Source organism: Pristis pectinata, chromosome 7 (genome assembly GCF_009764475.1).
Source record: "Pristis pectinata isolate sPriPec2 chromosome 7, sPriPec2.1.pri, whole genome shotgun sequence".
NCBI classification, from domain to species: Eukaryota; Metazoa; Chordata; class Chondrichthyes; order Rhinopristiformes; family Pristidae; genus Pristis; species Pristis pectinata.
This window is the reverse complement of record NC_067411.1, coordinates 56,430,546-56,574,724: the sequence shown is the minus strand read 5'-3', so window position 1 is coordinate 56,574,724 and position 144,179 is coordinate 56,430,546. Positions and strand designations below refer to the sequence as shown.

The following is a 144,179-nucleotide window of genomic DNA, read 5'->3' as shown; positions in this document are numbered from 1 at the left end:
AGACCACTATCATCCCGGTACCTAAAAGAAAAGGTAATGTGCCTTAATGACTACTGCCCAGTGGCTCTGACATCCACCATCATAAAGTGCTTTGAGAGGCTGGTTATTGCATGCATTAACTCCAGCCTCCCAGACAACCTCGACCCACTGTAATTCACCTGTTGCCCAAACAAGTCTGTCTCCCTGGCCCTGCACTCATCTCTGGAGCATCTGGTTAGTAAAGACATCTATGTTAGACTTTTGCTTATTGACTACAGCTCTGTCTTCAATGCTAGAGTTCCAAGCAACTCATCTGCAAACTCCTAGACCCGGGACTGGACACCTTCCTTTGCAACTGGATCCTTGACTTGCTGACCAATAGACCGCAATCGGTAAGGATAGGCAGCAACATGTCTGCCACAATTATTCTCAACACAAGGCTCAGCCCCCTACTCTACTCCCTATACACCAGATTCTGCTCTAACTCCATCTACAAGTTTGCAGATGATACCGCCGTAGTAGGCCGGATCTCAAATAATGATGAGTCGGAGTACAAGAAGGAGATAGAGAGCTTAGTGACATGGTGTCATGACAACAACCTTTCCCTCAATATCAGCAAAACAAAAGAGCTGGTCATTGAATTCAGGAAAGGGAGCGGTGTACATGCTCCTGTCTACATCAACGGTGCTGAGGTTGAGAAAGTTGAGAGCTTCAAGATCCTAGCTTCAAGATCAATGAACATCACCAATATCCTGTCCTGGTCCAGCCACATAGACGCCATGGCCAAGAAAGCTCACCAACGCCTTTACTTCCTCAGGAGGCTAAAGAAATTTGGCATGTCCCCTTTGACCCTTAACAATTTTTATCGATGCATCACAGCTTGGTATGGCAATTGCTGTGCCCGAGACCTCAAGAAACCACAGAGAGTTGTGGAGACAGCTCAGCAGATCACAGAAGCCAGCCTCCCCTCCATGGACTCTGTCCACACTTTCTCGCTGCCTTGGTAAACCAGCCAACATAATCAAAGACCCCAACCACCCTGGACATTTTCTCTTCTACCCCCTCCCACCACTGTTATAAGACCATTGAATGGTTCCCTAGTATTATAAGATGGACTCTTGACCTCACAATTTACCTTGTTATGACCTTGCATCTTATTGTCTGTCTCCGCTACACTTTCCCTGTAACTGTAACACTTTATTCTGCATTCTGTTATAGTTTTCCCTTGTACTTCCTCAATGCACTGTTGTAGTGAAATTATCTGTATGGGTGGCATGCAAAACAGTTTTTCACTGTACATGTGACAATAATAAACCAACTTACCAACTTTTGGCACAAATATTACATACAGTCCATGCCTGCATATTGTCCAGCTCTTGCTGAATGCCAACATGGCCACTTTATTTGCTGAGGAGTAGCAAACAGAATTGAGAAATATGTAATTATCAGTGAACATCCCTATTTCTGACCTTATGATGGAAGGAAGATCGTAGATAAAACTACTGAATGTAGTTGGGCCTAGGACACTGTGTTGAGGAACTCCTGCAGTGATGTCCTGGGGCTGGCATGATTGTCCTCCAGCAAACACAAACATTTTCCTTTGTGCAGGTAGAATTCCAACTACTGGTTTGTTTTCCGTGTTTCCCACTGAGTTCCTTTTTGCCAGGGTGCCACACATAATTAAAGGTAGTCAATCTCAACTCACCTCTGGAATTCAGCTCTATGCTTGGACTAAGGCTATGATAAGGTCTGGATTGGGGTGATTCTGGCAAAGCCCAAAAGGACATCTGTGAACAAGTTATAGAAGCAGGAAATGGTAGAAACAGCCAGCAGGTCAGGCAATGATGATGTTATTTTGCTGATGAATGGGAGTAGATTGATTGGGCAGTGAGTGGCCAAAATTGGATTTGTTCCAGTTTTTGTGAACAGGACGTAGCTGGTTAATTCTCCTTATCAATAGGTCCCAGTGTTTAAAGTGTACTGGAACAATTTGGCTTGAGGCACAGTTAGTTCTGGAGCACAGGTCTCCGGGACTACAGATGGGATGGTGTCTCGTCCCATTGCTTTTGTTCTCAGCTGCTTCTTGCTGTCACATGGAGTGAATTGAATTTGGCTGAAGACTTGTTTCTGTCGTGGTGGGGATCCCAGGAGGAAGTCACCATGGATCATCTACTCGGCACTTCTGCCTGAACATACTTGCAATTGCTTCAACCTTGTCTTTAACACTCGCGTTTGGTCCTGCATCACTGAGAATGAAGATATTCATGGAGCCTTCTTCTCTCAACAGATCTTTAATCGTCCATCACCATTCATGGCTAATGTTGCAGAGCTTTGAATTGTTCCACTGGTCGAGATTTTTGTTGCCTGGTGTTTGAACTAAAAGTGGACTGTCCCAGGCCAGATAGAACAGCACTGGGGACCAGCCTCATCTGGCTCCCCTTTACCAATGTATCTATCTAGCTTTCCCTTGAGCTCCTCCCTCTGCTGGTCCCATTCCTCCTAGAAATCTGGAACTTGGCTTCACCCTGACCCCTACTAATATCACACTGACCTTTCTGACAGCTCCTGGTCTGAGCATGAAAGTGATCCTGGCCCCGACCTTCTGCTGTAACAGCAAAGTGTACAAAGGGAAGGCCTTCCCCTATATGAGTTTTCTTCAATAGTGCTCAACACCACAGGCCTACTGTGCCACTGACGTTCTCAGCAGTGGGCCTCCAAGCCTCCCTTATGTTTCCCTCCCTGAGGGTCATTAGCAAATCATTTAGACTCAGAACAATTCAGCAATGTTAGCCTACTGACAGGACCTTGCACAATGCAGCAGATGCCCCTGGACTACAAACAGTCAGGAAAGAGTGAAGAACACCAGCTCTATTCTAACAACTCAATAATTGGTACCATTTCCCCAGAGCAGCTGCTTGCACTCCCCGCAAGCACCCAGTTAAACAGACACAGACCTTGTGGAACACCACATGGGACACCAGGAGCGGGAGGTCACTGTCTGTGGAAACAGATGGCCCAACCAGCAGAGTGAATTCATGAACCAAGAAGAACCTCAGTCACATGCTAAAAAATCCTGCCAGTGTAATTGTTCTTTCCTCATTTGCCTAATCCAAATGATTCATTATTTTCAGTGTCCTAATTAACACTCCCCATGACTGCTTCTGCTCCTACAACAGTCCCTGCTTCCTCCTAAATCTCTAGGGTCTTGACATGCTTCTGAGACAAGTATGTCATTCTGTAGGTACAAGACTGCACAGTATTCCAGTCAAAGCTCTGGTCAATCCCAGCAAGATCTCTTTACTTTTGTTCTCTGATTCCCTTGCAATAAAGACTGACTGTTGATTTGCCTTCTGATTGCTTGCTTTACCTGCATGTTAACTTCCTGCATTGGTGCAGGAGGGAGGGTTTTAGATTTTTGGATCATTGGGATCTCTTCTGGTGAAGGTGGGACCTGTAGAGAGGACGGGTTACACCCGAACCTGAAGGGGGCCAATATCCTTGCGGCCAGGTTTGCTAGGGTGGTTCAGGAGGGTTTAAACTAGATTGCGAGGGGGAAGGGAACCTGAGGAGTAGGTCAGAGGAAGAAGGGGATGGGGAAAAGTCAGACCTGACAGGTAGAGAAGCTTTCAGGAAGGAGAAGTAGAGTACAGGCTACAAAAGTAGTAAGGTGGATGGGCTAAAGTGCATTTACTTGAATGCGAGAAGCATCAGGAATAGGGGAGATGAACTGAGAGCTTGGATAAGTACATGGGACTATGATATTGTGGCTATTACAGAGACATGGCTGACATCGGGGCAGGAATGGATATTGAATATTCCTGGTTTTCAGTGTTTTAAAAGGAATAGGGAGGGGGGAGAAGAGGAGGAGGGGTGGCGATACTGGTCAGGGACATGGTTACAGCTGCAGAAAGGATAGATAATGTAGAAGGACCCTCTCAAGAGTCAATATGGGTGGAAGTTAGGAATAAGAAAGGGGCAATTACCTTCCTGAGAATATTCTATAAGCCCCCCGGTAGCAGTAGGGATACTGAGGAGCAGATTGGGAGGCAGTTTTTGGAGAGATGTGAAAATAACAGGGTTATTACAATGGGAGACTTCAACTATCCAAATATTGATTGGCACCTACTTAGTGCCAAAGGTTTAGACGGGGCGCAGTTTGTTAAGTGTGTCCAGGATGGATTCCTGACACAGTATGTTGACAGGCCGACTAGAGGTAATGCCATATTAGATCTAGTTTTAGGTAATGAACCGGGTCAGGTGACAGATCTATCGGTGGGTGAGTATTTGGGGGACAGTGACCATTGCTCCATAACCTTTAGAATTGTCACGGACAGGGATAGGAGCAAAGAGGACGGGAAGATATTTAATTGGAGAAAGGAGAATTATCAGGCTATAAGGCGAGAACTTGGGAGTGTAAATTGGGATGACATTTTTGAAGGGAAATGTACTATGGAGATGTGGTCGATGTTCAGGGATCTTTTGCAGGATGTTAGGGATAAATTTGTCCCGGTGAAGCAGAGAAGGAATGGTAGGGTGAAGGAACCATGGGTGAGGGACGAGAGAGGTGGAACAACTAGTTAGGAAGAAGAAGGCAGCATACATAAGGTGTAAGCAGCAAGGATCGGACAGGGCTCGTGAGGAATATGGAGTAGCAAGGAAGGAGCTTAAGAAAGGGCTGAGGAGAGCGAGAAGGGGACATGAAAAGGCTTTGGCGAGTAAGGTTAAGGAGAATCCCAAGGCTTTTTTCTCGTACGTAAAGAGCAGAAGGATGGCTAGGGTAAAGGTAGGTCTGATTAAAGACAAAGGTGGGAGGATGTGCCTGGAAGCTGTGGAAGTGGGTGAGGTTCTCAATGAATACTTCTCTTCAGTATACACCAAGGAGAGGGGTCTTGATGATGCTGAGAACAGTGTAGGTGAGGGTAATGTTCTAGAGTATGTAGATATTAAGAGAGAGGATGTGTTGGAGCTGTTAGAAAATATTAGGACAGATAAGTCCCCGGGGCCTGACGGAATATTCCCCAGGCTGCTTCGTGAGGCGAGGGAGGAGATTGCTGAACCGTTGGTTAGGATCTTTGAGTCCTCGTTGTCAATGGGGATGGTACCGGAGGATTGGAGGGTGGCGAATGTTGTCCCCTTATTCAAAAAAGGTAGTAGGGATAGTCCAGGGAATTACAGACCGGTGAGCCTTACGTCTGTGGTGGGTAAGCTGTTGGAAAGGATTCTAAGAGATTGGATCTATGAGCACTTGGAGAAACATGGACTGATTAGGAACAGCCAGCATGGATTTGTGAAGGGAAGATTTTGCCTCACAAGCCTGATAGGGTTCTTTGAGGAGGTGACCAGGAAGATTGATGAGCGTAGTGCAGTGGATGTGGTCTACATGGATTTTAGTAAGGCGTTTGACAAGGTTCCACATGGTAGGCTTCTTCAGAAGGTCAGAGGCCAAGGGATCCGGGGAAGCTTGGCTGTGTGGATTCAAAATTGGCTTGCCTGTAGAAAGCAGAGGGTTGTGGTGGAGGGAGTGCATTTGGATTGGAGGGCTGTGACTAGTGGTGTCCCACAGGGATCGGTTCTGGGACCTCTACTTTTTGTGATATTTATTAACGACTTAGATGATGGGGTGGAAGGGTGGGTTAGCAAGTTTGCAGATGGCACAAAGATTGGTGGTGTTGTGGATAGTGTGGAGGGCTGTCGAAGCTTGCAGAAGGATATTGACAGGATGCAGAGCTGGGCTGACAAGTGGCAGATGGAGTTCAATCTGGAGAAGTGTGAGGTAGTACACTTCGGAAGGACAAACTCCAAGGTGGTGTACAAGGTAACTGGCAGGATTCTCTGCACTGTAGAGGAGCAGAGGGATCTGGGGTTTCATATCCACAGATCACTGAAAGTTGCCTCGCAGGTGGATAGGGTAGTTAAGAAAGCTTATGGGATGTTAGCTTTCATAAGTCGTGGGATCGAGTTTAAGAGTCGCGAAGTGATGATACAGCTTTACAAAACTCTGGTTAGGCCACACTTACAGTACTGTGTCCAGTTCTGGTCGCCTCATTATAGGAAGGATGTGGAGGCGTTGGAAAGGGTGCAGAGGAGATTTACCAGGATGCTGCCTGGATTAGAGAGTATGGATTATGAGGAGAGACTAAAGGAGCTAGGGCTTTACTCATTGGAGAGAAGGAGGATGAGGGGAGACATGATAGAGGTATACAAGATATTGAGAGGAATAGATAGAGTGGACAGCCAGTGCCTCTTTCCCAGGGCACCAATGCTCAAAACAAGAGGACATGGCTCATTAGAGGGGGAAGTTCAAGGGAGATGTCAGAGGGAGGTTTTTCACCCAGAGAGTGGTTTGTGCATGGAATGCGCTGCCTGGGGTGGTGGTGGAGGCTGATACATTGGACAAGTTCAAGAGATTGTTAGATAGGCATATGGAGGAATTTAAGTTAGAGGGATATGTGGGAGGAAGGGGTTAGATAGTGTTAGGAGTGGTTTGAAGGGCGGCACAACATGGTGGGCTGAAGGGCCTGTATTGTGCTGTATTGTTCTATGGTTCTATGGTTCTATTCCATGAACCGTGACTGTAAGGTCCTTCCCTACACCAAGGCTTAGTACTTAATCACAATTTAAACAAATAACTTCTGGTCCATATCCTTTACATTAAAATGAACAACTTACATTTTCCTATTTAAACTAGGCAAGGCTTGCAGTTTAATAACAAGGACGTGGAAAGATATCCTTGATATTAAATATTAGAAACTAAATGGTACAACTTTGAAGTGGACGTAATGACAAAGAGATCAGTGGGTTCAGGTAAGCAAAAGTTGAGAAGGCTGTTTATACAACAAATTAGATCTCTGGCTTTGTACATAGAAACGTACAGAGTTTATAAGGCACTGATTAGTCCCTACCCCAGTTCTGAGCGGCACACTTCAGTGTGGAGGGTTTTGACCCGATACATCAACAATTCCTTTCCTCCCACAGATGCTGCTTGACCTGCTGAGTTTTTCCAGCAGATTATTTGTTGCTGTTGAAAATGATGAATCATTTGGATTGGCCAAATGAGGACAGAAGAATTACACTGGCAGAAGGATTTTTTAGCACATGACCAAGCTCATTCTTGGTTCATGAATTCAGTCTGCTGGTTGGATCATCTCTTTCCACAGACAGGGACCTCCTGCACCTGGTCTCCCAAGTGGCTCCCAATCACAGTTCCACAAGGCCTGTGTTTGCTTAACTGGGTGCTTGCAGGGATTGCATCAAGAATGCAGGTCCACCTCTCCCCAGAGAGCTGGTAATTAGAGGTTACTGACAAAAGTACCAGAGGTAAGATAAGGATTTATCTATATGCAACAAGTCATTGTGACCTAATTGAAATTTTGGTAGAAGTAGATTCAGTAACATACAAGTGGATGAATGCTACAGGTAAAGGGCAGGGCCTAGAGGTGACAGGAGAGATCTTTTAAACAATCATCACAGGCAAAATGGACCAAATGGCCTCCTTCTGTGCAGTTTTGTTCAATGCAACAATAATGCTATTTAATAATCAAAGCAGCAATTTGTCATGTTGGATTCCCAATTAACTCCATGTGAATACTTGGGTGACATATTGAACAACTATGCTTTATACACAAGGCCATGGCCAATTGTCATTATTTGTAACATTCAGCTTTAAGGAGACAAAGAGTTCACTGTTCTACTTCAATAAAGACATGGCATTTCTGGATGACCCTCAAGAGATTTGTTCTCGTAGGTTTGTGCTGTGCCCAGACCTAAGTGTTGCTTTACACATGTTCCGGCTTCTGTTATCTGTTGCTTCAAACACAAACACACAGATGCAAGTATATATACTTGCAAATATATGTATATATATACACTCACACTCGCACTCTGGGTGATCCTAGTCCATGTTGACCCTCTGTGCGATTCACATTGCTCAATGAGTCACTGAGCAACCTTCCCTTTATATCCCTTTATATAAACCAGCTCCACCCTGTGCTGTTCCACACAGAGACCAGTGTCCATACAAGACGAGGACTGCACATCACTGACCGGGCCTCTGCTGCAGGAGAATGAAACCATTCTCAGCTTTTGCTCTTGTCTCCCTCTGCTTCCTCTCCACTGTGGGTAAGTTACTCTTTGTATCACATTGGACTCTCATCTCTCCCATTCCTCTCTTTATGGTTTGAAGTAAATAACATCAGCGCAACTAATGTACCTGAATCTGGTCTTTCTGCTCGTGCCTTAAACTTTCTCATCCAGATTCAAATTGAAATGGACATTGACATTTGGTGAAGTGTGAAAATACAGGAATGTTTCCGGACACTGACACCCTGAACAAGAAAAAAGATCAAGATTTGCTTGTGCCAACATAACTGGTCCGGCTTCAAAAAAAGCAATACAGGCCCCTAAGAGTGACCAAACACGTGACATGTGAGAGCAGGTAGCCTCGGGGTTTTATGGTGTAACCTGTTGATATTAATCCTGTACCAAATGAAAAAAAATATAAGCACATAAAAACCTGAGGGAAAGTCATGCTATCGGAAGCACAAAGTTAGTAACACACTTTTGGCACATGGGAAATCAGGATCTTATAAAGATGGAAACATATTTACAGTAAGAGGTTGATTCTTAAATATGTCTCTTTCAATTTAAACATTTTTCTTGTGAGGAACAGGAGTAGTCCATTTGCCCCTCAAATCAACTATTCATCTGAGGTCATAGCTAAACTAAAACCCAACTCAATTTCTCACTTTTAATTCAATTCTCTTTAAACCTCAGGCAGTAAAAAATCTCATTTTTATAAACGCTCATTAGTGCAGCATTCACAATCTTTTGTAGGTAGACATCCAGGTGGGGATTAATGAGACCAGTCTTTAGCTGAGAAGGAATGTGATGTATTAAAGTTTCACTGGATTGAGTGCTGGGATGAGAAGACAATAATGAGGGATTGAGGAAAGCAAACTCATAATCTCTGCAGTTTAAAAGACCCAGAGGTGATTTCAAGACATGCAAAATTTTTAGAAGGCACGAAAGAGTAGATTTTGACCAGCTGTTTCCCTGGGTGAGGTGTCCAGAATGAAGGATACGTGATTGATCATTTAGAACTGAGAAGAGAATTACTTCACAATCTGAATCTTTAGAATATTCTGTTCCAATAGGAATGTGAATGGTAAGACTAAGACTGATACCATTTGGAGACTAAGTGAATGAAAGGATGTGGAATTCTGGTGGGAAAATGGAGTTGGGGTTTTGGTTCATCCATGATATTATTGGATGGTGAAGGAGGCCCGATGGGTCTACGCCTGCTCCTATTTTCTGTGTTCTCATTTCTATTATTCTTTATCTTCCTAATTTAATTCCCAAATCGTCCAGCTCAACAGTTAAGGTGAAGGCCCCTTGTCCTTGGCAGAGGGAATGGTTGTTCCTCTGGATCCTTCTATCCATTCCTTTTAACATTTCAACACCTTATTCTAATCATCCCTCAACCTTGTTCTTTGTGGAATACAAATCAAAACTATGAAATTGGCCTTGTGATGTTAACAGTCCTCAGTTGTGGTGTCATTATGGTGAACCTGCACTGTTCCCACTCTTCTGTCAACGTGTCCTTCCTGAGGTGCTGTGATGAGCATCCCATATAGAGTGCAAACAAGCCTCTGCACAACTTGTCTGGTGGCTGAAATTTAATCAAAATAAAGGATTTTTGACTTTTCAATTACTTCAGGTGGACTATCTCCAAAAGGAAGCCAAAGACCTGTCACTGAGAAGCTACAATGTCCCTGTGAACTGCTGTATGACTGGGGGGTGAGCGATTAGTAGCAGGAGAGTGATATTTTTAAAATACACATAAGGCCTTAATTTTTGTCCATTCCTTCTTGTCCCAAGAGCAATTAGAATCAGCCCTGTGCCTTGATACAGGAATCAAGCCTTACATCAACATGAGTAGGGGTGACAGATTCTTTTCCCTGTAGAATATTACAGAAATCATTAGGGTACCACCCAGACTGATTGACATCTTGTGCATGGTTTCACCTTCGAGCACACTTGAGCAGTAGAGGAGTTGAGGGGAGAGGGATTGTGTTGATATTTGTCCATCGGACAACGGGGCCAATATGTTGTCAGGGACACACCTAGGATTAGAAAATATCATGCTTCCTGTTCCTTTGTTATATTCCACAGACTCTCTCACATACAGTGCAATTCTGTAACTCAATGGATGTATATCTTCAATGTGTTATTGGTACTACAATTACACAACACTGCTTTTAAAAAGTGCTTGCAAATCTGCAATGAAGTATCCTTATCCAAGCCCAACCAGAAATGTTTCCACCAAGGTCATCCCATGGAAAAAGATTTTCCAGAAGTTGTGGTATTAGTTTAGACTCTAGACCTTTAAAGCTGCCGCAGGGATGGTTGTGAAGTAATGGAAGGTGATTCTGTAGGGGAATAGTACAGAGAACAGAATGCTCTTCACTGCCTTCTTCCACAGAAAAAGACACAGGATCCTGTTTACCAACAATACAGACATGAACAATGGACTTTGCACACTGTACTCTTTGATTCAGATAAGGGACCCGTCCACTGCTTTGATTTGATTTGATGTCTTTATTAGTCATATATACATCGAAACACACAGTGAAATGCATCTTTTGCGTGGAGTGTTCTGGGGGCAGCCCACAACTATTGCCACACTTCTGGTGCCAACATAGCATGCCCACAACTTCCTAACCTGTACATCTTTGGAATGTGGGAGGAAAGCGGAGCACCCAGAGGAAACCCACACAGTCACAGGGAGAACGTACAAACTCCTTACAGATAGCAGCCGGAATTGAACCTGGGTCGCTGGCGCTGTAATAGCGTTACACTAATGGCTACACTACCGTGCCATTTCCTCACAGACAATAACAGTAATTAGCAAATGCAGAGCCCCCGTCTCATCAGCTCCCTCCCAGTTAGCTTTAGACTTCTCTGCAATATCCAGCTCGGAACAAGTTTTGAACATTCACAGTTCAATCAAAGATAGAAATTCACTCCGTGAAATTCTCCCCTCTAGTGAGTGACTATTTAAAGTTGGAGAATGGAGACTTTGTGACAGTACTATCCTGGGGACAAATTCACAGTTGGGAATGCCTCAGTGGACAATCAGTTATCTGTGCTTTATGTAAGCAAGCAGCAATATTCCACTCATATCCTCTCACTATAGAACAGAACTGAGATCAGCCTTTAAAGCTCCTCTGCTACCATAGGTCCCTCTAAACGCATTCTGTAAAAGCTCTAGCTGGTGTACTGCCTTGATGCCATGTAGAGTAGCCAGGTGTCAGTGGAGAACTGGCAGTGGTACAATCCTTACGGATCCAGCAGTTTCCTCCCAGCCTGTAATACCTAACATTTGATGGATGGTGTCAGGCCAAGATTTAACCCGGGTTTTCAGGAGCCTTTGGTCTGCTGCACATTTTCAGTATTTGCAATCTCTAATTCAGACATATCAGATGTTTCTTCTTGGTCACGCTGAGATTGGAGGCTGCTCTTGGTATCATGTTACAGGAACTGCCATGTGTCTTTCAGCTGCCCCAAAACTGTTGCTGCATGGTGCAAGCTCTAACCCACAGGGTGAGAAGGGGCCAATGAAAATTGAGGGGCAAATATGGGGTGGGGAAGGTGGAGGAGGGTGGGGAAGAATGGGGTAGTTGTGGAGGGTGGGGTAGGATGGGAGAGGGTGGGGAGAGTGGGGTAGGGTGGGGGAAATGGGAGGCTGGAGGCGGTTGAGAGAGATTGGGGAGAATGGGGAGGGTGGGATAGGGCGGGGGAGGTGGGGACGGCTGAGGAGGGTGGTGACCTCTCAATCAGAAAGAAGAATTTATCTAAAGAAGGCATAGGTTAACCATTGGAAGTTCTGGTTCATATTTGTAAGATCCTTTCTTTGGATCTTCATAAATACAGCTGAACCCCGGGGCCTGGAATTCCTCACTGACATCATTATAGTCAGCAAAAGCTGGACTGACTGGCAGCAAGGTGGGAAGGGGCAGAATTTGGGACAAATTTGGGGTGAAAGGAAGGAAATAGAAACTGAGATGAGGGCAGGTCCTATTGTCCTGAAGAAGTGTCCTGCCCTGAAGTGTTGACCACCTGCTTTTCTCCACGGATGCTGCCTGGTCTGCTGAGTTCCTCCAACATCATTGTGTTTTTCATCTAGATTCGTGCATCTGCAGGCCTTTGATCTCTCCTATTGCTCCAGGTGCCTTGGCCCTTCTTGGAGTCCGTGTAGGAAGCACTTCATTAACCAGAGTTACATCAGGGAATTCTTGGCATTCATGGCGTACTGTGTCACTCAGACAGGGAAGGCTCTGTGTTAAAGAAGGGTCAGTTGAGGAGCTTTTAATTGTGATACAGAAACCACTGAAGAATTAGTATGGGGCAGAACTTTAACATTAACTCCATTCACCTGTATTTTCTTCCAAGTTTTTGTTACCCTTGTCTCACTAACATCTGGGAATGTCTGAAGTTAAAACAGCAAATGCTGGAAATACTCAGCAGGTCAGGCAGCATTTTTGGGGAGGGAAGCAGAGTTAATGTTAAAGATCGTTGACTTGCCAAACCCTATCCTGAAAGTCCCAATTGAGTCAGCATCCATAGTTTTCCTGAGAGTGAATTCAGATTTTGATTCCAAAAGGGGTTAATAGTAGCAGTCTTTTGATCCAAGCTCTAGAATAGCCTCTTGTGGAATTTCAGAGGCTGATAGTTTGTTGAGCTTTTGCATTGCAATGTGTTGTTGCCATGGTGATGATCTGACCTTCACCTTTTGCTTTTCAGTTGCAGAATTCTCGTTTTCTGATGAAGCCACTGAGGTGAGCTCTGACCTTGTACTTTGCTGACTGCATCTGCCTCTCTCGTTACTTTGCTTTTGCTTTGCAGCTTTGGTGACTACAAGTATCCTGTTCTGTGTTTCAGCCAATTTGTGAGCAGCTAAGAGAGCTGTTCCAAGTATGCCCGAAAAGCTATATACCTGTGTGTGGAACTGATGGCATAACCTACGACAATGAATGCCACCTCTGCAATGCAGCTCAGTAAGTATCACCTCGGAGATAAGAGAGAAGTCATGCTCAGAAGTGTAAGCTGCTGTTACATCTTCAACGGGAATATTTTTGACAGGGCCATTCATTTATTAATGTGGTGTGTCTTCCTCACCATATATCCTTAGCACTTGTTAAATGAATGGACAGCATTGTAATTGGAGTCCAGGAATCCAGGCTATTGATCCAGAATTGTGATTCTGAATCTCACAGTGGCAGCTAAGGAATTTACATTCAATTAACTGAATGAATCTGGGATTGAAAGGTAATGGTGACCATGAAGCTATGGGGTTGTCATGAAAACCTGTCTGGCTCAGGGAAACAAAATCTGCCATCCTTATGTGGCAGAAACTCTGGCTCTTCCAGTGTGGTTGACTCTTCAATGCCTTCTGAAATGACCTCACTGCCCTTCAGTCCAGGGGACAGTTGGTGATGGACAAAAAGTGGCTGAGAGCAACATCTACATCCAACATACTTTTTAAAATTCATGCAACATCAATCAGCAACTCTAAACTTCCAGCACATTAACAAAGTAACAAAATTTACCCCCCTTTGTGCACCACTCCAATTTTTTGGAGAGCAGGTACCATACGTTTAAGCTGCCTGATCTTCCATTTTATCTCGGCTTTTCCTGCTCTGCCTTCTTCCTCTCACCTCTGTATGTCAAAATAAAAACTAGAAATCCTGGAAATACTCAGCAGGTCAGGTAGAATCTGGGTGAGAGACCTTCACTGTCCTGAAATGTTAACTTTATTTCTGTCTCTGCAGATACCACCTGACTTGCTGGGTGTTTCCAGCATTCTGTTATTACTTCATATTTCTAGCATCTGCAGTATTTTAGGTTCTCTGTACACACCCAGCTCCATGCAGTGTGACAATAACATAAACCGCTTTCAGACAATCTTGCAATATGTGGGGTTCCTTCCATTCAGCTCTTTCTGATTCTTCAACAGTTTCAGCCACTGGGCCACAATGTAAGACAGCACAGTCTACAATTAGTTGCAGCTCAATGCTCCTCCAATCCCATCCCTTGAACATCCTCTTCATTTAACCCATTAATGTCAGCCACATCACACATGGTGTAATACTTCTTCTCTTGACCACTCACTAGTCTTTTATCATGTAGGACCCAAAATATGATCACATCTTGGACATACTTCATCGGATATAGGCTGCCTCAGGGTCTCCTGAGCTGATGAATTGAACTTTATAAATACAAGGTCTGTTTTTCCCTAAAATTCACCTGTAACCAATCTTTGAAGGAGTTTGTAGAATAATCAAAAAATTATTTCACTCTCTTTGAATATAGTTCCATAACCACAGAGATAATGGTCGAAAGAGACCTGAAGAGATTTACTTCCTATGTTAGTACAACTTGGAAAAATAAAGGGCAGGTTCTAACATTTTGTATTATTAGTTATCATGTTTCAGGATTATCATCTCAGTTTAGCTGATGCTTTTTATATTCCAGAAAAGACCAAGCTGAAATCTTGATTCAGAAGTTCGGACCATGCGGAAACCAACGTCACAGTGATTGATGAGTTTCCACTCAGTCAGTCAAGTTAACCATCATTATTGTCTGTTGTATTTAAGGGCTGTCTATCATGAAAATAGAGACAATCAAAACATTTGACTGCTGGAAATGCTATCTTTAAAATGTTTAAATCCATTAAAGGTTTTTTTTGTATGTGAGCCAAATATTGTTTATAATTTTAACACTTGAAAACAAGTCATTTCAACAAAAATGTGACCAAGATAGTATCCTTGACAAAGTGACATCTCCTAAGCTGCTTCACAGAAGCATATTCAGACAAATATTATCAAAGCAGACATTGGCAAGCAGAGTAGAAGTGGTTGATTATAAAGACACGCTAAGAAAGAGAGGGTACCAAAGTGCAGAGAGACTTAAGGAGGAGATCACAGAGTTTAAGGCCAGGGAACTGATGTTGCAGCAGTGCATGGAGAGAGTGAGAGAGTGGAAGGTGGAAAAAAAGGCCAGAGCAAAAAAAACAAACTGCTGGAGGAACTCAGCAGGTCAAGCAGCATCTGTGGGTACAAAGGGAGAGAGAATTTTGAGTAGAGACCCTACATTAAGACCGAAACGTCGACTATCCTTTTGCCTCCGCAGATGCTGCCTGACCCGCTGAGTTCCTCCAGCAGTTTGTTTTTTGCTCCGGGTTCCAGCATCTGCAGTCTTGTATCTCCACAACAGGCCAGAGTTGGAGGAAAGCTAACTTCATCTGGTGATACAGGGCTGGATGAGGCTAGAGAGTAAGAACAATGAAGTCAGCTGGGGATTATGAACAAGAATGAGAACTTTAGTTTCCAGGTAGATGAACCAGAAGCCAATATAGATCAGAGAGCACAGAGCAAAGGATAAAGTGAAAATAGAGTGTTTAGAAACATGCAGCTGACGAGCTGAAGCCTGTGGAAGGGAGAATGATGGCCTGGAATGCATTGGAATGTTCAGATCTAGAGGAAACAATGGTATGGATGAGGGCTTCTGCAGCAGAAAAGCTGAGCAAAGGATGGAGATGAATGATATTATTGCAGTGGATGTAGATGGTCTTAGTGATGGAAAGGATATGGGGCCAGAAGCTAAGTTGATGTGATCACAATCAATCTATTTTATTGAAAGTCCTGCATCCAGCATGCACCATGTTTTAATCATGTCAAAGATTTGAGAAGGACTCAGGAATCAGTAGTGCCGATGTATGAATGTACAGAGATAATCCATCATTACAGAGGCAATCAGTTAAGAGCAAGCCAACAAAAAGTAAAGTGATGGCAAGCTAAAGATGAAACTTGGTGGTTAAATATCAATTAAGCTTATGAGAAGCCTGGTCAAAAACTTGATCAGCGAAGCAGGGCTTAAGGTAGAAAACAGGAAGAGAGACAAACGTGGGAAGAGAGGGGGTTGCTAATCATGAGGCTTGGACAAATGAAGGGAGTCACCAAAAATGGAGAAGGGATGGAGGATGGGCAAGAGCCAGTTATAGGCTGGAGAATTCAGGGTTTACAGTGCTAAGAAAAAGGGCACAGAGGGACAGGAGAGCACCCATCAAGGGATTTAATCATAAGGATGAGAGTTTTAATATGTATACTTTGCCAGATCAAGCCATGGTAGGGCTGTGTAGACAGGAGTGGTGGACGATGAGGACTTGGTGTGGCTACGCAGGAGAGTTTTGGGTGAGGTCAAGTTTACTGACATTGAAAGGATGGAGGCCATCCAGGAGAGTACTGTCTTGAATAACTGCTATACCTTTCTTTGGCCAAAAGAGATCAATGGGAAAATACAGAGCAGAGTCAGCCACAAGGATGAATGAGGAAGAAGCAAAAGGCACTGGTACAGTGGCGGAAGGGGGTTAGAGCTGGGTCATGGACTAGGAGGAGAGGGGAAGTGGATCTTGGCAGTGAACAGAGGGGGGAGGGGAAAGCAGAGCTAGTTTATAACTTGAGGCAGAAATGGAGCTGGAATTTTAGGACATCTTAAAATACAGGCTTAACCTGGAAATCAAGCACAGGATTGAAAGCTAAATAGACGGTGCAGTTCTTAGACACATGTAGCAGACTTGTGGCTGAAAAAGTCAAGAGTGCATTGCAATACTCAAGTCTAGAGATGACAAAGGCATGGCTCATGATTTCTGCAGCAGACGAGTGAGGCCTGGGCATAGCGGTGGAAGTAGCCAGGATTAGTACCAGCAAAGTCCCGCAGTTTATATTCAGGGTCAAAGGTGAAAATTAAGGTTATGACCAGTCTAGATCAGTTTCATGCATTTGCCTGGGGTGTGGCCTATGCTTAAGAAAGGGATTTATGTTGAGGGCCAAAGTCAAGGGCTTTGGTCTGTCTAATACTTGGTTGGAGGAAGTTACTGTTGTTGCAGTACTGGTCTACCATTTTAGTAGAGGGTTCAAGAGAGGTAACAGTGAGCTGGAGGTCTTCCATTTATCTGACGAAGATGACACCCTGTTTATGGCTGAAAGGTAGCATGTGTCACAAACCAGCAACAAAAGAAACACACTGAGCATGATTCAGTGTTAAAAACTATTTTATTAATCACTACTATTGATAATACGTAAAATAAAAGTAAAAATGTTAGTATGTTAGAATTCAAGAATGTTAAACCTCGAACGTTAACCCCAAAACTAAAGTCTTCGTGTGTGTGTGTGACAAAGTCCAAAACTCCCAGTTCCTGAATGGTTCTTAAAGTTCAGTTCCGCAAGCCATAAGGTGAAACATGAGCAAGGGCTTCTTCAACAACCACCGTTGTCTGAAGATAAGATGTAGATGTAGAAAAACATAGAGAGAGTACATACGAAATCCAAATGTTCCACGATGGAACCCAAACAACACTTCAGTGTTTACTCGGTAGTGACTTCCTCACCTCGAAAAGCATCCGAACCGTGGTCGTCCACATACAAATACCTGTTTCCTTCTACAGGTCAGCAACAAAGTGAACTCCACCGGATTACTTCCAACTTTTCCATACATGGATTTCAGTGGTAAACACAGTTATTGTTTCTCATCCATCGATAGAGAAAAACAAGCAGGCTGGTGTCTCTCTCCCTTCTCTCTCTCTCTTTCTTCTTCTTCTTCCACAACGTCATTACGTCCTTTATCTTCTATTGACGTAAGCACGCCCCACACACACATACACACACACTCTCTATCTTAAAGGGACTTTCACTGAGTCCATAACACATGTAACAGAGAAATAGGAGTGATCAGCATGGATTGATCCTTGGGGGACAATATATGTAAAGGAAGAGAAACAAGTGTTGGGGATTCTCTGACCATGTGATAATGGTACAAGGTGAACCTTGTCTCAACCAACTGGTTAGCAGTGAAGGGGTGTTGGAGGAGGGTGATATGGTCAAACAGATTTGGAGTTTCCTCTGTCACAATTACACAGGATGTTATTGTTGGCATTGATGGGAGCCATTAGGTACTGTGAAAGCCTGGAGAGATTCAAGCAAAAGATCTGGAGAAAGTGGGCATGAATTTTGGCAGCTACAATATTTCAAGGAGAAGAAAGAGATCTGAGATAGAATGGTTGCAAGGATGGGATGAGGATATGGTTACTGGAGGAGATAAAAGCTATTAACAATACTGGGTAACATGGGACCACAAGGCAAAATTGGGTGATCATCAGCTTAATGGGAATGGAGTAGAGGGAAGAGGAGGTGGGCTTCATGGACAAGGTAAACCTGCAGACAAAAAGGGATAATAGGGAATAAACTGGAATAAATGTAAGTTTGGACTTAGGCTTGACAGGAACCTTAGCTTGGTTCAGTGGCTTGAAGGAAACAGCAAAGGAACTGCCCAGGTAGTCTCAGTCTTACTGTCAAAGAAGTTCATGAGCTTCATTGAAGGCAAGGGCAGAGGAATCGGGCATGAAGGATTTAAGACAGTGAAGGTGTGTATTACATTTCTCTTATCATCCTACGACTGAACATTATCAGGTCTTGCTGCACTGTGTAATCATCAGTAAACATCTCCCCTTCAGACATTATGACAGAGGGTTTGCCACTAGTGAAATGGCTGCATGCACTTGGTTCTGGAACATTGTCCTGAGGTCTTACTGCAGTGATGTACAGGCAGTGAGATGACTGGCTCCCAGATCCAACTTCTTTTGTGCAAGATATGATTCTCAACTTTGGAGAGATTCTCCCTAATTCTGGACGTTGACTACAGTTTTACCATTAGAGCAGCAGAGTATGGGTTTATTCAGTACCTGCTCCTAACATTGTGAATTTATTAGTCGGGGTACTTTGAGCAAACTACTTCAAATGACTGAAAGTTCAACAATGAAAGGACGTGGATAATAAGTTTAAAGAGAGATTTTGGTTGAAGAACCCTCCCTTAACTTGAGATTGAAGCAGAAACCACAGCAACTGAGAATACTCAGGCACTTGAAAGAAAGGGATTACTAAAGAGTTCAGCCACTTGTTAGGACCACTGCTCATGCAGGGGAGAAACATTGCAGGCTTGTTGGGCTGACAAGTCTGTTTCTACGCTGTAATTTCAAAAACAACAAAATAACTGCAGATGCTGGAAATTAGAAATAAAAACAGAAAAGGCTGGACCTCAGCAGGTCCTGTGGAAAGAGAAACATTTCAAGTTAAAGACCTTTGTCAGAACTGGGAAAGAGAGAAAACAGTTCTGGTGAAGGGTCTTTGTTCTGAAACGTTAACTCTGATTCCCTTTCCGTAGGTGCTGCCTGAGGTCCAGCTTTTTCTTTTTTTATTTCTGATTTCCAGCATCTGCAGTTTTTTGTTGTTTTTGAAATGGTTTCCAGTTTTTTTACACTTTTATTCCGCATTGCAATTTCATTAGGTTAGACAGAAAACATTAAACACATAATCCAATAAAGTTTAACACAATTCTTTTAATGCGTCTTTAAAAAGTAAGTTGTATGTAATCAGTATTGATAAAAACTATTGCCTATTTTAATTTAGAATAGAATTAATTATACAAAGTATTTTATTCAGCATTTTCAGTTTTCATAAGCTGAATTCCTTCACAATGACAAGTGGAGGATAACTAGGACTGTCCAGTAACTTCAGCATGAATGCCCTTCACTATCTTCAAAAAAGGATCACTACCCTCAAAAAAGCTGGTCAACATTCCCCGTCAAAATGGATGTTGATGTCTACCATGAGTCTCCTAAATAGCAAAAAAACAATGGTTATATAAGAATAGTGCAGTGGTTTGATAAATTAAATCAATAACAGACACATGGACAGCTGGAGATCTGAAACAAAATAACTAACATTACTGTACTTTAATAATTCCTTAACTCAGTCTCTTTTGTTAGTTTGGCTCAGAGACAGCAAGGTTATTTGTGATGATAAAAACTACAGGTCAAGCCCAGTTCTAAAAAGCACTGTTCAAAAGAAGAGCAAGTAAGTTGCCCTGTGCCAACACCCACCTGCTAACTGTCCATTTATCTCAATTGCCATTGAAATGATATTTATTTGGTACAATTGTTTGCTGACCTAATATTAATAACCACAACAAATATAGTTTATAAGTTATGAAGTATTGTGGGAAGTCCATTGGTCCTTGTGGGTTCTGTTGAAACGGTGGTCATCATACCAAAATCCAAGATCAAGGAAAGTAATAGGGTCTAAGCTCTGAATAGGATTCTGCCATTCAAGGATGGAACGTTCATGGAACACTGCCCACACCCACAAAGCTATTTTCATCAAAAGAAACAGTGGAAAAATTGAGAGTTGCCAATTTCTTGTTACCAATAGAGCAGACGAGTAGGGGTTTATTCGGTGTCTATTCCTAACATTGTGAAGTTATTAGTTGGGGTACTTTGAACAAATAACTTCAAATGACTGAAAGGTCTATAATGAAAGGACATGGATAATAAGCTTAAAGAGAGATTTCTGTTAAAAAAAAACCCTCCCTAAAGTAGAAATTAATGCAGAAACTACATCAACATTGAGAATAGCTAGATAGGCACCTGAAAGAAAAGGAATACTGGAAGAGGGCAGCCATCTGGTATTAGGACCACTGTTAATACAGGAAAGAAATAATGCAGGCTTGTTGGGCTGACTAGTCTGTTTCCACATTGTAATTTCATTGAGATAGACAGGAAATTTCAGTGATATAACCGAACATTCATCTGAATCATACTGTCAGGTACCATAGCCCACATTATTACACTGCAGCACCAGCACAACACACTATCTCCAGAGAATGGCTCAGTATGAACAACCAGCTTGTATCATCGTGATCACATCGCAGGTGTAAATTGGGAGCATGAAGTGTTGTCAATATTGGCCTCATGATATTGAAGTTTAAACAGATTTCAAAGTAAGGTGGAGGTAGTTATGCTCATTTCATTTAAGAAACATCTGGACAAGCATATGAATCGTCAAGGCATAGTAGGATATGGACCAAGTGCTGGTAAATGAGATTAGTATGGATGTTGATGGTTGGCTTAATTTTCACATTTGCATCAGAAGCTCTATAAAGAGGGGTGCAAATTTGGAAGGTTGCAATGCATTCAAGGACTCTGTTGAGGAGAGCAGGGTTGTTGGCAAAGGTAGAGGGATCAAGGGGAGAGAATCATTAGCATCATCAGTTAATATGGAGGCTAACTAGACAGGGAAGCTGGATGGTCAGTAGGTTAGCGGAGATAAGATTAAGGGAGTAGGAGCAGGGTGTCAGTGACAGAATGAGTTTGGAGAGCACATGAAGAGGGATTGGAAAGGAACGGGGAAAAGACATGAATTCGGGTGTAGGGCAGGCGGGAACCTTAGAAATTTTTCTCAGTGGGCAAGGGAAATAACAGAGGGTACTGACAGAATAATCTTAGTGGCAAGAGGTCCATGAGCATCTTGTACTCGTTAGAGGTGAGGTTTGGGAAGGCTGGATAGAGGGCCTTGAGAAGATGGCTTGCAGTAAAGAGAAACATGAACCTGGAATATGGAACATGTCTTGGCAGCAAACTTTGTGACCTAACCAGATCTGGCGGGGAATCACTAAGTCAGTCGATCAACCACCAACTAACTTCATGTCTGCATCTGATGTATCTCAGGAGGTAGAGATATGAGCTCAACCTAAGGGAAAGAGAGAAATGGTTTAAATGGCAACTCACTCATGAAAAGTGAGTTGAACAGGTCTTCTATGGGATTAATTATTTTATTACAGACCTCTGTGGCAAAACCCAAGTGATTAAACTAGAGATCCACCCATTCTGGCAATGTCAAGTTACGCTCAAGTTTCCTGAGAATCTGTTTTCAGATGAAAGAAGTTGGGGATTTTGGCATCAACGATGGGAAAGCACTGTTTCATCCTGAAGACAGTACATCCAGCTCCGCAACACTCTCTCAGCCCTCTCGTGGAAGTATGAGCCAGGATCATGTGTCCAGTATGGGTTTTGGATTCAGTAAACAGCTTCATATTCCTTTAAATTAACTTCCTTAGGTTTGAAGAGTAAAGTTTCAACTCTAGAAGCTCAGCCACAGCACGTGGTCAGGAGTGTGCAACCAGGAAGTCTTGTCAATTTATATTGTAATACTTACTAACAACATAAAGGTACATTTTAATGAACAGAGGCAGGACTCAGTGAGAGTAGGATTTTTTAAAGATATAATGAACCCCCCCCAGTTCCCCTCCAGACTGCAGAGAACCTCTGACTGAGTGCAAGTGCAGAAACTCACTTAAATGGGTCAGTGACCTGACAGGTATTGTCATGTAACAAACAAAAGGACATGGGATTTGTACCAGTTAGTCACACAAAGCTGGCACTCGTTCCTGTATGTCACTCCGTTGTTTCCACATACTGGCTTGGATGGAAGTGCACATTCAGGAAATGAGTCAATATGTTTCATGCACTCTGGCTGAAATAAAGAAGAGAAACAGCGTTACCTGGTTAAAAATCAAAGTAAATGTGCTGTGGAGCGAAAAGTGAAACATGTACATCTTACCTTCCTCCCTTCTTGGTCAGGCAAAGTTTTTGCTGCTAAATAAATACAGAAGATCCCTCAGCAAGTGTTCCTGTTAGTCACAATTCCAAAGTTTGTTTCACACCAAAGCAATAACCCAGAAGACAATATTTTCTGGTGATAGTTGAATTAGAAATGACAGAGCTTACATATGTAAAGTGCCTTTCACAAGGACCACAAGATGGAGCAAAGCATTTTACAAACAGCAAGGAACACGCTGTCAGGGGAAGTGGTGGAAGCAGATATAATAGCAACAATTAAGAGGAATTTAGACAGGCGCAGGAACAGGCAGGAATGGAGGGATATAGACCATGTGCAGCCAGATGGTATTAGTTTGGATTGGCATTATGGTTGGCACAGATGTGGTGGGCCAAAGGGTCTGCTTCTCTGCTGTACTGTTTTATTTTCTGTGTTAAGGTATTTTTAAAGTATAGTCACAGTTTTCATGCAAGGAATATTGCAGCCAATTTGACCAAAGCAAAGTCCCATGAACAAAAATGACCAAATTATGTTTTCTGAATGAAGCTGGTTAATAAATAAATATTGGCCAGAACACAGAGAATCCACAGACTCATCAAATTAGAGCTTTAGAAGCTTATGTCCATCTGAGGGGGCCAATGTGGATAGGGTTTAACATAAGCACAGAAGTAGGATCACTGTTACCTGGTGTTCAGGGTCAAGCTAGAAAAGGATCAACAATGAAAATTTCAAGCAGGTTTCCATTCAAGGGTGTGTGAGCCCATGAGACAACACATGGTAATAATTGGTAATGATTTAGTCTTTATTGTAGCAAAATATTCCTAGGATCATTATCAATGAAAATTTGTCACCAAGCCACTTAGCAGGACAAATGTTCAGACGTTTGATCAAAAAGGCAGATTTTGAAGAGTATATTAAAGGAAAAAGAGAGGTAGAGAGATTTAAGGAAGGAATTCTAGAGCTTGCCAGCTCTGACGTTTGATGATGTGCCTGGCAATGATGGAACCAATTTTGTGGGAGGCTTAGAGAGGTCAGAAAAAGGTGGAATGTAGAGATTCTAGAAGCTTGTCGAGGTTACAGAGGTTGAGTGGGGTGAGGCCATAGATGGAATTGGAAACAAGAGTTTTAAAAATGAGGCCACAGGAGTCAACATAGATCAGCAAGCACTGGGGTGATAAATAAGCAGGATGATGCAAGTTGAAGCACTAGCAGCCAAGTGTTGGATGGAATCAAAGTTATAGAGGCTAAAATGTGGGAGGCTGATCAGCAGTGCAGGAAATAGTCACATCAAGAGATAACAGAGGCATGGATAAGTTGAGGCAGGAGCAGAGTTATAGGGATGGAAATAGGTACTTCAGTAATTACTTGGATATGTGAGCAAAATGGGGGCAAGAGGGAAATTTCATCCTGCCAGAAAAACATCGATTCCACCTCTTCATATGAATGCTTCCGATTACCGAGTTTACAGGTCTTTCATGATACCTAACATGTTAACACATTACTATAGAAATTATCCTTGATATTTAGAAAAAATCTTAAACCTATGCAGGGTATGTTCGTGGTGAAGTGGTTACATTACTGGACTAATAATCCAAAGACATGAATTTAAATCCCATCAAGAAATTTATTTAAGATCTGGTATTAAAAAAAAACTCCAAACCAATATCATAATTAATAAGAACCATGAAACCACTGGATTGTTGTAAAAACCCCAACTAGTTCACTAGTACCCTTTAGAGTTGATTGCCCTTTAATGCCCTTTAGAATTGATTATGGACTTCAGGAAGGGGAAGTCAGGAGAACACACACCTCACTGAGTCTTTATTGAGGGGTCAGCGGTGGATAGGGTGAGCAGCTTTAAGCTCCTGGGTATCAACATCTCAGAGGATCTGTCCTGGGCCTAGCACATTGATGCAATCTCGAAGAAGGCATGCCAGCTGCTGTACTTCATGGGGAGTTTGAGGAGATTTGGTATGTCAGCAAAGTCTCCTGCAAGTTTCTATAGATGTATGGTGGAGAGCATTCTGACTGGTTACCTCACAGCCTGATATGGAGGCTCCAATGCACAGGATCGCAAGAGACTGCAGAGGGTTGTAGACTCAGCCAGCTCTCTCACGGACACAACCCACCCCACCATTGAGGACATCTTCAAGAGGCGGTGCCTCAAGAAGGCAGCATCTATCATCAAGGACCCTCACCAGCCAGGACATGTCCTCTTCACGTTACTACCATCAGGTAGGAGGTACAGGAGCCTGAAGACCCACACTCAACGATTCGGGAACAGCTTCTTCCCCTCCACCGTCAGATTTCTGAACAGTCCATGAACCCATGAACACTACCTCATTATTCCTTTCTTTTTGCGCTATTTATTTATTTTGTAATTTATAGTAATTTTATGTCTTTGCACTGCGCTGCTGCTGCAAAACAACAGATTTCACGTCATATAAGACATGATAATAAACCTGATTCTGATTCTTAGAGAATGAAATCTGCCAAGCTCACGCTGACTGGTCTACATGCAACTCCAGACCTACCAATGCAGTTGACTCTTACATGCCCTCGAAATAAGATAAAATAAGATACCATTATTAGTCACATGTACATCGAAATGCACAGTGAAATGCATCTTTTGCGTAGAGTGTTCTGGGGGCAGCCTGCAAGTGTTGCCACGCTTCCGGTGTCAACATAGCATGCCCACAACTTCCTAAACCATACATCTTTGGAATGTGGGAGGAAACCAGAGCACCTGGAGGAAATCCACGCAGACATAGGGAGAATGTACAAACTCCTTACAGACAGTGGCTGGAATTGAACCTGGGGTCAATGGCGTTGTATTAGTGTTATGCTAACTGCTACACTACCGTGCCTGTCAGATCTAGGACAATTAAAGACTGGTTATCAGTGTCGGCCTTTCCAATAGTGCCAACAACCTGAAAAATGAATGAATTAAATCAAAAATCATCTGAGAAATTTCACCTGATGCAATGTGGGGGGGGGGGGGGGGAAGGTAACAGTCTTTTGGTGTTCTGTCCCATTTAAACTGCTGGGGATGGAACAGATCTTTAAGGAGGTTTCATTGGGAATTCCTAGGGTATTCTGTAAATTCCAGCAGGAACATCCTAGTAATGGCTGAGAGAAGGTACAAATGCCATAATTGGACCAGGAAAGGGTCAAAAATGCAGAAAGAGACATTGATCCTAGATAGATAATTACTGATCAACCATTAATGGTAACACACCTGCCTCAGAAGTTGATTAGTTCATCCCAGTCTAGGGACTCAAACACAATATGTAGGCATATTTTCAAAGGAAGCATCTTTTTGGATAAGTCAAACTGAGGCCACACCTGTACTGTCAGATATAAAAGGCATCATGGCTCTTGTTTGTAGAAAGTTTGAGGAGCTCCGCTGTGTCTTGATTTTTTTATGTTGCAGCCAACATAATAAAATGTAAGACTGGAAAACCTTAACGATGAACAAAGCCCATATTTGCTGGGGCTATTTCCTGAGCAACAGAGGCAGCTGAGCAGGGAGTTTATTGATCAAGTTCTGGAGTGGGGTTTAAGTTGATAGGCTCTAGTTTGACCAGCACCAACATGGCAGACTGAATGGCTGCGTTATGTTGTAAATATTCTATGACTCTATGATCACTGTACCAGATTATCTGTTTGTTACCTCTTTGTCGTTAGTGACTGCTTGCTGTGTACAAATTGCTGCCATATTTACATTACTTCAGCAAAACACTTCAAAGGTATGGCCTTGCCGTGAGGTACTTCTGAATACCGAGGTTGTGAAAGACACCATATAAATGTAATTGTTTACTGTATTTGTTCTCTCACTGGAAGGAAGTAAAAAGAAATTCATATTGCTTCCCACATTGGAAGGTGGTGCTTGCCTCCCTATCGCTGTGGTGGGACATGATTCAGAGCTGGTCTTACCTCAGCAGGTGTGGATGCCCTATTGTTTAAGTAACCCCATCACTGATATTTGGTGAAGAGACACTATGGAAAATTCAGCACTAAGCAGATGTGCCAAACATCCCAGACTACTGCACACTGAATAGTATTACTTATAATGGTGTTACTGTGTTGCCTACACCTATTTGTGCACACTCTGATCTCACAATGTGAGCTCTATTAAGTCTACCTGAATTACTGGGATAAATAAATGAAGGCCTGGGTCAATTTTCATATTTGAAAGGTGGCACCTCCTCTCATGCAATGCACTCTCATTACTATAGCAGTAGCGTTGACCCAAGTTAGGTAATGGCTAATTGATTGGCTAGGATAACCAAATACCGAAAGGCCTGGATAGAGTGGACATGGAGAGGATGTTTCCATTAGTAGGAGAGTCTAGGATCCAAGGCCACAGCCTCAGAATAAAAGAGACATCCCTTTAGAACTGAGCTGAGGAAGAATTTCTTCAGCTAGAGGCTGATGAATCTGTGGAATTCATTGCCACAGTGGACTGTGGAGGACAAATCTGTGGGTGCATTGAAGGCACAGATTGGTAGGTTCTTGATTGGTAAGGGGATTAAGGGTTACAGGGAGAAGGAGAGAGAATGGAGTTGAGAGAGAAAAAAAAAATCAGCCATAATTGAATGGCGGAGCAGTCTCAATGGGATGAATGGCCTATTTCTGCTCCAATGTCTATGGTCTTTCGATAAGTTAGAGAATCAAGTGCTCTTGCTACCAGATACTGCAGCAATGCTACTCAGCATTTTACTGAGCATAGCTACTGTTGAAAGAAATTTCCCAGTGCTTTTGTATCACCATGTGTGCATTTTCTCCCAGAACGTTTCAGCCAATAGTTGACATGCAGAACTGCCATTTCTGGCACAGAGGCTTCAACTCAAAGCATCTCTCTTCAGCAGCAGATCCAACAAAACCCTTACAGATGCTGAAAGAGAAATCCAAAAGAATACAAGTCTGTCAGTGAAAACAAAACTTAGTCTGAGGACAATAGGATTGAGGTTTCTCTAGAAAATCTGCCCGTGAGTCTTGTTACTTGGGTAGTATCTTGTGTTATGGACTCAGTGAAAGTCCCTTTAAGATAGAGAGTGTGTGTGTATGTGTGTGTGGGGCGTGCTTACGTCAATAGAAGATAAAGGACGTAATGACGTTGTTGAAGAAGTAAGAAGAAGAAGAAGGAGAGAGAGAGAGAAGGGAGAGAAACACCAGCCTGCTTGTTTTCTCTATCGATGGATGAGAAACAATTACTGTGTTTGCCACTGAAATCCATGTATGGAAGTTGGAAGTAATCCGGTGGAGTTCACTTTGTTGCTGACCTGTAGAAGGAAACAGGTATTTGTGTGTGGACGACCACGGTTCGGATGCTTTTCGGGGTGAGGAAGTCACTACCGAGTAAACACTGAAGTGTCGTTTGGGGTCCATCGTGGAACATTTGGATTTCGTATGTACTCTCTCTATGTTTTTCTACATCTACATCTTATCTTCAGACAACGGTGGTTGTTGAAGAAGCCCTTGCTCATGTTTCACCTTATGGCTTGCGGAACTGAACTTTAAGAACCATTCAGGAACTGGGAGTTTTGGACTTTGTCACACACACACACGACGAGTTTAGTTTTGGGGTTAACGTTCGAGGTTTAACATTCTTGAATTCTAACATACTAACATTTTTACTTTTATTTTACATATTATCATAAGTAGTGATTAATAAAATAGTTTTTAACACTAAATCATGCTCAGTGTGTTTCTTTTGTTGCTGGTTTGTGACACTTGATCCATGCTAATAATTAGTTGCATGCCATTCACTCCTTTTGTGCAAACTGATAGAAATTCATCTTGTATATAGTGATTTTGATGTAATAAAATGTCCACTGGAGTGTTAGCAATGCAACAATGAGCCACATGAGCAGATAATAGGATAAAATGTTGATAAAAGGTGCAAGTTTTATGGAACATTTTATATGATGAGGCAGAGATGGGGGTTGAAATTTGGTTAGGAAGAGAATTATAGACATTTGGCTTTACCAGCTGAAAGAAAGTCAAAACCCTGAAAGTTGTGGAGTAGCAAAAATTAGGGATATGCAAGATACTAGTATTGGAATAGTGTAGGGATCTGGAAAGGATGGGATTAGAGCCAGAGATTCCAGATGAAGGGAACACAGAGATTATGAGGTTTTAAGTAATTTAGAACAAGGTTAAGAATGAATTGACCCATTTCATTAGTAGCATAGATGCTATTCAACTCAGAAAACAAAATGGTGACGAAAGATGACAGGAGAAATGAAAGTCCATGGCCACAAGTGGAACTTACCCACAGCCCAGACTAAGAACAGGGAGACAAGAGCAAAAGCTGAGAATGGTTTCATTCTGCTGCAGCGGAGGCCTGGTCAGTGATGTGCCGTCCTCGTCTTGTATCGACACTGGTCTAAGTGTTGAACTGGTTTATATAAATGGAAGGCTGCTCAGTGACTCATTGAACAATGTGAATCGCAGAGGGTCAACATGGACTAGGATCGCCCAGTGCTAGTGAGGCAACAGTTAATAATACTATAGGACAAGTGCTACAGTGTTAAACAGTGCATATGCCCAAGCACAACATGAACTTACAAGGATACAATCACTTGAAAGTCAAAAATACACCATATCTTTATTGGAGTACACAGTGAGCTCTTTGCCTCTCTGTACTCCTCCCTAATGTTGACTGCAACAAATAATGAAAGCTGATTATGTCCTTCAGTCTAAAGCATCACTGCCACCATTCACAGTACTGTAGGTTCTCTGGCATATGAAACTGGAACCGATTCTGTACTTGTTGTAAAGTGCCTTTCAGTGCTCTAGCACAAAGAAAAATTGAAGTAATAAACTAGTCCAAAAGATTAATCAGATTGCTTTGTTGTGCTAATATAATAATGCTATGATTTTTATTCAAAATGCTTTGCTTATTTAATTTGTTGCACAGGGAAACTTGATTCACAACAGCAACTGTCAAGTACCTTGGATGGAACGAATTGTTAGGGTAGTGAATGGGACGCCAATCAAACAGGCTGCTTTGTCCTAAATAGGGTCAAGCTTGTTGAATTGTCAGACCTGCATTCATCCAAACCAGTGGCCAGTATTTCACTTCAGCATGCTCCTGCCTTGTGTCTTGTAAATGGTGCAAAGGTTTTGTGGAGTTAGGCTTTGACCTGCTCTAATAGCAAAGGCATTTATGTGGCTGGTCCAGATGAGTTTATTCAATGGTGGCTGCAGCGACCTCAGCAATAATAATGTCATTGGTAGAAGGCTATACACTTTTAGTGGGCATTTATCAGCCCATACCTGATGTCAAATCATTCATGAATAACAAAACAATAGTTTTTCTACAGATCTTTGGCTCTCAAGCTTTAAGTGAGTTTGCAGCACCAGCTCTTATGTGGTGCTATAAATGTACCAAAGAGAGCACACAGGATAGAAAACAATGACAGAGGAAATTCATCTGACATTGGGCTATTGCAAGCAGCAAGGTTGTCATGTCCTGTGAAACAGACAGTTTAAGGAGAAGGTAGTATTGCAAAAGCCCAAAATGACGCCATAAGTGAGCATAACTCATGACACTGGGCCAAAAACCTAGAATTCCAAATCTTCTCATGCCATACAAAGCAAAAAAACAAAAATCTCTTGTTTAATGATGTTTAAAAACTAGAAGATTACCTTATTTCCTAGCCATTGAAAATAGTTGAATGTTGTAAGTTTGGGACAAGGAGCCAGAAGCTGGACAGGAGAACTAATGAGAGCATTAATGCATTAAAGAACTTACCCTTGCATAAGTTATTAGGATCCAAGTTTTTCACAAAGTTGGACCTCTCTCACATCAAAGTTCAACTGAGTGATGACAAAGTTAGTCAGCAGTGCCAGATCATTAACGTGCATAAAAACTCAAACAGAAGCTTACTCTATAAAGTCAAGGCTTCAACCATGGTTTTATTTAAGACCTAACAGATAAAACCTTGCAAAGAATGAGCCAAGATGATCTGTTGATTGCCATATAAACAATGGAAGAGATTTTTCTGATTTTGGAGATTACATGAATATAATGTGAACTTGACAAAAATGTGTGATGAGAAATGGAGCTCCTTGGGTTTGAAGGTAGATGCCAACCTTGCACTATCTACATCAACGTTTGCCTAATTTAGGACTTTAACTTGAGACAAACATTATCGCTTTCCAAAACTACTTTGAAACTTACAGAATAATGGTAATCATTTCCGACTAACCCTTCTATCACCTGCCTCATAGGTCAAATGATCTCTGTCAAAGAACAAAATTGGGATGTTGAACCACTTGATCAACAAGTTGTATCCAAATTAAACCCAGTGTAGTCTCCAGAAAATGCTATAGCAAGTCTGTCATAAGAACAGAAGCTTCGAGTTCAAATTTAGAACCAAACATTGCAAAAGTAGACTCAACATCAGAACATCCAAACCTATAGGTTAGGAAGGCACTAAAAACTAGTGACAAGACTAAATTTTTAGTTTTTTGTTTATTAAATAGGTACATCAATATGCTTCTTGTATCTTTCTGTTGCTTTCAAAAAGGGGAAAATAGTGCAAAGTATCTGCAAGCATGGAACGCACTGTTCTTGCGGTATGCTTTTTCATACTCTGATCCTGAGTCATGTGGTGTAGGGTATGCCTGCTTCTCAGTCATGAAACATTGTTGCAAACATTAAGTTTGTCAACAGTAAGTGCTGCATCTTGTAATATAACTGTAGGTTTATGTACTTATGCTCTACCTTAAAACAAGAACTTTTAAGCAGAAGTCAACATTACAGCTCACACTGGTTTTAGTACAAAATCATCACCTGCTTAATGAGTTTAACATAAATAACAGCAAACCATTACACGTGGATTCCTTAGTTTCAGAAAGCTTTAATTGCTACACACAGTGATTAAAATCAAATCTACCAGAAAAAAAACATCCAAACAAATGTTACCTTCTTCATTAGGGTTTCCGTAGAAGAGATTCCGTAGTCACTTATGAATGTTACAGAATTATAATTAAAGGTTTCACCTCACAGAATAACAATAGAAAACAAACGCTGGGGAATTATACTAACCTCGTTAAACCAACATAATTAATTGGTTAGTGAAGACAATATATTATCTGAAGTTTAAATTGAATTCTCCTTGTGTGAAACCTTGTGGACAATTAAATTCCCTTGTTGTGCACAATTAAATTGTGGACAATTAAATTGTGCAGCATAGAAACAGGCACTTTCAGCCCACTTTGTCCACTATGCTTATCTACACAAACCACATTATCTTGCATTTGGCCTGTATCCAATGCCTTTCCTATCCAGGTACCTGTCCAAATGTCTTTCAAATGTTCTAACTGCATCTGCCTCTACCATCTCCTCTGGCAGCTCATTCCAGATAACCACTACTCTTTGTGAAGAACTTACCCCTCAGATGTCCTTTAAAGTTTCTCCCCTCAGATGTCCTTTGAAGTTTCTCCCCTATCTTAAACCCATGCCCTCTAGTTCTAGACTCCCCTGCTTTAAAAGGAATCCAACTATCTAACCTACCCATTCCTCTCAATTTTAAAAACCTTAAGATCACCACTCAGCCTCCAATATTCTAGTGAGACTAAATTCAGCCTGTCCCTTCTCCTTATAATTATAGACCTCCACCCAGGCAACATCCTAGTGAATCTCTTCTGCATTCTCTCTATTGCTACCACATCCTTCCTGCACAGTGTTGACCAGAAATGTACACAGTACTCCAAGTGCAGTCTAACCAATTTTTTGCACAGCTGCAACATGACAAGCCAGCTCTTACACTCAGTGCCTCGGTCTGTGACAGCAAGCATACCAAATACTTTCTTCACGACTCTATCCGCCTGTGTCACCATTTTCAGAATGCTATGGACTTGCACGCCAAGGCCTCTGTGCATCAACACTCCCATGGTCCCTGGCATTTATCATACATGTCCTACCAGTGTAGCAGTTAGCGTAATGCTTTACAGCACCATCGACCTGGGTTCAATTCTGGCCACTGTCTGTGAGGAGTTTTTTACGTTCTCCTTGTGTCTGCATGAGTTTCCTCCGGGTGCTCCGGTTTCCTCCCACATTCCAATGACGTACAGGTTAGGAAGTTATGGGCATGTTATGTTGGTGCTGGAAGAGTGGCGACACTTATGGGCTGCCCTCAGAACACTGCGCAAAAGATGCATTTCACTGTTTCGATGTACATGTGACTAATAAGGATACCTTATCTTAATTTGACTTTCCAAAGTGCACTTCCTTACACTCTGTGGACAATCATTTAATAATGAAACATACTGTCACACAGTTCACTGGCTCATTCAATACTGCATTGAAATGGCAAACCAAGGCCCAGATCCCCAGATAGATGTAACATTCCAGATTGATATGGCATTTAATCTGTGTAGCTGAGATCAACTTTGAATGACATCAACTCATCCAATTGTTTCTTTATGAAGTTTTTCTGTCCCAATTCAAGTGCAAAACCCACTGTTCTCCTCACACTCAGAACAAAATTCAGAGGCACGTCATGCTCCATTGACAGTATTTCAAAACCATTCCCTACAACATGTTTAGCAAACAACTATCATCTCATACCAACATCCCAAGGCAAATTAACAATTCTTTGCACTCCACTGACTTACTGAGTTTTTTTTGGCTTGGAATGCATCACTCTTAAGGCTTTTGTTGAAAATGTTCTTGCCTTAGTGTTCCCTCCTCCATATTGCCCTTTCTCAGTTATTTGCCCCATTCCATCCTCTTCAGTTTGCTGCACCTCCGAAGGCGAAGAAGGAGATCCTGCTCAAGATTAACTTTGCATTGCATAATAGTCGGTTCCTTATGACTAAATACCTAGCAATGCTTTGCATTCAATTTCCAACTTGGGTTCTTGCAAATTATGATGATTAATTGTGAGGAAAATGCAATGTTAATCTAGTGCTATTTATTAACAAAACAAATTCAGCTTTTATTGAAGTGAGAAATTTTCAATAGAAATGTTCAGTATAAAAGTGTACAAACTCACAACATAAGCAGGGTTATGATTATTTTCTATTATAAAAGTTGTTTAAATATTGCTACAGAAATTGGTACAGCATTGATACAGGAAATATTCCACACAATTAAGCTATTACCTTTGTTCATTTGACTCAAGTATTGTTGTCAACTATTCATTTGCTGTAAGTAATATAGATCAGAAACAAGAAACATCAATGCTAGGAGGAGGAAGATATTCCAAATGTGGGCATCTAACATTAACATTTTGTGGTCTTGTTCACCACAGTTAGGAGAATAAATTCTCTTATTATTACATCATCCAGTCTATCAGTGATAATCTGAGCTACAAGGCTCAAGCAAAGTGTACAATCAAATTACTCTTCAGTGAGCAGCATAACAATAGATTTCCACAGTACAATAATGAATTCAACTGATAGATTTTAACCTAATCTCGCTCCCAATTGGTCAACTTTCATTGCACTTTACATTGAGGATCAGAATCAGAGGGTTTGGGCCACCAGTCATCATATTCATTCTCGTCAGATTTAGGTTTTCGTTGAGGACTTTCAGCTAAAGACAAAAAAATTCCAAAATTAATAAAGATTCAAACTGTACTTTCTTCCAGTTACTATTTTAGGGTGAAAAGACTCTGTTCCACATTACCAAGAAATATACTTAAACTAAATGATATGCTTCAAAAAAATTAGCCCTTCCCTAGCACATTGCATTAGGTTCAGAGTTCATAACACCATTAAAGCCTGTTTGCTGGTCCAATGTTCATCCTTCTCAATGAATGATTATTTCCTTGGGTTGCTCAAGCTCCAAGAAAATCTACAGTTTAAAAAAAATGTAGAACAAGACAAAATTGCAGATTTATATCAAGATTTCACTAGTAACAAAATTTCACCTGCAAGGGTCATTTTTGTGTTACAGCTGTTCTAAGACATGTTTTGCCTGCTTAATTACTTTCCATCAAGCCTTTTATGCCAAGTATTTGCCCCTGGATTATCTTCTTTCTCATATCATATCAAAGCACAGGAGGCCATCCTGCTCATTGTGCCCTTGCTGACCCTTTGATGGAGCTATCCAATTCATCTCTCTCCCAAGAACTTTCCTGTAGCCTTGTTAATTTATGTTTTAGCCATCCAGATCCAATTTTCCTTTGAAACTGCTGCACAAAATTTGCTTACATCTGTGCAATTTAGTTTCTACTGCTTCTAATTCTTTACAAAATGTACTACTGGATACACAGGATATACAGCACAGAAACTGAATGTGCAGTTCATTCAGCGAACACTGGGGTTATTGCTTCAGTTTTACCTCCTCCCATCATTCTGCATCTAAAGCATACCCCCTCCTTATTCTCCTATTCCCCCATGTGTGTTGTGCGGCATCCAGCTTGTGGGAATTCCTAAGTGTTCCTTGGAATTTGGAGGACCATATCTGCAGGAAGGTTTGACCTTTTTGAGCACTGGATTTTGAAACTTGAAAACCAGCTGGGGGCACTATAGTGCATCTGAGGATTAGTTAAAAAGAGAGCACATTTTTAAAAGATGGTCACCCTGTAACTCAAGGAAATACAGTCAGCGAAGGAATAGTGACCATCAGGCAGAGGAAGGTGGGCAGACAGGGAAAACTCACTCCAGACCTGATTTTCCCCCAAGTTGGAAAACAGTGGGAGTGAACGTTCCTCTGGGGAGTACAGCCAGAATTAATATCAAGGCACCCACAGTGCCTAAGGTGCACAAGAGGAGAGCAGCACAAGTGGCAGGAGACTCAAGACACTTCTGTAACTGTTGACACAAACCCACAATGGTTTGTACCACCCTGGTGCAAGGGTCACTGAACCCTTGCAGACATTCTAAAAGGGGACAAAAAACAAAGAGTGGAATGAGAAGTCAGAATTAGGTAGATTACAATCTTTGGCCCTGCTTTTTAATCTCTGGATTACTTTTGATGTTGCATGCTAAGTAGTGTAGGAAAGGAAGGATAGGTCAGATGAATACATGCTGTAGAGATGTACAGGAGAGAGGGTTTAGATTTCTGGATCACTCAGAATATTTCTGGGGAAGGCAAGATCTATACACGTTGGACAGGTTGCACCAGAACCTGAACTGATCCAACATTCTTGGGAGTGTTGCAACTAATTTGACAGGGGAATAGGAATGCAGTAGGTGGTGAGAAATGGTCAAATGTAGAAAGTGAACGAAGTCAGCCCTTTTGGCAGAGCATACATGGACTTGATAGGTCATATGACGGACTGCAAGGCTGGACTGCATTGATTTTTAACTCAAGGAGTCCGACAAGCAAGACTGAAGAGCTAACAATATTGACACATGGGAACAAGATATTATTGCTATCATGCAGATGTGGTTGAGAGATGGCAAAGCAACATTCCAGGTTATAGAATCTTCGGGCATGATGGGAGATGGAAGTGGTTGATTGAAAAGAGGAAGAGATGTTGCAAATGAGTTCAATGCTGCAAAGTTCTTCAAGTAGGCTATATGGGTGAAGCTTCAAAACAAAAAGGAGACGATCACTTTGTTGGTGATGTACTATAGGCCTCCAGACAGTTAGTGGGAACTAGAGGAAGAAATATGCATGCAAATCACATAAGTATAAAAGTAATAGGGTAAGTAATAGAGGATTTCAACCTTGCCAATAGTAACTGTTTGTGGCGAGTTTAAAGTTCGGAAGAACTTTTTGAGCCAGCTTGTCTAACTGGAGGAGGTACTTTGGGAGGGTAGCCTAGCATGTGGAGCAAGTGTCACTGGGAGGACATTTTGGAGACAATGAATTTCAGCTTTAAGATTGTTATGGAGAATGCAAAGATCAACTGGAAATTAAAGTCTTGAACTGACAAATGGGCGATTTTGATATCATAAGACAGGAACAGGCAAAAGTGGACCAGAAGCAGCAACTGGAAGCTATGTCAACAGACTCTGAGTAGGAAGAATTCAAAACTGAAATTGAGACAGCACAGGCTAATGTGTTTCCATAAGGCAAAGACAGCAAGTCCAATGAACCCTAGATGCCAAGGGTTAGATTAAGGAAAATAAAAGCTTATCCTAGGCTTACTGAACCAAAAACAGGAGAGGCACTAGAGAAACACAAAATGTGTACGGTCGTACTTAAAGTAATTAGAAAAGTGTGAAGAGGCAACACAAAAATACCACTGGCAGGCAAGATCAAGAAAAATCCCAAAGCATATGTTTTGGGTGCATCGAGGGCAAGAGATTTACTAAGGAAAGAGTAAGGCCCAATAGGAATCAAACTGGTAAGCATTGCACGAAGCTGGAGAATGTAGGCAAAGTCTTAGTTGAACACTTCTTAACTGTATTCGCCAAGGAGAAGGACATGGTCATTGGAGAACTCAGAAGAAGGGAATGGTGGAATTATAGACCAAATTACCATGGAAAAGGAGAAGGTAGATGTTTTAGCTGGCTTGAATGTTGATAAATCATCAGGGTCTCATGAGCTGTCTCTGAAAGAGCAAGTGGGATGGTGGATGGTTAGCAAGGAAAGGGATTGCAGGGGCTCTGAAATTTTCAAATCTTCTCTGATCAAAGAGATGCCAAATGACTGGAAGGTGTGGTAACTTTACTTCAGAAGGGAGTCAGATAATTACAGGCCGCTGGGTCCAACAAGAGTGGTATGGAAATTGTTAGACACAATTCTGAGGGACAGGATTAATTTGCACCTGGACAGACAGAGATTTAACAAGGCCAAGCTGTCTATCCTCAATAAAGGGAAATTCTGTCTACCTAATGTGAATGAATTATTTTTGAAGAGATAGTGAAGTTAGAATCTACATGAACTTCAGTAAGGCCTTTGACATGGTCCCTCTTGGGAGATTGGCCCAAAAAGGTTAGAGCTCATGGGATCCAGAGCAATTTGGGAAATTCAATCTAAAATTGGTTTATAATTAGAGGCAGAGGGTGATGGCAAGAGTTGCTTTTGCAATTGGTTAATTTGTTTTCAAAAATGGAACAATGTGGGGAAGACAGGTGGTGTTGATGTTTTCAGCTGACTTCTTTCCTCCATGCTACAAAGATCAATATTCTACACTAATTTCAGGAGGTACAGTAATCTTTTGACAATTTAGCATAGTCCAGCAAAGTCTATAAAAAGCACACTATTATATTACCATAGGATGCAAAGTAACACACCATCAACTTTAAAAGAGAATTTTATATACTTTGTTCAATAGTCAAGAAAGAAAACTTCAAAATATTGTGACCCAAGTTATATTTTACATTCTGATAAAATTATTACAAAGGGTGCTTATGCTAAAACACTTCCCCATCACCACTTAAAGCTAAGCCCTCTGTTTACAGATACTGTGGAACATATATTTTTCCCGACGAATTGTTGTATTCTACTTTCTAGTCACATCATTAAGAGTTTTACAACTGACCCACAGCCAAAATTGAACCTAGTCTAATTGTTTCTCACTAATTACTAAATTAGAACATGTGCAGATCCATTTCAACCATTCAAAAGCTGAAGGCACTTACCTGCTGGGAAACCCAGCTGGGAGTTATCAAAAATTTTGGAGCGAGGCAATAGCCACTTTGACTCTGTCCCAAAGGATGATACTTTAGAAGAATCAACAGGTAGCATTTTTTCTGAAGTGAGTGATGTTTCATCCAGTTTGGCACCAGTTTTGAATTCAGAAGGTAATAATTCTGAAGATTCAACTTTTTGTGGCACTGTTGCATGCTCTGTTACTGAACAAGGAGTGATGCCTTCTTCTAGACTTGGAGTCAAAGTACGTGGAACATTTTCACGCTGATATTCTGAGGACTCTCGTTCCTTTTCTTTAAGCTTTAATGCTCTATCTTTCCATCTAGTATTTTCATATTTTAACTCAGACACTGTTCTAAAAAAGGGAAAAAGAGACCAAGTCTGAAACATCCACAGATAAATTTTCCTTGAAGATCACAAGTTAACAATACTCAGAAATTTTAACCTGAATATTTAAACTGTAATATAGGAAACAAAAACACAAGAGCACCAAATCTAAAGACATTTTACCCGCAAAATAATATTTCATAAAGTAACATAGTTAGTAACTTCCAGAGGGCAATACTGAGAAATGCACGTTTAAGTTGTATGAAATTCATGGCAACAAGTCTTAAGGTCCTGAATTGTTATATTTTAAATTAGCATCCTTATACCAAAGCCATTCTGATCTATAGATTTTCCACTTGGGCACAAAGCAGAACAGTAAGCACCCTGCGCATCTCTAATTGCCCAAGGTGATGATGGTAAAAAGGTAGATGGCAAAACCCTCTAAAATTGCTCATGTCATTCTGGTAAAGTACTCCCAGAGCGATATTGGGTAGGCTGTTCTGGGATTTAGACCCAGTCATGAGGGGCAAACCAATTTTTGAGCCAGGATGGTGTGCAGCTTGGAAGAGAACCTATAGATAGTCAAGTTTGAATGTACCTACTGCCTTTGCCATTGTTTTTTTTAAAGTCAGAATTGTAATGCAGAGGGTGTTTTTAGAGCAGCCTGGGCAAGTAATTGCAGTGCATTTTGCAGATAGTAAACTAAGGTGGAGGAAAAAATGCTTAGGATGGTGAGCAAAGTGTCAAAAGTGCAGGCTGTTGTGTCCTGGAGGGTGTCAACCTTCTTGAGTATTTTTGGACAGGCACTCATTTAGGCAAGTAGAGAGTATTGCATCATTTGTACCTTATAAATGGTGGAAACATTTTGGGTGTCAAGAGATTTTTTAAAATTTTAGTTCAAGGCTCATATATACAGGTTCCACCTATCAAAGCACGTAACTACAAGAAACCTAGTGTTTTAGAATCAACAAAATAAAGGGTAATGTATGTGAATGCAAGAAATTACCTTGCAAGACGTGCATTTTCCTTCTTGAGGCGATTTAGGTCTTGATTAAGTTTAGCTTTCTCAGACCTTAACACAAGTAACAGTGCATTCTGAACTATTCCACTTCCAGCACTGCACGTCAGAGATGTATCAGTAGAACATATCTCATTATTATTTTCAACCATAACTAGAATAAAAATTAAAAATGAAACATTATTGACAACAGTGGAATATTCCAAACAATGCTACTCCAATTTAGTTACAACTTTTGCCTAGGACTGAGTAGATTTGACTACATTGAAAAGCAATTAAAACAAATATGTATAAACAAAGTAGTTTCATATAGTTATTGCCCAATTAATTGTACATGTGACAACTTGGAAGACACATACTGTACACAAAGAGGGCAAATTCCAGTAATGCTGGAGAGGGTGAGACAGGTGGGAAACGAGCTTGCCATCTTGTACTTCCAAAAATCAATAAACAATCCCATTCAATTTTTAATTATCTACAATAATGCTCCATCCATGCTTTGTAAGCAAGTCTAGGCAACAGTTTGCTTCCTTTGAGCACAAAGCCAGGCCCTAATAAATAACCAGATGAACAAATTATGGAGGATTTCATTTAACAACCTTCCTTGGTAAACTCCGACAATGCCATGAATGACATTTCCATGACTTTCAGTTATTAGGATTTTCAAAAGGTTTAAGGATTTGAAACCATGACACTTTTAAACTAGACTCCACTAACAGGCTTCTGTCTAAAAAGAATTTAGAGGAATTCTCTTTTCTATGAATGATATTAAGTCAGTTTCATTAGTAACAACTTTTTCTCCCCAGTTATCTATTCAAAATCCTAATATTTTGAACTCCCATATTAGACTTTTTCCCAGGATGAAAATGGCTAACACGAGGGGGCATAATTTTAAGGTGATTGGAGGAAGGTATAAGGGGGATGTCAGAGGTAGGTTTTTCCACACAGAGTGGTGGGTGCGTGGAACGCACTGCTGGCAGACGTTGTGGGGGCAGATACATTAGGGACATTTAAGAGACTCTTAGATAGCCACATGAATGATAGAGAAATGGAGGGTTACGTGGGAGGGAATGGTGAGATAGATATTAGAGCAGGATAAAATGTCAGCAAACATTGTGGGCCGAAGGGCCTGTACTGTGCTATAACGTTCTATGTTCTAGATCTTCTTTTAACCTTGGTCTGAAAATGTGTCCTCTAGTCTGCTTCTAGAATTAACCCTCGTGTGACTTTATTAAACTTCGAGGAGAGAGAAAGAGTTAATGTTCTGATGAAAAGTCACTAATCCAAAACATCAACTCATTTATTTCTCATAACAATCTCATCAATCCCATTCCCCCACTTATTTTCTTGTAACACATACTCTCACATGTTCATCATCTCCCCCAATTCTTCTTCCACCCACCTACAGTACAGTAACCAATTAACCTACCAACTAGCACATGGAGTATGGGAGGAAACTGAAGCACCTGGGAGAAACCAGTGTAGTCACAAGGATAATGTGCAAATGCCACGTAGACTGCACTAGGGAGCATGACTGAACCTGGGCTGCTAGAGCTGTGAGGCAACAATACCACCTTCTGTGCCACTGTGCTGTCCTTTGCTACCCAACCAGCTAAGTATTTCCAATATTTTCTAATTTTGCCCCTCCCCCATCTAAAATAAGAGATTTTAACTGGACTAATGGCACAAAGTTTTGTCATTCAAACTCTGATAAGATCTGATGCTATTTTAAGTACTGTTATGTCATGCTGCCCATATTTGGAAGATTTTATGCATCTCAAACTTACATGCATTCGATTCTCATTCTACCTGAATTTCAGTGCATACAATTAAAATCGAGTTGCATAAGGGTTCGCAATTTTGTGTTATTTCTGTGTAATGAATTAAGAAACTAACTTGTGGTATCCTGTTTTTGTTGATATCTTCGCAGTGTTTCCTTGGTTTGTCGCATCAGCTCTTCTTTATGTTCCAAGCTGGCTTTTAGAGAACTAATCCTACAATAAAGCAATTCATTTTGTTTTCAATGTCATCTAAATAAAAATCTGATAAATTTAGCTAAAAAGTTTAGAATAAAAAAAAAGCTGATATCCCTACTGATTTTCAAGATTTTTGCTTTCTTTAACCTTCTCCATCTCCAATATAAACAAGCGATTTTTCAGCTCATGCATTTCCTCTCTGAAGGGTTGAGCTCCCATGTCCAGCTTAGCCTGCAAGGTCAGAAAAATAATGCAAAAGATATCTGAGTATTTACTCCTTGCTACAGTATAATGCATACAGTAAACGTGCATTTTATAGCACTTTGAGAAATGCTATTGCTTTCAAACAATATCAGAATGATTGCCTTCCATTTCAATGTCATGAGTGCCATTACCATCATTCTTAAAATTTGAAACAAATCAAACAATTTTAAATTATCACCGGTTATGAACAGAATCAGAAAGCTGGAGGCACAAGAGACTGCAGATGTTGTAATCTGGAGGAAAAACAAACTGCTGGAGGAATTTAGCAGGTCAGGTCATGATGCAAGACCACGACAGAAAATGCTGATTACCCGTTTGTCTCCAGAGATGCTGCCCGACCTGCTGAGTTCCTGCTCTTAAACTTGAGCTCAAACAGAAACATGCTCAAATGCAGAAATTTTCAAAACAAAATGCTTGGGGCCCTGTGTAAGGGCTTTGAGTAATATCCCACTCTCTTCCCAAATCTGGTGACATGACTTTGCAAGGCCAAGAGTACATCCAACACTGACACACAATTATCTCAAAAATGTTATTCTGTGGGGGTAAAATTGCATTTTTTCCTATGCCATCTTGAAAGTGAGATTGTTCAAGGAAATATGCAAAAAGCACCAAAAATTGTCAACTGGAAGGTTATTTTTTTTTTGACATTCGAGATGAACAAGATTATACTCAAAATGACAGACTATTCTAACTTCTCAAGGAAAACTTTTCCCATTTAACTCCTTTGTAATTAACTTCTACACACAACTGGCTTCCTACTTATTCTATCAACTGTGGGAGTGATCCAGTTTAACAAATGAAATCTACAAAACCCCATCAAGTTCTGAAGATCCTGCCTATCATACATACCACTGAAATAATCACAATGAACTTGTTTCAAGTGCATTGCAACTTTATCAATTCAGGCTGGGACAATGTGCGACAATGAAGCAAGTTATTTTTGTGCATTGTATGGAGGCAAGCTGCTTTAACACTGCAACAATACTGACATCTATCTGACAAAATGGAAAACTGCTCAAGTATTGTGGGGGGAAAAAGAAATCTCTACAATTACCAAGCTGTCAGTCTATCTCAAGTTGCTGAAATGTGTAATTGATGATCAAGTGATCATTGAATAAATTTACTTATCAGCACCATCCAATGGTTTGGGTTCAACAAAATCACTCAGTTCTAGAAGCAAAAATAATGCAAGGTTGTTGACCTGAAATGTTAACTCTAAGCTCTTCTCAGTCGCTGCCTGATCTACTCATTATATCCAGCATTGTTTGTTTTCATTTCACTCAATCTTGGTCCAAACACACTCTTATGTGAGAGAACACCAACCCCAGGAATCAACCTTTGTTGAATTTCTATTGAAGGTATATCCTTCTTTAGAATGGCAGAAAAGGCCAATTCCACACAACATTCCAGACGTGGTCTCAGCTGGCCTTACACAATTGGACCAAGCTTTCTCAAAGTTGTACTCAAATCTTCTTGCAATTTGCCTTTCTACTTACCTGCACATTAACTTTTAGCAATTTGTGTACAAAGACACCATCTTTCAATCTCGTCAGTTTTGCACTTTTCTATTTTTTTAAACCAGAGTGGATAACCTCAAATTTTTCCATGTTACATTTCATCTGCACAACCTCAGCCATTCACATAGAACCTCTGCATTCTCCTCACAGCCCATACTGGCACCCACTTTTGTAACAATAGCAAAACATGACACAATATACTAAGTCTGCTCATCAAAATTATAAACTGTGAACAGCTGGGGCCCAAAAATGATTTATTCCTAATCTGTTTTCTGTCTGGTAACCCAACCACACAATCCCACGTACAGTAAATGTTTAATACTCTCTCGGAAAGCAATTTACTGAAGGCCTTCAGAAAATCCAAATACCACATCCACTGGTTCTCCCTCATCTATTCAGTTTTGAGATTGTAAATAGATAAATAGCTAACAGATATATCACACTGTTTCTCCTTTATAAATGCATATGGACTCTGCCCAATGCTATGAGTGCCCTGTTTCCTAATAAGAACTCTAGAATCTTCTACACTAGTTGTCAGGCCAACAGGTCCACAGATCCCAGCTTCTCTGTTCTTAAGCAGTGAGGTTACTTTTGCTATTTTCAATCTGTAAGAACCATCCCAGAAACTCTCAAATTTTGGAAAATAACTTGCAGTGTGTTCACAGTCTTGATGCAGGTCACCAGTTCTTGGGATTTATTGCTTTTCAGCCCCAATTTCTTTGAGCTCCATTCAGAACAAAGCCCATTTGATCTGCAAACCAACTTCCACTTTAAAACATTCACTCCCTCAAATATCAACATGTCACTCCCAAGATGCATTGAAGCAAACTGCCAAGGTTTCTTCAGCAACACCTTCTAAACTTGATGTCTTCACCATCAAGGATGAGGGCAGAAGGAGCATGAAAATATTCTCATCTTAACATCACAAGTCATAGCAAATTGGAAATTACTACTGGCATTTCTGCTGGGCTGAAATCTTAGAACTGTTTCCCAAACACATAAGAATGATCTTACCATATGGATCCAGTAATACAAATCAGCACCTTGCCATCACCTGCAACACACACAAAATGCCAGAGGAACTCAGCAGGTCAGGCAGATTTATGGAGGGAAATAAACAGTCAATGTTTCGACCCGAAACATCAACTGTTTATTTTCCTCCATCGATGCTGCCTGACCTGCTGAGTTTCTCCAGCATTTTGTGTGTGTTGATCCAGATTCCAGCATCTGCAGAATCTTGTGTCTTGCCATCATCTGCTCAAGTACACCAAGGAATGGACAATAAACACTGGCCTTACAGGCAATAACCACATTCCACTTAGGGAGAAGAATTGCATGCATTGTTACTAAATGCAAATTACCAAAATGTACTAGTTTTTGTAGGGTGCACACTTTTGGAATTCACATCAACATATTGATTTTTAGCCTCAAACCTGCAACTGCTTTAGAGCTTCTTCCATACTATTAATCTGGTTGTCCTTCTTCAATAACGTTGCCTGGAGATCCTCAAGTTTGTTCTCTGTTTTGGAGCTCAACTCTGTCTGCAATTGCGTGACTTTATCTTCTTGCAGTTTGTTGGTTTCTTGGCTTGTGGTCAATGCCAGTTCTAATTCTTGAATCTTCATTTCCATTGTCTGAAATTGTATAGTTAGGATAAGTTTACCTCTTCCAAGTTATTTCAAGAGTACTGCATTTCAAGATGTTTTAATATAATTTATATTTTATTCATAATATCTACAAATATATAATGCAATACATTTATATGGCACCATTCAAGATTTACAACAACACAAAATCAATTTTACATTCACATACATTCCATGATCGTTAAGGATTTTACCTAGGTTCCAGCCCCTCAAGTTTGCAATGGAAGGCATGTCTTGAACTGTGGCAACTGGACCAAGCTTTAGTGTCTCCCAGCACACAGTCCCAGACCCTGGAATGAGCTAGCCTGCAATAATCAGTCATGCACACTTTTGTATCGGAAGACCAGCGCAGTTTGGACAGACCAGAAGGCACGTTTCACCAAGCTGATCATCTTCCTGCAGCAGTTGGTGTCTCAGAAAAGTCTCTGGGACATTTTGGAGAACTGAAAGTCCCAAGTTACACAGCTGTACGGAACGAACCTCACAAGAAAATAGGAGCAGTAGGCCACAAGGCCATTCAAGTCTGCTCCACCATTCAATATGTTCATGGTTGATCTACACTGGCCTCAACTCCTTTTCTGTGCCAGTTCTCCATAACCCTCAATCTTTCAAATATTTATCAATCTCTACCGTAGATATATCTAATGATCTGGCCTCCAGCATCATGGGGGCAGAGAATTCCAGAGATTCAATAGCTTCTGAGAGAAGAAATTTCTACGCACCTCAGTTTTAAATGACCAGCCCTATATTTGTGACTCCCACTTGCAAAAACATCTCAACATCTACCCTGCCAAGCCTCCTTAGGATCTTATACATTTGAAATAGGTCACCCCTTCATTCTTCTAAACTCCAAGGAATACAAGCCCAAATTCTTAATAAGACAACCCTCTCATCCCAGGAGTTAGCCTGGCAAGTCTCCTTTGGACTGCCTCCAATGCAATTGTATCCTTTTATTTTAGGTAAGGGAAGAAAACTGCACAGTATTCCAGGTGCAGCCTCACAAACACCCTGCACAATTGTAACAAAACCCTCCATTTCTCAAGTTTCAACGCCTTTACAATAAAGGCCAAAATGCTGAAATAAAAACAGAAGATGCCAGAAATACTCAGCAGGTCAGGCTGCGTCTGTGGGAAGAGAAACAGAGCTAATGTTTCAGGTTGAAGACCCTTCGTCAAAACTGGAAGGAGTCAAGGAAGGTTGTTAAGCTGCAGGGAGGGTGGGAGAGGGAAGACGTCTCTGATAGGGTAAAACCAGCACGGTCAATGGGATAAGCTTTAAACAAAGTTATCTGGTCAATGAGTGAATAAGAGTTAGATTGTGAGAACATAAACAAAACACTGCAGAAGCTGCAAAAATGTGCAGGTTAAGCTGAGCATGTTTTCCACTCAGGAAAAAAAACAAACAAGCTGAGCCAACATCAGATGGATGACTAATACAGATAGCAATCAAATTACCTGAATGTAACACTTCCCCACACTAAACTCCATATTCCAGGTTTTCACCCAATAACTCAAATCTATCTGTACTCCAATGCAGAATCACAATGCCCTTATCACAGCATACACTGCCACCTATTTGTGTGTTATCAGAAAACTTGGAAACCTCACATTTTGTTCCCTCTCCTAGGCCATAAATGTAAATAGTAAACAACTGAGGGCCAAGAACTGACCTCTAGGGTACTTCACTAGTTATATTCTTCCATCCTGAAAAGGACCCATTTATTCCAACTCTGTTTTCGATTTGACAGCCTATTTTCAATCCATGCTAACACACTTCCTCTAATACCTTGGGCTCTTAATGTATGCACCAGTCTCTTATGTGCCAACTTGTCAGATGCCTTTTGGAAATCTAAATACACATCTACAGGCTCCCCTCTATTAACTCTCCTTGTAACACCCTCGAAGAATTCGAGCAAATTTTTCAAACATGATTTGTCTTTCATAAAACCATGTTGACTAGGTTTGATTATATTCAGCTTTCCTAAATGATTATTTCCCCTTTGATTATTGACTTTGGCATCTTGCCAATAATAGATGTTGACGTAACTGGCCTATAATTCCCCACCTTCTGTTTTCCTCCCTTTTGGAACAAGTCACATTGAAATGTCATTAATGTACTTGCCTCAACCACTTCCTGCGGTAGCTCATTCCATGTCGTGATCACACTCTGGCTGGAGAAACTTGCCTCTCTTGTTCCTCTCAAATCTCTCTCCTCCCACCTTAAACCTATGCCCTCTAGTTCTTGATACCCCAACTCTAAGACAAAGACAGAGTGCATTCACCCCATCTATTTCCCTCATGATTTTACACACCTCTACAAGATCACCTCTCAGTCTCCTAAGCTCTAGCTTGTCCAACCTCTCCCTGTAACTCAGTCCCTCAATTCCTGGCAGCATCCTTGTAAATCTTTTCTGCACGCTTTCTAGTTTAATAACATATTTCCTATAGCAGGTAGAACAAAACTGAACATAATGCTCCAAGTGCGGCCTCACCAGCGTCCTGTACAATCGCACCATGACCTCCCAACATTTATATTCAGTGGTCTGGCTTATGAAGGCCAGCATGCCATAAGCCTTCTTCACCACCCTGTCTACTTGTGACTCCACTTTCAGTGAACAACGTGCTTATACTCCAAGGTCCCTCTGTCTATAACACTCTCCAGGGCCTTGTTGTTCACTGTGGAAGTCCAACCTGGATTTGACTTTCCAAAATGCAACACCTCACACTTAAACAAATTAAACACCATTTGTCATTCCTCAGCCCACTTACTCAGTTGATCAAGATCCCCCTGTAATTTTTGATAACCTTTCCATTGTCCACTGTAACCATCCATATTAGTGTCATCTGCATACTGACTAACCATGCCTTGTACATTCTTATCCAAATTGTTGATATAGATGACAAACAACAATGGGCCCAGCACCAACCAGAGGCACACCACGAGTCATGGGCCTCCAGTGTGAGAAACAACCTTCTACTATCACCCTCTGCTTTCTACCATCAAGCTAATTAATTCGCCAGCTCTCCCTGGATTCCAAGCGATCTAACCTTCCAGAGCAGCCTACCATGTGGAACCTTGTCAAAGGCTTTACTGAAGTCCATATAAACCACATCTACCGCCCTGCCCTTATCAACTTTCTTGGTCATCTCATCAAAAAAGTCAATCAAGACATGATCTCCCATGCACAAAGCCATGCTGACTAACCCTTAATCAACCAGTCTTTCCAGATGCATACATACCTTATCCCTCAGAATCCTCTCCAGTAACTTACCTACCACAGACTTGGTCTATAGTTCCCAGGTTTTCCTCTGCTGCCCTTCTTAAATAAAGGTACAACCTTCACTACCCTCCAGTCTACCGGCACCTCACCCATGGCTAACAACGATGCAAGAGTCTCAGCCAAGGCTCCTGCAATTTCTTGTCTAGCCTCCCACAGTGTTCTTGGATAAACCTGGTCAGGCCCTGGAGATTTGTTTAACTTCATACCTTTTAAGACATCCAGCACCTCCTCTACTGTAATGTAGACTATCCCCAAGACCTCCCCATTTACTCTTCCTAGCTCTGAACTCTTCATGCCTTTCTCCACAGTAAGAGAGATATTCATTACAGACCTTGCCCATCTCCTGGGACTCCACACAAAGGTGTCCCCTTTGGGCTTTGAGGGGCCTCTCTCTGTTCTTGGAAACGTCCCCCCCCCATTTCGTTTCAAGCCCTGTCTACAACCCTATGTGTGTGGCTTGACAAGACACCAGTCCTAACACATTTCAGGTGAAACTCCTCCCAACGGAGCAACTCTCTCCATTCCCAGTACTGATGCCAGGGTCCCATGAATGCATTTCTGCCTCAAGGCTTTAAGCCATATGTTTACCTCCATAATCCCGTTTTTTCCCTTGCCAATTTGCACAAGGCTCAGGTAATAATCTGGAGATTAATCACACTTGTGTTTCTACTTCTTAATCATGGAATACCAAATCTCTCCAACATTTCTTTCCAATGACACATTCCAGAAGGAGATGGATGGCCGTCTCATGCCTACCATAGCTGCCTCAAGGGGAGTATGGGGCAGAACTGAGACTTGGGCTACACTATGGATCTGACAGAGATAGCTCTCATCACAACCAGCCTAGCAAAGCATTAGAGCTTGTTTGAAGGTTCTGGTAATGATGCATTGTGCCCAATACCTTTGAAAATGTGTTTGGGGAACCATCTAATAGCATCCAGATCTTGTTTTCCCCAAAGAGCCTCGAGGACAGTCCAGGTAGATCACACCACTTCCTAATTAACTGATGGTCAAAGATGTTCTTCTAGACAAACTTTTCCACAAGGGCACACTTGATACAGGTCAGTTTAACTGAATGGCATGTTCTGCAGCAACATAGCCAAACCAGTCCTTCCTACCCATTCAGTTTTCCTGGAAATTTGCACATCTCTGTGGACACTTATCTATTTTTGATCTCCATATGAAATAGAAGACATTTTGGGTGACTGTCAGGGTATGGACCACAGCTGTGCTATTTATAGCAACACAAAGCATCTTGCATGAGAGGACCACATTCTTTTTATCAAGAGCTGTTCCCACATCTCCAGTTTTTCAACCACTATATGTTCCCACATCTCCAGTCAGCTCTTGAATGCTTCAGCAACTCTGAATCACATTCTCAACACCTTCAGGTAATGTGATCTGATGGTGAAAAGAATGAGGGACCAGTCAAACCAGTTACCAAAGAATATGGCCTTGTTTGTGCTGTGATTCACTTTGGCACAAGGCAAGTTCAAACTAATCACAGATGCTCCATCTGCAGACCAGTAGTGGCAGATACTGTCCATAGACAGGGAGGTCTGATTTGAGTACTTCCACTACCTGGGATCATAACCCCTTGCATGCTTATGCTGCAACACACAAACAAGATAGAGAGACGGCAGTCTTGTCAAACTCCAGATTTGATAGGAAAGCTTTCAGTTTCCTACCCATTAATTGGGAAGAAATTACTAACACACACAGAAAGTCACATTCAACTGCAGATTTCCACCCTAAATGCCATTTTAGAGAACATAGAACAGTACGGCACGGTACGGACCCTTTGGCCCACAATGTTGTACCAACCTATAAAAACCTATTCCATGATCAATCTAACCTTTCCCTCCTACACAGCCCATAACCCTCATTTTTCTTACATCTATGTACCTAAGAGTCCATTCCAGTGTGAATGCACTGCTGGGTGTGATGGTAGATACAGTGGGGACATTTAAAAGTGCACTCTGTGTGAAAAACCTAGTTCTGGCATCTCCCCTAAACTTTCCTCCTCTCATCTTAAATGGATGTCCTCTGGTATTGGCCACTGCTGCCCTGGGGAAAAGGTGCTGGCTGTCCATTCTATCTATGCCCCCCAACCTTGTACACCTCTATCAAGTCACCTCCAGTCCTCTCACTCTAATGAGAAAAGCTCTGGCTCGCTCAGCCTTTCCTCATATGACATGATCTCTAATCCAGGCAGCATCCTGGTAAATCTCCTCTACACCCTTTCTAAAGCTTCCACATCTTTCTGATAATGAGGTGACCAGAACTGAACACAATACTCCAAGTGTGGTCTAACCAGAGTTTTATAGAGCCACAACATTACCTCGCAGTTCTTAAACTCAGTCCCTCGACTAACAAAGGCCAGCAGACTATACGCCTTCTTAACCATCCCATCAACTTGTGCAGCAACTTTGAGAGATCTATGGCCTTGAACTCCAAGATCCCTCTGTTCCTCCACACTGTTAAGAATCCTGCCATTAACTTTGTACTCCACCTTCAAATTTCATCTTCCAAAGCAATATCACTTCACTTATCCTGATTGAACTCCATCTGCCATTTGTCTACCCAACTCTGCATCTTGTCTATATGCCACTGTAACCTACAACAATCTTCTTCATGTCATCTGCAAACTTACTAACCCACTCCTCCACTTCCTCAACCAAGTAGTTTATAAAAATCACAAAGAGCAGAGTTCCCAGAACAGATCCCTGCGGAACACTACAAGTCACTGTCCTCCAGGCAGAAAATGCTCCATCTACTACCACCCTCTCGGCCTTCTGTGGGCAAGCCAATTCCAAATCCACACAGCCAAGTTTCTATGGATCCCATGGAGAACCTTGTCAAACGCCTTACTAAAATCCATGTACATCACATCCTCCGCTCTACCTTCATCAATTTGTTTTGTCACCTCCTTGAAAAACTCAATTAGGCTCATGAGGCATGACCTGCCCCTCACAAAGCCATGCTGACTATCCCTAATAAGACTATGCTTCTCCAAATGCTCGTAAATCCTGTCCCTAAGAATCCCCTCCAATAATTTGTCCACCATTGATGTAAGACTCAGTGGTCTATAATTCCCAGGATTATTCCTAATACCTTCCTTGAACATTTGCCATCCTCCAATCCTCTGATACCACTCCTGTGGCTAGGGAGGAGGCAACAATGATTGTTAACACCCCAGCAATCTGTTCCCTCACTTCCCGTCATAACCTGGGCTATGCTGTGTCCGGCCCCAGGGACTTACCTATCTTAATGCTTTTCAGGATCTCCAACACTACCTCTTTCTTAACGTCAACATGCTCCAAGCACATTAGCCTGTTCTATGCTGACCTCACATTCGTCAAAGTCCCTCTTTCTAGTGAAAACTGAAGCAAAGTATTCATTAAGGACCTCCCCGTCTCCAGGCATATTTTCCCCTTTATCCCTGAACGGTCCTACCCTCACTCTAGTCATCCTCCTGTTCTTCACACACATGTAGAATGCCTTGGGTTTCCCTTAATCCTACACGCCAGGCCTTCTCATTTCCCCTTCTAGCTCTCCTAAGTCCCATATTAAGGTCCTTCCTGGCTACCTTATAATTCTCAAGAGCCCTGCCTGATTTTTGCTTCCTAAACCTTAAGTATGCTTCCTTCTTCATCCTGACTAAATGTTTCATCTCTCTTGTCAACTGTGGTTCCTTCACTCTACCATCCTTTCCCTGTCTCAGTGGGACAAACCTATCCAAAACCCCATGCAAGTGGTCCCTTGACAACCTCCACATTTCTGCTGTGCATTTCCCCGAGAACATCTATTCACAATTTACTCTCCAAAGTTCCTGCCTAATAACATCGTAATTAGCCCTCCCCTAATTAAAAACTTTCCCATATTGTCTGCTCCTATCCCTCTCCATGGCTATGCTAAAGGTCAGGGAGTTGTGATCACTATCTCTGAAATGTTCGCCCACCGAGAGGTCTGACACCTGACCAGATTCATTGCCTAGTACTAGATCCAGCATCGCCTCTTCTCTAGTTGGCCTGTTCACATACTGTGTCAGGAATCCTTCCTGGACACACCTAACAAATTCTGTCCTGTCTGAACCTTTTGCACTAAGGAGGTGACAATCAGTATTACAGAAGTTGAAGTCACCCATGACAACAACCCTGTTATTTTTGCATCTTTCCAAAATCTGCCTACTTATCTGCTCCTGAGCGTCCCAGTGGCTATTGGGGGGGCCTATAGAATACTCCCAATAGAGTGATTGCTCCCTTCCTGTTTCTGACTTCCACCCACACTGACTCAGTAGATGATCCCTCCACGATGTCCTTTCTGCCGCTCTGATACTATCCCCGATTAGCAATGCTGCTCCCCCACCTCTTAACTCCCTCCCTATCCCTTTTGAAACATCTAAACCCTGGAAGATCAAGCAGCCAATCCTGCCCTTGCGACAGCCAAGTCTCTGTAATGGCCACATCGTAATTCCACGTGCTGATCCATGCTCTTAAGTTCATCACCCTTCTTAATACTTCTCGAATTAAAGTAAACAGATTTCAACCCATCCGACAGTCTGCATGCATGTCCTTTCCATAGTCTATTCTTCCCCACAGCTTATCTGCACATCGCATCCACCTTTACACTAACTGCTCCATCTGCCTTAACACTCTGGTTCCCATCCCCCTGCCAACCTAGCTTAAACCCTCCTCAACAGCACTAGCAAACCTGCCCACAAGGACATTGGTCCATCTCGAGTTCAGGTGTAACCCATCCCTTTTGTACAGGTTATACTTTCCCCAGAAGAGATCAGAACTAACAGAAATAACAGAAATATTCTGTTATAGTCCAAACTGACTAATCAAGTGTCTACCATCCCCAGCCAGCTTGAAGGCAACCAATCCCTGAACAGCACAAAGCTGTCAAGAGATTTTCCCCCGGAATGCCACACAAAATCACTAGCCTCAGAGCAGACTTAATTTGATTGGCAATGACCTTAAACCAAATCATTAATCTACATTAAGTAATGAGATAGATCGATAATTTCTAATTTCTTCCTTCTGGAGAATGCGGGCAATGATTTCTTCCTTCTGGAGAATGAGGGCAATGGTTCTGACATACTGCCTTCTGGAAGAAGGTCTGGACCAATCCAGTTCACAGAGTATAATGCAACTGCATTTTAGAATTACCATATTCCTGTTCTGATAGGAAAATACAGCACCATAAAACTGCTCTACATGGAGGTTACTTCGAAAACTAAATCTCCAAGGTCTTCAAATTCCAACTAACAAATTCTACCAAATAATGAACAATGATATCCATTATTTTTTAAAATTACTGTAACCTAAAAATTTTGTTGAACAACAAAAAGAATTACTGGCTCAAGAAAAAGAATTAATGCTGTTTACATACCTGAAGCAATTGTTCATCAGTCTTCATTTTTTTCTTCAGCTTCTGGTTCTCCATAGCCAATATTGGATCACAGCCATTTTTGTTGAATGATTGTTGTCTGAAAGTTTCAATTTCCAAAAGCAGCTCATCATTCTTTTTCTTCTGATTAGCCATCTCATTACAAGAATTCCTGATGTACTTTACATATCCAGTCTGCACTGACTTGGAAAATGTAGCTTCATTCTGAAGGTACAGTAAAGAGAAATACACTTTCAGCAACCTAGTACACCAAAGCGACTGCACAGAAAGACTTCAAAATGTTTCTCAATTTGTGATTTTAAAGTTAAATACTTGGCTTTCCACTGACTCCTTCCCTCATTGAATGTTTGTCCTCCATACACAATTGGACTTGTAATTAATGAAATAGGTGAAAGGGTGGGAGAAATCACATAAGGCCCTTGAAAAAATATTCTATGAATGTTATAATACCAAAAAAAAAATTGATAGCCTAATGGAATTCCACTGGCATTAATTCTGAAAAATGTGAAAACATGGGGGCCACCAAACAGGAACATCAATAATCTGCACATTTCTTTGTCTATTATTCTACAAAATTGATAATATTGTCAATATACTAAAAAAGGAGCCAAATGAAAATTGAACATGGAGTCATTCTTTGCTATAATCATTACAGTCAATCCTAACAAACTAACAATGCAAGATACTATTGTATACCAGGTCTTTTATAACAGACTATGCCAAGATGCCAAGACTATGCCAATGATCCACTGCTGATCACTAAAGACTGATGCATTTTGCATGCCTTTAAAGTGGAATTGCACAATGCTGTGCACCAAAAGCAAGACCGTTATTTAAAAACTCAACCTCCTTGGGGAGCAAAGGATTCCTATATCAAATAATTTAGATTTCTAAAAGTAGAACATTCACAGCTCAACATGGCCATTTCAGAAAAACCATATACTAAAGTGACGTTCATCTTGAAGACAAGAAAAATATACCTGAACTGCTTCATTTTGAAGTTGAAGGTCTTGATTTAGCATTCGCATTTCATGTTCAATTTCTTCAATTATCTTTAAAGCATTTGTAGGAGACACAACAGAAACTCTTTCCTTAAAAACCTCTTGAGCTTTTGCCTTGGAAGATAATCCATCCTTAGTGCTTCTCAAATAGTTTTGGTATTTTAGTTTCAACTCGGATAAAGTCTGCTGCGTATTCTGAATCAGAGAATACGTAAAAGGAAAATTTAAAACATCCAAATCAAATTGTGGAGAGCAGAGTCTCTATTCTTTAATTAAGAATAGCTCAAAATGCATGTGACTGGACACTAATGATCTTTCATTGGAATTCATCAACCAGAAAAACTCACCAGATGCTGCTCGTCCTGCCTATTACCAGTATTTTTTTTCCAGAAATTTTGCTTTTCAATGATTAATGACGCTATAAATAAAATGGATACTTTGCAATTCATGATTATAATTGTGCATATAACGGTTACTGGAAAATTAAATTTCAGCATCAGACTTGAAAAGAATTTTGTGCTGTACAAGGCATTGCTGCTGCTTTAGACATGAAATTTTAACTATCACTACTACACGGGGTGCATTCCATTAACAAATATTACAGTCTAAGCTTAAAAGTATTGCTAAATCATGAAGAGGCAAATTTTATTGCTATTTTTAGAATGGAAGACCATGAAGTGAGGCATATGAACTGCTGTTGCCCGTTTGATTAACTATCTTATATTGACACTTAATGATGTTCTGAAGAAAAACTGATTTTCTTCAAAGTTACTAAATTATTTGGGTTCTTAACTTTTTCCCCCTCATTTTCCCCTAGATTTTGATGAAGCTGGAAAACATTACAAATAAAAGATTTAAACATTTTTAAATACCCTTGCCCATTCAGCACAAAGCAAAACTGCGTTCACAAGCAACATTTTTAAAACTACGTTGATTGGTCAATAAAACACAGTTAAGACCCAGAGAGAGAGAGATCCAAGTAACGAGTCACTGGACACTCCTAAATATTTGAAAGAATTGCATATCAAGAGACAAATTTAAATCTTTGCACAATAGCAGCCTGTTTAGCCCTTTGGAGGCCAATCTGTACCACATCCCCATTTTCCCGAAACCTTGATAGCATTGTCTAATTAAAATCTACAAACCTGTATTGAATATTTTTATTGACCCAGTCTTTTGGCAATGTTTATTGATAAATTGCTTCCTAATTTCCCATTCAAAAAATCTTTTTCCAATTTTAAGACTGGCTTCTTTGTTCTCAGTCACAAGAAATAGCACCGGCAATTCCCTTTATCTAGCCCTTCCACTGCCCTCTAAAACACCTCATCTACTCTGCTGAGTTGCTCGAAATGATGAATAACTGCTGCCATTTAGTTCAACTAGTTATCAGTCTCTTTTCTTGTTTGCTGATATTTAATGATGTTAAACTGGGGTCCTAAGTTTTAAAAAAAATTTTGCGGACTCAACATCTAAAGAGCTGGAAATGTATAGCAAAACTATTGACTACCTGTGGGAGTGATACACATTAATAATAGCAATTGATTAGAAATAGTAAACAAAGTACTTTCTTTCAGATCGTTATCCCTGTGATGCAGGGAACTACAAGGGATACCATTTTCCAAGTTATAAAAGAATTGCAGGTTGGCACAAAAGGAATGATAGTTTGCTGTAAATTAGGGAACAAGGTAAAAGAAGATAGATTGGCAAATCATTTCAACAATACATTTCACAGAATGACCTAGATAAGCAGTAGATATAGATTCTTTAGGTAGACCTTCAGGGTTAAGGACAACTTGCTTTCACTCCAGTTCTATTGATTCTGAGTTGATTGATGAGACCAATCTTTAATTTGTAGGCTCTGGCACAGCTGGGGCTAGTGCTACTTGACAAGGCAGGTGGGTGGGTAGCCTGGCACATGGTGCACCCCTATCACAAGTCCCTGAACCCTGCAGAGAGTCAGTGACATCCTAAATGTTCCCTCTCCATTTTGAATTATCATGGGGCAGGAATTCCCAAGGGATGACAAGGACGTTACATTCACTTTCCACACCCCACCCCATCTGAAAACTTTAATGCATTTTCTCCGCCCTCCTGGTGATCTCGTGCCAAGACTGAGCTCAGACTCAAGTGCGCGTTACAGGAGTCTAGTGTTGGGCAGGCAAATACATGGCCAACATGAGTTGGTGGAGTATAATTAGAATCTCTGGGCTGGTCTCAAGAGGATGATCATGTTGGTTTACTTATCCTGCCTGTGGATTTAGGGATTTTTTAAAAAAATTATTGAGACAGCACTGACGGCACTTCTCCAGTGCTTTGAGTAGCCTGCTGTAGATAAACCATGTCTCTGGAGGGCAAAGGACAAGGATTGCTGCTGCTCATTAGAGTACGAGGGAACACAGGAGATCCAGTATTTGCCAATGATGATGTCTGGATTCTTCAACAATATCAAGCCCATAAGCAGCTCAAATTCCTAGGAATAAACACAACAAACTCTTGTCTCTCAAAAATCTTAGGGGCCACTTGGCTGAGAAGCAGGAATGAAGAACCCATTATGTATGGACAGGCAGTTATCACCAATTGGAAAGAGAATTTCAAAGAATTCCTCAACCACGATTTTATCTTTGATGTGAATGCCCACCTCTCAAGCCCACAGTACACTATCCAGTTCAGTGTTATTGCCACCCCACACCAAGTAGTTGAAAAACAAGACCTCCAAAGCAGATGGTATCAATGTTAAACTTGACAGAGGAACTTCTGACTCAAAGTCAGAAAAACATTATCAAAACAAAAGCCAATAGAAGTAGAGATATTCAACTAAATACAAGGGTGTAAACATCAGCAGCTACCTGCAGAAATTACAAAGAAGCTGTCAACTGGGAATAGTATTTTCTTTGACTTGTGCATCCAGACAGTGAAACTCTTTAGTTCAGTGCAGAGTGCAAATTTTGTGCTAAAACCCCTGCACTTGCCAATTAGTTTACCCAAACAATCAGATGCAAGAACAGTTCTCTATGCACCTGAACTGAGTGCAACAGGATGGAATCCATCACAGGAGGACTAAGGGAAGGAAGGGAGGAATTTACTGGGGCTTAGAGTTTTCCATCTTTGTTAGCCACAGGCAAGGTTCCAGAAGACTGGAGAATAGCTAATATTGTCCCCTTGTTCAAAAAGAGCAGCAGGTAGAAGCCTGGAAACTACAGTTTGGTGAACCTTACATTAGTAGTAGGGAGGTTGATAGATAAGATTCTGAGGGACAGGATTTATGTTCACTTGGAGATGCAGGGACTGAGTAGGATAAGGCAGCATGGTTTTGTGTAGGGGAGAGCAGGTCTCATAAATTCAATTGTCTAGTTTTGAGGAGGCAACAAAAAAAACTGATGAAGGCAGAGCAGTTGTTGTAGTTTACATGGATTTCTGTGAGGCTTTTGACAAGATCCCGCACAGTAGGCTTGTCGAGAACATTAAGACAAATGGATCAGAGGCGTTTAGGCAAACTGGTTCCGACATTGGCTTGGTGATAGGAGGTACAGAGTAGTGTTGAATGGAGTCTTTTTCTGATTGGAAGTCTGTTACAAGTGGAATCAGTTCTGGGACCTTTGTTGTTTGTAATATACATGTGACTTGGGGGAAAATGGGGTGGTCTGATTAGTAAATTTGCAGATGACACAAAATTGGAGTCATAGATAGTAAAGGTGGTTGTTGAAGGATACAGCTGGAGCAGGGGCTGATGAAATTCAATCCAGACAAGTGTGGGATAATGCAGTTTTGGAAATCAATTCAATAGAGTAAACTGCAAGAATCTTAGGAGTATTGATGTACAGAGGGGCCTTGGAGTGGCAAGTCCATTGCTCCATGAAAATGGTGACATAGGTGGATAGAGTAGCAAAGGTGGCATTTGGTACACTTACTTTCACACACCAAGGCATTTAGTACAAGAGAATAAGAGCTGGGACATCATACTGTAGCTGTACAAAACATTAGGCAGACAACACTATTGTGGAGAGTTCTGTTGGCCACACCACAGAAGGGATGTGGAGAGTGCAGAACAGATTCACCAGGATGGTACCTGGAATGGAGGGCTGTAGTTATAAGGAGAGACTGGACAGGCTGGGATTACACTCACTAGAATATAGGAGGTCGAAGGAGTGACCTCCGAGAGGTTGCTAAAATTATAAGGGACATAGATAAGATAGAGAGTCTTTTTCCCAGGCAAGGAAGCTCAGTACTAGAGGCCAAAGGTTCAAGGTGAGAAATTTAAAAGAGATACGAGGGATAAGTTTTACATGCAGAGGGTGGTGGTTATGTGGAACGAGCACTCAGAAGAGGTTTGTAGATATTCATAGTTATACAGCATGGAAATGGGTCTCTTTGGCCCAACTTGTCCATGCCAACCAACATGCCTAACTAAGCTAATCCCATTTGCCTGCTTTTGGTCAATATCCCTCTAAAGCTTTCCTATCCATGTACTTCTCCAAATGCTTTTTTTTAAATATATGTGATGCAATTATACCTGCCTCTACAATCTCCTCTGGCAGCTTGTTCCATATGCCCACCATCCTCCGTATGAAAATTGTGCCACTCTAATCCCCTTTAAATCTTTCCCTTCTCACCTTAAACCTATGCCCCCTAGAAATCCATCCCAGTCTTTCCAATCACTTCTTATAACTCAAGCTTTCCATCTCCCTGGCCCTACACTCATCTCTGGAGCACCTGGACAATAAAGACATCTATGTTAGACTATTGTTTATTGACTACAGCTCCGCCTTCAATACTATAATTCCAAGCAAACTCATCTTCAAACTCAGGACTCAACACCTTCCTTTGCAACTGGATCCTTAACTTCCTGACCAACAGATAGCAATTAGTAAGGATAGGCAGCAACACCTCCACCACGATTATCCTCAACACTCATGCCCCACATGGCTGCGTCCTCAGCCCCCTACTTTACTCCCTATACACTCATGACTGCATGGCCAGAATTTCAAATAACAATGAGTCGGAGTACAGGAAAGAGATAGAGAGCCTAGTGGCACTGTGTCATGACGACAACCTTTCCTTCAAAACAAAAGAGCTGGTCATTGACTTTAGGAAGGTGTGGGGTGGGGGTGGGGTGCACACACTCCTGTTTACATCAACGGCACTGAGAGCTTCAGGTTCCTAGGAGTGAACATCACATCTGGTCCTGGTCCAATTACATAGACACTATGGCCAAGAAAGCACACCAGTAGCTCTATTTCCTCAGGAGGCTAAAGAAATTCAGCATATCCCCTTTGACTCTCATCAATTTTTATACATGCACCATAGAAAGCATCCTATCCGGATGCATCACGGTTTGGTATGGCAACTGCTCTGCTCAGGACTGCAAGAAACTGTAGAGAGTTGTGGACACAGCTCAGGACATCACAGAAATCAGCCTCCCCTCCATGAACCCTGTCTATACTTCTCACTGCCTCGGTAAAGTAGCCAACATAATGAAAGACCCCTCCCACGCTGGACATTCTCTCTTCTCCTTCCCCGCCCAAAATCAGGCAGAAGATACAAAAGCCTGAACACATGTACACCAAGCTCAAGGATAGCTTCTATCCTGCTATTATAAGACTATTGAATAGTCCCCTTGTAACGTAAGATGGACTCTTGACATCACAATCTACGTTGCTATGACCTTGCAGTCTGCCTGCACTGCACTCTGTCACTGTAACACATTATTTTGAATTCTGTTATTGTTTTCCCTTGCACTACTTCAGTTTTCTAATGTGAGAAATGATCTGCATGGATGGCATGCAAAACAAAGCTTTTCCACTGTACATTTGACAGTAATAAACCAATATACAATTTTTTGTTTTAAATCACATCTTTCAATCAGAACTCCATACAATACTCCAAGTGTAGTCTAGCCAATGTTTTGTACAATTGTAACATGACGTCCCAACTTTTATACTCAATGGCACAGCCAATGAAGGCAAGCGTGCCATACACCTTCTTCACCACCCTGCCTACCTGTATTGCCACTTCCAGGGAACTCTGTTCATGTACTCCCAGAGCTTTCTGTTCAACATCACTCCCAAGGCCCTGCCATTCACTGTGTATTTCCTGCTCTGGTTTATCTTCCCAAAACGTAGCACTTCACATTTGTCTGAATTAATTCCATTTGTCATTCCTTTGCCCACTTTTCTAGTTGATCAATATCCTGTTGTAACCTTAGACAACTTTCTTCTTTCTCCACCATGCCACCAATATTGGTGTCATCTGGTAGAGGCAGATACAATTACAACATCTGAAAGGCATTTTGGACAGATACTGAGAAAGGAAAGGTGTAGAGGTATGTGGCCTAGTGCAGGAAAATAGGATTAGTGTAGATTGGCAACACATTTCGCATGGACAAGATGGGCTGAAAAGGCTTGTTTCTGTGCAGTACAATTCTTTGATTCTATACCAGCCCAAGTAGAACAGAATGGTGTGAAGGTCAAGTTACAGCTAATTTACACATTTTTAAGTCTGTAATTCCAAGATAGTGTACTGTGGATTGGAGTAGAGGGCATTCGCATCTTGGTTATGTAAATTTTTTTGGAAGATTTTGGCAAGTTTAATATTAACAGCCAGCTAAGCCACAACCCAATCTCACTTTTAGTTCTTAGTTTGCAGTTCTCATTTTGACAACTCTCCTCTCACCCAATGTTATTTTACACATAAATGGCCATGCCATGGCATAAAGATTCACAACTTACAACTGGAATGGCTTTGGTCAGGAAGTTGACAATGGCAGATCAATTAAAAAGTTCATACTTATTACATGTGTCAATGGACAGCTTGCCATTGCAAGAAATTCTAGATCATAATGACACTAGTGTAAAGAAGCAAACAGTTGCCATTTAAAAGTTTAACAAGTGGAAGTTGGAAAAAGCAAAAAAAAAGGGCAACCAATATTCCATTTATGGTTTCTACATGGGCTACTGAAAATAAAATCAAGTAACTTACATTGAATTTGTCAAATAGCAAGCTTAGCCCACAATCAAAATACTGAATGTACATTCATGAGAAATACTGGAGGGATGGAAAGGATATACATGGAGACAATATATTGAAATATTACCAGAAATAAGGTGGTCAGAATTCTTAAGGCATCTTTGAAAAAAATTCTAACAGAAAATACTGTTTTTTTTAAATCTCGTGTTTTAAAAGGTGATTTATATTACAAAAGGTTTTGTAAATTGCTATGGATTGACAAATCATAAGGGAGAATCAGGATCATGGAGTTTTTGATATTATTAAATATTTAACTTATTTCATTAATTGTGGGTAGGTCCAGATAATGAGATTGAATTTTTGTTTTAAAAAAAATGCTTTATTTGAAATGCATACTTCCCTCCTTGCATCAGATAGGTATGGATTAAATTAAAGAAAAAGTGCAGATGCTGGAAATCTGAAATAAAAACAGAAAAATGCTGGACAAACTCGGCACGTCAGGCAGCATCTGTGGAAAGAAAGAGTTAACTTTTCACATTGAAGGCCCTTCATCAAAAATCTCTTCCGATAAAGTCTTCAACTTGAAACTTTAACCATTTTCCACACATCCTGCCTGATCTGCTGAGTTTTCCCAGCATTTTTAGATGAAAAATTACCTTGTCTGGTACTTTCACTATAATTTAACAGCCCTTGGAATCAGTTTGTTCTCAATAATAAAATGAAGTGGGGGTGCTTCTTTTTCTTCTCCTTTTTTGCTGTGGAACTAGTAACCTGCTCAAGTGTTTTGATGGATTAAACAATAAAATATACAGATCTGTTGGGGATTATTTTAAATAGCTTTTTAGAAGATTTTTAACAGTCATTAAAACCTTCCTTCCTTGATCAAACAGAGAATGGTTAAGCTGACCACTGAACATTGACAGGTCTTCCAGACAGGGGTTTTAAGGTTATAAACCAACCAAATCCCTATTAAGACAGCAGATAAAGTTAGGGATCCATGGATTTCACAGTAACAGAAATTAAGATGCAACTATAAAAAGAAAAATAAGGTTTACAATGAATCTTAAGTCCAGGGTATGTTTGAAAATTAGGTAGAATGGACAAGGACATAGGATACAAGAAAGACAGTAAAAAGATTAATAAATAACAAAATTGAAGAAAATCTCTAATAAAGCACAACATAAAGAGCTGTTAAAGAAATGGCGGCACCAATCAAGGTGGAAATCAATAAGTGAAGAAGGACATTCATTCAAAATTTTGTTCAGGTATTTTGTAATTATAAAGAGGAGAAAATTAAATTTTCAGAAGTGAGCAGATATAAATGATTATTTAAATAAAGCAAGTGATATGTGGCTAGTGTAATGCTATTACAGCACCAGTGACCTGGGTTCAATTTTGGCCACTGTCTGTAAGGAGTTTGTACGTTCTCCCCATGTCTGTGTGGGTTTCCTTCGGGTGCTTCTGTTTCCTCCCACAATCCAAAGATGTACAGGTTAGGAAGTTGTGGGCATGCTATGTTGGTGCCGGATGCATGGCGACACTTGCGGGCTGCCCCCAGAACACTCTACGCAAAAGACGCATTTCACTGTTTTTCGATGTACATGCGACCAATAAAGATACCTCATCTTACCTTATGTCAACACACTTATGAGTCAGATGGACCACATATTAGTTTGCCAAGGAAAGTAAGGGTAGAGACATCAAAAGCTATGACTACAATCTTCAAACCCCCGCACCACCCCTCCCCTCCCCCCCCCCCTCCCCTCCCCCCAGTAGACCAGAAACCTAAAATTTTGCATTGTCAGTTCAAAAAACATAGGACAAACATGCAACAATGGAGTTAGGAAATGAAGAGACACTGTTTCCCCAGTGATGTCAACAACTGATGTTATAGACTTAAGGCAATTATCTTATGATTAAAGGGGAAATGTGGTAAAGCACGATGATAGCATGATTTGTGAACTCATTGTCAAAAACGGTTTGAAGCTGAAACCTTCACAATATTTTAAAAAGTTACTTAGATATACATCTAGTAGTGTTATAAACTACATGGCTACAAAACTAGTTCTGGAAATTGGTATTAGACATGTTAGTTCTTTTGTCAGCATAAACCCAATGACAAAAGTAATTCAGAAATAAAATGTTCAACAATGACCCATAACTCAAAAGTTTAGTTGCGAGTGCTCAAAATCAACTGCTTCCACATATCAAAAAGACATGATAACATCACTACCCTTTGCTGTATCATCTTTGATAAACAATCTTTAAATAACATTGTTTTGTTAGGGATGTGTGGTGGGGAAATAAAACAAAAATCACATGAAGTAATATAACATGCTCCTTTTCCCACTTCCCCCCAAATAATGACATTATTTCTTTCTTTCCTTCCCCCAACAATTACTTCAGGTGGTACAAATCCAGAGGCTCCAGCTCTTTTTAGCATCTTATGCAAGTAGCCATTGATTATGCACAAGCAGTATATTTGGTCAAAGTGACCAAAGCAGATCTTACTTTACACCAAGACATGTACTTTTTAAGTAAATGCAGCTGGATAACAAATCAGGAAGAACAATCTCAGCAAACTTTACAGCTCTGTAGTCCAAGAGTATCAAGGTCAAATATAAAACTGGAGTTACAGATTTGAGTGATGTCAGTTAATGGGTACTGAACCTGGATCTTCTCATTCAAACTGATTTTAATTTTAGACAGCGAAGTTGACTTAAAAGCTTAGCAACAAGATCTTCAAAGTGTCAATAATTAAGATTATAAAGTGATCTAAAAATTAATTAAAAGATTAAAAAATAAAAGCAGTACAAATTGTTGAAGTAATGTTTACAAAATTCATTTAAAAGTTGCTCAAGAAAGGAAGGAGGATTAAACAATGATAGATGGGAAATAAATATTTTGATTTGCTGAGTAGGCTAGTTCACATTGGGAGATACGAAGATACTAATCGGAAATTAGCAGCATGAAAATTTGGACAGCAAGGATGTACACCTTTTTGAATATTTTTTTAAAATTTTGTATGGTTATTACATTTACACATGATAAGAAAGATCAATCTCAAATCCTGAAATGCCTTTTACTAGACCTCAATACTCCGATGCATCCCAGTTGAATGACGATGCTAACCCAAATGCCTGCTTCCTTACTCATCTATCTTGTGCAAGGTTACTTTCAAATATCAGATATTATAACTAGGCAATTCTTTAAAAAAAAGATTAAGGTTACTTGCAACGGATTTCTGAAATACAAACATTCACAATTTTCCAGCAAAGTACCTAAAAAATGACCCTATGAAGTGAGCATGGAAAATGCATTAATTTCACTTTCAGTATTAATAATGTTTTAGCACTTCAAAAATGAAAACAAATTAGACAAATACCAATAGATGGTGCCTGCCAAGTCTGGTCCAATGCTCTTGCCGTTACCCTTAAATGGATTTTTTTTTTGCACAGAAGTTACCCTGCAACAAAGCCTTGGCTTTACAGCCTTCGAATTCACTGATATTTTCTTTAAAATAATAAAAATGATACAAACCATTAAGTGGTTTTCTTTGAATTCAATTAAAGTGGAAAGTCGCAGTATTTCAGGATTCTTCTCTTGCGACGTTAACTCCAGCACAGGCGAGTCAGAGACTTGCTTCTTCAGAGTCTGCAACTGTATACACAACTCTTCATTCTTCTTTTTCTCATCTGCTAGACCCAAGTCACATTTAGTTATAGGGATCTGATACTTCTTTACATTCTGAGGAACAGTGCTCAACGCTCTCTGTTGGAAAAAAAATGAAGACATGATCAGAAATGAATAGGAAGAAACCAATACACTACAGGATAACACATTTTATCCCATAATGTTAGATCAGCTCCTTTCATGTTATTACTTTTCTTGCATGTTCATTATTGATCAGACTGTGACAAATGTAGAAATTTGTAAATGCTTTCAATTCATATTGTAGCATCACCTTCCAAGGTTACCAATTCCATACTCCCTGTGTTGTAATTGACTAAGTGTTAAGTTAACCCATATAGGCAAGCAGTCACTAGCTTTAGGACCTTCTTATACACTGGAAAAGGTCAATACAGAGAATCAGGTAACACATTTGATTGCTAAGCAAATGCACTGTGTGAATGTCAATGGATAGACGGTGGCTTTGTTACAGGTTTCTAAAGTAGCCTCAGGAGGACAACTGAGTAGACTTTGATCAAAGCATAGGGAAGAGACAATAGGATAACTTAAATAGTATGAATATAATGACAATCCACTTATTAGATTGGACCTTTGTTCTTGAAAGGTTTGCTACATCGAATGTTCTGCAAGTGTTTCATATTTTACAAGATTTCTTCACAAAGCTAATTTACTGTTCAAATTTTAGCCATCTCTATGTTTGAAAGTTATACATTATCAGGAGATAATGTCTGCTTTGATTAATGACTTCATTTAAACATTTACCAAACATTACAGATTGTACACCGAAATCACTAGGATTGCTCTTCACCTTCACTTTAATATGTACTGTGACACCAAGTACCCAAAGATAATGCATATTGCATTCAGTTGTAACTGATTCAGAAGTTGAAGATTTGGAAATAACATATGCCCTTACTGGGTAACTAAATTACTGAAGTAAATTTAATGCTAGAAATGCATAGCCGTTTAAGACCAGACACAGGGACAAATCAAAAATTTTAGGTTCAGGATTGTTCTGTTCTGATAAAGAGTAATGAACATAAAATGTTAATTCTGCTTTCCTCTCTGCATATGCAACTTGACCTGTTGTTCCCTGAATTTTCTGATATTATTTCAAGATTCCAAAATCTGCAGTGCTTTACTTCTAAATTTCAACAATGCAGCAAAGCCTATACATAGAAAAATATTGCATTTTTAAATTGCAATTACCATAAAATGACTCCTCCACAACACAAGTTTTTCATACAGTTTTTGATTCTCTTCCTGTAGCTTCTTAATACTTATTGCCTCCATCGATTCTTCAGGGAACTTAGAGCAAAATTTGACTAGTAGCTCATTCCATTCTTCCCCCTCTCTTGAAAGCTGTTGGTCAGTTTTAGCTAATTCGATCTTGTACTCATTTTCCAATCGGAATAAACTTTTAATTGTTTCCTGAATAATAGAAAAAGGAAAATTCAGTCCAAGATATAAAACATACTGGAGACCTCTTCTCAATTGGTTTTAAAATGAGGAAAATGAAGTGGCATCAATGCTGCTAGGAACCAGCTGGCAAGAGTACAGAACAAGGACACACTTCACTGAAACATTGTAGTATGTTAAAATTTTACAATACATATTTAAATTCCACCCTTGGTGCATTTTAATTTAATTTGAAATAATTGTTTTACCTTGCCATGACTCTGACCAAACTACACTGCATCAATCTTGAAATTAGCCTACAATGAGATAGAATTTTAAGCAGTCGTCTCTATTTTTGTTTCCATGCATGTGTGGGATTTCATGATTATTTGCAGGACAGAATTAAATGTTCATCTCCAATTGTCCTGGAACAGATTGTAATGAGCCACCTTTTTGAAATATTGCAAGCCGTGCAAATACTCCCAGACCCTTTCCACTGTTTTTAGTAGTTCAAGATTACTTTTAAGACTTGCAGCAAACTAATACAAAGGGGATCCTCTAACTTAGCTGCTCCCATCAGTGACAACAAGAGACATTGTTTAAACCATCTCACAACCTTCTGTTTCAAGACAAAATGCTAGCTTTTCCAGTCTATCCAAGTACAGGCAGTCCCCAGGTTATGACAAGGCTCCATTCCTGAGAATGGTTTGTAGATGTTTTGAACTGTTCATAAATTGGAAATGAACAAAAACAGTGGGGGAGAGGATCACAGAAACAGCTGTTGCAGGAGACAAGCAGGCATGGGAAGAGCAGCAGCCAGCTGGCCTCACTGACTCAGTACACTGGAATGCCATGTTCTCACAGTAGATGCCTGCAGCCCCACAACAGCTGGTAAATCCATCTTGCCAGTCTCCCAAACGGAGTGTCCATACATCACGTGACTAACCTGTGGAGGACCTGTTACTGAAGTCAATTATTCCTGATGCCATTCTAAGTCTTTTCTGCACACTTTAGGATCTTCACATAATTTCCAGTGCTATGGATTTCAAAGGAAACTGCAATTCATTCAAAAAATGTTTGAATGATAAAAACCTAGCAACTACCTCCAGAATAGAATCCAATACATAACATATTAAGTTTGTTTCTCAGTTACTATTGCCATTAGAATGTTAATGTTTAAATCTCACCTGCAAAAGAAGATCTTTCTCCTGTAGATAATTAGAAAGCTTATTAATTTCTGCTTCATTTTCCTTATTTTCTGGAGTAGTGGTTTCAATTTGTGTCTGCTCTTTCAAAGCAACAATTTGTTTCTCCAGGCTTGTGACCAGTTCAGTAAGTTCTTTGTTCCTTCTTTCTTCCATTTTAAGCTGTTGGCCAAAACTCATACATTTACAATCACATACAAAGTAGTAGTTATGTGAAACTCATTAAATTGTCACCGAATATTTCTATCCTCCGGTGAAATTAAAACTTAATTCATGGACCACGATTTGTACCCCATTCGGACCGGAAAAAAAAATGGGAATGGCAAATCTTTTTGCCCTTATTGGCTACTTTGGTATCATAGAATCTCATGGCCAAATCAAAACATAATAATTTGGATAGTTAGCATGCCAAAGCTACAGCAGCATTTTTCCTGGAGGCCTTTGAAAATCTTTACAGGTGCATTTCATACATGGTGGGTAACACCATTATCTTTAATGAAATTCCAAGATAAAATAACAATCCAGCTGAAGATACCCTGTCTACATTTTGTGGTGAGAGCAAATATGGCTGTAATGGCTGATAGGAAATTAAACAAATATGCAACTTCCTCACTCTAGCTACATTGGTTGGAAAAAAATTCCGAACTTTCAAAAAGTCATGGGCTAGTATGTTATGTCTGTGCTTTAATTCTGTAAACTACATGATGAAGCTATTCTAAGACTAAAAGTCCCCTTGTCTCCAATTTGCAGGAGTCGTGTGGAACCCTTGCCACTTGTTAACAGGTTGGATTTAATACTGCTTCTTTTGAGGTAGTGGATTTCATTATATGCTAGTGCTTTATGCAAATGCATGTCAATTGAAGCAAGCTTATTTTACAATCTGCCAAGAAATAGGTTTTGCACCAAAAAGTGGCATCAGTTATAGTGTCTCATTAGTTATCTTTTATGAAGGCTGTTAGCTATTTGGTTGAACAGTGGGGAGGTTTCACAAAGAGTCAAGTAAGTGACAGTATCTGAAGTGAAATCCTTCAGTCTGAACAAATTGATTAGTTATGAAAAGCTGCTTTTTACTTAAAATTTGTGTCAGAGAGGAAGGGCGACAGCAAGAAATCTAAGCCAGCTAGCTTAACAATGGCTACAGGGAAGTATTGTTAAAACTGTTTTAGCAGGGCACTTAGAAAAATTCATGGTAATCAAGCAAAGTCAATACAGTTTAGTTGAGAAATCATATTTTAGGCTGGCAGTAAGTGAAGCTGCCACCTCATAGCTGCAGCCACCCGGGGGGAAATGTTGATGGGAATGCGGGAGGAATAAAATGGATACTTGCTCAGCATGGGCTCCATGGGCTGAAAGGCCTATTTCCATCATTTCTCTCCAAGTTATTGCAGTTCTTTGAAGTAGTAACATGTGTAGAGGATAAAGGGAAAAATTACTGGATATTCACTAAATGTCCAGAAGACATTTGAAAAGCTGTTAGGTCAAAGATTATTGCAGAAAATAAAAGCTTATGGTGTAGGAGATAATGTATAGATATGGATAAACAATCTGCCGGCCAACAAGAGAGGCAGCATAAACATGTCTTTTTCTGGTTGACAAGATGTGAAGAGTGGGATGTCACAGGGACAGGTGCTAAGTCATCAACTTTTAAAATTTAATACAAATGACGACTTAGATGAAGGCACCAATGGTATGGTCACTAAATTTGTTGACAACAAAGATAGGCAGGGAAAGTTGTAAAGAGGACAAAGGCTACAAAGGGTTATGAATGGGCAAAAATCTGGCTAATGGAATATAATATGGAAAAGTGTGTATTTGCCCATTTTGGCAGAAAAAATTACCAACAAACATGTTACATGAACCAGTCTGTGGAGCTCCAGATGCAGAGGGGCATGGGCTCCATAGGACATGATTTGTCAAAGGTAAACATGCAGATATACCAAGTCCTTGGGTAAACTAGCAATGTTATTACTTATTGCAAGGGGAAATCGAATACCAAACTAGGGAAGTTAGGCTGCAGCTATGTAGGATATTGGTGAGGCCATATCATGTATTTGCCTCCTTTTTTAAAATAGTGGATGAAAATGCATTGGAATCAGTTCAGTGAACATTTAATGGACCAATACCTGGAATGAGCAGATTGTCTTATAAGAAAAGCTTGGACAGGCCAGGCTTGTGGACTTGACTAAAAGATACAAGAACCAGAGAAGTCTTGACATAGTGGTTGTGGAGAGGATGCTCCCTCTTGTGGGAGAATCTCAACTTGAGAGTCATATTCATTAAAAATAAAGGGTCCACACACTTAAGATGGAAATGAGATAAAAATCTCTCTGAAGGCCTTGAACTCTTCCCTCAAAGGTTGGTGGAAGCGGAGTCTTTGAATTATTTCTTTTTAAAGATAGGCAAATAAGCAAGGGGTAAAAGTTTACTTGCAGAAGGCAGGAATGTGGAGTTGACATTGCAATCAGATCAACCTGAATGGAGAGTGGGCTTGAGGGGCCAAGTGGCCTAATTTATATCTATGCATCCCTTGATTAAATCAAAGCCATCCTTGGAGAAAGAATTACAACCAGATATCCAAAAGTCAGAAGGTGAGTTTAGTTATCATGGATCTAAAATCTGCAGTCTGCTAAACTCTCACTCGTTCAATATTTGTGGAAGGGTTGAAGTATATCTTTTTCTGTTCCAGGTTTACCAAGTGGAAGGCATTAATGGAATGATTAAACAAAGCACTGCAATCTCAGGGCAGAGATTCATTTTGGATTATTATGCAAATCACTGACCTTTTATACATGGAAGAATTTTGTCAAATCTTTGATGACTACAGCTATACCTTTTTACTATGATGTACAGGGTGATTATCAACAGCTGTTGAAAAAATCAGTTCAGAAAACATGCCATTTTTGACCTCAAATCCTGAGAGTAATGCATTGATATATTGGTAGCTAAGATTAGCCAACATTGTTTTACATTTCTGGAAGTGCCACAGTCAGTGCAAATGCAGAGTGTTCCTTCTCTCCGACACACGTCATGAGTGACCACAAGGAACATCATTGTCTGCAGTCTCATTAAAAATGTATGTCATTAGTTGCTACAATGGATGCTGCCCTTAAATGTGGACATCCACACTTCAATCCTAGTTTATAAACTGAGATTTATAATTAAAATGTACATTTTAAGCATTATTTTAGTAGAATATTTTTCTGAAAGATGCTAAAGGCACAAGAAATGAATTAATAAATTAGCATGATTTTGAGTATGCATTATTAGTGATTTCAGTTAAGTTGCATTTCATATAGAGACTAAAAGTTGATATATTTCTTGACTAGATTTTTTAAATAACCTGACTGATTTTAGTCGATCAGGAGTTGCAAAACAAAAAGGGAACGAGATTGGCAAGAGGGAAAATAATATGCAGAACCATGTGGAAAGGGCAGTGAATGGGAGGAAAAGATTACACTCTCAAGCATTCCATGTGGCAAGCAGTTTCACACACTCAATGCAAAGAATTTTCTGCCAAAATATTTGCTGAATACCTGGTTGAATATGACCTTTTATTTTGGTCGAAAAGGCTGTGTATTTGTTCTCTTTACGTCGAGCATCATTAAAAAGTTGATGTAAAATTCACTAGTTGGCAGTAATCAGCAATATTCTTGACATTGCGACTGGAAGCCATGAAAAATTCTTTGTGTAGAGTCAATACCAAGACTCCAAAGGAACTTTTCTATATCTACCGCACTTTCAGGTAGAGCCACCAGATGTGGAAGTGGAGTTTGGGATGAAACCCTATTCATAGGATTCCATGATCTTGAATACACCAACTGCTGCTTGGCTGGTCTGGAAAACACTCATCAATTTAACCACGTTATCAGTCTTGATCTGTTATAATGCCAGAGATATAATTCAACACTCCTGACTACTTTGTTATTTTGTTTTTAAGATAACGGCTACTATTACTTCCATTTGCACTTGAGAGACTGGAGTCACAGAAAGGCCAGAAATGGCAGGGATAGTAACTTGCTCTGAGGTTTAGAAAACAAAATCATTTGGGTATTTAAAATTATCCAATGTTCAATGTTATTTCCTGTTCATCCACAAAATCCACGCGAGTTCTGCATTCAGCACTACAACCATGTGGATACCACACCATTTTGTGACAATAATTAAACAGAAGTATATTGTTTACAATCAGTTTCTTGCCTGAGTACTTTCTTTCAGGGCTCTCTTCATTTCATCCCTTTCTACCTTGACACACTCTAGTTTCTCTTGGAGCTCAACCATCTCCTTGACAATGGCTGACTTTTCATCCTCTAGCTGCTGGAGCTGCTGGTTGAATTTCTCTTCTAGAATGTGTGTATTCTGTTCTTTGGAAACCAGAGTTCTTAATTCTTTGATCTCATCAAGCAACATGTCACGCTGAGAAACCATGCTGTTCAGCTCCTTAGCTTGAACTTGATTCTAACAGAAACATTAGAAATGAGTTATTGTTAGCTGCATATTGCAGTCAAGTTTTCCTTCATGTTTTCATTACATTACCCTGAAGACAATAAGCGATATCACAGTAAACATAACTAGTAGATTCAGCAAGGATACAAGGACCAATGAAAAAGTTGTATTTCCACTTTAGTTATTAGTATGTCTAACTCACTGCCTCAGTGTTTTCTTGCAGGGTTCTCTTCATTTCATCCTTTTGTACTTGAATCCTCTCCAGCATCTCCTGGAGCTCGTCCTTCTCCTTTACAATGGCTGATTTTTCAACCTCTAACTGCTGGACATGCTGGTTGAACTTCTCTTCTAGAATTTCCAGCCTCTGCTCTTTGGAAGCATGAGTTCTTAACTCTTCGATATCATTGAGCAGCAAATCACGCTGAGATACCAACTGATGGAGCTCCTCAGCCTGCTCTTGCAGCTAATGAATGAAATATGTAGACAACATAGAATCATTAGACAACATAACATCATAGTAAAATCTTGACAAACATGAAGTTAAGTTGTACAAGGCAAACCGTGGCAAACTTGGCTAACTCATTTAAGGTACACGTGCACCATGAAGAGCTATTCTTTTTCCTCTACTTATTTACTTTCCCAACCTTTTCTTGCAGTGTGCTCTTCATTTCATCACTTTCTATTTTGATACAAGCCAGCGATTCCTGAAGATCATTTCTCTCTTTCATTATGGATGATTTTTCATCCTCCAGTTGTTGGAGCCGCTGGTTGAATTCCACCTCCTGAATTTCTGCTTTCTGTTCTTTGGAAGCACGATCTCTCAGCTCTTCAGTCTCAGCGAGCAACCTGTCACGCTGAGATATCACCTGATGTAGTTCGTCACGTTGCTTTTGCATCTAGAAGCAAGATAGAACTTTATAATAATAGATAGCACAAGATGGCAAAACCTTCAGTTATATTTTAACAAGGTTTTCTCAGGCATGCTGGAAGATGTAGTTCAGCATATCTGCTTAACAAATTCAGAGCCAACTTAGGATACCATCATTATCAGCTATTAACCCTATTAAGTATTAAGAATTTATAACTCACCATTTCATTGTTTTCTTGCAAGGTTTTCTCCATTTCATCCCTTTCTGCTTTGATGTTCTTTAACTTGGCCTTAAGCTCCTGCTTCTCTTTTACAATTGATAATTTTTCATTTGCTAGTTGCTGAAGCTGCTGATTGAATTCCTCCTCTTGAATTTCTGCTTTTGGTACCTTGGAAGTATGAGCTCTCAGCTCTTCAACCTCAACAAGCAACACGTCACACTGGGAAACCATGCGGCCTAGTTCTTCATCTTGCTTTTGCATCTAATAAAAACAAAAATTTACGTAAGTTTAAAAGCACACTATGGTAAATATTCTTCTACTTATTTTCTGGTCAATATATAGGCCAGAAACTATTTTACATAAATTTGGATAATAAATACATTGACTTTTCATGGATGATCATTACAACTTGTTCTATATGTCTACCTAGTTAATAAAAAAAATGTAACCCACCATGTCAGTCTTTTCTTGCAGTGCTCTTGTCATTTCATCTTGTTCTGCTTTGATACACTTCAGTGTCTTCTGGAGCTCAACCCTTTCCTTTACCAAAGATGATTTTTCATCCTCCAGCTGCTGGAACCGCTGGCTGAATTCCTTTTCCTGCATTTCTATGTCTTTTTCTTTGAGGACACGAGCTCTCAGCCCTTCAATCTCAGCAAGCAACACGTCACGCTGAGAGACTACGTGGTGAAGTTCCTCACCTTGCTTTTGTGTCTAATTTAAAAAAAATCAGCATTGCTAGATTACACAAAACGCAAATGAAGATTTTTCCCATGTTCATTAGTTATCCTATACATGCCAGGCTAAGCTACAGCTACAGGTAAATTTATTAAAGACACAAAGACTCTATATTCCAGATAACCAGATAATATTCCAGACGACTCACCACCTCCGAATTTTCTTGCAGGACTATTTTCATTTCATCTTTTTCTGCTTTGATACATTTTAGTGTCTCCTGAAGTTCAGCCTTCTCCTTTACCAAGGATGATTTTTCATCCTCTAGTTGCTGGAACCGCTGGTTGAATTCATCGTCGTGGATTACTGCTTCCTGTTCTTTGGAAACATGAGCTCTCAGCTTGTCAATTTCATCAAGCAGCACATCATGCTGAGAATTCAGATGGTGGAGCTCCTCAGTTTGCTTTTGCATCTAACAGAAACATATACAAATGTAGAATGGAGTATCATCAGATGCAGTCCTTGCTCATGTCATACATTTTCAAGAGATTATCCTGTATTATTCATTCTGCATTAATACTGATTGATAAATTAAAGGACAATGCAAGGAACTCAGCATTTAAAGCTATTGTATATATCCATTTTCTTAAAAATTTTACAAATCAGTTTCATTGTTTTCTTTAAGGCTTCTCTTCAATTCATCCCTTTCTATTTTGACATTCTGCACCATCTCCTGGAGCTCATCCTTGCTCTTAAGAATAGATATTTTCATCTGCTAGTTGCTGGAACTGCTGGTTGAATTGCTCCTCCTGAATTTCTGCTTTGGTTGGTTGAATGGAAGCAGTAAGCAGTACATCACATTGAGACATCATGCAGTTGAGTTCCTCACCTTGTTTTTCCATCTAATAGAATCAGCTAAATAGCACTTTTTGGTAGATAACCATTTCACACATTTTTGTAGGATTATCCAAAAATAAGCTGGAAGCATTTTACAGAAAATCTGGCTTATAAATTCATCGACAATGCAAATACTTCATTAGAAGCCATTCAATATATCCATTGATAGTAATTACTTCAAAATCTTAACTCACCACCTCAGCGTTTTCTTGTAGTTTTCTCTTCATTTCATCCTTTTCCACTTCAATACATCTGAATTTTTCCAGGAGCTCGTCCCTTTCCTTTATCAAGGATGATTTTTCATCCTCCAGCTGCTGAAACTGCTGGTTGAATTCCTCTTCCCGAATTTCTGCTTCCTGTTCTTTGAAGACACGATCTCTCAGCTCTTCGATCTCAGCAAGCAACGTGTCACGCTGAGAGACTGCGTGGTGAAGTTCCTCACCTTGCTTTTGTGTCTAATAAAAAAATTAAGATACAGCTGTATTGTTTCAATGCACAAAGTTAAGTAAAGGCTTTAATCATGTTCATTAGTTATCCTATACATGCAAGGCCAAACTACAGTAAATGATGATGCAGACTTCACAATCTATTCCAGATACCTACTTAAAATGTACAACTCACCTCCTCAGTTTTCTCTTCCAGGGCTCTTTTCATTTCATCTTTTTCTGCTTTGATACATTTCAGTGTTTCCAGGAACTCATCCTTCTCCTTTAACAAGTTTAATTTTTCATTCTCCAGTTGCTGGAACTGCTGGCTGAATTCCTCTTTCTGAATTACTGTTTCCAGTTCTTTGGAAGCACGAGCTCTCAACTCTTCAATCTCAGCAAGTAATGTGTCACGCTGAGTCACCAAACAACAGAGTTCATCAGCTTGATTTTGCTTATAATAAAAAATATATACTAGAAATTAGATACTATACCTCAGTTAAATTTTCAGAAGATTATCCTGTATAGACTAGAAGACACAGTAAATATGGCAAACGAATTCATTGACATTGCAAAGACTCCCTTACTCTATAAATCCATCTAATTATTAGGAATTCATAACTCACCATCTCCGTATTTTCTTCCAGGGCTCTCTTAATTTCATTCTTTTGTATTTTGGCATCCTGTAGTATCACCTCAACTTCATTATTTTCCTTCATTGATTTTTCATCCTCTCTTTGCTGGACACACTGGTTGAATTCTTCATGAATATTTGTGTTTTGCTTTCCCAAACTGTGTACACACGGCTCTTGCATCTCATCCTCCAGGTCAGGCTGAGACACCACATTTTTGAGATGTTCAGTTAGCTCTTGTACCTAATCAAAATTTATATGCCAAATAATATTTCAATATTACATTCATCTAGGATATAGCATTCCTTTCCATTGCAATAAGTTATGAAGTGCATAGAAACTATTCCCAGAGGGTAGCGAATCTCTGGAATTCTCTGCCCAAGGGTGAAGACCAGTTCATTAGATATATTTAAGGTGGAAATAGGCAAATATTTAAAAGATTGGTTATGGGGATCCGGCACAGAAGAGGATTTAAGGCCCGGATAAATCAGCCATGAATATATCGAATGGCAGGATTGGCTTAAAGGGCCGAGTGGCCTACCTGCTCCTACTTTCTTATATTACCCTTAATCAACCAGCTTACAAGTCCTCCCTGATACTTAGCTTTGGCAAAGAACTCATCTAAGATGAATGACAAGTTAACATTTTGATGAATTGTTTTAATTAAATGTAATATTTTAAAGCCACAAATTTTCATGTGTAGCATACATGAATCACACCCCCAAAGCAATCAGTTCTGTGTTATCATCAAGTTCATCTTAGGAGCTCCACTGAATAGTCACTGTGTTTCTGGCACCCTTTTAAACTGGCATATAGCCAAATGAAATACTTGAAATTTGAGCTTGTACATTATGCCCAGAATTATTGAAACAGTCCCAGAGCTCTTTTCGCTCTCTCAAAAGAGGCTCCTTCATTGGCTGAGATCCTTTTAGGCTCTGTGGTTTGCATTTCAATGATCTTGACAACTTAGCTGAAGCCCAATTTTGTAATCTACATAGGATAGCCTACAATTCAAGACCATCACTTAAAAAACAAATGATGCACATATTAAAGTTTTATTTATATATAGTATGTATGGAATTGAACATTACCGACGGAGGAGGATCTGGGCCAGCTACTGGTTAATTGAGTTATCTTGTCTCACAGAGCAGTCAAATTTGAACTTGGCATCAGACAAGAAAAAAAGTTCTCATTGTGGATTGTTTATAGAAATTCCCACAAAAATGTGTGCAAACAATAGATGAAGGTAGAATCTACTCCATGATTGCCTAGTTCACTAATACAGAATGGTCACTTGAAGGACAATTGCCTGTCAAAATCTGTACACAACTGTTTTCGAAAAAGGGAACATTTGAGTGGGGACACAAAAATTGCCCCTACACAATATTATTATCTATATCTAGCCAACTAGCATGATTGAACTTTGATGGCTTAAAATCTCGCCAAATGGAATGAGAATAATGGTATTCACCATCTTGAATTTGATACCAAGTTCAAATATTGCCTGAACTGAACCTCAGATTAGATTTATTCCAACTCATAAACCAAATGTGCATGCATTACCTGGGTTCCAGCTTTTAGGGGAGTAAAGTTAAACAGCAGAGAATTAATACTTGAACCAGACTCAGTTAACATTTCTCCTTCAAGCTTACCTTATCATCAGCCCTTTCAGGAACGTTTTCTTGAAAACTCAACAACAGATCTTTCTTTTCCTGAATTTCATTTCTTAGTTCATTTACTAGCTGTTGCTGGTATCGCAGTTCCTCTTGTGCAAGATCCAGTGCTTCACTGGCCTGCATGGACTAGATGAACAATCCAATTTCAATTAGCCCAAAAGATTAATTTTCCAATTCAACTTTCAAATACTACTGGATACAGAAATGCAACGGGATGAATAATCCAGAAACAAACACTTCTTAAATACAACACAATATGCTGAGAATGACTTCAGTTTTAAAAAATGATCATCAAAAATCTGGCACCAATGTAAAGGACTGTAAAAATTCCAATGGTTGAGCAACAGTCCATAAGTAAAAAAAAAACTGCCTTTCTTATTCACAGTGACTTCAGTCAGACACCCTAATGCTAAACTTTTAAATATAACTGAATTTTGAAATTTTGTGCACTTAGACACAAGTAATTAAGTTTTGTCAGTAGTGTACACTTTCCAAGATTTTTCTTAAACTCTTACTGAATTTCATTGCTGGTTTTCACTTCACAGAAAAGATTGGTGGAGTATGGGGGGTGGGGGAGTCTGTGAAAAGAGAAAAAAGGCTTTTGGAAGACCGATTTATTATGACAAAGGAGGAGGGCATTCAACCTATTATGTCCATCCAGCTCCGACAGAACAATCTCATCTATCCCAATCCACCCTTGATTCCCTCAATTTATTTTCTCTCATGTCCATCAACTCTGATTATTTTGGCACTTAACTACACCAAAGGATTACTTACTTAAGCTAATTAATTTAACAGCACATTTGAGATGTTGGAGGAAACCAGAACATGCAGCAGAAACCCACACAGTCATGGGGAGAAGACATAAATGCCAAGCAGATACCACAGGTCAGGATTGATCTAAACTCTCTGGAGTTGTGAGACAGCAGCAATAACTCTGCACCACTGTGCCAAAGTCAGACTTTAATAGAGTAAATGCAGACAATACAATATCATTTCTGACAGAATCAAAAAAAAACACAGGGCCACAAATACACTTTGGTTTTAGGAATAATGTGTTTGGCCAGGATATGGAACTTGTAACCATACTAGATAACCAAAGCTATCTAAGGTAAAAACAGAAAAGGCACATGGAAAAATTTTGGAGATTTTGCTGAAATAAGTGAAAAGGCTAGAAGGCTTATGTGGAACACAAATTAAGGCCAGATGTGTCAAGTGATCACAATGCTGTAAATTGTACATCAATTGTGTTCAGTAACATAATTGAATGAGATTATTTAAAAACACAGCCAATTAACAGATATTAAGAAAGCACACAAGGTAAAAATGACAACTGTATAAAATTTAGTAACTTGTGGGAAGCTTATTAGTTATGTACCTTTGATTCTAGTGAATAAATACAAATCTTTCTAAAGTCATGCTGGAGTTCTGAGCTCCACAAGAAGAATCTTGTGTCATAGAGCTTATAGTGAAGGTTCTCTAGGTGTAATGGTCTCAGTTGCCTTGTATGCAGAAATATTAAACACAGAAAATTTTCTCTCCAATGAAGAGAGAAAGAAGTTGGTAAAAATATTTAATTTTTAAGGAATAAGACAGGAAAAAAATTAGAAAAAATTCCACAAGAAATAAACAGATTTCAAAGAAAGAAATACATTTTTAAAACAGGGAATTATGAAATATACTACCAAAATTAATGACTGAAGCAAAGGCAAGTCAATTTTTGAGAGGTTAACAAGTTAGTTGGAGAAATAAAGGAATTATGGGAACAGGGACAGTATATAGGAGTAAGACTATTGCATATTGGCAGATGAATATAATAATGGACCGATCAAGCCAAGTGGCTTGGTTTTGTACTGCAATTTCTATTTCTAGTAAATATAGAGAAAATATGTATACAAACCTTTTTCTTCTCTTCATTTATCAAGCACTCTTTTTCAGCCAGACTTTTCTTTAGTTCCACCTCCACATTTTGGTTCAGTTTCAGTTTGTCATGTAGGCTTCTCAATTCTGCTTGATTCTCTATACACTAATACAAAAAAGTACAAATTGAACAACATGGTCTCACTTCATGTATATCAATCTAGAACATCTTAAAAAAAACAGTACCTTATTTTGCAATATGGAAAACAAACATTGAAGAGTTTAATATCAAAGGCATTGGAAGCTTGCCAAATTCCAAAATTAGTTTCTCTCTCTCTACACGTATTCTCCACATTTACCCGTTTATTATCCAGTAAATAGGAAAATAAGCAGAATGGAGTTTCTTGGGAGTTTAATATTCCATGACTGTAATTTATATCCACCCATTCCTCAACATCATCCACGCATTCTAATTTTTGGGGGTGGCGGTGTGGGCAGGCAGTTTGGCATTATATTGGACAGATAAGGTGAGGCAGCTTGTGTTGTAGTAGAATCACATCAGAAGAAATAATTCACTATTTGTGCAATTTTAGAGTAATTTGTTTTTTTAAAAAAAAGTTAATGTGGTGTAATTTCAGGAGCTATAGAGGGGCACTGTCAGCCAAATGGTCTTTGCTTTTATTAAAAGATTCAGTTCAAAAGTTAAATACTTAAGCCATTATAATTTCCAGTTACCATAACTATACTTTTTGTAGCTACTTGTTGATACAACTGTAGTTGCTAGCTGCAAGTTTAAAAACAAAAGGCAAATTGGAATTGATATTGTGCATTTCATTAGCTCAGCATACTCTAAAGGCCTGTACAGCTAAATGAAATGTGGTCATCGTTCATAATGCAGAACAGGGAAAGCTTCTGAAAATGACTGTTTCATTATAGACATGAAGTGACAAAATGCTTAAAAATATATCCACAATGATTTAATTTAGTCTGGCCCAACTTAATAAATGCTTCAGTCCTTTGAGAGTTTCAGTAATTTCTGCACCTGTGATATGCAATATAATTCCATAATAGGTATATCAAAGTGAAACCCAAGTATCCTGACAAAAGTAATGTTAGAACATTATTCAAAATACTCTGACAGATCAAAGCAAGATTAAGCAGTTTTCATTTAACAAAACCTCAATGTTAATTCAGTTAATTTTAATATTCCTACAGATCTTTCATTTAACTTACCTTTAAAACAAAGTTACTTCCAGCCGGGCATGTTTTTCTTAAAACAAAAGCTCCTTTCCATTGTTGGATTAGGGTCCAGATTGTTGTTTTTGTTTTATTTTGTAGTTTTGGCTTTCTTTACACTTGCATATATGTTTGTGTAATCACCAGTTTGTCTGTAAACTTTTAGTAACTTGTAGTATATTTGGCTCTATGCTCCTGTAGTTTCTTTGTCTATACTGAAGCGTAACTCAGAGAGTACCTTTTCACAAGCTGTTATCGGAAGATTTCCTTATCTAACCAGTCAGTATAAAGTTACAGTATTAAGGGAGGGCACGAGGACAAGTTCTTTTGCTACTTTTTTTTAAGAAAAAAAACTTGCCTTACTTGCTGTTACAGACTGACACTGCCTGACCTGTATTATGATGAACATCTAATAAAACAGCTGTAACCATAAGATTCTGCCTCATCCTTGATTTCTGAAGACCCTTCTGGACAACATCGAGATCTCACACCATTTTGCACTCATTAACCACTATTAGCTGCTAAAACTGTAGTTTCTCATGACTAAGAGTTCCCACGTACCTCATCAAAGCAACATACTGTATATCCTGACCTATGAACATTTTTGTAGACATTGACCACAAAAATACTCACAACGGAACAAATCAGCTCATGACCTTTGATATAAACAAGGAAACATTGAAACGTTATTTAGATGGATCATTGATATTATTTCAAAATACTTGCATAGTAAAATTTTAAATCTGAAAACTTCAGTTTGTCAATCAGCATTGTACCATATAGATACTGCTAAAATTATAGCTTTCGGTTGAATGATAAAACTCAGAGACCATTCTATCCAGATGCATCATGGTTTGGTGTGGCAACTGCTCTGCCTACGACCCCAAGAAACTACAGAGAGTTGTGGACACAGCTCAGCACATCACGGAAATCCGCCACCCCTCCATGGATTCTGTCTATACCACTTGCTGCCTCAGTAAAGCAGCCAACATAATCAAAGACCCTACCCACCCTGGACATTCTCTCTTCTCTCCCACCTCCCATTTAGCAGAAGATACAGAAGCCTGAAAGCACGTACCACCAGTCTCAAGGACAGCTTCTATCCCACTGTTATAAGACTATTGAATGGTCTCCTAGTACGATGAGATGGACTCTTGACCTCACAATCTACCTCGTTATGGCCTTGTTCTTTACTGTCTCCCTGCACTGGACTTTCTCTGTAACTGTAACACCTTATTCTGCATTCTGTTATCGTTTTCCCTTGTTCTAATACAATGTGATGAAATGATCTATATAGATGGCATGCAAAACTAAGTTTTTCCACTGTACCTTGGTATATGTCACAATAATAAGCCAATTTAAATTACCATTTCAATATTATCTTGAAGATCACACTTCAACTGATCTCTCTCAATTTGAAGGCTCAACAACTCTTCATGCAGCTGCTTTTTCTCTTCACTGATGACCTTGCAATTTTCCTGAAGCATGAGAAGCTGTTCAGTTAAATTCTTTGTCTCAGTTATTTCAGCTGCAGAGCTCACATTTAGAGGTTCTTCATCCTGGTCACAAAATGCAAAACTAATTTCAAACCTCATTCTTCAAATATTTGGTATCAAAAATAGATTATTTCAATATTCACTTATGCACACCAAGAACACCACCATAGATAAATCCTTTCAAGTTGACAATTAGAAAATAAACTTTGAGATATGTTTTGGCAGCAAGAACACTAATATTCAATGATATCACTGGTAGCGCTGCAGAATCCCAACTTAGTCCCAGCAGAAAAAAAAATCACTGTACCCCAACTACTCATTTTTCAACTAGCAAATTTTGAGTTTATACATTTAAATAGCAAACATGTACAAGACCAGAATTTAGAAAGGGATCTAGGAAACATCTGCATAATTCTTTTCCCCAATTATTTATGGTCTCCAAGCCTGTGCACCTAACAATAACACTTGGTCCTGACTTTCATGTTTAATATAGGAGGATTATAAGAATCTATATTTTCACAAATCAATTAATCAGCTCAGACAGGAAAATGATTCAATCACTAGGACATGAAATCCATCTTTAACCCCAGAGGAAAGATGGATGTCATTTTAAATGCACTATCTGAACAGAGGACAAATTACCAGTTTACAAAAACATTAATATTAACCAAAAGCTACAGACTTCCTAAACAGAATCTTAATTTTGTGCTATCCATAACTGAAAAATATACAAGAAAGTTTGTAACAAATTAAAGTTGCTTGATTAAACTAACCTTTTGGGACTTGGGTTGTGACATTGTCAGTTCTTCATTGGCTTTTGTTAAAACTTGCAATTTAGTTATCAGCTCTTCTTTCACTTCATTAAGTAGTTTGATATCTTCTGATGCTTTAGAAAATTTATCATCTAGTAAGAGGGAAGCAAATGGTAACAGATTGCCTTTTCAAAGTCAAAATAATTATGTCTATATAGCATACTCTATATCATGAAGTTTTTGTGATCCCTGTTAAATTGAATGTGACAAATAGTTTTGTATAGGGGAAAATCTATGTGCTTTGTTGCTGCTGTACATCTGGAAAACAAAACAACTCACTGTAATATGAAGGTCTTTGATTTGTTTAGGAGTAATTAGGTGTTGTGGAAGTACAATTCTTCTTTCCATTATTGTATTAAATAGAACTATAAAAGAAAAATAGCCCCCTTGCAGGTGAAAGAATGCCAGTAATTACAATTTTGCTGAAATAATTTAGGTTTCAAGAGATGATTTTATTGATTGAATGTGATGCTCTTTAATGATAAACAATTGCAGGTTTGGCAAGGGGATGCAAGTCTCCAGTTGCTCAATTTAGCTGGTACCTCTAGCTTTGGCGTACAATTACTTTGTACCCGAATGCATGTCCACTACTTGTGTTGGCACATGACTTTCATGCAACAGAAAATGGAGAACATCACAGCCCTATAGTGGATTGTTAAATTTTGAACTCAGTGCCATGGAAATGAGATTGAAAAATGAAGTATTAAATGAAGTATATCCTTTAACTGTACACATAACTCAGAGTCAAAAGTAATGATCTAAATCTTCAACCCAGGGTCAGATGCTGTGCAAACTGGAGGCAGCCAAGACAAGACAGCTACCCTGATTCCTTTCCATGGTCACATGTGCCCATTTAAATCAGTTCTCCCATGCCCAGTCTACTGATTGTGGCAAACTTCTGCCCTGGCTACAACTACAATCTTGCACCGTCAAACAATGCAAGTTAGTGCACAAGATTGACTAGGCACCAGGAGAGACATGCAGCAACAGTTGCCTCCAACCTTCATTGAGGCAAGCAAGCTCAGCTTCCAACATAGGCCAATTTTCTTTTTTGACCAATGGAGTCAAACTTTTATTTACTTATCAAGCTACAGTTCTCAGTGCAACTCAACTCCAACATCTGCCTTGCAAATTGAAATTGCAGATTAGAGCAGTTTACAAGAAATAATTTGAACACCTAATAATTAAAATCTGGGCATTAGAAAATAATTAAATTTTAAATAAATTATTCTCAGAACGCATAATGTTCCTGAGAGACTAGAGACAATTTGTGAACCCCACTTATCACCCTCAATTAACAATAATTTTCCCAAGTATTAAGTTTGCTTAATCTATTGGTAAATGAAAAGTGTTCAAATCTATTAATTGCCTGCATCAACGATTCACCAAAACCAATGTAAAAATTCATTTTCATAATTTAGTCATAACATTTCATAAAACATTGATTAATCTCACTTATTTCCTTTTGCTTGACAAGCTCCAGCTCAAGTTGTTGCTCCAGCTCTTTAACTTGCCCTTCTTTGCCTTCAACGTTATGCTGGAGTTGTGAACATTTAGCTCTCTCTTCTTCAAGCTGTGTGCAGTACAATTCTAATTCCAGTTTGAGACTTTCCACTCTACACTGTACTTCATTCTGTAGAAAGCACAGGGAAACATGGGGGCAAGCAATCATATTAATTTTTTTTAAATGGTGCAGAAATGTCAGTTGCCATTTCAACCCAGTTTTCTTGAAATGTGCGCAGAGCACTAAATTACCATGCCAGTATACACTTTGCCAACATCTCTCAAAAAAAATTTTGGCCCAACTTTTAAATGTGTATTAATAGACTTACAAATCACCCTTTCAAACTAATCCATAATATCTTTAGCACGGCCAAAAAATTTGCACCATTAGGGGACGATGAATAAAAATTCATTTACAAATCAAAGACAATATTGTAGTTTATACAGTAATTAGCAGGAAGCAAATAGAAATCTCTCATCATTAACAAGTTAGCCAAGGAAACAATACCATCCAGATGTTGACTTCAGAGATGAGTTTAATAAGCAGGGCAATGATGGAAATACCATTAGTATTTTTACTTTTAAATACAGAGGTGGCAAACATCTATTGTTTGATGCAATTTCCACTGCATCAGAAAAGGACTGTTCTGTTGCAAGGAAATAAACTTAATTCCTTCATGAAGAAAGCAAGAGGGTTCCTGATGAGTTGTTTAAAAAGAGACTTGAAAATCATTTAACATTTAATAACCTCAATGTTTTTGTTTTACCTGTTGCTCAGCTTTCAGATTGTCCTGATGATCCCTCTCATATTGAAGGCTATTTACTTCTTCTTGGAGTTTGTCCCTTTCTTGAGCAATCAGTAACACTTCTCCCCGCAAGTTTATGAGTTGTTCATCATTTTCAAATTTGCCAGCCAACAAATTATCACGTTCGCAGGTGACACCATTTAGTTCGTTTGTTAGCTTTAAAACCTAGATGCACATTTAAGGCAGAAAAATTAACTTTCTCTCAAGAAAACATTGGTAGCATTTTGGCTGCCACATTAACAAACTTATCTTGAGAGCCTCCAGTTCCACCTGCAATCTTCTCTAGCCTTTTATGATAGTTCATAGCCTTCACTTGCCCAAGTGTGACATGAACACAAACTTATCCTTGTTGCAAAAACGGAGCTTTTAATCATGCTACTGCATTCCAGGATTCCACATCAAAAACCTTTTAAGAGCCAGAGAATCAGAGAGATACAGCACAGAAACAGGCCTTCAGCCCACTGAGTCCATGTCAACTATAAACATTCATTGTTGCACTAATCGTACCCTAACCCATGATATCATCTTTATGATTTGTCCATGGCTTCTTCAAAATGGATTTTATAATCTACCCTTAACTTTTCCTTTATTTCCTACGTAAATCTTCCCCATTCTGTGGGCATATTTTGTTTTCCAAAACCACGAATAGTAACTGCCACACATTAAATAAAGCAAAATAAATGTCTGTTTTAGGAATACATTTTCGTTTAACCTTCTACAATTTAGTTCCGTACAAAAGTCAGAAAAACTTATGTTCAACTTCACTAACTCCAAAACAATGCAAAAAAGGAGAAGCCAACCTAATATCTTTTAGGCCACAGAGCCCAAATAAAATCTATTGCCCAATTTTATTCACTACAAAATAAAACATACCAATATGGGCAGCTATTTGTTGTGCATTAAATGGAGCTTGAATCATTGTTAAATCACCAAAGTACAACCAATGACTTTCTTCCAGCTGTACAAGGTAGTTTGTATTTCTCCTTCACAGCATTCTAAATGCTTAGCAGTCTTTACACACCCACAATTACTATATCAACTTAGAACTTTTGCGTATCTTGGTTTTGGACTCTATTGCCAGATTCAGTCCAGTTAAAAAGAGAAAGATATTAGGGACATGCAACCATAGACAGATTATTTTCAAATCTTTTAAGAAAACATAGTCAATAAGCTTTTAATGGAATCTGCAAATCTACAAGCAACAGTTAAGTGCACAACATAACAAAAACAACAATCCAAGAGAGATGCAAACTGAATCACAAAATGCTAGTTGCATTAAAATAATAAACTAATTCACAAAAAGGAACCTATAAACCTGCAAGTGGAAGTAATTGGAATCACCTTATTTGAAAGGCAATAAAAATGCCAAAGCTAAGTGGGGAAAAGCAGGATACATAAATAGCTCACGGGAAGAAGAAAAATTATATTACTCATACAAGTTCTTGGGTTAGGGTAGGGAGGAATTAAAAGAAAAATAATTTAATAAATTTTAGAATCAAGTTACAGACAGTCTTGAGATTTTACACTTTCTAATGGGATATGATAGTAAAAGGAAATAGCACAACTGGAAGCCTATGCAAAATTTACCCACATAATAGTCATTGCAATTCAAAAGTAATTCACTGGTCTTCTGGACGTTGAGGATGAGATATGTATCCAAATTCTTTGCGTACAGAGGCATAGAAGTAAAATATTTTCTACAGCTAAACATTCCATCTTTACCTGTTTTTCTAATTCATCTATTTTTTGTGGCAGCAATTTGTTTTGAGATAAAACGGCCACTTCTTGTCGCAGACTGATATTTTCTTTTTCCGCTTTCTCCAACTGTTGGTTAAGATCAGTGATGCTCTTTTCCAGATAAACACGATCCAATATGTCTAAGTTCATCAAAAAAAATTTAAAAACTGCTTTACAGTTTCACAATATAAAGATCTTAATAAAAGTTGAAATCTTCTCACATGCATGGATTAAATATTAGAAAACTGATTTTCTTGTTCCTGCAATGAGTAAAGTACATATAAAAGTATTTGGGTACCCTTCAGTAAATATCCTCTCCCTTTTCCCCATTCTCAAAAAAGATTTAGATGATTACAAGTTGCTTAGAAAATAATTTTATTTTGAATCACCTCAGCAGTTTCAACCTCTGAGCACAAGTTAATATCTGAATAGGAATGGAACACTTTAGTAAGCTCTAAAGTGGGATGGAGAGGAAACAAAATGAGAAAAGGGAAAAAAAAATCACAAGAACAATTCCTATTAATGATTTAATCTTGGTAACGTTGATTCCTTTAAAAAGGAGTATCAAATTTTGATTTGCTATGCGATCTAAATCTTTTCATTTTGATGAATCTGACTCCCTGCAGTACTTTGTAGGTTTCCTACAACATATATTCTACATAATATCTTTATATTATTTTATAAATATCTTCTAACAGTCAATGGGAAGGCAAAGAAACATGAATCACATTGGAAAGCTTTATAATACCTTACTAAAGGAGGGTACACTTTTAATTTTTTGATTGGCATTATTAACAATCAGATCAATTCTTTTAAGTATCATTCATGATAGAAGAGAACTGGCAGCAAAGTAGTATTGAGACTTGAAAAGAATTTTGTTCAGTTAGCAGTCTGAGTAGAATGATGCAGGCCAGCCTTAAATGCAGCAAGATCTACACAAAATTTAAACTTGGGCTGAAAATTGATAAGTAACATTTACTTTATACATGTGCCATGTGATGAATATCTTCAGCTAGAAAGTCTAACCATTTACCCTCATCTTCAATGGCATTACCATTGCTGAGGCACATAAAACCAGGGGATTATCAACAACCAGAAACTCAATTGGACCAGTCACATAAAAACTATGACTACAAGAGCTGGTCAGAGGTAGAGTATCCTGCAATGAGTGACTCATCACTTGACATCTCATAACCTTCTCACCATCTAATAGACACAAGTCAGGAGTGTGTTGGGGTACTCTCCTCTTGCTTGGATGAGGGCAGCCCCAACAGTACTCAAAAAACTCATCTCAGACGAGGAACCACTTCTACCAACCTAAACAATGATGGCATTTAACACCTGTACACAATAGCTAATTAAAATGCACAGCTCACCTAAGCATTTTCAACAGCAGCTCCCAAAACCACAACTTCTAATATGGGCTGCAGGTATGGGGAAATATCACCATCAGCTATTTCACCTCCCAGGACACAAGCTGTCTTGAACTGTTCACTGTTCCAAATCTTGAACTCTCTATTCAACAACACTATGGGAGTATCAGTTCAAAAAGGGTAGCCCACTACCAACTTCTCAAGGAGAATTATACCAACAATAAATGCTGGCTTTGCTATCATGATCATATCTCATTAATGAGGATATATCCAGTCTTCCTGCCATTGAAAGTACTAGATTCAAAGTAACATCTGCCTCCTTTCTAACTTGGTTTTTGTTAATCTGGATTGTAATGTGAAGAGTTTAATAAGATGTCAGGTGGCAAATAAAGTTGAGCTCACTTGCATCAATGCACAAAACTGAAAAGCCTTTAGTGAACCTATTTTAACATTAAAGAACCCAATTAAACTCAAAGGAAAAGGATTCTTGTGTTCCAACTGGGGTAAAAGTTCAGCAATGCACTTCAGCTAAAAGCAAATGGTTTTAAAATTGTTTGTTTAGAGTAGCTGTATGAAAATACAAAAAAGTTCAGCCCTCTAGGAGCTTCCTAAACTTTTAACAGTAATGAAAATTAGACCAGTGAGAGGATTACTTCTTTCAATGCCATGCAATCTTAAATTGACTTTAACTAAAATGGATCATGCCAGTTATGAAATTAGAACAAGCACTTCTTCCTGTATTAGGGTATAGGTCCTTTTCCTGCTGTCAGGCAAGAACCTAATAGAGTCACTGGATAAGTAGAACAGTTTTCTACCCACTCCAACATGAATTAGATCTTTAGAAATAACTATTGTGGACAAATCTCAATACAACATCAATACATTATTTCTTTTCTAACAATTTAAAGGAACATTCTGGTGACAAAGGAAGACTGACCTGCGTAGCTTTGGAACTGCAAACTGTTCAAACACCCAAATCAATAGAGTATGCTAAACATAGTGGAGTGTTGTTTCCTCAGCACTGAACTACATAGTTACTGGTTTCAGGGGATGTTTTGTTTTGGTGACACCACTGATAGCAATCCAGGATAAGCTGGCAGATCACTCAAGAGTCAGGCACCTTAGGCGGGAGGCAAAAAAACATTACTATTCACAGATGGGCAATCCCTAAAGAACCTTCAGAGATTTCACATCCTATCTGGATGGCACTGAAGAGGTAGTATTAAAGTATGGAAGTTTTGACGCAAAATTATATGGCATTGGTGAAGCTGCAACTGGACTACTGTACCACTCTGGTCTCCATGTTTAAGCAATGATGTGTTGGTCTTGGAGGTAGTGCAGAGAATGTTCATTAGGTTAGTCCTAATGTTCATTAGGTTAGTCCTAGGATGAAAGAGTTGAAATATGGAGAAAGGTTGAGCAGGTTAGGCTAGAAGTATTAGAGCTTAGAAGAATTAGAGTTAATCACATTCAAATGTACAAGATTCTGAGGAGGATTGACAAAGCGGTTTCTGAGACCACATTTCACCCTGTGAGGATACATTTCCAGAATAACAGATCCCTATTTAAGATGGAGGAGGAGGAATTTCTTTTCTCAGAAGGTTGTGAACCTCCACTCCAGACTTGTGGAGCCATAGCTAAATATTTTCTGTAAGTGTCAAATACTATATCTCTGTAACAATACCTTTAGGAACTTTCCCATCCAGAAGAGACATTAGTTTGGCATTTTCACTGTAAACAGATTTTAATTCTTTCTGCAAATCGGATTGCATTTGTTTGTAGCGTGATTGTTCAGTATCTAGCTTTTTGCAGTACAACTGGACATCCTTTTCCATCTGTTGATATTTCACCATCTTTTCATTCTTGTTGATACAAGTTAAAAAGGGAAACAAAACAAAAACAGACTTAGAACGGAAAGCCATTTTCATTAGGTCACCTTTATTTCACTTTGGAAGTACCTTATAACTGGCCTCAGGTATTTTGATATTTAATGTCTTCATAGATAATTTATATACCATGAAGACTATGATCATATATAATCAAGTGTGTTATGATAAGTCATATTTTCCCCACAATGGTAAGCATTTCTAAACTTTAAATAATTCATTTTTATCAGGATGGCAAGAAAGACTGTGCAAATTTGAAGATACAGAGCATAAATATTTTATTCTAATTTACTCTAACTTGTAGTTGAGATGATGTAAATACAAAACATACCAAAATTACTTAATTGGCTGTGAAGGGTAATCATAGTTATAATATAGAATTTTCTGCAGCCAAATTCTATACAAGATCCCAAAAGCAATCTGATAGAGTAGAATCTTTTTTAATATAACGTGGATTGAGGAATAAATATAGGTCTTTTTGGACAGATACAAAATATAATAACTAGAAAATCACATGCATCGCATTTTGTTTTAAAGCACCAGGCATATGAAAATTGCTCATTTTTGGACTGGAAGACAATTGTGAAGGTTTCTAGGTTGAGTCATACCACTCTGCATCTCATGGTCACAAACTATACTTTACTGATGAGCCAGAGGCATACAAAACAGAATCGTACATCACAGGATGAATGCCAATCCAAACTAATCCCACATGCCTACCCATGATCTATATGCCTACCCATGATCTATATCCCTCCATTCTCAGTCTGTTCATTTGTTTGTCTAAGTGCCCCCTAAACATTGCTACCGTATCTGCTTCCACTACTTCCCCTGGCAGCACATTCCAGGCACCTAATCCTCTTTAAAGGAGATTTACAAGGCAAGTTTTTTTTTTAAACTTTCCCCCTCTACCTTAAAACTATGCCCACCAGCATTTGATATTTCCACCCTGGGAATACCTACATTTATGCCTCTCATAATATTACATACTTCTATCAGGTTGTCCCTTAGTCTCCAACACTCCAAAGAAAACAATCCAAGTTTGTCCAGCCTCTCCTTATAGCTAACACCTACTAATCAGGCAACATCCTGGTAAACCTCTTCTGCATCTTCTCCAAAGCCTCTATATCCTTCCTATAATATGGTGACCAAAACTGCACACAATACTCCAAATGCAGCCTAGCAAAAGTTTTATATAGTTGCAACATTACTTCCTGACTTTTATATTCCCTGACCAATAAAGGCAAGTGTGCCATGTTCCTTCTTTACCACCCTATCTACTTGTGGTGCCACTTTCAGGAAGCTAATGGAAAAGGAACCCCAAGATCCCTCTACATCAATGCTCCTAAGGTCCTGCCATTTACTGTATACTTTTGCATTTGACCTCCCAAAGTGCAAGACCTCACACCTCTCTGGATTAAACACCATCTGCCATTTCTCCACCCACATTCCCAATTGGTCTATATCCTGCTGAATCCTTTGGCAATCTCCCTCACTATCCACAACTCTGCTAATTTTTGTGTCATCTGCAAACTTACATTTTTGTCCAAATCATTTATACATCATAAACAGAGGTACCTGCACTGATCCCTGTGAAACACCACTGCTCACATACCTCCAGTCAGAACAACATCCCTCTATCTTCCATGGCTCAGCCAATTTTGAATCCAGTCTACTAAGTCTCCACACAGATCCCATGTGCCTTTAATCTTCTGGATCAGCATACCATGAGGGGCCTTGTCAAAACCACTGCCCTAACCTCAAGCATCTTTGTTACCTGCTCAAATAAACTCAAGTTAGTAAGCCATGACCTTTCTCACACAAAGCAATTCTGACTATCCCTAATAAGTCTATGCTTTTTCAGATGCGATATGGTCTTAAGTTACAACTCTTCAATTTGATTCAAGTTCACAATTTCCAAAACAACTATTCATTCTCATCTAGTCCCATAACTGTAGTCCTGGTCTGACCTGCATGATTTGCACATAAAGACTGTTGCTGAATTAACAGTTACAATTCATTAAGGATGCTGGTAGCCTTGTATAGATTTACTCATGTTGCACCAAGTATTCAGTACAGTGAAACTGTTAATACAGTATGCTCAGGACTTTGGTGGTGCTGGGCAAAGCAGATTTTTTGGATAATCAGGTGTTATTTTAATAATACTCAGAGAACTTTGAATTCACTTTTAAAAAGATGTTACACAGTAGCATTTCAAAGTTTAAAGTGAGCGCGAAGACGGGACCCCAATCGAGAGGATGGGGAGCGTGGGAGCTGGGTCTCCTGTCAAGAGTTTGGGGAGTATGGCAATCACTACGCGGTAAGCGAGACATCAAATCATTGGGACTTCTTAATGGCCAGATTGCAGATTATAGGAGTTTCACTGTAATATAGTAATTATATGACAAGAATTTAAAAATTTATGACATCATACAATGTTTAGAACTAGCTTCAAAAAGTATAATCCTTTACTCAATGTATTCATCAGCCTGACACATACTAATTTCCATCTAAACCCCTTACAATCATCTTTCTTGTTCTCCATTATTGCATTTTACATCCTTGATAAATCTCTTAACCACTTACTTTGTTCTTGTTCACCTCTTCCCATTTGCCCTTTTGTTTCCCACAATTTTACATGTCAACTCAGGTTCCACCTTTTTCTCCATCTTCTCTCACATTAGTTCTGGAATTTGTCCAGCACCCTTTAATTCCCTACCCCCTTCAACTTCTCTACATACTACATTTCTTTTTCTCTTTACTCCATTAGCAATAAGGAGAAAGCCCAATGAAAATGAATCATTTGATTACTGCCTGCATATTAATTTGTCTTGCAATGTATTACAGTCAAAATTCTTTGATTACCATGGTTTCCTTGAGTTCCAAGTTTTCACTCCTGAGAAAAGCAGACTCTTTCTTTGCATCACAGGTTACAACTTCTGCATCATTCAATGACTGTTGCAGCTGTTTGATCTAAAATGCAAGTCACCAGAAAGCAATAGAAAATGTGGGATCTACACATTTATTAATTAATTTCCAACAAAGTAAATGTTAGTACAGAGCAAAATCTTGTTGTTCTAATTAATATAATTTGGCAAAGAGGTGAGAACCTGAAGGTAGAACCAGAAGACAAAAAGACTAAACTGAAAATAGTAGATAGGGGATTAGGTGCTAGAGTTTAATCAGACAGAAGCCAAAGAGAAACAAAAAGGCAAAAGTGCAGTGCAGTGACAACGATAACAATAACAAGTCTGTCAGGAAGGGACAAAGAATAATGGTTTACTAAAAATTACAGCCAAACTAAAAATAAGGCAAGATTAAAGACTTTAATAGAATGCTGTGGGCATCCAAATAAAAAAAAAGAGATAAGCTGACAATACAAATAAACATTACCTGATGGTCATTGCAGAGATTGAGGAACTAACCAGGAACAAACAATCTACTGGAGGAACTCAGCAGGTCGAGCAGCATCTGTGGAGCAGGAGAGGTGGAGGCATGTGGGGAAGGAACTGTTGATGTTTCGGGTTGTAACTGCATCAGGACTGAGAGTGGAGATTGCTGGTATAAAGAGGAGAGGGGGAGTGGTGCGACAGGAGCCCAAGGTGATTGGTGGACCAAGGAGGGTTGAAAGATGATGGTCAGGATGTGTCAGTGGGGACAATGGAGTTGGGAGGTAATGGCAGTTGGATGATAGATGGAGGCAGACAAAGAGAAAAAAAAAGACAGGCAGATTGAGCGAGGTGGGGAAAGGGGAGAGGGAAAGTTGGAGACAGCTGCTGGAGAGAGATAAGCAGGAACAAAGAGGGCTACCGGTGCTGGAACCTGATAAGTAATGGAGGTGAATGGCAGATGGAACCACAAAGATGGGGATGGGGGGGGGGAAGGGGGGGTATGAGTGGGGGCAAGGGGAGGAAAAAAAAAGCCTGAAGAAAGCCTGTGGGTGAACAATGTACAGTGGGTAGACCGAACCAAGAGGGGGAGAGAGAGAGGTGGGAAAGGGGACAAAAATAGGAGCACTAGAGGAGGATCAAAAGGGGTGGGGGAAGGGGGAAAACTCCACTGGAGGCAAGGGTTATCTAAAATTGGAATACTCAATGTTCATACCATTGGGTTGTAGAATACCCAGGCAGAATTAGGGGTGCTGTTCCTCTAAATTTGCGTTGGGCTCCAGCCTGGCAGTGGAGCAGGAAGAGGATGAGTGGGTTGGTGTGGGAATGGGAATTGAAATGGCATGCAATTAGGAGCTCACATCGGCTGTTGCGGAAAGCGTGAATGCTATACAAAACAGTTGCCCAAGTCTGCACCTGGTCTCACCGAGGTAGAGGCCACATTGGGAGCACAGAATGCAGTAGACGAGGTTGGAGGAAGATGTACGTGAACCTTTGCCTCACTGTTACACCTCCTGCGATTGCAGGGGAAAGGGCTAGGGGTCAGGGAGGGGTGAATGGGGAGGGATGAGCAGACCAAGCAGTCACAAAGTAGTCCCTGCAGAAGGCAGAAAGGGGTAGGGAGGAGATGTGGATGGTGGTGGGATCTTGTTGCAACTAGAAATGACAAAAAGGATGATATGCTGGATGCAGAGACTTGCAGGGTGAAAGGACTACTCCTCCCTTAACTGGTAAAACCTGCTTGCAAGCTTTCACCCCTCCTCAGTCCACCAATCACCTTGGGATCCTGTCTCACCACTTCCCCTCTCCTCTTTATACTGGCCACCCCCTCTCATTCCTGATGCAGGGTTTCAACTCAATACCAACAATTCTTCTCCAACCCCTCCCACCCCCCCAACAACCTGCCCCGATAGATGATGCTCAACCCACTGAGTTCCCCCAGCAGATTGCTTGTTACTCTAGATTCTAGCATCTGCATTCTCTTGCATCTCCAAGCAGAAATTTAGTTTGGGGTAAGAAACTTGGGTCTGAATCCATAGTCCTAAATACAGATGAAAGCAATTACAATAGCACAAGAATAGAGTTATTGACTGGGAAATAGATTCAAGAGCAAGGTTTTTGATCAGCAGCAGAAGATACTTCATTAATCTCTGCAAAGGAATATTCTGGCAAGGAAGGAAGAAAGGCTGCATGAAAAGGTTGCACTGTGGATAACGAGGGACATATGGTGTCAGTTTGAAAGAAAAGACATGCAAAGTTTAGGAATTTTGGGTCTTTTTTGTAAGGCAATTGAAGTGCAAGTAGTAAAGAGGATAGGCCTATCCTCAGAGAGGAGACTCATTAAAGCATAATAAGATTTCTGCCAAGAGCAAGTTTTCACTGACCAGTGAATCTAGAACCAGCAGCAAAAGGTGATAGCCATTTAGGGCTGTGAGGAGAAATTCCTTTACTTAGGATGTCGTTCTTCACAATTCTCTATCCAAGAGGAAGCTCAGTTGTTGAATACATTCAAGGTATTAAAGAATTATTGGATATTAGAATCAAAATTTATGGGAATAAGATGGGAAGGCTGTGCAAGATCAGTCATGATTTTATTGAATTGCAAAGAAGCCACCCAATCTACCTGAACTATTTCTAAAGTTATACTCTGCTTTTGGCAATGTGTTGGAGCTAAACAATATTGTGCATAATACTCAATCAAGTAAAATTCTACTACCTATTAATAAGGAACCTCTCAAAAGTTTAATACATCAAATGAAATCATTATGGCACAAGTAGTTATCACACCATTACCTGTATCATTAATGTCTCAAGATCCATTTGGCCATCTGACAGCTCTTTTAGTTGATCCAGCCGCTGTTGAAGAACAAGACAACTCTGCTCCTGGTCTTTAAGTTGCTTAGTTTTAGTCTTTAGTTCAGCCTGTTAAGAAATTGAAATTCTCATTATAGCACTTGTGCAAAATCATCATACATCATCAACATCACAAGAAAAATCCAATGTAAACAAATTTATGTAATTTTTTGAAAATGCTAATCCCAAGTTAGGGCCTTCAATTCTTTCTGTACAAGTTTTGGCCTCAGAGCTGAATTTAGAAAATAAGCAGAAGCTAATGCAAAGACCATGAAACAAAATGTTCAGACTCAGATTTGTGGCCAATCCAAACTACAAAAAAAAATGTGAAGCAACGATTCTTTGGATCACAGATCAGTTTAACAAGAATTGATGTAATAATTTAATGATTGAGTTCCATCAAAGCACGTGAAAACAAAATTTGAAGGAGTTACAAAGTGCATTATGATATTCAATTGTTTATTTTTCAGCAGGGTTAACCACTGTTGTGTTACATGGAGGAAACATCCAATTGCTTGAATGACTCCCGACATATTGAACAATCAAAGCTCAGATTTTTGTGAAACCAGAAGGTGTAGACCCAAACAGAAGCAATTTCTAGTATTTTATTTTCAGTGGCAACCAAATCACTGAAGTGAATGATCTGCTTTATAATGTTTTGAATTACTCATGGCATATCTACATTTTTTTTCCTGAGTAAAGTGTACCTGGCCTTAGTATGATTTAAAATGGAATGATTAAATTTAAATGAACATACCTCAAGTTCCTGGTTGAAAACCTCAGAATTGCGAACCAGTTCTTTTAACGTTGCAATTTCATGCTTTTGCTGTGCCTACAAACGATCAAGAATAGAAATGGCATTAGAAATAATTACAACCACTAGCTAGCAAAAAAGGTGGTATTCCTCAAATCCCTTCACTTTCTCATTTAGATGTCGCCGCTTGGTGACATTATTCCAAAGTACGTCAGGTTTTGCATGCAACCACTTCAGTTCCTGTATTGCTTCCAGACTACCTCTGGAATCATGCAAGTGATCCTCCCCTGTCCACTCTGTGCTTCATATACATCAAAGTGCACAAGTAAAGAAAACATTATGTTTAAATGAATTTGCACAATTTTCATTAAACACATTAATGGAACCTTGCTACAAACCAAAAAAAAAAGGACTTTTCTAAGCTATTGCCTTTTGTGATACATCCCCTAGCCAACCACAGGCTAAGTATTTTCAAAATTCACTTCAGGTATTTGCTCAATACCTTTTCTTCTTTCTCAACTTCTTTTTCCAAGAATTCAAATTCTTCAATTTCACGTCTCTCTTCATACCCATCTCTCAGCTTTAGTTCTTGGATTTCATTATTTTGTTTCTCATTTTCCATTCTGAGATATTTTTCACTCCTCCGTTTTTCTTCCAGGAGTTGTTTTAATTCTCGGATCTCCTCTTTGTGTTTCTCATTCTCCATTTTTAAGCTTTCTGCATCAGACTGTAAAACAAACACATTACTGACACCCATTCAGAAAAGCTGACATTTAGAAGTATATTTACAATAAGGTTAAAAGAAAATCATGAATACCTTTTGTGAATAGAGCAGTTCACAAAGCTCAACACTTCCCTTTAACTGTTTCTCCAAGTGCTTTGCATCATTCTGTAATGTTAGGCGAGCAGTTTACATAAAACAAGATTAATCAGCAAAAAAAAAAGCATGCAGTTATTAATACAACCTATTGATTTTTTTTTTAAAAAGTGTAGGTAGATATTCAACCCTAGAATCTCACCCATCCTTCCCTAGTCACACCACACCAATTATAAGTCAGATATAAAGATTTTGGCTTAGGAAGAGAACAATATCTTGATCCATTGAATTGGCTGTGAGGGATAGGGAGGGAGTGGAGGAGGAGCAGGAAGTGCAGGGAAGAGTGAGAGGTGAGAGGAAAACAAGGGGGAAAGAAACAGAAATGACAAGAGTCTGCAATCTGGCTAGGGTAAGGGGTGGTTTTTAATGTAAAGAGGAAAAATTACCTCAGTTTTTAAGGAGAATGTCAAAGACTCAAAAATTTTCAATGCTCACAAGGTTGCATATAAAAATTTGCTGCTCACAACTGCAAGATTATTCCTCCAGCCACACAGTTGTCACATATTCATGTAAGCACCTTTAACATACTTCCATATAATGTATGGAAATTTTGTAACACCTAAGAGTTTAGTAGAAAGGGCAGAAATTGTCAGAGGGAATTTCATAAGCAGCTGAAAGCCCTGTTTCAGTATTTGAGTGGATCATTTGCTCAGAAAGACTCTGTATGGAATAGGAAAGAAGACAAGTCCCAAGGAAACTGTAGAACCAGCACTAAGCAAAGCTAATTACCAATTAGAAGGCAAAGACAAGGATTTCAAATAAAATGCAGGTCAGTCAGTCTGTCCCATGTGCCAAGGGTAGAAGTAATGGATAAGTAAAACCAAGTGTGTTTTTTGAGAGAAATCAGAGCTGGAACAAAAACTAAGAGCTTTGGCAAAGGGAAGCAGAGATCATAATGAAGCTCAGCTCATTGCATACAATTTAAACAGAAGGCTGCTACAACCAAAAAAAACTATGCCAGTAATGTTCACTATGAGCCTCTTCTTATTGCATTTCAATAACATTACTCTTCAATTCTTTTTCCCTTTAATGCATCAATGCTATTTACCTCAAATGTTGTGGAAGTTCAAGAATCTAATCCCTCTTTGGATTAACTAGTTTGTTCCGAACTCCCTATTTATTAACCAATGTCTTGACTTCATGAAAACTAGTCTAAAACAATCCCATAAGTGGAAATGCTTCCTCAAACTTTAGCCCATCAAATATCTTTACAACTATGAAAGCTCAGGTCACCCCTTTTCCACAGGGAAAGCTCAGTCAATCTTTTTCAATTTCAGTTTTAGCATCTATTTCACAAATCTTTTTGCAATGTCTCCAATGACTATCACCTTCCCAAACACAGAGAACTTAAACATGACAAGTTTGCATGAAAGTTCAACACCATGTATTTTGCTTTTATTTTTGAGGTGGTCACAGTGGTGCAGTTAGTAGAGTTGCTGCCTCAAAGTTCCATACATGTCAGGTTCAATCCTGACTCAGTGCTATCTGCGCAGAGTTTGCACACTTTCCCAGGTGCTCGTGTCCTCCCACATCTTGCTGGCGTGTATTGGTAGGTTGACTGGCCTCTTAACTGGTTAGCATACAAAAGGTTTTTGATGGACTTCATAGACATAGTAAGTCCTTCAAAAAACTTTTGTATGCTAATCAGTTGCTTCATGCTGCCTGACTATCTCTAACAACTTTTAAGAGTTGACCAGATTTTTCATACCTTGTGGAGCCAGTTTTTAAAACAAAACTTGGCTAACTGCTGCACTTCATCCAATTTGTTTTTTCCAAAGAAGAGCTAGCCAAGACAAAGGAACTACTTTGTCATATATGAAAAGTTTCAGGTTATTTGGCTTTGGGAAATTTATACTAATTAATTGCTGTTAAGAGATGCAAAGAGAAAACAATTATGGTTGTGGCCTTTACCAAAAGAAAAAGCACTGCTGGAAATATTATGCAAATCAAGTAGCATCGATGGAGAGAGAAGCAGAATTAACATTTAATTAATAACTGGAAAAGGATAGTGATAAATGTTTGAAATTGCAAAAAAGGGTGGGCGGGAATAGATAGAGCAAAAGGAGATGAGAACAAGACAAATTAACTGTCAAATATGGTGATGGAGCCAGCTTAAAGAGACTGTTAAAGGCTGGTGAATAACAAAAATCTAGGGAGATGTAAATTGAAATGTAGCAATTTCAATACAGCACTTTGGAACACATTTTGTTTTTTGTTACTTGTTTCAGATAATGAATACAGGAACTAATGTTTCATAAGCCCTCCATCTTACTGCAATAAACAAATTCAACCAAACCACAAGAGTTATGAATTTTGCCATTTCCCACAAAAGGCACGCTTACAGTCTTAATTTCTATAACCATATAGTGGATAATGCTGAAAATTTGTCCACAAATGCAAGTTATATGGAATCAACCAAGATAACATTTTATTCCAGGTAATATTAGATAGAAAACAAATTTAAAGAGCATTCTATGAATTTATTATAATCCAACTTCTTGCCCCAAAATCAAAACTGTATTTAATAGTTTCCCTCATTTGTTGAAAGGTCCACTCTTATGGTAATTCTAACACACTACTTTGATAAAATCAAAAGGAAATGGACCAACTATTAATCGCACTGACCTTTAACTGTATGATTTGTTTTTCTTTCTCTTTTGTCAAGTCTTCTAGCTCTTGCTCCAGCTCAGAAATTCTTTTTTCTGATTCATCCTTTGGAGATCCATCATACAGAATACTATGGAATCAATTTGATATATTCAAAAGTAGCAACTAAATATCACTTCAGGCAAGATGATGGTTGATATGGTGCACAAATCAAGTCACATTCATGTTTCAATTAAGCTGAATCACTACAGGGGATCCTTGGGTTATGGAAAACCTGACAGAAAATAGACTTTAAAAATTTATGGGCAAATTTGCATAAAGAATTTTTCAAGAAAGGAACATTAGTTACAGAAATGCAAACATCTTCAGGAGTTATGGAATAAGGGGTAGCAGCTGGTTAATTTAAAAAAAGTCTTTACATGTAATCTCCCTGCAGTAATCAAACAGACACCTGTCTTTAAGAACACAGGCTGCCAGTTGACAGCAGGAGGCCAGGAGTTTTACTTTGGAAAGTGACAAGGCAATTTCTTCTATTGACACTTGTAAAATACTTTATCAAACAATGCAACAACCATTGATACTTTTAAAGACCATTGAAACCAATGTGGAAATGTCAGATTCTGTACTATTGTAATTACTCAGGGAAAGACAATAAATAATGTTCATGTTAATCAACCATTGATATTGCTCGTTTCTGATTTATGAAAAAATAGATTTACAGACAATTCACAGGAATAGAACCATTATGTAACCTGGGGACTGTTTGCATAGCTTATTTAAATGTTTTCATTAAATTTCAACACAAACATATTGACTTCAAAGGGTTTTCTCAATTCCAAGTCAAAAACCTAAAAATATTTTTACCGTAAAGGCTAAGGAGTTATCTATTTGCCATAAAAAGTCTGCAGTTGCTTAAAGTAGCAAGGCAAACTTGAGCAAAAGGTTTTATAGCAAATAAAAGAATATCTTCTTGGCTGCTACTAGTTAATATGCTGGTGAACAGATTGCAATGGGGCATATTAATATATGCTAAATTATCATTAGCATTTTCTTTAGACATTGAAATCATGACAGAAATATGGGACAAAATCCCAACATCTGTTTAAACTTCTTTGGCAATGACATGATGACCTGCATCCTAACAGATTTGAAAGATGTGGCAGTAGTGACAGCAGATGCTCTGGTTATCATCTTCCAAAACTCTATAGGTTCTGGAACAGTTCTCACAGATTGGAAGATGGCAAATGCAACCCCACTCTGAGGGAGAAAGAAAACTATTGGCCAGTTAGCCAAGCATCAGTAGTGGTGAAAACACTGGAACCTATTATTAAGAAAAGGGTAACATACATATATAAAACAATAACAGGATTTTGCAGAGTTGGAGTCAAAATGGGTTTAAAATTGGAAAAACTTTGTCAAATCTGACTATTACGAAGTTGTAACAAGCAGAATGAGGGCAAACAAATAGATGTTGTGCCTTTTGACTTTCAGGAGTCCTCCAATAATGCGTTACATAAGAGATGAATTAAAATTAGAGCACTTAGTATTGGGGTAATATATTGGCAAAGATTAAGGATTAGTTAATGGACAGAAAATGTAGGAATAAATGGGATTAATTAGCAACCCTCTATCAATGATTTGGATGAAGGGATCAAGCGCAATATATCCAGGTTTGCTGATGACACAAAGATGGTGGCAGTGTGGGCTGTGGGAATGATGCAGAGATTTTCAGAGATATAGACAGGTTAAGTAAATGAATAGGGGCATGGTAGATGGAATAAGTGGGAAAGTTTGAGGTCATCCACTTTGGTAGAGAAAAAAATAAAAGCACACGTATGGTTTAAAAGGTGAGAATTTGGAAGATATCAGGTGTTCAAAGGTACCTTTATACACAGATCAGCTAAAGTTAGAGAGAACAAGCAATTGGGAAGACAAATGTCAGGTTGGCATGAGGATTTGAGTGCAGGAATAAAGATTTTCTCCAACCATACAAGACCCTAGTAAAACTACATCTGGGAGTACCGTGAACACAACTGATTTCCCTTCTTAAGGAAAGATGAAACTGTGATTGAGAGAGTGTAGCAAAGGCACACCAAACTGGTATCTGGGATGGCAATTTTGTCAAAGGGTGACAGATTTAGCAGACTGAACCAATACTCTCTAGAATTTAGAACAATGAACTCATTGAAATATACAAAATTCTTATGGGGCTTGGCAGGGTTGATATGAAGATGATGAGTGCCTATTTTAGCTCTGGGTATTGTCTATCAATCACCTTTGGATAGATGGGCTTTCTAAAGAGCAAATGATAAAGCATCACATTTTAACAGATTTATTCTGAAAATAAAAAGGGAAGATGGTAATGAAACATCTCGGTTAAAAGAAAATACAGGAACAATAAAAGGAAGCCATTCATACTGCAGGGTCACAATTTTGAAGTGAGATGTCAACCATTCAGAATGTCATATACAGATTAATATACTTTTGATATTAATGAATTGATATGAGGTTAGCGCAGGAAAGTAAAGCTGAGGAAGATGATCAGCCATAAATCATTCAATGGCAAAGCAGGCACATGGGGCCCAATGGTGTATTCATGCTTCCATTGAGCTCTTTATGGTTAATAGGAAGGAGTGATATAACTGGGTCAAATTCAAGAGTATAAACTGCGCTTCAATAAACTTCTGTCCCATCATAAAGATGAAAAGCTATTAAGTATGAAACTCACTAGAGTTTGTTTCAAGGCAATCACATCTGATAATATTGTAAATGGCCACCAAGGAGAACTATCGCTTTTTCTGTGCATTGGAAAAACCTTACCTAGTAAGAGAGGTTTGGCTCAATCTGCTTTGATCATTGAAATGTGGAGAATCTTCAAATGAAGGTATCTGGTACCCACAACTTCCTCCTCTTCTTACTGTGATTTGACTACTGCACCCTGACATCATATCAGACTGCTGATCATCCAGAAACTCTTCAGGAACTATTTCAAAAACATAATCAAAACTCAGAAGGTTTACAGCAGAAATTACCTGGGTCACTAATTATGACAAACAAGGGAAGCAAAAGTAGGTGACAGAACAGGAGAAGCTGATACCAAAGAATAGCCAATTACTCAAAATAATAGAGCAACAACATCGGGATTGTTATGTGTCACAGGCTAGACTGATGGGGAAAACAAATTAAGGATGGCGAAGGAATGTTGTAGAGACTTCGCTAAAGAACAGCTTAAGTGGATTGAACAAAAAAGGGATACAAGTCGTTTAAAAAGGCACAGGATGAATAAATTGATGAGGATATTTTACTTTTGTGCAGTCCAATCAACATGTATTCTGAGATGGGCAGAACAAAATAAAACATCACTTACTATAACCTCATTAAGACAGAAAAAGATAAACATTTTAAAAATCACCACACTAAGAAACATCAGATCTAGAATTTTGTACTCCAGAAAAACATGCAAGAAATCAAATTTCAAATCATAGGAAACTAAACATCAGGGAGAAATTATAATTATATTCATTTATCCAGGAAGAACACATTCTTAGTTGAAACAAAAAATACCAGAAGTGTCCAGGTTAGGAAGCATATTTTGGAAGCCAGAGAGTGAAATTTTTATTCTTATTTTTACTCTTTCCCTCTCTAGATACCCTGCTGGATGTGCTGAGCACTTTCAGCATTTTGTGTTTCTATATTGTAGGTTGCTGAGTAAAGTTAGGGTGGAAATAGCAGAAGTTCTGGGCATTGTCTATTAATCATCTTTAGATAGATGGGCTTTCTAAAGAACAAATGATAAAGCATCACATTTTAACAGATTTATGCTGAAAATAAAGGGAAGATGGCAATGATACATTTCAGTTAAAAAAAATACAGGAACAATAAAAGGAAGCTATTCATACTGCAGTGAAGTATATAGTGGTAAACTCCATGGATCGGCACAGGGGACCATTGCTTTTTATGTCATAGATACGTCATCTGGACATCATTGGGGGTACAATTTCCAAGTTTGCAGATGACGCAAACCTTGATAAAATTGTTAAAAGTGGAGTTATTGATAGAAAACTTAAACAAAAAGAGACTGATGAATGACAGATTCAATATACAGTGATGCTAATAAATATGACATGATGCACTTTAGGAGGAACAAAAACATTACATTATCAATGCAACTTTGACGAGTTGTAGGAATATAGAACTGATAATATATTCACTTTTTTTTTTGAAGATGGCAGAGAAGTTAAGAAGACATTTAAGAAAGCACTTCGGATACCCGATTTTGTTTACAAGCTCAAAAACAGATCAAAGGATGCTGCACTATACCTTGACAAATCTCAAGTTTGGCCTCAGCTGAATCATTATAGAAGTCTGGACACCAAAGCCCATTGAGGACGTCAAAGCCTTGGCAACTTACCATGACAGAGATGAGGGATTTAAATCCAGAGATTAGAGAAACCGGGATAGGTCTCTGTAACTTGAGAATGTTAGGGCTCAACACAACAGAGGTATTTAAATCAGAGACTTGAGAATGCAAATATGCAAAAAAATGTTTTGCTTGGCAAATGTTTTAGTAACCAGAGGACATAATTTGCTGAAAAATTAAGTCCAGAAATTTATTCACATAATAGAGCTGTTAAGAGCTGGAATGCACCAACAAAAATTGTTGAATATTTTAGTGTTTAATATACTGCAAGGCTTTCCATAGACTTGGCTTCTCTAGCTTTCATATCTCATCCCACTGACATTTGGGATCATTCTCTGCTGATTCTCTATGTACACAGGCCGGAAGCAGCAAATGGACCCAATGCTTAAAAGTTTATCCAATGCATTACGAAAACTCCATATACTTCTAAGTTTTAAATTTTGCCCCAACAAAGGAATGGTGAAAGCAATGGTATTAGAACATAGAACAATTACAGCACAATTCAGGCCCTTCGGCCCACAAAGCTGTGCTGAACATGTCCCTACCCTAGAAATTACTAGGCTTACCCATAGCCCTCTATTTTACTCAGCTCCATATATCTACCTAACAGTCTCTTGAAAGACCCTATCGTATCAGCCTCCACCACCGTTTCCGGCAGCCCATTCCACGCACTCACCACTCTGAGTAAAAAACTTACCCCTGACATCTCCTCTATATCTACTCCCCAGCACCTTAAACCTATGTCCTCTTGTGGCCACCAATTCAACCCTGGGGAAAAACCTCTGACTATCTACCCGATCAATACCTCTCATCATCTTATATACCTCTATCAGGTCCCCCCTCATCCTCCGTCTCTCCAAGGAGAAAAGGCCAAGTTCCCTCAACCTGTTTTCATAAGGCATGCTATGCATTCCAGGCAGCATCCTTGTAAATCTCCTCTGCACTCTCTCTATGGCTTCCACATCTTTCCTGTAGTGAGGCGACCTGAATTGAGCACAGTACTCCAAGTGGGGTCTGACCAGGGACCTATACAGCTGCAACAATACCTCACAGCTCCTAAATTCAATTCCCCTATTGATGAAGGACAATACACCATATGCCTTCTTAACCACAGAGTCAACCTGCGCAGCCGCTTTGAGCATCCTATGGATTCGGACCCCAAGATCCCTCTGATCTTCCACACTGCCAAGAGTCCTACCATTAATACTATATTCCGCCAACATATTTGACCTACCAAAATGAACCACTTCACACTTATCTGGGTTGAACTGCATCTGCCACTTCTCAGCCCAACTCTGCATCCTATCTCTGTCCCTCTGTAACCTCTGACAGCCCTCCAAACTATCCACAACACCCTCAACCTTCGTGTCATCTGCAAACTTACTAACCCACCCCTCCACTTCCTCATCCAGGTCAATTATGAAAACCACAAATAGTAGGTGTCCCAGTACAGATCCTTGAGGTACACCACTGGTCACTGACCTCCACTCAGAATACGACCCTGCAACAACCACTCTTTGCCTTCTGTGGGCCAGCCAGTTCTGGATCCACAATGCAATGTCCCCTTGGATCCCATGTCTCCTCACCTTCTCCATAAGCCTTGCATAGAGTACCTTATCAAACGCCTTGCTGAAATCCATATACACTACATCTACTGCTCTCCCTTCATCAATGTGCTTAGTCACATCCTCAAAAAATTCAATCAGGCTCATTAGGCAGGACCTGCCCTTAAAGCCACGCTGACTATTCCTAATCATATTATACTTCTCCAAATGTTCATAAATCCTGTCTCTCAGGATCTTCTCCATCAGCTTACCAACCACTGAGGTAAGACTCACCAGTCTATAATTTCCTGGGCTATCCCTACTCCCCTTCTTGAATAAGGGAACAAAATCTGCAACCCTCCAATCCTCCGGAACCTCTCCCGTCTCCACGGACAACACAAAGGTCATCGTCAGAGGCTCTGCAATCTCCTCCCTCACCTCCCACAGCAATCTGGGGTACATCTCATCCGATCCCGGCAACTTATCTAACTTGATGCTTTCCAAAAGTTTCAGCATCACCTCTTTTCTAATATCTACATGCTCAAGCTTTTCAGGCCGCTGCAACTCCCCACTACAATCCCCCAGATCTTTTTTTTTCTGTGGTGAATACTGACGTAAAGTATTCGTTAAGTACCTCTGCTATTTCTTCTGAATCCATACACACTTTTCCACTGCTGCACTTGATAGGCCCTATCCTTTCGCATTTCATCCTCTTACTCTTCACATACTTGTAGAACGCCTTGGGGTTTTCCTTAATCCTGCCCGCCAAGGCCTTCTCATGTCCCCTTCTGGCTCTCCTAATCTCTTTCTTAAGTTCCTTCCTTTTAGCCCTGTACTCCTCCAGATCTCTAACATTACCTAGCTCTCTGTACCTTTTGTATGCTTTTCTTTTCCTTTTGACTAGATTTATTATAGCCTTTGTACACCACGGTTCCTGTATCCTATCATGACTCCCGTCTCATCAGAACATGTCCGTGCAGAGCTCCACACAAATAACCCCCTGAATATTTGCCACATATCTTCCGTACTTTTCCCAGAGAACATCTGTTCCCAATTTAATCTTCTAATTTCCTGCCTGAGAGCCTCATAATTCCCTTTACTCCAAGTAAACACCTTTCTAGCCTGTCTGCTCCTATCCCTCTCTAGTGCTAACATAAAGAAGATAGAATTATGATCACTATCACCAAAATATTCACCAACTGAGAGATCTGACACCTGACCAGGTTCATTACCCAATATCAAATCAAGCACAGCCTCTCCTCTTGTAGGTCTAGCTACATACTGTGTCAAGAACCCTTCCTGAACACACCTAACAAACTCCACCCCATCTAAACCCCTCACTGTCTGGAGATGCCAATCGATGCTTGGGAAATTAAAATCCCCCATCACAACAACTCTGTTATTCTCACACATTTTTAGGATCTTCTTCCCTATCTGCTCCTCAATAGGGCGGCCTATAAAAAACACCCAGCACCGTTATCGACCCCTTCCTGTTCCTAACCTCCACCCACAGAGACTCCGTAGACAATCCCTCCATAACGTCCACCTTTTCCGCAGTTGTGACATTATCTCTGATCAACAGTGCCACTCCCCCACCTCTCTTGCCTCCCTCCCTGTCCTTCCTGAAACATCTAAACCCAGCACTTGAATCAACCATTTCAGCCCTGGAGCCATCCAAGTCTCCGTAATGGCCACATCACAGCTCCAAGTATCGATCCAAGCTCTGAGCTCATTTGCCTTGTTCACAACACTCCTTGCTTTAAAATAGATACATCTCAAGCCTGTCTGAACACATCCCTTCTCTATCACCTGCCTATGGTACTTACTCCTAGCCTTCTCTATTTGAGAGCCAAACACCTCTTCCCCAGTCTCTCCAGTACGGATCCCACCCCCCAACAATTCTAGTTTAAACTCTCCCCAGTAGCCTTAGCAAACCTCCCTGCCAGTATGTTGGTCCCCCTGGGATTCAAGTGCAACCCGTCCTCTTTGAACAGGTCATACCTGCCCCAGAAGAGGCCCCAATGATCCAGAAAACTGAATCCCTGTTCCTTACTCCAATCCCTCAACCACGCATTTAACCGCCTCCGCATTCTGTTCCTATACCCACTGTTGCTTAGTAATTTAATTTCTGGACCACAGGACTGTTTCTGGGAAAGGAGGAATGTGTGCAGTCTGGACTGGTTGCATCTGAAGCAGAATCAATACAACTTTAACCATAGAATCATAGAACAGTACAGCACAATACAGGCCCTTCAGCCCACAATGTTATGCCAACCTTTAAACCTCACCTAAGACTATCTAACCCCTTCACCCCACATATCCCTCTATGTGGAGAAGTTTGCTAGTGTTGTTGAAGCTTTAAAGAAATTTGGCTGCAGTTTACAACTGTGGGGGAGATGTATTCAAACAGGGTACACAGGAGGAATGCAAGGCTAACTTGTGTTTAGTTTAATGGAAGGAGTGTAACTAGTAAGGAAGAACTAACTGCATTGATTAGCATAAGGGAATATAATATTGTTGTTGTCACAGAGACGTGATTAAAACATTCCAGGGTTTAGAATCTTTAGGTATTACAATGTTAATTGTTAGAGACACATGACTGCAGATGCTGTCATCTGGGACAAGAAACAAACCAGGTGGGAGAGGGGATAAGAAGGGTAGGCCAAGGGATAAGAAACCCAGGTGGACAGGTGTACAGGTGATGGGCAGATGGAAGGAGGTAGGGGAGGGTAACAAATCTAGGTAATACAAGGGGGTGGTGGGGGAAGAAATGGAAAAGGTAAACAAAGGAATAGAGAACCTAGATGGAACAATAGAAGTGGGAAAAGAACACAGGGGGTGTGGGCATCTGAAATTGGAAAATTCAATTGTTATATACAGTAGGCTACCCAAGTGGAACATGAGGTTTTGTTCTTCGAGTTTACATTTGACCTCACTGTGGCAGTGGAGAAGGCCAAGGACATAGGTTGGTGTGGAAATGGGGAGGGGAGTTGAAATGACATGCAACCCAAAATTCAAGATGGCCATTGTGGTCAGAGGGAAATTTCTCTGCAAAATGATTGCCTACACTATGCTTGGTTTCTCCAGAGTAGAGGAGACCACATCAAGAGCACCTAATATAATAGACCAAGTGGGAAGAGGTGCACGTGAATCTGGAAGGGCTGTTTAGCTCACTGGATAATGGTGAGGGAGGTGGTGTAGGGACAAGTGTTGCACCTCCTACAGTTGCAGGGGATGGGGAGGGGTGCGTGGGTGGGGAGCAGACTAAGGAGTCATGGAGAGTGCAGTCCCTGCAGAAAGCCAAAAAAGGGGCTGGGCAACAAGAAAGGGGGAAGATGTGACTGGTGGTGGAATCCCGTTGCAACTAGAGGAAATGGCAGAAGATGATATGCTGGATGTGGATGCTGGATATGGATGCTGGATGGGTGAAAGGCAAAGACCAAGAAAACTTCTCCGTTCTGCCTGGTAGCAGGGGGTGAAATGAGAGCAGATGTCCAGGAAACGTGAGTGAGGACTCCATCAACTACAGTAGAGGGGAGGCCACATTTCCTGAAAAAAAAAGGAGGGCATCTTGAAAGTTCTGGAACAGATGTGGTGGTGACAGAGAAAGAGATGGTGCCCTAACATGGGAGAGGCTGGGAAGAGGTGCTGTTGAGGGAGCTGTGGGAATCAGTGCGTTTATAATAGACATCAATGGATAGTTTGTCTCCTGATTTGGAGACAGAGATCCAGAAAAAAGGGAGAGAAATAGAGGAAATGAATTTGAGAGCAGGGTGGAAATTACTAGCAAAGGTGATAAAATTGATGAATTAATTCATGCATATTAAGGCAGTGATGAGGGAGGAATTCCTAAAAGGGTCTTCAAATGTGGCCATAGCTTAAAAACAAAGGGGTGATCACTTTCCCAGGAATGTCCTACAGACCTCCAAACAGCCAGTGGGAAATAGATGAGCAGATGTATAGGAAAAATCACATACAGATGTGGGAAAAATCGGGTTAACTAGGAGGGGATTTTAACCCACCATATTAACTGGGATTGCCCAAGTGTGAAAAATTTAGAAGGGGTGAAATTTTTAAAGTGCACTCATGAGAGCTTTGAGTCAGTACATAGGTAATCCTACTAGACAAATGGGCATTAATGAGCATAATCTCAGGCAATACAGCTGGAAAAGCGATTGGTGTGTTCATTGTGCAAGAGCATTTTGGAGATGGTAATCATAACTAATTTTCAAGGTAGTTACGTGAAAGGAAAAGGATGGACCAGATGTTGTCCTTAAATTGGGGAAGGCAGATTTTAATATCATAAAGACAAGATCGGGCAAAAGTGGACTGAGCAGCTAAGTCTACATCCAACAAGTGGGAATCTTTCAAAAGTGAATGTATGAGAGTTCAAGGCTAAACATGATCCAATAAGGCCGAAGGGCAAGAAACCCTGGCCGTTAAGAGATAGTGAGGGTTGGATAAACCAAAAGGAGGAAAGCATGTTGCAGGTATGGAGAACTGAAAACAGGGAAGACCTGGCAAGAAAATAGAAAGATTGTCAAAGGTGTTTAAAAGACAAATTGGGAGGGCAAAGAGGAGGCGTGAAATATCATTAGCAGACAAGATTAAGGAAAATACCAAAGCATTTTTAGGGAAAGAGCCAAGCCCATTAGGGACAAGGCAATTTGAGCCAGAGATGGTGAGCTCTTAAAAGGAGTACTTCTTATCTGTATTCACTGAAATGGACTTTGTAGTTGGAGAATTCGGGGGGGAGGAGGTGGGAAAGAGGGGGGGTGAAACTCTACAACAAGTTGTGATTTAAAAAAGGAGCATAAAACATCTTAACAAGCTTAAAGGTGGATAAATGCCTAGAGCTTGAGGAGATGCGTCCCCATCTGTTTTGGGAGGCAAGGGAAGAGGTTGGTGGAGGTCTCACGGAGATTTTAAAATCTTCACTGGTCACAGGTGAGATGCTAGATGACTGGAAGATAAGTGTGCTACCTTTATTCAAGGAGGGTAGCAGGGATAAGCCAGGTGATTGTAGGCCAGTGAATCCAACTCTAGTGGTAGAAGACACTAGTTTAAGACAATGTGCAGAAGCTATCGAGGGAGAAATCAGAGAAAGAACTTTTTCACCAAGATCATTGGAATCTGGAAAACCTGGTCTGAGGGGGAAATGGAAATAGGTATTCTCACAATATTTAAGAAATATCTCAATAAGCACATGAATACCTAAGGGTTAGAAGGCTACAGCCAAGTGTTGGAAAACACGATTAGTATATTTAGGTACTTGATAGTCCACGTGAACACACATTGGCCCATTTCTTTGATCCATGGCTCCCAGATTAATCAAATAACAGCAGTCTACTTATATTTTTCAACATCTCGAAAGTAAATCTTAGTGTCATTTTCACACCATTTGAAATTTTTGTGGTAGTTGTCTTCTTTATTATATATCCAATTTGATCAGTCTTCCAACAAGAATAACTGATATTTGACATGATTACATTTTCTTTTACATTTATCTGTTCAAATACATAAACTCTACCAAATTCCAGCAGGATTCTTCACCCTTTTGCATGAAACTCGTACAGAGCTGAAAGGCAACAGTCTTAACATTTCACCTTAAAGTATTAAATTGATGTTGATTCCATGGCTTACAAAGTCTAATTTCCCAAAAGAAACAACCAATTATGCTTTGCAGAAAGAATACTTAGAGAAAAACCAGAATCTGTTTTTGGGTTTATTTTTAATAGTCATTAAATGAGCAGTTGAATTAAAGATCTAGAGAACATTCATTCAACTTACTTTCATCTAACTCTTGAAAGGCTTGATCCAACTTTATAATTTTTGCGGCATTATCAGTTGCAAAATTCAAACTGACTTGCACTTTTCCGGGAGCCCAGGTAAATCTCCTTTTTCTTCTGGCCTTAAAAATAGAAACAGATATTGTATAGCATACTCCAGAGGTAAATGCAGGCCCATATATCGACTCCCATACAAATCAGTCTCAATTGAATTTATTGCTGACCCTACTCCTCAATCCACTGAACATGGCTTCCATCCAATGTTTTGCATAACCTTTGCTTGCAATCATCACTTCATGAAACCCAGCAGGACAAATTTTTTTGAAAAATTGATTAAGACAAATTATTTTTGCAGACCTGGAGTTAGAAAGCTGCTTCAAAGAAAATTGTCTAGCCAGTTCTGATAGCAGTCTCAAATATAAACATCATATAAAGCACAAGACATTGAAAATCAAATCCAAACATAGGACTGGAAGAGAATTCTTCCTGGAATGAAAGAGGAAAATGAAAAGGAGTTAGAGTTTAGAAACAGAAGAGTATTGCTACAACTGTGTAGGCTGTTGGCAAGGCCACACATGTACAGTTTTTGTTTCCTTTTTTTTAAAACATTCAATGTTAATTCCTGGGATGGGAAGTTTATTTTAATCAGGAGTTGCTAAAAATGTTGAATCTATATTCTTTGGAGTTAAGAATGAAGGGTGATCTTATTGAAATATACAAAATCCTGAAAGGGTAAGACAGGGTAGATGTTGAGATGGTTCCACCAGAGGGAGAGAATTGAACAAGGGGACACAGTTACAAGGTAAGGGGGCAGTCATTTAAAACAGGAACATAAGAATTTCTTCTTACAGAGGGTGGTGAATCTCTGGAATTCTCTACTGTAAAGGATTGTGGAGGCTAGATCATTGAGGGTAGATAAATTTTTGAAAGATAGATCTGGGAATTCAGGGCTGTGAGGAACTGGCACAATGGAGGAGCTGAGGGTTGGGGCAGATCAGCCACAGTCATATTGAATGGAAGTGCTGGCCAACTCCTCCAATCTTGTGTACACTGAGTAAAGTGGGTACTCTTCAAATCACTATTCTGTTCCCACTTAACCAATTTCCAATCCACTTTGGAAGACTGTCTCAGATTCTTATAATCTATTGTGCAAAACTACTTGTGACAATTAAGATAACATGGCTAGAAATCAAATGCAAGCACAGAAATGGAAGTGGATCTCCCAGCCCAAAGCTTGGGCTTTACCAAATATAAATTCAGTAATTTTAAAATTACACATTTTCAGATCGTACTTTGAATAACTCAACAAGATTATGCAAACGCGACCTAGCAATTTCAAATCCATGCTGGCACTCTGACCAAGTGATATACCCAAGTGATCAGCCCAAATGCTGATCAAACACCTGAAGCTACACCTCCTTCCTCTCCACTGTACAGGAATTGAAACAGTTCTTCCAGGTGAGGGAGTGAGTCACATGCACCTCCTCCATCCTTGTCCACTGCATTCAGTGCTTGTGATGTAGCCTCCTATATATCGGGGAGAGAGACCATGCACAGACTGGGCAAGCACTTTACTGAGTGCCTGCGCTCTGTCTGCAATGGTCATCCCAAGCTCCCAGCTGCAAGCCATTTTAACTCCCCTCCCCATACTGATCTGTCCTCCTTTGCTCCTCTACAGGGAGAGGTCAAATACAAACTAGATTAACAGTATCTCATATTCCACCTGGGTAATCTACAATCCAATGACATGAACATTAAATTCTCCAGTTCAGATAACCCGCACCCCATTCCTCCCTCTCTCCTCTTGATCCACACAGGTCCTCTCTCACACACCCTTCTCTCCACAACCCTCTGATTCCCAGTTACTTTTCCCCTCCCCACCTGGTCTGCCTATCACTCACACACTCCACTCACTCGTACCCATATCCTCTTCCCCCACTGTTCTTCTTTGGCCCAGCATCCCTCCCTTAGCTGGTTCCGTTCACCATCTTCCTTTCTATTCAGATTCCATAACCTGCAACCTTTTGTTGCTCCACTATCACCTGTCGCTATCTCCACCCCTCCCTCCCCCACCTAGCACCATCTGCCCATCAACCCCTTCTCTCCTGGATCTACCTATTGCTCACCAGCTCCTGCCTCACCCCTCCCCCTCATCTCTTTATATAGTTTATTTCCCCTTTATTTGCTAGTACTGATGCAGGATCTTGACCTGAAACATCCACTATCCATTTGCCTCCACAGATGCTGCTTGACCCACTGATTTCCTCCAGCAGTTTGTTATTTTGCTCAAAATTATCAACGTGCCAGTCTAACACAAATGTTGACTAAGTACAAATGTATAGAATTACAGAAATGTAATTGGAGGCCATTCAGCTCATCAAATCTATCCTGATTCTTTGCCAGAGCAATTTGGTCAGTCACAATCCCTAGCTTTTTTGCTGTAACCTGTAACATTTTTCTTCAAGTATTCATCCAATTTCTTTTTGAAGGGAATAACCAAATCTGCTTTTATCTCCCTTTCAAGCAATAAGTTCTAGATCGTAATTACTGAATGCATGAAAATTTACCTCATGTCACTTTGGCTCTTTTGCTAATCACTTTAAATCCACATCATTTGCTTCTGAATCCCTTAGCATCAGGAACAATCTTGTTTTTCATGATTTGGAAATAGCCTTTCAAAACTTGTTTGCACATTAGGAGGACTACTTCAGATTCACTATATGCCCCTCATCCATGGGACCATTCTGCTTTTCTGCATCCTTTCTATGGTGCAGTGACCATAATTAGATACAATACACCCCAAGTGGTCATTGAGGTTCAACAACTGTGTTCTTGAACTCCATTTAAAATTAAGTCCAAGATCGAGTATCTTTTTGTAGATCTAGTGGAGTCCCACAGGTAGCTGGCAATACCCTTATGCAAGCACCTCTTGTAATTCCTGCAATTGACTGGGCTCCAAATATAGGGGTATCTGCCATCCCTCAAGATTCAGTCATTAAGGTAGAGACAGCAATTATAACAGAAATTCAGCTTTACCTCAAGCTTCAAGAAACTAGTGGATTTGCAGGTTAATTGCCAAATGAACTCAAGGTACAAGCTCTTTTAGAATGACAAAACTTATATTCTTGCAATGCTACTTAAGCTCACAGGCCCAAAAAGTTAATGATTTGAACTGGTCCCACTCTACTGGGTAGTAGATTTAAAATATCTTTAACATGGGTTTAAAAACCTATTTTTTTTTCCCTGTCATTTTTACTGTTTCTCATTCTGTACTGTTCCAAAACCCAAATTTTTTCTATCAGTTGTACTCTGCATCTCATCCTGGGCTGGAATTCACCCCATTTCCTTTTCCATTATGCCACTTTCTCCTCAATCTTCAAATCTCATCAAAACAAAACTATTGATGTTATTCTTCTCCAGTCACTGATACCCCAGCATATACTTCAGGCAACTTGCAATACAAAAGTTGAACTGAAAGGCAAAGGAAACGACTTACTACTGGGGCATATTTGAAGAAGTGCAACTTCAAAAAAAAATTCAGAATCACGAAAACAATTTCAGCAGCACTTACAGAATAACCAAAGGAATACCCATCTTCATTAAAGAACAAACAGAATTCAGTGAAAAATGTAACACCTGGGCATAGACATTTTACTAATGATTCATTACACCCTTCTCCAAATAATGCCTTTAAAATTCCATTTTCAACAGTCTAAAGATTACACGTTAACAGTACTCATGTTAAAAACAAAACTGATAGAATTTGCACCAACTCTTCCAATGCAAAAAAATTCTTGTTTATATGAACACCCAAAGTTTACTGCACAGATATACATCACAAAACTTATTGAAATTAACTTCAAGTATAGTTGGTTTGTTTGTAAGATATTTGGCTTACCTTTGTATCTAGTTGGTCGTCATCAGATGAAGCTCTGACAAGCATTCTTGTCAAGTTCTTTATTTTTTGCTCGTGCTCCTGCTGAAGGTGATGTTTTTCAGACAAAAGCTGAGCTTTCTCTATTTCATGGACACGAGTTTCTGAAGTAAGCTGGACAACAACAGAATTTTTTTTTACAATGTGACGCCATGTTCAATTTCATCTTATGTTAAATCACACATTTTGCCAAGTGTCATCTTTTTTGCATGTCTGGTAGGTTGCAAAAAATCAATTTTCCATGAATAAAGCTCTCAGGTACAAATTCCCATCAAAGCTTAGATGAGGGGGTAACTTTAAGCCCAAAACATGGTATTGTTAAAATCACCCTTTGAGCATACATGTAAACAAAATGAACTGTGACTGATCCTGTATTGAACTGCTGACTGTAGACCTATCGAAAACATTAGCCTTCAAGTTAATACAACTGCTCCAAGAGGTAAGTAATCCACATTCATAACTTGTCAACCACCAATTCTAACATGAACTGCTATATCACCCAATAAACCCAAAAATCAATCAATTAGATGCAGTAAAAGTAGTTAATGTTCTGGCGATGGCCATTTTGAGCAAATGAAGAAGGCACTTTGCTCCCAAACTTTCTACCATTCCATGATAGACTTCTCCAATTTTTAATACAAATAGAATTATTTTTTTCCAGATTGTGAAGACATTTCTTGCTTCAGAGTGTAAGTGAGGCAAAAAGCAAGTTAACTTAGAATTCCATATAACATTCAAAAATAACTTACTGCCTCCAGTTTATCTTTCAGACCCGCTATTTCTTTGAGATATCGTTTCAACATCGCTTGGTCATCCAACACTTCATTCACATGAGGTGTGTTCTTCATGAATTTGGCAGTGCTTGCAAACTAATAGGAAAGGAATGATTTACACATATGGCAATTGGTCTGCTTCTGTTAATTGGTAATATTTCATGCCCTTGCTAAATAGTACAAAAAGAAATTAAGTACTTTTATTGATGAGAAATGCAAGAGTTTCACAAGAAGATCCAAACCAATTCGTACACAAATTTGTACAGCTCTTTCAAATTTTCAGAAATTGTACACTGTTAATTTAAAATGCAAGCACTAACATTCTGCAACCTTGTAGAAACAGAAGCATGTGAAACACCTTTGTTTCTTTCCCTTAATGCTTTAGATACTTTGCATAACTGAAAAGACAAAATCAGGCTGCACATCTTCCCCCTCCACCTTTGTTTCCACACATAGTATAGAATACATTAAACACCCAGGTTAATAGCATTTAAGAGAACTGACAAGCTAAAATTTCAACTACAGCCAATCGAGCTAGAAAACAAAATGCCATTTATATTTGAAAAGGAGACAGAATAACAGAAACCACACACAAGTATAAACCATGACCTTAAAACATTTAAATGCAACAAAGTAATTACTGTAGTCTCAGAGACGAAAAGCAATCAAAAAGAGATTAGAAGCATTTCAAAGACATGGGGACAAGGCTTTCATCTTTACTGCCTTGATACTAAGCAGAGTCATTGATAAATAGGACATTGCACATCCCTTGCACAACCCATCAGATTTTTGTTTGATGGCTTTCAATGCAGTATGGAGGCCAAGCTGTTCTAAAAAGTAAATATTATTCCCACATATTAAAATCTGTTCCTAGAGCAAACATTGCTCTTATAGAAAGGGGATCAAGTCAATTCAACAGCGTCTAGCAGGAAAACTTCAGTTTCGGGTGGTGGGTAGAAAGAAAGGGGAGAGCAAGAACTTGGAAAATGATGACAGTCAAGGACCCTGTCTAATCACAATTGAGGGAATCTACAACCGAGGACTAAAAAGGATATTTCAATAAGTTGAAGATAGTATGGGAAGGAATAAGTCGAGGAGAACAGCACAACACCCTTACGAGAAAGCATAGGGTGAAAGTGCAATACAGGCAATTGTTAATTCATAATGCAACATCATACTTATTTTATATTCACTCTTTCTTAATAAATCTATTAACAAAAGAATCATTGGAATGTTAGCATGCATTGGTTGAAAAGTGAAAGTTGTAGTTTACTTACTTTCATACACTAAAACTGAAAGCTAATTTAGCTACCACAATATGTAGCATCAAAGAAATGCCCCTTAAATGCAAAAAATGACATGCTAATCAGTGAAAGTATAATGCTATTTCTAGCCCAGCCTCCACTGTTTATATATACAATCCTGTTCTTTCACTTGTCTCCATTGTCAAAGTCTCACCACATCACAAGAGACTGTAAAGATGTTGGCATTTGCATCAAGTTAATCAGTGAGCAACAAGACATTTGCTACAGGGATGAAACAGTGCCAAACTTTTCCCAATAGCCCTTAAAAAATTCCTTTGCATATTAAGAGATCATGCAGGAAAACTTGTATTCTGTTCATCTCATTTCAAAACAAGAGGTCACATTACTTTACATCAAGGCAGGTTGCATTATATTGGCAGGAGCTTAAATATATGAGAAATTTCAGTCATTCTACACGAGGCTGGTACCCCAAACAAAGTAATGCATAAGTAACATTCCTGGCTGCTTTCATCATTATGGCTCATTTCATCAGTCACAAGAAGAATTAAATTTAGTTGATATCAATGATATCAATATTAAAAATTTCAAGATGGGACAGAAAAGAGTAAACAACTTGCCAAATTTGTATCTGCAAGCATTTTCATATTGTAGTATCAATTGTATTTTTCTCCTTATTGATAAGGAGCAGGTTCCAGGAGTTTAAAGGATCAGATGCACCAACATAACAAATGTGTATAGGGGTAGTTCATTTGAAAGGGCACATTAAAGAATAGCAAGGTTGATCATCTCACCTGAAGAGTACTGAGAGTTTCCTCAAAGGCAGCTGGAGTAATTGTGCAAATGATTAGTGTTCTTGCGTTGCCCCCCAATGAGTTCTGCAGAATTCGAGTCAACTTACTGTCCCTATAATTTACAAACCCGCTACAAAAATAGAAAAAAAAATTAGAATGAGGAGGAAATAAAAATGTAAGCACAAGACCAGGTCATGTGAACTGCTGCATTAGTGCAGCTTCCACCATTTCTCTTTTCATGTTAAAAGGTTCCTGGACCAGCAGAGTCACTCACAATTAATACAGCGACATTCAACTCATTCCTAGTCCCTTCCCAAATCACAGGGAAAGGAATCACCTTTGCACTAGTTGGATACCAATGTTTGAACATTCCATGACACACTAAGAATTTTCAGTGCATCTGGATTATTGTATGGTGGGAGACTCCGAGAAGGACAAGGTCCCTGGCTCAATTGAGGGCCCATGCTGGTGAAAGCAAATGGTTTCACTGTGAATTCCAATCAATATTTTACTGTATTCTGACTGATAGTTTCAGTAGAATCAAATATTCACCCAGGGAACTGTGTGCACTAGGGACAGGTAAGAAGGTAAAATAACCATTTCCTTTTGTTTTCCTCCCTTTGTCCAAATATTCCACTTGTCTGCAGTGGGACAGAGACTGTCCAACTCAGGAGGAAAATTCAGGAAGTGATGTGTTAATTAAGATCAGGCCTCCTTTTTCCACACAGACCCTGTGTGATCTACAGAACTCAATTTGCTGAATCCTTGCACAATGCAGTTTTATAAGACCACTGTTTATCGATTCCTGCCATCTTGTATCAATGCTGTAATTTCCTATTACTGGTGAGGGGTTGAATGGTTACGAATTGTTCCTATCATTTAGGCCAGCGATGGCCACAATTAATGTCACATCATGAAAACAAAACCAGGTGTTTTTAAATGCTTTCTTCAGACTTTCATATATAATCACTTCATAAGGGAAAGAGGATTACTTTCATATAGCAGCTATCCAAAAGGGTGAAAATGAATAAGCAGATAAAGATTTTGGTTCTATTGCACTTAAATGGTCTACCACTCAAAAGATTTTTTACTTTGTTAAAAGGCTGCTCTACAACTTAATCAAATGCTGCAAAGTGATCGGGCTGAGAAGATCATGTAACCTTAAGTAACACAGATTTTTTGTTTATGTGTGGGTAAAATTAAATGGGATAATTATGAGTCTCCACAGGAATAATGAAATAATGTTACATAGTCAACCAAATACAAGCATCAGCACCATTGTCAAACACTTACTGGGAATGGGGCAGATGTTGGGAGGGATTCTTTATTCACTGTGGGTTGCAAGGAGAGGAAGGGGATGAGCAGGGGACCAGAGGTGAGGAGAATGAAGCAGCCTGTGATTTGGAGGGATCAGGAGAGTTGGTTGGGCAGATGATCATGGAGGATAGATGAAGGTTGGGTCAGGAGGATAGATGAAGGTTGGGTCAGGAGGATAGATGAAGGTTGGGTCAGGAGGCTTTTGCCAGAGTGAAACCCATGATCAGAGAAATTTGAGGGGTGGACAAAAAAAAGCAGAAGGAGCTACAACTTGAGAAATCGGTTATTTACAAGATACAGTAAAACACTGATTATCTGCTATCAATTATTCAGAAATACCAATGATTTGGCAACTGGCTCCCCTCATACTTCCTATGCCCCAGTTCCCTGGTCCCTTTCAACTTACTTCGCTCACTAATATATTATACAGTGTAATATCTAAAAAAAAATGAAATAAAAGTCTGGAAAATCTGCCAATCTGGCACCAAAGTCCTGACCATGCCGAGTTATACTGAAGTGATAGATTTGCAAGAGTTTCTTGAACCCGTCAACAAGCCTGCTTATTTATTCAACCAAGAGGCGGCTACAAGGATTTATTTGCCTTTAAATTATCGATCCAGGATAATGCAACTGACACGCCAATGATTCAGAATGAAATGGTAGGTTCCAGTCTTTGTCCCAGGCATCTGCATCCTCACCAGCGCCTGGCAACAACTCTCTTGCAAAGATAGTGCACCAAAGTCCACCTCTTTGCTTAACACCAATGATCAAAATATGGCCAAAAGAATGCATTTGCCACCTCCTAGTATCATTTCTGCATTGGCTTTGTTTTTGTTTGTTGAATTAATGGTACAGAAATACCCTTTAGGGATTTTAAATCTACAGATCTGGTAGCAATGCATGCATATTCTAAACAAAGCAAAAGGATATCAACTCCCAGAAAGGATTGAAGAAATTAATGTCAACAACAAAAACTTTGAAAACTTTGGCAAAACTAAAACTGTATTCAAATCTCACTTGAAAGGATGTGATTTGAGGGACATTATTTGATTTAGAGCAGCATGCAATGTACTAATGATCTATAATGTAGGTTATAAACATTCTACTTTGTTCATATACTGGGAAGCAGTAAAACACAGCATGATAATCATTATTTCCACATTCTTTAACATTCCTTAAAAGAAAGGAAATTCAGGTGCATTATTTGTTAAATTGAAAACGTTTTTTGTGGGGGCGAGTTACGTTTGACACAGGCTTGACAGTTGTGCAAAAGGGTCAGACACATAACCAGCTGAACATTAGTATCAAAATCACAGATATTGCTGGAAGAAGTGACTGCTGAATTCCATCAGAAGTTTGGCAGGGCCAGTGAGGCTTTGCACAGGGCACACACTGATGTGCATTGCAGCAACTGTTATCAGATAGGAAACCAGTGAATAATGGGTAGAACATTTTTTCCTCATTATACTGTCATCTAAACATATTGTGTTTATATGAGCTTTCAAATATTAAATGTAGTCTACTAATCAGTTTCTTACCCAGCTTGTCCATCACTAAGCTTCTTAATAACTTGACCAAGTACAAACAAACTACGGTTGATATTGCATCCTTCCTTTAAACGGACTCCTAAATTATAAAAAGAGAAATTACTCTTTCTTCACAGGAAAATGAGTGAGCAGTTTAAGGTAACAATAATAGGCTTCAAATAAAAGGTGCAAAGCAATACAGAGGAGTTCAAATGAAAACTAGAACACGACTGGAAACTACATTGGAATTGAGAATACACATACAACTCCATATTGGAAGCTGGCAATAAATTTCTAGTAATAGCTGGGAGGAAATAATTAACAATGAATGTTAAAGAATAATGAGAAAGTTTATTGAAGACTTTCTCGAGTCTAGCTTGAAACTTGTACAATTTCAAGAACAGTGTTTTGAAATAAAATTTAAATTTTGATTTAAATGGGTAACACCTGGGAAATACAAATGGGACTTTTGCAGCTAGACTCATGGAATCTGAAACAGAAACAATTGTTAAAAAAATTAAGAAGTTTGACAATACTAAGAAACTTGGAGAATGGAGGTAAATTCTTCAGTATGATACTAAAATTTTAAAAAGTACCTTCTGCTCCTGTTTGACTGGCTCGTTCACTACCTGCCAAATCGACCAAATTCTACAAAAGAAATAGTTTCCTATTTAATTCTCAGTTCAGTCCTGCAGACTGTGTACAATGGTAAAACAAAGCAAAAAAAAGTTTGATCACCAATAAGTCATTAATTGAAGTTATATGTATTCGTTCAACTTCCAGTATAATAATTCAAATAATCCAGTCAGTCTAATTAGCAAAATGTCATAAAAATTCTTCCAACTTCCTTGGACTAGTTGTCAACAGTATCCTCACACCTTCTTTCCCCTAACTAGGCAATTTGTATTACAAATAAGAGAAGACACTATCCACGTGTTGAATTTACCTTTCAAAATCATCTTTTACATTTTTGGTTGCATTATTTGAACCAAATACTGAAACTCCCTACAGATCACCAATGATAGCAGAAGACTCTAGGTTCTCTTTTCAGCAAAGCCTTAATAAAACCATATTAGAAATAAGTTCATAACCTACTCAGTCTGGTTGATCAGCCTCCTCAATCAAAATGTATCAGAACGAAAAGAGGTCTCAGTTATCATTATCCCCAAGAGATTAGTTTCACATTTTCATCTAGAGTGTTACTCGGATCAGCAGAGCGTCAATTGTTCTAGAACCATTACGCATCACTTGTCTCCAGTAACTTGCTTGCCAATACCCCAATTTGGGTTCTGCTGGGAGCAATCAGCTCCAGACCTTTTCATAGCCTTAAATTAAACAAGGAACAAAGAGCTGAACTCCAGAGGGGTGAGAGAAAAATCATTGACATCTAGTCAGCAATCAGCCAAGTGCAGTATCGAGTAAAACTGAAGTTAATGGACATCAAGGGGAAGACGCTCCAGTGGTTGGGATCATCCACCCACAGAAGGAAGAATGTTGAGATCAATCATCGCATCCCCAAAATATCACTAACTCAATCCAGTGATTACACACAAAATATCACAGCACCTCAATTCAGTGTGCTAGGCCATCCATGACCAGGGTGCTTCATCAATTAGCTTCCACACTAAATGAGCAATGGGATTTCTTGTTGATGATAGCACAATGCTCAATCACCTTCATAGCTCATCGGAAAATGAAGCAGTCTGTGCTTGAGTGTAGCAAGACCTGGACAACATTCAGACCTGGGCTGATAATTAGTTTATAGTATGCCCCTGAGAAAAGTGGCAGACAATAACCCCATCCAACAGGGGAGTCTAACTACTACTAACAATATACAGCTCTGAAACTTGGTGGCATTGCCATAGTCAAGTTCACCCCACTTCATCAACATCTTAGGTGCCAATTTTGAACTGGAACAAAATTAGATTAGTCTCTGCGACTAAAAGAGCTGGTCAGAAGGTGGGTATCCTGCAGTGAGCAAATTGTTTCCTGATCAGCTCTTTTTTCATTAAATACAGGGTAAAAGTCAAGAGTGATGGAATATTCTCAAACTGCAAAGATAGGAGTTACTCCAATACAACTATCACCCCTACAAGTGGTAGGTCATTCTGACTATAATTGGTAAAAATATGGAATTCTCACAAAAATACTAAGCTCAAAATTTTGCATTTAAAGAATGATTCTTTTCTTGCATACCATTTTATTTCTCAATTTCATGAATGGTATTATAAAATAATTTTACAAGATAACATTTTGTTCTGTATTTTACTTTGTACTTAAGGTCTGACTTGCATGTAAGATTGGACATTAAGAATTAATTGTATTTCAACAGCTTTAATAATTGTTCAAGGTGATTGTGTGTGTGACATTATCAGTGACCAAGAGTCTCCAACTTGTTTCATTATAATCCAAAGTTAGCTATGGATTCTGAGTACAAGAAATTCAGTTAGATTTGTATTGTGCATTTCCTACTGGGTGACATGCAAAAGTTTTAGTTTCATGGGCTTGGAAGTTTAGAATGGGTGAGTAAATAAATCCAAAATCAATGCTAACAATCTGATATAAGCAAACTAATGAACTTTAATTTTTACATGGTCACCAATTTGGCCAAATAAGATTAAAGGCAGATCTCACTGGACACAGCCCTGACATTCAGAGACATTATTTACATCAGTTTTAGACAATTAATGAATCAAAATAAATATTTTAGAAATAAAGTTCACCAGTAACGCACAAACAATTTAAAAATGTAAACAGAAGTAATACAACTCCAAAATCTCCAATCTTGCACCAAGTCAGACCTGGCTTAATATTAGAAATTAATGGCAAGAAATCCCAGCAGCCCGAGGTTTCAGGTACTACTGCTGGACTTCACATGGAATGGAGTAAACTGCTGAAAACCAGCCCCAGTGAGAAATATATTGGTCCAATATGAGGAAAATGACATTTCTGGTTAAACCAGAATTTAAAGAATAATTGAATAAAATAAGCAGAGAGCTATTAACTTCGAAAAATGGCACAGAACTCACCAGATGTGCAACCATAACTGCTTCATTATCTTTATCCCTGCTTTCCACAATCTGAAATGGAAAAGGGTTCATTAAATCAGAGCCCTTCAAAAATGAATGACCCTCAATCTATCTTAAACATACAAATTGATCTCAACAAAAAGAGGTTTTAGACACTTCTATAATAATAGACAATTTTAACATTCTACAGCAAAATAATATTTGAATCAGAACGTTTTTGCCATCTCAAAATCAAATATTCATTTGTACTATTTCTCTTTTAAAGTAAAATAGCTACACTTGTAATTTATTCATGACATTGGTACACATGAATGGATTAGCAACAACTGGGCTTTTCAATAACAGCAGTTGTACTTTTCACAGTGGATAAAAAAAATAAAGCAACCTTCTAAACTGGTGCATCAATGGGCATCATCTATTTCATTCAATGATGTTGCATTAAGTGCATTAATTCACAATGAAGCCAGCTGAAGTACATTCCCCAACAGGTCAGAATGATACATCCAATTTTTTAAAAAATATTTGATCTAGATAAACAATTTTAATTGATATTAAAACACTAAAAGCTGGAAACATCAAAAGGTCATCTAACTGATAGCACCTGTGGTGAGAGACAACGAACCTGTCTGTCAAAGGCATTTCTAGCACTTTTGTTACTTCAAGCACTTTACTTCAGTATTATTTTATTGTACTGTTTTCCCAAACAAAACAAGTGGTTCTTTATTACTGTAGGCACAAAGTGCTCCTCATTTTTCCAGGACTGAATGCCAGCATGGCCTCACTTGGAGCCCAAGTACAATAAACTCCAATGAATTGACATCAAGTTCTGCCTTTTGAACAATTTAGCAGTTACAGATTAAAAATGAGACTGTATTCTAGATCAAATGCTGAACATTGAGAGGAATAAATGAGATTCATGTTAGTTGCAGGAGACCAAGAACCAGATCAGTTTATCTCAAATATTATTTATGATTGCAATCTAATGTACAGAACCACATTTACACAGCAGAAGCAATATGGAAGTGTATCATGGTTGGTGGTATATGGAGAGAAAAAGTCACCCAAAAAGCAATTAGAAAAGATATTCTGGCCTTTTAAACTTGTGTGTAGTCATTTAATATAGGGAAATTCTTCTCAGTCAATAGAAATGTTTGAATCATCTTCTTTCCTAATTCATTCAGAAGTAAATCTACTTCACCATTTTTCAATTGAAACATTATTGTAACCAATGCTTTTGTTTCAGGCCTTTAAAGATATAGAGACCAAAGCAAAGACAACCATTGATGCACTTCAGAAGCTCAAGCAAACACCTATAATTTTATATTAATTTTCTTTCGATCACAGATTCTTGATACTGCATAATGACAGACTCTTATCTAGCATAACAAACACTGCTATGTTCTTTCCTTAGTTAGGTTTAGAATGTTGGCAAGCAACATGGACAAACTTATCAATGGAGCAATGCATATGTTAAACTCATCATAACTATAAGTTAACAAAATGTACTTTTGCCTTATGAAATTCAAATGAATCTGTCAAACAATGCACAAAGAATTGGTCACATTTCTGAGGCAAAAGTTGAATTTAGCGGCAATTGCCAAAACTATTTGAATCGCCATGCAAAAACAATCTTCTGGAGGAACTGAGCAGCATCTGTAGCCCAAAACATCAACAATTCCTCTTCCCCACCCTCCACAGATGCTGTTCAACCCACTGAAGTCCTCCAGCAGATTGTTTGTTGTTCTTGATTCCAGCATCTGTAGTCTCTTGTAACTAAACTTGGCAATTCAATAGAGACACATTTATTCTTAGGACATGGATGTCGCTAGCCAGCCTAGCATTTATTGCTGGTAACAAACTTCCCTCTTGAACCATTGGTGCACACGAAGTACTTGATTGCCTATAATGGGTACTTCAAGGCACGTAAAGGTACCAACACCATCTCTACAAATACTTCCAGTAAATTGAGGTTTAAACAAACCAATGTCAGTTTTGTCTCGCAGGCCATTATCCCATGTATTGAAGCCCTAGTTACACTCAGCTGCCTTCACACTTATGCTCCACACTACTCCTGAAACAGATATTCTATTCTGATCTGTGTCTTGGGAAGAGACTACCTGGTGGACAGTAAAAGATTAATGGATCTGCTCAAACCCTTCTTGAAGAAATACAACATCTCCACTGACTCCTAGGAATTTCTGGCCCACCACCACTGCAGAGAGGCAACATTCTGGATAGTTGAGAACCTCAAACGTATGCATCAGAAGGACACAGAAGACCTGTGTAAATGGTGAAAGTAGTGCATCAACTCTCAAACTACTCACCTGATCACTTCATCAGGCATCACTTGTACCACTGGTGGAAGGATCTGCTGTTTCCACATTGTCCTAATTGACCACTTCAGAACCCACAAAACCAGAATGGAAGCAAATCATCCTCCATCTCAACTAAGCAGTGGCTGCATAGCGTGGAGCTCCAGAATTTTGACCCCACAAAGAAATGACAATCGTCTCTAAATCAGGGCATTATAGGGCTTAGAAGCAATGGTATTCTCACATACCTGCTGCCCTTCTCCTTCCACGCAACAGAGATCCGATCTCTCTAATGAGATGTTAAAACATGGTCACATTTACCCTTTCAGCTGGACATAAAGATATCCCATGGCACAATTTAAGAAGCAATTTCTCATTTATTTTGTTTAACGCACAAGTTGACTACCTATCACACAACTATCAATATAAAAAACATTGACTTTTTAATTGAAGTTTACTGCGCATAATTCAGCTGCTGACATATCCTGCTTTAGTTATGATCACAGTTCAAAAGGACTTCATTGGTCAAGAGAACTTTGACTTGTCATGGAGAACTATTAATGCACGTTCTTTTGCACAACTGAAACAAATTGAAATTCTAGATAACTTTATCTTACCACTCTAAAAATGGTATGCGATCGACTACTACGTTCATTCATTTTAGTTTCTCCATAATGCCTGTTTTCTGCAGAGAAAAAAAAATTATTTTAAAAATCGACAAAGTATTTCCATTGTCAATAGAATGCCAATTCAAATTACTGCAGTGAACCATTAATTATGCTGCTTTTTCCAATTGATTCTTTTTTAAAAATTAATGTTGTTTTGAGTTCAGTGGAGGAATGCTACTGGCAGACCATAGCAATAAGCACTTTTTAAAAAAATCTTGAGCATAGAAATCTTTCCTAGGCAAATTAAAGCAGTCGAAATGCAAAGAAAACACCAAATAATTAGTTGAAGTAAAAGCTTTAGGAAACGTACAAAATATCACTGAAAAGCAAGATCAGAAAAAAAAGGAAAAAAAAACTGGAGGCTTCGTGGGCTTTGCTTCAGAGGACTTCGGAGCAGATAAGTTTTTCTTTTTATTAAGTTTTAAGTATAAGGCTTAGTTTTTAAATAGGGTTATAATTTACTAGGGTTAGTATTTTTATAAGTGCTTTAAAAGATTTTACTGGTCGAGTGGGGGCTGGACTGCGCAGGCGTGGCACGGGCAGTTTAAAAAGCAAACCGCCTATACAGCGAGCAGCGTCGGAGCGGGCAGTGGAGTGAGTGGGAGCAGAGTGTTCTGGGCTTTGGCTCAAAGGGGTAAGGCAGGTGAGTAGCTGGTAGGTAGGCAAAGGTAAGGTTACCTGTTATCTGTGATAAATAGTTAAGTAGAAAAACTAGGAAAAAAACAAGGTAGTAGTTCAGATGTAGGACATGGTAGTGTGCTGCAGCTGCTTGATGTGGGAACTCGTGGACCTTGCTGCGGTCCACGATGGCCACATCTGCAGTAAGTGCTTAAGGCTGGAGGAACTTCGGCTCAAAATCGATGAGCTGGAGTTGCAGCTTCAAACACTGTGCAGCATCAGGGAGGGGGAGAGTTTCGTAGATTCTGTTCATCAGGAGACAGTCACCCCCCTTAGAGCAAGTACTTCTGGAGTCCAGGAAGTAAATAGAATGGTAACTGTCAGGGGAGGGAAAAGGAAAAAGGAAAAAGAAAATTAATAGTCAGATAGAGCAGAGGATCTCGGAGGCTGTTCCCCTCAATAACAGGTTTTCCGCTTTGGAGACTGTTGAGGGAGATGACCTGGCGGGGCCTAGCAGCAGTAGCCAGCTCTGTGGCACTGGGACTGGTCCTGCTGCTCACAAGGGAAGGGAGAAGAGGAAGGCGGTAGTGATAGGGGACTTGATAGTCAGGGAAACAGATAGGAGGTTCTGTGGCAGTAAGCATGGATCCCGGATGGTATGTTGCCTCCCAGGTGCCAGGGTCTGCGATGTCTCCGATCGGGTCCACAGGATTCTAGAGAGGGAGGGAGAACAGCCAGAAGTCGTGGTTCATGTTGGTACCAACGACATAGGTGGGAAGAGGGATGAGGTCCTGGAAAGGGAGTTTAGCGAGCTAGGCAGTAGGCTGAAGGACAGGACCTCAAGGGTAGTGACCTCGGGATTGCTGCCAGTGCCATGCGATAGTGAAGGCAGGAATAAGAGGAGATGGCAGATAAATGCGTGGCTGAGAAGTTGGTGCAGGAGGGAGGGTTTTAGATTTTTGGATCATTGGGATCTCTTCTGGGGATGGTGGGACCTCTACAGAGAGGACGGGTTACACCCGAACTTGAGGGGGCCAATATCCTTGCGGCCGGGTTTGCTAGGGTGGTTCAGGAGGGTTTAAACTAGATTGCGAGGGTGAAGGGAACCAAAGGAGTAGGTCAGAGGAAGAAGGGGATGGGGAAAAGTTAAATCTGACAGGTAGAGAGGCTTTGAGGATGGAAAGGCAGAGTACAGGCTATGAAAATAGTAAGGTGGATGGGCTGAAGTGCATGTACTTGAATGCAAGAAGCATCAGGAATAAGGGAGATGAACTGAGAGCTTGGATAAGTACATGGGACTATGATATTGTGGCTATTACAGAGGCATGGCTGACATCGGGGCAGGAATGGATATTGAATATTCCTGGTTTTCAGTGTTTTAGAAAGGATATGGGGGGGGGGGGGGGGGGAAGAAGAGGAGGAGGGGTGGCGATATTGGTCTGGGACACAGTTACAGCTGCAGAAAGGGTAGATAATGTAGAAGGATCCTCTCCAGAGTCAATATGGGTGGAAGTTAGGAATAAGAAAGGGGTAGTTACCCTCCTGGGAGTATTCTAGAGGCCCCCTGGTAGCAGTAGGGATACTGAGGAGCAGATTGGGAGGCAGTTTTTGGAGAGATGCAAAAATAATAGGGTTATTATAATGGGAGACTTCAACTACCCAAATATTGATTGGCACCTACTTAGTGCCAAGGGTTTAGACGAGGCGGTTTGTTAAGTGTGTCCAGGATGGATTCCTGACGCAGTATGTTGACAGGCCGACTAGAGGGAATGCCATATTAGATCTAGTTTTAGGTAATGAACCGGGTCAGGTGACAGATCTATCGGTGGGTGAGCATTTGGGGGGCAGTGACCATTGCTCCATAACCTTTAGAATTGTCATGGACAGGGATAGGAGCAAAGAGGACGGGAAGATATTTAATTGGGGGAAGGCAAATTATGAGGCTATAAGGCGAGAACTTGGGAGGGTAAATTGGGATGACATTTTTGAAGGGAAATGTACTATGGAGATGTGGTCGATGTTCAGGGATCTTTTGCAGGATGTTAGGGATAAATTTGTCCCGGTGAAGCAGAGAAGGAATGGTAGGGTGAAGGAACTGTGGGTGATGAGAGAGGTGGAACAACTAGTTAGGAAGAAGAGGGTAGCATACATAAGCTGTAAGCAGCAAGGATCTGACAGGGCTCATGAGGAATATAGAGTAGCAAGGAAGGAGCTTAAGAAAGGGCTGAGGAGAGCGAGAAGGGGACATGAAAAGGCTTTGACAAGCAGGGTTAAGGAGAATCCCAAGGCTTTTTTCTCGTACGTAAAGAGCAGAAGGATTGCTAGGGTAAAGGTAGGTCCGATTAAAGACAAAGGTGGGAGGATGTGCCTGGAAGCTGTGGAAGTGGGTGAGGTTCTCAATGAATGCTTCTCTTCAGTATTCACCAAGGAGAGGGGTCTTGATGATGCTGAGGACAGTATAGGTGAGGGTAATGTTCTGGAGTATGTAGATATTAAAAGAGAGGATGTGATGGAGTTGTTAGAAAATATTAGGACAGATAAGTCCCCGGGGCCTGACGGAATATTCCCCAGGCTGCTTCGTGAGGCAAGGGAGGAGATTGCTGAACCGTTGGTTAGGATCTTTGAGTCCTCGTTGTCAACAGGGATGGTACCAGAGGATTGGAAGGTGGCCAATGTTGTCCCCTTATTCAAAAAAGGTAGTAGGGATAGTCCAGGGAATTACAAACCAGTGAGCCTTACGTCTGTGGTGGGTAAGCTGTTGGAAAGAATTCTAAGAGATAGGATCTATAAGCACTTGGAGAAACATGGACTGATTAGGGACAGCCAGCATGGTTTTGTGAAGGGCAGATCTTGCCACACAAGCCTGATAGGGTTCTTTGAGGAGGTGACCAGAAAGATTGACGAGGGTAGTGCAGTGGATGTGGTCTACATGGATTTTAGTAAGGCATTTGACAAGGTTCCGCATGGTAGGCTTCTTCAGAAGGTCAGAGGCCAAGGGATCTGGGGAAGCTTGGCCATGTGGATTCAAAATTGGCTACCCTGTAGAAAGCAGAGGGTTGTGGTGGAGGGAGTGCATTCATATTGGAGGGCTGTGACTAGTGGTGTCCCACAGGGATCGGTTCTGGGACCTCTGCTTTTTGTGATATTTATTAACGACTTAGATGAGGGGGTGGAAGGGTGGGTTAGCAAGTTTGCAGATGACACAAAGATCGGTGGTGTTGTGGATAGTGTGGAGAGCTGTAGAAGCTTGCAGAGGGATATTGATAGGATGCAGAGCTGGGCTGACAAGTGGCAGATGGAGTTCAATCTGGAGAAGTGTGAGGTGGTACACTTTGGAAGGACAAACTCCAAGGCAGAGTACAAGGTAAATGGCAGGATTCTGGACAGTGTAGAGGAGCAGAGGGATCTGGGGGTTCATATCCACAGATCACTGAAAGTTGCCTCGTAGGTGGATAGGGTAGTTAAGAAAGCTTATGGGATGTTAGCTTTCATAAGTCAGGGAATCAAGTTTAAGAGCCGCAAAGTGATGATGCAGCTTTACAAAACTCTGGTTAGGCCACAGTTAGAGTACTGTGTCTAGTTCTGGTTGCCTCATTATAGGAAGGATGTGGAGGCATTGGAAAGGGTGCAGAGGATATTTACCAGGATGCTGCCTGGATTGGAGAGTATGGATTATGGGAAGAGATTAAAGGAGCTAGGGCTGTTCTCATTGGAGAGGAGGAGGATGAGGGGAGACATGATAGAGGTATACAAGATATTGAGAGGAATAGATAGAGTGGACAGCCAACACCTCTTTCCCAGGGTGCCAATGCTCAAAACAAGAGGACATGGCTTTAAGGTATTGGGTGGGAAGTTCAAGGGTGATGTTAGAGGGAGGTTTTTCACCCAGAGAGCAGTTGGTGCATGGAATGCGCTGCCTGGGGTGGTGGTGGTGGTGGAGGCTGATACGTTGGTCAAGTTCAAGAGATTGTTAGATAAGCATATGGAGGAATTTAAATTGGAGGGATATGTGGGATGAAGGGCTTAGATAGTCATAGGTGTGGTTTGAAGGGTGGCACAACATGGTGGGCCGAAGGGCCTGTATTATGCTGTGGTAGAACATGACAATGAATTAACAAATTGAAATTAGTTCTGTATTATGGAACATCTTTACACAGAATTTGACAGTGACTGTTAGAACACGAAATAATTTTTAGCCAAACTGGATTTGATTCTATAAGGCAGGAGGTGAAGTAGAAGGCGTATTAACCCAGGACGAAATTTCCAAGAAACATTGGTCCAGTGTATTTGATGAAAATGGCCATATGCCAGATCAAACACACTTTAGCCACAAAATATTAGAACCAATATATGCAAGGAATGCTCATCAATTCAACAATTAAACAAATTTGAAAACATTTAAAATGGAATACAGGCAGTTCCACTATCACGCATTTCTATAATACGAATTGGTTATAATGTGATTGACGGATCAGGGAACACCATTTGCATTACGTGGACTGCACTGGTCATAGTATGATTGTGATAATCTGTTTAAATCTGTGCTTTGAAGCCTGATTTGCTTTAACACAACCTTTAGTAATGCAAGGTTTCTTAGGAAGGTAACTACCACGTTATAGCAGACCTACCTGTACATACAAACAAGGTCAGTCTGGGGAATGACTGCAAACTTGCGGAAAAAAGTGTTTTTTTTACACCACTGTTTTCAAAAAGAAACTGACCAATTTAATTGCAGTGCCAAACATTGCAAATCCTCCCTTGATAACCAGGTTATTTTGTTACATAGAGAATAATTGAGAGCCGACACTTAAAGTGAATGCTTTGCTGCATTGTAGAAAATCAAATAATTTTAGTGCATTCTTCTGGATTTTGCATTAACCTTAATAGAAATTTGGGTAACATTTATTTGTATACCTAATGCAGGCGGATAGAGAATGCTAAGAATATAAAGACATTTCTAGTAATAATGCATTACTAGATGTGTCCGAAAAGCTTTAAGTAACAGTACATGCAACTGGGTGACTTCTGTTTTTTTTTAAAGAGGTAACACAGAAATACATGCACACAAAAAAAAGCAAAGATCCAGATACTGCACAGTACATCAGTAATGTGGGGGGGGGGGGGGCGGCAGTGGTGTGCGCGGGGGTGGGAGCTACACCTTTAGGGTTACTATTCTTTGGATTCAACATTAAATTAAGAGCCCATCTGAACCTTTGAATAGATACAAAAAATTTCAATGGCATTATTTGAAGAGCAGGGAATCCCCACTTGCAGGCCAACATTTATCCAACAAAGAACACCGGTGAAAATGCAAATCTCTTTTAGTTGAGCACAAATCAAAGCAAATCTTACATAAGAAATGTCATCATATCATCAGAATTTTGGATCCAATGTATAATTTGTCATTTCTGGACAAACAGAAGTTTACCTGCATGTAATTTTGCACCAACAGAAAATTAAATCAACAGTTAACATGCACTTGGTGGCATTTGTTTAAGGGAGGAGGATTAACTATAAACTTATTTTGAATGGGATGATACAATCCTTTACATTCACCTAGATGGACAGAAGCAATCTCAATGTACCATCTCATCCAAAGGTCAGTTTTAGAGCACTCCCTTAGCATTGGGGTGCCAGCCAGGATCCTGCCCTTCCTTAAAGGGGCGAGGTCAAGCATGCACAGGTTAAGTAAAATTACAACCAACTGTTCCCAGCACACCGTACCATTGAAATTTAACTACACAAAAGTGTAATTACAGATTTAACCTTACTTTCTCCTTTCTTGACCCATTTCATCACAGCATCGTAAGTTACAGCAACTTCTTCAGTCAGCTCAGCAACATAAATATTTCTCTGGAAAATAAACATTTAAAAATTGACACAAGAATGAGATTTAAACTATTTCATTTTCAAGAAATTGTTCATCATCAAGATTATAAAATTCTCAAACCAGTTACACAAAGCATTTGTGCTTCTCAGGTTTCTAACTGGAATGGGGAAAATTGTGTGCATCTGCATTGCTAGAATGCCCAATATGCAAAGAAATTACAGCATACAACAATACAAAGAGCCTCTGTACCTCCCTCTGCAACTGGATACTCAACTTCCTCATCAGCAGACCTCAGTCAGTGAGAATTGGTAACAACACCTCCTCACTGACCATCAACACAGGTGCACCTCAAGACCGTGTGCTTAGCCCCCAGCTCTACTGTGTACCTAAGCACAGCTCCAATACCATCTTCAAATTTGTCGATGACACTACTGTTGTTGGATGAATCACAGTTGGTGATGAGTCAGCTAACCAGAATGAGGTGGGACACCTGGTTGACTGGTGCCACAACAACCACCTCTCTTTCAACATCAGCAAAACTAAAAAGTTGATTGTTGACTTCAGGAAGGGGAAGGAAGGTGAACATGTGTCAGTCTACAATCGGGGGATCGGTTGTGGAGAGTCAGCAGCTTTAAATTCCTGGGTATTAACATATCAGATGACCTGTCCTGGGCCTAGCAGATAGATGCAATCATAAAGAAAGCTTGCTAGCTTCTTTACTTCCTTAGGAGGCTAAGGAGGTTTGGATTGTCACCGAACACTCGAACAAACTTCTACAAGTGTACTGTTGAAAGTATCCTGACTGGTTGCATCATGGTTTGGTATGGCAACGATCACTTTGCACTAAAATGGACTTTTTTTATATTCTAATTGTGTTCTTTCTTGTAAAATTAAACACAAATTATACACAATTTTATGTGTTTTTCTTGTGAATGCTGCTTATATGATGCTATGTGCCTATGATGTTGCTGCAAGTAAGTTTTTCATTGCACCTGTGCATAGGCATACTTGTACATATGATAATAAACTCGACTATAGACTGAAATTAACAAATAGAAAGTCATTGTTAGATAGCTTACTTGCACATACATAAAAGTGAATGCTAGTGGACTTACAAGCACCACTTAAAAGTACAATGAGATGTACTTACATCCATATCTTCCCTAACTTCCAGAGGTCTTCCTTTTGAATCACTAAGTAAATCTGATACAGATTCATTATAAATTTCCATGTAAGAAACACGCAACAGAAATTCTCTGTTTTGCATCTAAGAAAATAAAAGAAACAAATTAGTAGCACAGGTCAGCTGTGAAGAGACATCCAATTCCTCAATACAAGAGAAGCAAACAAAAAAAAAATTGGAATTTATGAAGCAATTTATTATCAATATTCCAGGGATATTCAAAAGAAAATTCCAGCCAATTAACTTTCATAAACTTAGATCTGGACATTACGTCCACAGATCAGAGCTGACCTGGGCATTTAGACAGTTGTGTTTCCATCCTTGATAACTTTCAAATTGCAGTCAATATCATACAGAACTGGCAGCCAGTCTGTGCACAATCTTTTTTTTAAAAAACAGAATTTAAAATATTTCTGTAGCTGGTCAATAGGATGAACTCCAAATATTTGGGAGTAAGAAACATATAGGATATTCAGGCAAACCTATTACAAAAGTACAAGACATAACCCATCGATGAAAGGTTCCAATGGGAATGACACAAATGTGTGTATATATATAAAAAAACAACTGAATGCCTTCTTGGAGAAGAGTGGATATGCTGACAGTACAGGAAAGATTCATCATGACTCAAGGTGAAGCCAGGTCTTCAGCCCTCAAAATTATCATAATTCTAAAGTACAAAAACTAATTTCCAGCAGTATCATTTAAAAGTACACAAGTGTTACTTACCTCATTAATAACTTTGAATAAATTGCAGATTGCCAAAGGAATAAGACCAGGACCATCTGCATTTCCCATCATTGTATAAGTCTTTCCAGATGAGGTCTGTCCATATGCAAAAATAGTGCCTAATAAACAAAGAGCATACAATACTTAAATACAACATCAAACCTATCGTCTGCAACAATTACCATTTTGCATCTTAACCTATTCCAGTCTCATTTGAAATGTTACCAGTTTTCCTCCTTTGAAGGATTCACCAAATGAAAGACTCTTTCGCCAAGATGGATTCAAGGAAATGGTGAAAAGGTCAACAAAAGAAACTTCAATAAAAACATTACTATCATACCAGAGAATGCTTTATTCTGCCTTAATGCTGAACACAACTGGCTTTCTTTCCACTGCAAGGAGGTCTTTATACCAGAAATGTCAATGCTGTTAATTTTTCAAAAAATTATAATATTCTACCCAACAGATGATCTATAATGTAGATGATTGCGTCAAATGTATTAACAAGATTCCACTTCAGTAAATCATGGATTTGAGCTATCACCATACTTTATCAAAATTCTGGACGTCACATTCAAAAACTTAGACAAGTGGTGATAGTCCAAGCTTAAAACAATACCCATGAAGGGGCAAAGTCAAATAATGACAGTTTTCTTTAACTGTAGGTTTAAGATTAGAATGTGAAGCATACTCACCATTATAGCCCTCAGTAATAGAGCACACAATAGAATGTGCAACTTCATTATAAACAGTTTGTGTTGTCTCAGTTGCATGGAATACACGGTCTGGAAAACATTTGTTCAGCATAGAACAAAATTAATTACTCATCTAGAAAATTTTCTAGTTGTATAACATTTCATACACAAGGTCAGTCAACTAAGTAATCTAAATTGGCACTATTACTGTTATTTGCACATCACTCTCCAAATAACGTTACAATTCCATTCACTGGCCATCTTAACCTGACTTTATTGATAATGTACTGCTACCAAATCAGTAAACAGTGATGCTTGGAGGTGTATTTGTAATCTGCCATGTCCTGGATGGTGGACTGTACTGAAAATACAATTTCTCTTGCAGGTGTACTGGGATTCTTTGTTCTCAGCCATTTGAATACTGTCAACTGAATTTAAATCAGTCAACTGTGCCATCATTATCATATCAACAGCAGAGCCATATGACACAGACGAGCAGTTAATGATAATGCTTACTACAAGAAAAAGTCTACCAAGAACAAGTTGAGCTCCTTGCTATTTTCTTCTGTGTTTAGGTCCACTAATCAGCAAATCATTGAGTTAAGAAACAAGCAAGCTACTGCTCCCTTTCAAATCTATTATGCGATCTGTAACAAAAACATCTCAGGAACTTACCAAAATTGAATGATTTGGCCCCATTAATCTGGGAAATAGTTTGGTTGTCAGTTTTCCAATGAACTTCGGAGGATCCTTGTGAAGACCTCTCTCTGATGGAGTATAGAGTTTTAAGATTGTGAGAAGACTTGATCCGGACTACTATTCAAGTGAAGAAATACAGTTCATGCAGTGTATTTAATTGTTAGAAGTTCTCCCCTGTGGTGTTAACCCAAGGATATACTTTGAACTTCTCTTTGTATCACTTATCTTTTTGTCTAGCTGTCTTCCACTTCCTCTCCCTTACTTGCATTGTTCTACATTTCCCAACAATGATCAGATTTACATAAACTAAGGCACCAAACCTAAATACACTTGCTCAGAAAATAGGATCTAAGTCATATATGGCCACCTGCTGAAAACCAGTTCCTTCCATCATCACTAACCAGATTAGACTTGAATATTCACAGACACCCTAGGGATGAAGATGAAAAGGAAAAGGAAGAGAAAAAAGGAAAATTATACCTCCACTGGGCAAGTCCCAGACAGCACAATTGTAGAAGGACCTTCTTTTGCAATGGTTGAAGCATTGCTGTGGTTTGCCCTCATCTACCAACAGTACCACTAATCCAAGATAAAACTGGAATGCAAAGAAAACCTCAGCTCCTTTATCCAAGAGTGAATATGTTTTGACAGTAATGGAACACAGCAATATTGGAAAGAAGTGGCCATCAATCTTTGGGTAAAAGGTGCATGATCAACCAAGAATGGTGAAGAACTGAGGGACATTTTGGCCTACCCCTTTTTTTGTTCACTCTCTTCTCACCTTCGTATGAGGTAGTGTAGAGAAGTAGGATCAAGCCAAAGAAGTAACTTTTGAGGGACAAGAACAGGCTGAATTGACAACTTGAGAGTCTAGGTGTATGGAAGATAGCAAAACTGAACCGAACAATAGCACTATCCTTGTCAGCAGGCTAATGAATAATAAATAAACTGGACTGTAACATTGCAAGTTCGGATGTTAGGTTAAACAGGCCATTGATGTCATGCTGACAGTTCTCAATAAAAATTATTGGAAAGATGCCAGAAGGGGAAATCCACATGGAATGAAACTTCCGGAAATAAGAGAAAGGAAAAGGGATCTGTTGTGCCATGGGGCAGCAAGGGGAAAACTCCTGACCAAAAAGTTGGGCGTAGACAGAAAAGCAATAGAAGAAAACTTCTATTATACACAGCACTGCATCACAATCAGAGACTCTATTCAAACATTAACAATTACCTATTAATAATTATCTATTTGGAAAATTCCAAAATATCCAGAGGCATTTCACAAGGAAATAAATGGACAAAACTATTACACACACAAAAAAGGTAGACAATTGCAGGTTAAAAGGAAACATCAAGTCAAAGGTTGGAGAGACAGAGACATTTATGGAGGAAATTCCAGAGCTACACGAATAGGAGCATGAAGGGAACAGGGGTGGATGAGAGCCCACATTTGAAGGAACAGGTTTCTGAGACGGCTGTGAGCAAAATTAGACATTTGGTTCTAGACTGAACCAGAGTATTTACGAAGTCAAACTCAAATCTAACAGAGACTTGGACTCTATATCCTTTGCAGCACATAGATGTCCACTACTAATATTGCCCATCTCTGCACTCCACTAACTTATCTTTGTTGGAATGCTTTCCCCTTCTCCAAATTTGATATTTTATTTCTGACAACAGATCTGGGACCCAAAACACAAAATTTTATTTTGTTTCTGTTCAACCAAACCATTTTCCTGTTGGTTTGTCTTCCTTCAGAAACTTGAGTTCATCTTTTGCCTACATCGAAATTCATACCATCCCACTCAACATACAACAATCTTATTCAAAAATGTGACACAACAAAGCAGAAGACTTGTTTTCATTATGTATATTCCCACCTATAGCTATTGATTTGAAAAACTATTATTAAAGCTTGTTTTATACATTTCAAAATATACTTTATTCATAAAAAATTCAATGGTACATCATACAGAACTTTTCAAGTCAACAGTTTTATAACAAATTACATTATTCCTGTTGCTTAATATTAGCATATCATCAGTTATCATTCGTTTACAAGCAAAGAGTTCAAATCAGAGAAACATGCCCTTTATTCCATTGAGCACTCACCAACCATCAAGCACCCATTTTTATGCTAATCCTACCCCAACCTACTTTATTCTCCCCACTTTCCTATTAATTCAGCATTAGATTCTACCATTCAGCTATACAGTAGGCACAATTGACGGTGGCCAATTTACCTACCAACCCACATCTTTGGGATGTGGGAGGAAACTGGAGCACCCAGAGGAAATACACGTGGCCACAGGGAGAATGTGCAAACTCCACACAGACAGCACTAGAAGTCAGGGTTGAACCTAGGTCACTGGAACTGAAGCAGTGGCTCCACTAGTTGTGCCACCCATGCTGTCCAAGTTCATGGAAGGCTCAACAGAGAATTCAAATAATTAGTGTGCAATAGCTGGAGGACCCCAAGTTGTAGCCTTCCCCAGAACCCTTGTACTGGTTGTACCAAACTTGCCCCTTTGTACATAGTCCTAGACCTTTGATGGTGCCACTTTGCAGGACTAGGTCATTGACAACACCTTGCTCAGAGTTTTTTAGGTGTCTTTTACTGTGTTCATGGCTTCCAATAGTAGTTGATACTTGTGATGGTCAATGTCCTCATTTCCACTTCGGTTGTCACAATGGCAACAGACGGTGTGGTTAATCTGCCAATCACGCAGGAAAGATCTGACAGTGATGGCCTCTCAACGTTAAGGTCTTAGTGTTTGTTTTGAAGCTTTGATGAGACATTCTCCAAATGACTGTTTTCTTGGCGAATAATGCCGCAGGATTCGCCGTCTCCTTTTCCTGCAGGGCTCCGATGGCATTTTGTGCAAACTATCAACTAAATGACTTGTCATCAAAGGTGCTCTAGATAAAGTGTCCTACAAAGGACAAGTGGCGTGGAGCGTTTCAACTAAAGTACCCAGGCAAAACAGCTAGACCCATTCTTCACAGTGCTAGGGACAGACAACTGCAAGGGTCAAAGCAGGAGCGAGAACTAACGCGATCAACACCGACAACGCCATTCAAAAGCAGAACATTAACTCAAGGAAACAGCAACCAGTTGATTCTCTTTCCAAGAAGGGTCCTGAGTGTTTCTAGCATTTTGTTTTGATTTTAACCTTCGTTTTTTTTCCCTATTCCAAAGCCATCCTTTCACTCTACGCCTTCACCCCTTTTGCCCCCTACTTCCATCATCACAGGCCTTCATTTTGTTCTCTCCTTCCCTTACTTCTCTACGTCCTTTCGGCAGAGATACTCAGCAGGTTCTTCCCTGAAAGGTTGACTGTTTCCCTCTCCATATTGCTTGACCTACTGAGTATTTGTCCATTTCAGATTTCAATTTAACGCCCATAATCGGGAGCCCCGCTGCAGCGGGGATTTAACCAGGCAGTGTGGGAGTTCAGCCTCACTTCACCCGTCTCTACACTGATCCCCCGTTTACAAGGCCCGACATCCGTGCCATTTCACAGCTCGCTTCTCCACAGTGAATAGGATTACACTCACCTAGCGTTGGGGGGCCTGAGCCGGACACACACTTGCACCGCACCCTCCTCCGCCATTCCTAGTCCACTTCACACCGGCACCTTCCTACCTTCCGTCGGGATCGGAGCCTCTGCGCCGAGCTCTCTGCACCGGGACCGGGGCCTCTGCGCCGGATCAGCTCGCGCGATAAACCCTTCCTTCTCCACACTCCGGTTTGAATTTCCCAGATTCGATCTGATTGGTCAAAGTCTCCCCTTCGGTTGATGACCTCAGCGGCGCGAGCAGGGGGCGGTGCTTGCGGCTGCGGCCGTTGCCGCGGGCCTCGCGTGGTGCGGGCTTCGTTCACTGATGAGAAGGAATGTCTCCTTCCCAAGTCCAATTTACAGCCAATTATTAACCTCATGCCCGCAATATCGTAGCTCGGTTGCAGACCAACCGCTCACGACCTTCCCCAATTTTTCAACCCAGAAAATAACCCCAACGGTGAATATACTATCTCCATCTAGTTTCTGGATCCAAGTCATGACTCCATTTGAGGTTGACCTCAGCAGCTAAATCAGGATTGTTCAGGAATCGTGCAGGGGGTGAGGGTTAGAAGAGCATGCTAACTATAATGTAAGCAGGAATAAATGAACCTTTGAGAACTGAGTATACCATGTGATACACAGGGTGGCGGAACTCAGCGGGATAGGCAGCATCTATGGAGGGAAATGTATAGTCGACGTTTTTGTATGTTGCTCCAGATCCCAGCATCGGCAGTCTTTTGTGTCTCCATTTTGATATATTGCTGTGGGTTGAGAGTTTGTTGCCTTTAATAAAATATGTTCATTTAATAGCTCTGCCTATTTGGGCAACTTTGCAAGCGGTAACACTACAGATCCTACAAGCTACAGCGGTTAAATGCAGCCCGATCTAGAGGGAGACAGTAGATTGCAGATGCTACAATCTGGAGTAAGCAACAATCTGCTGGAAGAACTCAGTGGGTCGAGCAGCATATGGGGTGCGGGGGGAGGTTGGGGGGTGGGGTGGTGGTGAGGAGGAATTGTTGATGTTTTGGGCCACAGATGCTGCTCAACTTGCTTAGTTCCTCCAGCAGATTGTCGCAAGGCAATTCAAATAGTTTTAGAAATTGCAGCTAAACTCAAATTGAATCTTGAGCTTTTAGCTCAACATGCTGATCAAAGAAATTCCACTCAATAATTAATGCTTTTTGCAGGTGTTTTGTCTAGTTGTTAATCAAAACAACAGGCTGAGGTGTGATTAATGCTGTGCTCTTTCAAATAATAATATTCTTTTAAAATTCTGAAAACCATTTTGAAACATATGGAAATTTGTAATGAATAAATGTCTAAAGTACTCAGCAATTTTTCAACATTTGCTTCAGAAATGTTACTAATTCTTTGTGCATTGTTTGTCGTAGATTCATTTGAATTTCATAAGGCAAAAGTACACTTTGTTAACTTGTTTTATAGTTGTGACGGATTTAACATATGTATTGCTCCATTGATAAGTTTGTCCATGTTGCTTGCCAATATTCTAAACCTAGGGAAGGAAAGAAAATAGCAATGTTTGTTATGCTAGATAAGAGTCTGTTATTACGCAGTAGCAAGAATCTGTGATCGAAAGAAACTTAGTATAAAATTATATATAGACGTTTGCTTGAGCTTCTGAAGTGCATCAATGGTCATCTTTGCTTTGGTTTCTATCTCTTTAAAGGCCTGAAACAAAAGCATTGGTTACAATAATGTTTCAATTGAAAAATGGTGAAGTAGATTTACTTCTGAATGAATTAGGAAAGAAGATGATTCAAACATTTCTATTGACTGAGAAGAATTTCTCTATATTAAGTGACTATACGCAAGTTTAAAAGGCCAGAATTTCTTTTCTAATTGCTTCTTGGGTGACTTTTTCTCTCTGACCATGATACACTTCCATATTGCTACTGCTGTGTAAATGTGGTTCTGTACATTAGACTGCAATCATAAATAACATTTGAGATAAACTGATCTGGTTTTTGGTCTCCAGCAACTGACCTGAATCTCATTTATTCCTCTCAATGTTCAGCATTTGATCTAGAATACAGTCTCATTTTTAATCTGACTGCCTTTTTAGCAGAACTTGATGTCAATTCATAGGAGTTTATTGTACTTGGGCTCCAAGTGAGGCCATGCTGGCATTCAGTCCTGGAAAAATGAGAGACACTTTGTGTCTACAGTAATAAAGAACCCACTTGTTTTGTTTTCCCGACGAGTTGGGAAAACAATACATTAAATAGTACTGAAGTGAAGTGCATGAAATATATGAAATAACAGAAGTGCTGGATATGCCTTTGACACACAGCATCTATGGAGAGAGACAATGAACCTATCAGATGACCTTTTGATGTTTCCAGCTTTTAGTGTTTTAATAGCAATTAAAATTGTTTGGATGTATTTAAGGTCTTTGGAAAACCAGCATAACTTGTTTCTGACATGTTGGGGAACGCACTTCAGCAGGGTTCATTGTGAATTGATGCACTTAATGCAACATCATTGAATGAAATAGATGATACCCATTGATGCACCAGTTTAGAAGGTTGCTTAATTTTTTTTATCCACTGTGAAAAGTACAACTGCTGTTATTGAAAAGCCCAGTTGTTGCTAACCCATTCATGTGTACCAATGTCATGAATAAATTACAAGCGTAGCTATTTTACTTTAAAAGAGAAATAGTATAAATGAATATTTGATTTTGAGATGGCAAAAACGTTCTGATTCAAATATTATTTTGCTGTAGAATGTTAAAATTGTCTATTATTATAGAAGTGTCTAAAACCTCTTTTTGTTGAGATAAATTTGAATGTTTAAGATAGATTGAGGGTCATTCATTTTTGAAGGGCTCTGATTTAATGAACCTTTTTCCATTTCAGATTGTGGAAAGCAGGGATAAAGATAATGAAGCAGTTATGGTTGCACATCTGGTGAGTTCTGTGCCATTTTTCGAAGTTAATAGCTCTCTGCTTATTTTATTCAATTATTCTTTAAATTCTGGTTTAACCAGAAATGTTATTTTCCCCATATTGGACCAATATATTTCTCACTGGGGCTGGTTTTTCAGCAGTTTACTCCATTCCATGTGAAGTCCAGCAGTAGTACCTGAAACCTGGGGCTGCTGGGATTTCTTGCCATTAACTTCAAATATTCAGCCAGGTCTGACTTGGTGCAAGATTGGAGATTTTGGAGTTGTATTACTTCTGTTTACATTTTTAAATTGTTTGTGCGTTACTGGTGAACTTTATTTCTAAAATATTTATTTTGA

At 39.6% G+C, this 144,179-nt stretch overlaps 1 protein-coding gene across 3 annotated transcripts; it reads right to left on the bottom strand.

Moving 5' to 3' along the window:
- Window positions 1–31,343: 31,343 nt before the first annotated feature.
- On the bottom strand, window positions 31,344–141,065 carry cenpe (centromere protein E). Of its 3 annotated transcripts, XM_052020556.1 has the most exons (49): window positions 140,904–141,065; window positions 137,319–137,410; window positions 136,644–136,733; window positions 135,949–136,067; window positions 135,187–135,303; window positions 133,978–134,059; window positions 127,538–127,605; window positions 124,609–124,659; window positions 122,176–122,227; window positions 121,592–121,679; window positions 118,737–118,866; window positions 116,657–116,776; window positions 115,872–116,021; window positions 111,975–112,095; window positions 103,041–103,203; window positions 100,239–100,350; window positions 97,554–97,625; window positions 97,239–97,463; window positions 96,740–96,814; window positions 95,923–96,051; window positions 93,107–93,214; window positions 90,040–90,217; window positions 86,968–87,122; window positions 85,207–85,410; window positions 84,392–84,569; window positions 82,898–83,028; window positions 81,996–82,187; window positions 79,433–79,558; window positions 77,509–77,658; window positions 75,851–76,099; window positions 75,421–75,678; window positions 74,994–75,254; window positions 74,114–74,374; window positions 73,681–73,941; window positions 73,228–73,488; window positions 72,783–73,034; window positions 72,341–72,601; window positions 71,893–72,150; window positions 67,678–67,857; window positions 66,302–66,523; window positions 64,943–65,173; window positions 54,419–54,634; window positions 53,421–53,642; window positions 44,531–44,731; window positions 41,435–41,547; window positions 41,237–41,334; window positions 39,329–39,494; window positions 37,986–38,350; window positions 31,344–34,038 (listed from the first exon to the last, which is right to left on the bottom strand). In XM_052020556.1, the coding sequence occupies exons 1-49, from the start codon at window positions 140,957–140,959 to the stop codon at window positions 33,941–33,943; spliced, it is 7,968 nt and encodes a 2,655-aa protein (XP_051876516.1). In that variant the 5' UTR covers window positions 140,960–141,065; the 3' UTR covers window positions 31,344–33,940. The 3 variants fall into 3 exon arrangements, with proteins under 3 accessions (XP_051876516.1, XP_051876517.1, XP_051876518.1); XM_052020557.1 differs by lacking the exon at window positions 81,996–82,187; XM_052020558.1 differs by lacking the exons at window positions 74,114–74,374; window positions 74,994–75,254.
- Between the last annotated feature and the right edge of the window lie 3,114 nt (window positions 141,066–144,179).

What these genes read in the sequence shown, in the direction of transcription:
- cenpe (XM_052020556.1), bottom strand. Translation starts at nt 140,959, where the DNA reads ATGGCGGAGGAGGGTGCGGTGCAAGTGTGTGTCCGGCTCAGGCCCCCC. An exon ending in GGATGGGAAAGTTCCTAAAG is followed by an intron (nt 87,123 to 90,039) that starts GTATTGTTACAG and finishes TGATGAACTTAG; the next exon opens with ACATATTGGATCGTGTTTAT. An exon ending in AAGCTCTAAAGCAGTTGCAG is followed by an intron (nt 41,548 to 44,530) that starts GTTTGAGGCTAA and finishes CTGACCTTGCAG; the next exon opens with GCTAAGCTGGACATGGGAGC.